Source organism: Schistocerca cancellata, chromosome 6 (genome assembly GCF_023864275.1).
Source record: "Schistocerca cancellata isolate TAMUIC-IGC-003103 chromosome 6, iqSchCanc2.1, whole genome shotgun sequence".
NCBI classification, from domain to species: domain Eukaryota; kingdom Metazoa; phylum Arthropoda; class Insecta; order Orthoptera; family Acrididae; genus Schistocerca; species Schistocerca cancellata.
Genome location: NC_064631.1, coordinates 47095861 through 47240039, shown reverse-complemented (window position 1 = coordinate 47240039; position 144179 = coordinate 47095861). Strand labels below are relative to the sequence as shown.

Genomic DNA, 144179 nt, shown 5'->3' with positions numbered 1-144179 from the left:
CCGACCCCGTCATTGGTCTTAGAGCCATCTGTATAAATGAAGCTCATATTAATGAACTTCGAACGAAGTTCGACAAAACGGGCGTGGTATACCGAACCGGGGGTAACCTCCTTTGGGAGCGAGCTGAGGTCAAGGTGAACGCGAATCTGAGCCTGGAGCCAAGGTGGCGTGTGGCTCTCGCCCACTCTAAAGGTTGCAGGGAGTGAAAAATCAAGGTGCTGAAGGAGGCGACGAAAGCGAACTCCAGGGGGTAGCAGGGCAGAGACATACAACCCGTATTGACGGTCGAGAGAGTCGTCAAAAAAGGAACGATAAGACGGGTGGTCGGGCATTGACAGTAGCTGACAGGCATACTGACAAAGCAGTATATCGCGCCGGTAGGTGAGTGGCAATTCACCGGCTTCAGCATGAAGACTCTTGACGGGACTAGTATAAAACGCTCCGATCGCAAGACGTATGGAGTTGAGGCGGCGTAAGATGGACGGCCGTGCAGAGGAGTATACGAAGCTTCTATAATCCAGCTTGGAGCAGACGATCGACCGATATAGGCGAAGTAGGACGGTTCGATCCGCTCCCCACGACATACCACTGAGAACACGGAGGACATTTAGAGAACGGGTACAACGGGCAGCCAAATATGACATGTGGAGACCAGCTAAGTTTCCTGTCAAAAGTAAGACCTAAAAATTTTGTTGTCTCCACGAATGGGAGAGCAACGGGACCGAGTCGTAAGGACGGTGGGATAAACTCTTTGTAGCGCCAGAAGTTAATACAGACCGTCTTCTCGGCAGAAAAAGCGAAGCCATTGGCGAAAAGAAGATGCAAGAAGGGGTCACCTCGAAGGCCGCTGAGGGCCTGGCTTCGAGCGAGCACTGCCGCCGCTATCAGTAGGCGGACAGTCATCGTCCATTGGTTCTGTAGGTTCATCGGCCATCTGGTTAAGATGGCCGGGAGGGGAGCTTCCTCCACCGGTGAACGGCCAGATGTTCGGCTACCAGCGGAGCGGCCAGGCGAAACGGATGACGGACTGGGGCGGCAACCGCTGGGTGGCGCAGGAGAAGAAATGCGCCGTGGCGGAGAAGGAGGACTGTGCTTCCTATGAGCCTTCTTGGAAGGTCGTTTAGTGGACGTACTTGTCGACGGCTGGGAGTTCGAGGTACATAGGAAGTCTGCACGGGACGGTTCCTTCTTGAACGCCCGTGCATCTGACTTCTGGCTCTTCGTCTTGGCAGAAGCTGATGAAGGTGCTTGTGTCTGAGGGGTGACGGGAGGAAGAGGAGACGTCGACCAGGCGATCTCAGCACTGGCCGAACGGACGACCGTAGTGCTGAAGGTCAGATCGCATGTCTGCGTCGCCACCTCCCTGGCAGTCCGAGGAGAGGCGAGGACAGTACTGTATTTCCACGCTGGGAGCAGCGTGGGCTTCCTACTAGCAAATAGCTTGCGAGCAGCCGAGGTGGACGCTTTCTCTTTGACCCGAATTTCCTGTATACAGCGTTCTTCCTTGTAGATGGGACAGTCGCGGGAGGACGCTGCATGGTCACCCTGACAGTTCACACAACGAGGAGACGGAGGTGGACAGTCACCCTCATGGGCATCCCTGCCACAAGTGACACATTTAGCCGCATTGGAATAAGACTGGCGAGTGTGATTAAAACGCTGACACTGGTAGCAGCGCGTAGGTGTCGGGACATAGGGGCGAACAGAAATAACCTCGTAGCCCGCTTTGATGCGCGACGGCAGCTGAACACGATCAAAGGTCAAGAAAAGTGTCCAGGTCGGTACAAGGTCATTGTTGACCTTTTTCATGACCCTATGGACAGCCGTGACGCCCTGCTCAGCGAGGAAAGACAATCTCCTCGTCAGTCAATCCGTCGAGGGATCTAGTATATACCACACCACGAGACGAATCCAAAGTGCGGTGAGCCTCCACCCGGACAGGAAACGTGTACAGGAGTGTGGCCCGAAACAGTTTTTGTGCCCAAAAGGCGCTCTCAGTTTCTAGTAACAAGGTAGCGTTACGCAACCTGGTACAAGACTTGACAGATCCGGCTATGGCATCTACGCCCTTCTGGATAACGAAAGGGTTGACAGAGGAAAAATCCTTTCCATCCTCAGATCGAGAAACTACGAGGAACTGTGGGGCAGGCGGTAGTAGTTTTGTCACTGGTGGCTGGTCAAGTTTCCGTTTTTGGGCAGAAGTCGAGAGCGAAGGAGAGAAATCCATTGCGGAGGAATCCCCCATGATTGCCAGCGTCTCCGATGGCGCGCTCCTTCCTTGTGGGGACCCTCTCAGAGGGCACTCCTGCCTTAGGTGAATGTTTACACCTCAGGTCACACCTCCCGAGAAACGGACGGAGGGACCAATCGGCATGGTCGGAAGGTGTCAGCTCAGGCAATCTCCCCTCCCTGGGCCTGGCCTTTACCAGGGGGTACGTGCGTGCCTTACTTGTCTACCCAGGGCGGAGAATTACGCGTTACCCCATCACCGGCTATGCATGCAAACGTGTGGGTCGGCCTTCAGGCACGCACAAGGAGGAAGGAAGAAGATGAAAAAGAAGGGAGAGAGGGAGAGAAAGGACAGACTGTCTCAAACACCGAGGTGGAGACCAGAGACGGCAAGGAGGAGAAGGTAAGGAGGACAAGGCAAGGAGGACAAGGCAAGGAGGACAAGGCAAGAAGGAGGACAAGGCAAGGAGGAGGACAAGGCAAGGAGGAGGACAAGGCAAGGAGGAGGACAAGGCAAGGAGGAGGACAAGGCAAGGAGGAGGACAAGGCAAGGAGGAGGACAAGGCAAGGAGGAGGACAAGGCAAGGAGGAGGACAAGGCAAGGAGGAGGACAAGGCAAGGAGGAGGACAAGGCAAGGAGGAGGACAAGGCAAGGAGGAGGACAAGGCAAGGAGGAGGACAAGGCAAGGAGGTGGACAAGGCAAGGAGGAGAACAAGGCAAGGAGGAGGACAAGGCAAGGAGGAGGACAAGGAGGAGGACAAGGAGGAGAAGGCAAGGAGGAGAAGGCAAGGAGGAGAAGGCAAGGAGGAGAAGGCAAGGAGGAGAAGGCAAGGAGGAGAAGGCAAGGAGGAGAAGGCAAGGGAAAGAGTAAGACAGTGAGATGGAGAAGAGCAAAGAAAGGAACCAACCAAAGGAAGGAAGAAACCAGAAGAAGTGAAAAACCAAAATGACCACAAATATAGGTCGTGGAACCGTCCGTCTCCGGATGTAGGCGCTAACTACCCCCTTGAGGGGGAGGGATTCCTTTTAGTCGCCTCTTACGACGGGCAGGAATACCTCGGGCCTATTCTAACCCCCGGACCCGCACGGGGGGTGTACCCAGATGTCAACACTTGCAAGAGGACGTGTTGTTGGGCTCAAAGAACCAAGTTGGCGTAGTCGGCGAATCGCTTGACATTTGAATAGGAGCGATGCCACTGTTTGACAATGTTGGCAGGAATGAGTGAACCACAGCCGAACACGCCACGAAGGAAGCAGTCGACGCAGAGAGACGACAGAATGTTATAACCGGGACTGACCTCACGGCGCCCACTGCACCGACTACTACTGACCTCTTTATACCAACAAGCCCATTTGCAGTGGTATCGGCCACATTCGGCCTGGAATCTCGCTGACTGGAGTACAGTTGTCTTCAGTAATGAGCCCCGTTCCGACGCGACCCCCGATGCCCAGTTGAAACGTGTCTGTAGGCTCCACTGACGGCGGTGGGATACCAACCGTGTGACTGTCGCCCACCACATGGCCCTACTGCGAGGAGTGATCGTCAGGGGTGCCACTTCACTTCTTAGCTGGTCCCTTTTGTTTGTCAACCGCGACACTTAACAGCACAGCGTTATTTCGACGATATTCTTCACACCGTTTTGTTGCCCTTTACGGCAAGCCATCCTGGGTTTCCAAAAATGGCTCAAATGGCTCTGAGCACTATGGGACTCAACTGCTGTGGTCATAAGTCCCCTAGAACTTAGAATCACGACGCCGTTTAGCCCGCAGAAACTGGTCAGAGGAACATCAGGATTGGAGTCTTAACGAATGGCGCCGGTTGCTGTTCACATATGAGTCAAGATTTTGTGTTCAGCCGGACAATTGTCGTTCCCTCATCCGGAGAGAACGTGGAACTCTGAACAATCCTGCTTATGTGCGGGAAACATCACCATACCATGTTGGTGGACAAATGTTGTGGGCAGGAGTCAGTATTGGCGGACGTACGGACCTCTGTGCCGTTCAGAAGTAGAGTGACGAGATCCTTCTACCTTTTCTCGTGCCCTACGCTGGTGCCATAGTTGATCGATTCCTTCTGGTGGACGATACCGCTCGTCCCCACAGAGCTGCACTGATGGACAACATGCTTGAAGCTGAGGGAATTCAATGAATGGAGTGGCCAGCTTAAACCCGATTGAGTACGTCTGGGATGCACTTGACAGACGCATTGTAGCTAGACCAGCACCTCCCATACCGTTTGCAGATCTGGATATTGCACTCATGGAAGAATAGCCTAATATCCCTCAAGAGCTGAGTGATAGCCTCATACTGTCCATGCCACTGTACTGGCCGTCCGAGGGGATCACACACCGTATTAGAGGGCAACGAGAATGACTGTTTCACTATTATGGTAGCCCCATGGTGCCTCGCTCTACGTAAACGCCATGTAAGACTCAAACAGGTGAGACAGCAAAATATCGTACTGTATCACACACAAATTACAATTGTAAGCGGTGTCTGAATAAAATACGTTACCACATGTCTATTGCGTACGATATCTCACCTGATCCAAATGGCTCTGAGCACTATGGGACTCAACATCTGTGGTCATCAGTCCCCTAGAACTTAGAACTACTTAAACCTAACTAACCTAAGGACATCAGACACATCCATGCCCGAGGCAGGATTCGAACCTGCGACCGTAGTGGTCGCGCGTTCCAGACTGAAGCGCCTAGAAGCTCTCGGCCACTCCGGCCGGCTCACCTGATCCCCTAATTGTTTTGAGCAGTGTATATCCATCAAGATGCCATTCAAGACCTCTATCAGTCAATGGCAAGCCAAATAACTGCTATCAAAAGGGCCAGAGGTGGACCAACACACTGACTTGCTCAATTGGTGAACCTCGTTCTCTTGAATAAATCGTCCATTTTTTGTGAAATTGTAATCATTTGTTTGTCCGTACATGTGCACCACATCTACCGACCTCCCTCCCATTAGGGTAATTTCTTCGTGGTACGTCGTTTTCTTTTATCTTTGAATGTATTATTGAGCCACAAATAATTAAACACGTGAAGTTTTGTGCTGCCACTGATAATGAAATTTCTGTGTAGAGCGATTCGTTTTCACTCTGCAGTAATACTGCGTCAGTTTTTATCAACACCTATGCATGACGTAGATCTGCTACACGTCGATTGTCGTCCTGATATTTTACTGAAACAAAAAATAGTAAGTTACGTTAAACGGTGATATTGATCTCTGAACAAGGTTACGCCTAAACTTATGCAGAATGAAGCGGTTGTGATGATATGTGTGTGTGTGTGATCCTAGATAGCTTGCGTTCAAAAATGGCTGAAGTAAGTGTCTTTTGAAAAAAAAAATTCGTCCAAGGCTTCTCATTTGCAATTATTTCCGAAACTCAGAACAAGAACAATTGCCTACGTGTGGTGTCAGAGAAAGGGCATCGAAGAGTCGTCCACTGAACAATGGCACGGCCAGAGGGGCCTTGAAGCAGCCAATCACAGCTCGTATTTCTGAATGGCATCGATAGTCGCTGTTCGAATCACAAATCAACTTGATATCGCCTGCCGAAGCTCGGAGCGAGCTGTAGGACGAGCAACGATGCTGCAAGTTAAATGCGCCGCTGAAGCGTAATGGGCTTGTTTCATCATCGCGGTGCTATGTGCGAGCAGCCACGGCTTACGGTTGACATAAATAAGGCGTTAACAACCGGTGAAGTCACTCTGGAGGTGTGAGGTAAAGCGCTATCTCCTCACGCCCTGATCGTGGGAACAAATAGAGCGGAAGCAAGATAACAGACGTGGAAGGTACACTCTCCCCTGCCAACCGATAACTTGTCAAACATGAACATCCACTAGCCTCAATCAGCCATGCGAAAAAAATCCTCAAAAATAACGATAACTTTCAGTGTCGAACCTGATGAAACTTAATCAACACGTAGAACACATTGCACGACGCAAGTAAAACAGGAAGACGTGGTTCCAAAGCAACTGTGTTCGCACTCATAACATGTATGAAATGTAAAAACAAAACAGAGCTGTCAGCCATTTATTACGTAGGTGATGTCAGTATCGTAAGGAAACAACGCAGTTCAGGGATAATTCGTGTGTTTAAGTGATGGGCTAACTGTGCAGGTGGTACAAGCACTTGCTGAAGCGAACTGAGTGACTGACTACCGAAGTTAAATGGCTATTTATAAATTGTGTGTCTTACATTCGAAATACCAGATATTTTTTCTAATAGTCCGTGTGTAGCTGTATGTATGGTTCACGATTGTAGTGCTTCTGCATTATTTCTTTTAATATATTAAAACTGCTTATACCCCTTGAACCTTAAAAATTTTTAGAGTAGAAACATTTTCTTGCTTATGGTTTATTTTGAACATTTTTTTGGTACAACAACACATGATACACTACAATACATGTTCATTATAAAACAAGAATATGTGCATAATTAATACAAAATTAATGTAAAAAGATGAAAAATAATAGGTAACTAGCAAACAAAATAAAAATACCGAAAGGAATGTACACTGACATGGTTCTAACACATGCCGTACTTTCTATAACCCCCTCACGGTCAGTGCCTTAATATACAGGGTGATTATAATTAAACTTTCAAAACCTTGTAGAAATAACACAACTGGTCATAATGACGTCAAATTGCAACGGAATATTATCGGAACAGGGGGAAAACGTATGGCAGAAGAAGAAGAGTGTGAAAATTGATCAACAGATGGCGCTCTGTGTCAAAATACGTAAATGAAAACACCTGTCACACGCACGACCCATTGAAGTTGGAATAAACACACCGGGTACACGGCGTTTCCTCCTTTCACGTCTGCGACTTTCGCCTTGACTGTCTCAATGCTGCAAAGCTATATTACAAGACGGATGACTGTGCACACGTCGCTCTGAAGAAGTTCCGAGCGCTGAAGGGTTCGAAAAAAGTCGTTGGTCCGATGACTGCAGTGGGTCTGGAGTAAATGATTCGGAAACCCCGAAAAGACGAGTGCTTTTGGTGTGCAACCTGGTAGAGTGAGAAAACGAATTGATTCGATGTCAGTGGAAGCAGTGGCCACAACAATGCAGGAAGAGAGGAGTACTGGTGTACAAACGTGTAGTACACGTAGAATTGCCCGAACATTGGACATACCTGTGAGCACGGTGCGTAAAATCCTACGAAACATCCTTCTTTGCTATCAGTTCGAAATTACCCATGTGCACGAGTTGCTTTCTGTTTACCTGCCAGCAAGAGAAACCTTTGCTTCAGAATTTCTTGCTCACATGGAAGTGGACAATGATTGGCCGTGGAAGATTTTGTGGACAGGTGAAGACCACTTCCATCTGACAGGATATGTCAATGAACAGAATTTTGGAATATGAGCAACGGAAAATCCACACGCAAATCAACCAGTACCACTTCGTCCTGGAGAGGTCACTGTGTGGTGCTGGTTTATGGCATGGCATCATTTATCATAGCGCAAGTGCTTCCGGTCCTGTTACCTGTACCGTCACTGGTAAGGGCTGAGTGTCTTTTGCGCAACCACGTCATTCCACTTCAACAGCGTGGATGTGTCGCCGGTATCATTTTTATTCAAGATGGCGCACCTCTGCACATTGCAAATCCAGTTAAGCAGCTGCTGAAGCGCCATTTCGGAAATGCTAGAATTATCAGCCGCCATTTTCCTACAGCCTGGCCGTCCCGATCATCTGATCTTAACCCGTATGACTTCTGGCTATGGGGCTGTCTGAAAGATGTTGTGTTCAGTGTTCCGACTGCAAACTTAGCTGCAGTGAAGGCACACATTGCGCAACACATTCTGAACGTGACCCTGAAAACACTTCTCTCTGTTGTGGAACACGATGTTTCTCGATTTCAACTTGTTGCAGAAAACGTTGGACAGCATACCGAACACGTTTTGCGCCAGTCACTCGGAAATTCATTTTGGCTGATGCTTTTTATGCAGTTTTGGGCCTCAGGACAATTAAAAACCGATTTTCTCATCCGATGTGATATGACCTTGCTGCGGTGGATTGGCTTACGTAACTAACAGTACACCCATGCACAGTGATTAGTACAGTTTCTTTAACGTTAATCGTACACCTTTGGCACTGTATGATTCATTTGTCATTCGTTGTCGACCAGTATTAAATTATGATGCTTACAGCGCCATCGATTGCTGCATTTTGTAACTATTTATTTTTCTTCCGCCATACGTTTTCCCACTTCTCCGATAATATCCCGTTGCAATTTGACGTCATTCTGACCAGTGGTGTTATTTCTACAGCGGTTTGAAAGTTTAACTTTAATTATAATCAACCTATAGAACCAGAATCATTTCCTTATATGGGCTCTACTAAAGATTGTCCTTCCTGGGACAGCACCAGTCATATCATCGTGTTGTACAATTTCAGACCTCGTTGTTCACTTCTTTCACCACGTCCTCTTCAGTCTTACACTCACGCTAACTGCTGTCTGGGAATGGGATATATATTGTTATAGAACTTATGATAAATTGCTTCTCAAATTTTAGTTGATACTCATGTTGATGCAGAAGCTGCAGGGGAGACACTGATGAGTGACCCATATTGTGCCTCCTAAAATCCACTTCAATAAGCTCAAAATCTCGTGTAAATGAATACTTGAACCGCATTGTTAGAAGATTTTCTTTGGTGATTCCGATTCTACTATTTTGTTTCTTTAGCAACTTTGCCCTTTGCTATGCCATCAACAGCTTTAATCGAATGAAAGTTTTCTGTTTTCATTTCTGCTGCAGAAAACTTTAGCCTAATCTCCTTCATTGCTTCCACTGTGTCTTGCGGAGTAAATACATAATTCATGTGTGTGTCTGCATTATCGCATTCCATGTATATATGGCCATGTTCAGGGAATCTGTGCTCTACTGTGTCAATATACTGATTTTTGGCTGTAGCTGTACATCCATTACTTCAAAATAGGGCCTATTTAAACATGCGTTAAGAGTCACTATATATAACCTTAAAAGCATTCGCGTTAGGGTACTGCACTGCTTTCAAAAGAAAGCATCCTGAAGCTTCATTAAAGACAGCAGTAATTCTTCCTTCATCCAATATTTCACTTGTACTAAACGAAGTCCAGACATAGGCTAAGAGCCTAAACTTTATCACAGAGTGCAAGAGAATGTAGGAAATCGCTTACACTTCTTTTACTGGGAAGAGATACACACTTTAACTTAACAAATGCGCGCTTAGGTCATTTTCTTGTGAAATGTCACTTGTACTCTCAGCCCCTCAATTGTACCTACAGTCTGTGCACTACTGTCGTATCCATCGGAGAGCTTGCTCGTTAAGCTCTTCACACTGGCTGTATATGGGACAGTCGAATAGAATAGGGGGAAAAAAGGAATTTATGACAACTTCACTAAAAGAAGGGATAAATTGATAGAAAACATCCTGTGATATGAAGGAGCCGTCATTTTGGTAATGGAAGGAAGTGGAGGGGGCGGGGGAGGGGCGGGGTAAAAGTTTTTGAGGGACAGCAAGTGATGAATACAGTCAGCAAGTTCAAACGAATGTAGGTTTGCAGTAGTTGTTCGGAGATGAAGAGGCTTGCGCAGAGTAGAGTAGTGTGGAGAGCTGCATCAAACCATTCTTCTGATTGAAGATCACAACAACAAGTAAAAAAAAATAATGGATATGGACTTCTATTATGGAGAATGTCACCGAACTGTTACAACAGCCAGACGTGTACTACTCATGCCATCCTCTTTGGATTCGTGTTAAACATTAAAAAAAAAATTAGAGAAACCACAAGTGCGGAGAATAAAGCACTCCAATGAAAAAGAACAGCAATTAACGAAGCAAATTCAACTAACTTTTTAGAACTAGTGGCACAATAATGCCACTCCTAGTGATCCTGAATACTCGAATGGAATCAGCAATAGCATTTCATCCTTTTCTCATTTTGCTTCAACAACAACTTTTAATGACACTCAAAATAGGTTTCAGTTCTCAAAGGGATGCCTACGAAAACTGTAGAGTGATTCCGTGTTTCTATGCAAAATTTTGTTTACAAACAATGGACAAATCAATCTTTGCAATAGGCAGTTCTGATCGATTAAAAATCGACACTTAAAGAAGTGAATAAGCAAGATCTTGATGTGTTAGTGTATGCAGTGGGCTCCTCAAGAATCACATTATTGGACCATGCTCTATTGATGGGACGCTAATTAGCCATAAGAGTCTGCAATTGTAAGAATATGGGATTATGGGTTCGCCTTGATGCAAAACACTTTTCTTATTCATTCATTTATTACCTAATTGGTTTAAGCGACAAATATCGCCATCAGTGGGTTCTTTGATTCTAAAACATACAGAAATAGCATACTTATAAAACGTTGTAAAACATTATTACATATGTACTGTTTGGTTCCGAATGTTTTCTGTGAATAATTTAAGATACCTTATTTACTACTCATCACAGGATGGTTTTACGATTGTTGCCGCTGTTTGCAGCATATATTCTGCGTTTTTGTTGCCTTTTTCTCGACATACACCATGTCATCTGCAACTGAGCGGCTGTAGTAAACAAATACAATAACGGTAACTTATGTACGTCAGCGTTATAGAATTGGTATTGCGGTAGTGTTGTGGATATAGTTGTGGTGTGTACTGAGTTGTAACGTAGTTTGTCTTGTATTACGTTCGTTGGACGGCTTGCAGCCACTTTCAGACACAGAAAAACGTAACTTTCGCAACTTGTTCGTAATCCAAAACGTTACGCCACCTCGCTGTTCGCGTGTTTTTTTTTTTTTGTTATGGTTTTTAGCGCGCAAAACTGATACAGTCATTAGCGCCCAGTCTGTGACTTAGGAAAACGAAACTGGAAACCGGGAGCAAAACTCAAAGTGGGGAAACCAAAAACAGAAGGAAAGCTTAAAAAACCACTATAAAAAGGGGGTTGTTTGTCCCCAAAAAGAGCTTTAAATGACTGACCATATCACTGGCACTAATGAACTCGAGAACACGATTGGCTGATCGCGTGTCATCTGCTAAAATTGAAGATATATCAGGCGACAGCTGTAGACGGGCGCGTAACGGAGTAAAATAGGGGCACTCAAAAGGTGTCTTACCGTCCACAGTTGAGAGCAGTGGGGACAGAGTGGGGGAGGATCACCACTTAAAAGATGTCGATGGCTAAAAGACAGTGCCCTATCCGGAGTCTAGTTAAAATTACCTCCTCCCGACGACGCGTTCGGGAGGAAGAGGTCCAAGCACAGGGAACAGCTTTCACGTTCCGCAATTTATTATTGGGAAGTGTTGACCAATGTGCGTGCCATAAAAAAACTGTACGACGACATAAAACACTCCGTAGATCGGCGAAAGGAATTATGCGAATAGCTGGCCGAAGAAGAGAGACTGCTGCCTTGGCCGCTATATCGGCCGCCTCATTTCCACAGATACCAACGTGTCCCGGGAGCCAGAGGAACGCCACAGAGACGCCCCCCAAGTGCAGCAAGTGGAGGCACTCCTGAATCTGGTGCACCAGAGGGTGGACAGGGTAGAGAGCTTGGAGACTGAGGAGAGAGCTGAGAGAATCTGAACAGATACCATACTGTATCCGCTGATGGCGACGGATGTATTGGACAGCCTGGAGAACAGCGTAAAGCTCCGCAGTATAAACTGAACACTGGTCGGGAAGCCGAAATCGATTTGGGGTGTCGCCAACAATATAGGCACTCCCGACACCAATCGACGTTTTTGAGCCATCAGTGTAAATAAATGTGGCATTCTTCATTTGTGCGCAGAGAGCAGCAAATGCCCGACGATAAACAAGAGAAGGGGTACCATCCTTGGGACACTGACAAAGGTCACGGAGCAGGCAGGTCCGGGGACGGAGCCAAGGCGGTGCTGTACCCCAAGTTGTCAAGAAAGTTTTAGGAAAGCGGAAGGAAAGAGAATGGAGCAGTTGACGGAAGCGGACTCCCCGTGGTAGTAGGGAGGAAGGGCGGCCAGCATACCCTAAATCCAAGGAGGCGTCGAAAAAAACGTCATGGGCTGGATTTGCAGGCATGGAAGACAGATGGCTAACATTACGACTCAGAAGGACAGCTCGCCGATTGGACAGCGGAGGTTCAGCAGTCTCAGCATAAAGGCTTTCCACAGGGCTGGTGTTAAAAGCTCCAGACACTAAACGTAATCCACGGTGGTGGATAGAGCCGCCGAAGAATAGACGGTCGAGCAGAGGAGTAAACGATGCTGCCATAGTCCAATTTCGAGCGCACTAAGGCGCGATACAGGCGGAGGAGGACCACTGTCCGCTCGCCAGGAGGTACCATTCAGGACACGGAGGGTGTTGAGGGATCGCAGACAGCGAGCCGAAAGATAGGAAACGTGGGAGGACCAGCACAGTTTTCTGTCAAACATAAGACCCAAGAATTTAGCGACGTCCGCGAACGGAAGGTTGACAGGGCCTAGATGTAAGGAAGGCGGAAGAAACTCCGTACGACGCTAAAAATTAACACAAACGGCCTTACTGGGAGAAAAGCGGGTGCCGGTTTCGATGCTCCAAGAGTGGAGGCGATCGAGACATCCTTGAAGACGTCGTTCAAGAAGGCTGGTCCGTTGAGAGCTGTAGTAGATCGCAAAATCGTCCACAAAGAGGGAGCCCGAGACATCAGGAAGGAGACAATCCATAATTGGATTTATGGCAATGGCCAACAGTACAACACTTAGCACGGAGCCCTGGGGTACCCCGTTTTCTTGGGAGAAGGTACGGGAGAGAGTAGTGTTCACCCGCACTTTAAATGTGCGCTCTGCCATAAATTCACGAAGAAAAAGGGGCAGCCGACCTCGAAAGCCCCACGAGAGCAGTGTACGGAGGATGCCTGTCCTCCAACAGGTATCGTATGCTCTCTCCAGATCAAAATATATCGCTACTGTTTAGCGTTTCCGGAGAAAATTGTTCATGATCTAAGTGGAGAGAGCAACAAGATGGCCAACTGCAGAAAGATGCTTTCGGAAATCGCATTGGTCAGGTGTAAAAAGACTGCGGGACTCCAGCCACCAGGCTAAACGGCAATTCACCATACGCTCCAAAACCTTGCATACACTACTCGTGAGAGAAATGGGGCCATAGCTAGAGGAGAGATGTTTGTCCTTTCCAGGTTTCGGAACAGGAACGACGATAGCTTCCCGCCATCGTCTGGGAAAAGTACTGTCGGTCCAAATTCGATTATAAAGGCGAAGGAGGTAACGCAGACTATCGTATGATAAATGCAGCAACATTTGTATGTGGATACCATCCGCTCCTGGGGCGGAAGAGCGAGAAGAAGAGAGTGCATGTTGGAGTTCCCGCATGGAGAAAACAGTATTGTAGCTTTCGCGATTTTGAGAGGAGAAAGCAAGAGGTTGCTTTTCCGCTGCACGTTTCTTCGGGAGAAACGCTGGCGGGTAATTTGAAGAGCTCGAAATCTCAGCAAAGTGTTGACCCAATGAGTTAGAAATTGAGACGGGGTCCACTAATTTATCATGCGCGACAGTGAGCCCAGAGACCGGGGAGAAACTAGGCGCTCCAGATAACCGCCGAATCCGACTCCAAACTTCCGAGGAGGGAGTGAAGGTGTTAAATGAGCTAGTAAAGAATTCTCAGGTTGCCTTCTTGCTATCGCGGATGACGCGACGGCATCCCGCACGGAACTGCTTTAACACAGTTGGCCAAAGTAGGATGGTGTCTGAAAACGCGAAGAGCACGTCGCCGCTCACGTATTGCGTCACGGCACGCCTCGTTCCACGAAGGAACTGGGGGGCGCCGGGGCAATTCGGAGGTGCGTGGTATTGAACGTTCCGCAGCTGTAAGAATAACGTCGGTAATATGAGTGACCTCATCGTAGACGCTGGGAAAATGACGGTCATCGAATGTCGCTAGAGACGCAAAAAGTGTCCAATCGGCTTGGGCAAACTTCCAGCGTCCCAGGCGCATATATGGCAGTTGTGGCTGCAATCGAAGGACACATGGAAAGTGGTCACTCGAGTGTGTATCATCAAGGGCGAACCATTCGAAGCGCCGAGCTAGCGGAACAGTACCGACCGAAAGGTCGAAATGATAGAAATTCGTCGTGGAGGCAGACAAAAACGTAGGGTCCCCAGTGTTGAGGCAAACAAGATCCGCTTGGTGGAAGACGTTTATCAATAGTGAGCCGTGCGGACAAGGATGTAGAGATCCCCAAAGCGGGTGGTGGGCATTGAAGTCCCCAACCAGCAAATAGGAGGGCGGAAGCTGACCAAGAAGATGAAGGAGATCAGCTCGTGCCATTGGTGTGGACGATGGAATGTAGATAGTACAAAGAGATGGTGTATCCAGAAAGGGAAAGACGGACAGTGACAGCTTGGAAGGAAGTGTTTAAGGGGATTGGGTGATAATGGAGGGTATCATGGAGAAGAATCATGAGTCCTCCATGTGCTGGAGTGCCTTCAGCAGAGGGGAGATCAAATCGGATTGACTGAAAATGGGGGAAAACAAAGCGGTCGTGCGGACGAAGCTTTGTTTCCTGAAGACAGAAGATGACCGGCGAGTAGGATCGTAAGAGGATCGACAATTCATCACGATTGGCTCGAATGCCGCGGATATTCCATTGGATAATGGACATAGGGTGGACAGAAAATGGAAGAATGTGACCAAGGTTGCCCTCAACTCAACGACTGCTCAGAGCGTGGAACGGCAGTCAGCCGAAGGCAGAAGATCCAGATCCATAGGTTTCTCGGGAACAGCTCCTCCCAGCAACGATCGGCCGGGTAATCGGCCACCAGCAGTGCGCCTCGGCGACACAGAAGTCGGCAGAGGGCGGTTACCGCCATGCGGTGCTGTAGATAAGACCCGCCGTGGCGGAGGAGAGGAACTGGGTTTCTTATTAGCCTTTTTGGAAACAGAACGTTGAGAGGAAGGAGGAACCAATGGTTGTGAAATTGGTGTACTTAAAAAATCTTCACGAGTAGGCTCACTTTTGGAAGTCGGGGTGTCTGATTTTCGGGCTCGATTTAGCAGAACCCGACGAAGGGTGAGCCATATGAAATGGAATGTCGTGTGGCTAGGGCCTCCCGTCGGGTAGGCCGTACGCCTCGTGCAGGTCTTTCGATTTGACGCCACTTCGGCGACCTGCGCGTCGATGGGGATGAAATGATGATGATTAGGACAACACAACACCCAGTCCCTGAGCGGCGAAAATCTCCGATCCAGCCGGGAATCGAACCCGGGCCCTTAGGATTGACATTCCGTCACGCTGACCACTCAGCTACCGGGGGCGGACCGGGTGAGCCATAGAGTTAGCAGGTGAGAGTGGGGAGGTTGAACGGGCGATCTTTGCGCTGGCCGATCTGAGGACCGTGGCACTAAAGGTGAGATCGCAAGTCTGTGTGGCCGCCTCCTTTGTTGGCCGATGAGAGGCAAGGACAGTGCTGTATTTATCTGTGTGAGGCACAGTGGGCTTTCGACTGGCGAACAACTTTCGAGCAGCAAAGGTCGACACCTTTTCCTTCACTCTGATTTCCTGAATGAGCCGTTCGTCTTTAAAAATGGGGCAATCTCTAGAGGAAGCAGCGTGGTCACCCATACAGTTGATGCAACGAGGGGATGGAGGTGGACAAGCACCTTCATGGGCATCCTTGCCACACGTAACGCATTTGGCCGGATTGGAACACGACTGGCTGGTACGATTGAACCGCTGACACCAATAGCAACGCATAGGGTTCGGGATGTAAGGGCGAATGATATTATCTCATAGCCCGCTTTTATGTTCGATGGGAGTTGAATTCTGTCAAATGTCAAGAAGACACTACGAGTTGGAACGATGTTCTTGTCAACCCTTTTCACGACTCAAACAGCCGTGGCGCCCTGGTCAGACAGGTAGTTTTGAATTTCCTCGTCGGACAATCCGTCGAGGGAGCGTGTATAAACGACCCCACGTGATTAATGTAAAGTGCAGTGCGCTTCCACCCGAACAGGGAAGGTGTGTAGCAGTGAAGTACGCAGCAATTTTTGTGCCTGGAGGGCACTGACTGTTTCTAACAACAAGGTGCCATTTCGTAATCGGGAACAAGCCTTTACAGGGACCTGCAATTAGGTCGATACCTTTCTGAATAATGAAAAGGTTGATTGTGGAGATGTCTTGACTTTCGTCAGACCGAGAAACAACAAGGAACTGTGGCAAATTGGAAGAACTGTCTGTGGCTGAGACTCATTGAACTTATGCTTGTGAGCAGACATAGTAGATGATGAAACCATTGCGGAAGTATCCCCCATGATTACCAGCGTCTCCGATGGCGCGCTCCGCTTGTGGGGGCCCTCTCTGAGGGCACTCCCGCCTTAGGTGATTGTTTACACCTCAGGTCACACCTCCCAAGAAACGGACGGAGGGACCAATCGGCACTTTCGGAAGGTATCAGCTCGGGTAATCACCCCTCCCTGGGCCTGGCCGTTACCAGGGGGTAAGTACGTGTCCTACCTGTCTACCCGGGGTGGGGAATTACGCGTTACCCCATCATCAACTATGCATGGGAATGCGTGGGTTGGCCTTCAGAAACGCACAGGGAGCAAGAAAGAGAAAGGGAAAAAAAGAAAGGGAAAGGAAAGAAGAGAGGTCTCAAACGCCGCAGTGGAGAAAAGGGTAAAGAGAAGTGGTAATGAAAAGAGAAGGACAAAGACTTGCCAGCAGAAAAAGTGAAGAAGAGAGACTGTTTTACATTTTCGAACGTCCGTCTCCGGACGTAGGCACAAAACATAATCCCAAGGGGAAGTAAAGAGGCGTAGGAAAGAGGAGGGGAGGGCGAAGAAGGGGGATGGGGAAAGATACGGAAAAGGAAGGTATGCAGCCCAGAAAGGAAGGAGGGCCACATTAGCTCGGGGTCCCGTGCTCGCTATGCATGTATCCACAAAAGAGTTGTGGACCTCCTGGGGGGCTGTTCGGGTGTGTCTCGAGAAATGTATCGCATATTGCGAGAAGATTATAAAACCTGTAGCGGGAGTTCTAACAACTTCTGTTCCTTATTTATATCTCTGTACATGATGGGGCATTGTTTTTGTGTTTTCCTGTTCTGTGTCCTGTGTCAGTATGTTTAGAGTGGTAAAGAGTGTGCTGTGTTTCCTTTTATTACGTTTTTTCCTTCCACTATAGCCATCTGTATGCAATAATTTTCTTCTATTGTTGGTTTTCGATATAAACTGTTGCTGTGTTTCAGGATTTGTAGATCACTTTCGATTAGATAAATAACGTAAGTGTTTTACATCAAGGCGTACCCACAATCCCATATTATTGCTTTTTGTATGCAAAGACAGACAGTAGAAGAGTTTCAAGATAAAATTATTGAGTCTGCAGTTGCTCACAAGTATGCTGCCACAGTTATTGGAAGAGGTCCCACTAGACATAAAGCAATACGTGTAGTGCAAACATGCAGGGTGTCCTAACCATTCTGCACAGAGAAGTTACAGACATTTGTAACAATGTTTACGAATCACTGAATCGATCGTTTGGGGAAACAGTTACGTATCAGTAATTATAGTTGACCTATATACGTTAAGGGAAATGACCAGTTCCAATTTTCGTATTTTTATATGTAGGTATATGTGGTTTGGTACCGTCAGCTGTGGTCAGGGGAAATGTCTGATTCCAATTTCCTTAGTTTTTCCTGTAGGCGTTGGTGTTTTGGTATCGTCAGCTCCCGTTGCCCTATCTAGGTCAAGGGATGTGTCCAATTCCTGCCAATTTTGTAATTATTTTTTCTTCATCTTGTGTTTTGGGATCTTGGTTTTTTTACTGTTATATTTAGCTTATCCACTCCCTAAAACCCCAAATTACCCGCAGTTGTCCCGTTACTTTGATTTTATTTTTTGAGGGAGATGTTATTGACTTATTTATACGTATTTTCGTGTTTGTTGCCGTGTGTATGTAGTGATATCATAGGCGCCATATTGGAGACGCCTAGAATAGACGTTTCCCCCATATTGATGACGTCATGGGCCAAAGCAGACGGGTGGAATCGGACACTTCCTTATTCCCCTAGCGGTGAATAGTATTATTATTAGGAATTACAGCACCATATATTCCAGGAAATAGCTCGGACACACACACACACACACACACACACACACACACACACTAAAAAATTCTACGAAAGGCTGATGCCAATCATCGATATATTCTGTATAAGGAAAACATGTAACACATTGAAACACCTATGTTCTAAGCCGATGCTAGCGTTACGTCAGACGTTCTGGTGCCATCTACTGCGCTGACTGTTGCTATCGATATCTCTCCTGACCATGGTTCTATATCGAGGTCGTGTGGCGTTTTCCCTGTCGGACGAGGTAGGGAGGGCGAACTCAAGGTTGTTGGCCGTGGGTTTTTTCCGCTGCGTCCGCAACTGAGCAGTGAGCAAACGAGGAAGCCGAGACCAGTGGCTTTAACTGCTACACACCGCTATCTACAGCAGAAATGAACGCCAGGTGTCATGCAAGGTGGACGCGCCAGTATATATAAGAAAGGCAGACTGGTGTTTAACATTTTCCAGATGAGCGAGTATTAATGGTTAACCTTCAGCAGACGTACGCAAACATCGCAGTACCCATGTCCCGCGAGACCTCAGTTTAGTGTAAAGTAACCATTATGCAGAGATGCCAGCAGACCTTGTGTGTTAGCCATCTGCCAGTGTGGGCATGCAAAACCGGTAGTGCACTTTCAACGGAAACACCCCGGCATTTGCAAATCAGGGAAATCACGGAAAGCCTAAGTCTGGATGGCCGGGCGCGGATTTGAACCGTCGTCCTCCCGTATTCGAGTCGAATGTGCTTACCACAACGCCACCTCCCTCGGTCCGCCGATATAAATGGAGTCGGGGAGGACTGTGTTGTCAGTAGAGAAGCAGCTAAGTAGAAGGGGTCCTTCAGGAGAGCTCAGTAACATCAAAAGTGGACTAGTCATTAGGTGTCACCACTGTAGCATCCATCAGGGACATTTCACCTCTGCTAAGGTTACGCCAAGTCTACTGCTGGTGATGTGAATGGGAAGTAGAAACGCGGAGAAATAACCAGAACTAAACCAGGACTAGGCAATAAATAGTGGAAGTATTCGCAACAAAGTTCCCGAACTTACTTGCCCACTAGGAAAGTTGTCGCTCTCACTCTCGGAACCGAGAACTTACTGAAACCAGAAATAGAAAGACCCGAAATTTCTAGCGAAGCATAGAAGGTGTATCTAAAAGACAAATTAGATGCCATAGCAGGTGGAGCGTTCATAGCTCGCGACTAAAATATTGTGTCTATCAAGATCGAACAACAAGTTAACCCACGCGCAATGGAATTATTTTAGACATTGTAGCTACAAACAGGCCTGACATCGACAGTTTCAGTAAAGAGACGTGGGTTAGTGACCATGGAATCTTAACGACTATGGTTACTGAAGTAAATAAATCGTCCAAGAAGGCTAGGAGAGTATTTGTGCTAGAAAAATGCAGATAAGCAGTTGTTAGCGTACCACTTATTACACAACAAATGATCGTTATCTAGTTCCACTAAAACGGATGTAGAGGAATTATGGGCAAAGTTTGAAGTAAATTTCCTTTACGTCTATGGTCACAAAAATAATTCCAATCCCAAAGAAAGCAGGTGTTGACAGATGTGAAAATTACCGAACAATCAGTTTAATAAGCCACAGCTGCAAAGTACTGACACGAATTTTACAGACGAATGGAAAAACTAGTAGAAGCCGACCTCGGGGAAGATCAGTTTGGATTCCGTAGAAATACTGGAACACGTGAGGCAATACTGACCTTACGACATGTCCGCCGCTCGTGGTCTCGCGGTAGCGTTCTCGCTTCCCGAGCACGGCGTCCCGGGTTCGATTCCCGGCGGGGTCAGGGATTTTCACCTGCCTCGAGATGACTGGGTCTTTGTGTTGTCCTCATCATTTCATCATCATCCAGGAAAGTGGCGAAATTGGACTGAGCAAAGGTTGGGAAATTGTACGGGCGCTGATAACCACGCAGTTGAGCGCCCCACAAACCAAACCAAACATCATCATGACCTTACGACTTATCTTAGAAGAAAGATTAAGGAAAGGCAAACCTACGTTTCTAGCATTTGTAGACTTAGAGAAAGCTTTTGACAGTGTTGACTGGAATACTCTCTTTCAAATTCTAAAGGTGGCAGGGGTAAAATACAGGGAGCGAAAAGCTATTTACAATTTGTACAGAAACCAGATGGCAGTTATAAGAGTCGAGGGACATGAAAGGGAAGCAGTGGTTGGGAAGGGAGTAAGACAGGGTTGTAGCCTCTCCCCGATGTTATTCAATCTGTATATTGAGCAAGCAGTAAAGGAAACAAAAGAAAAATTCGGAGTAGGTATTAAAATCCATGGAGAAGAAATAAAAACTTTGAGGTTCGCCGATGGCATTGTAATTCTGTCAGAGACAGCAAAGGACTTGGAAGAGCAGTTAAGCGGAATGGATGGTGTCTTGAAGGGAGGATATAAGATGAACATCAACAAAAGCAAAACGAGGATAATGGAATGTGGTCGAATTAAGTCGGGTGATGTTGAGGGTATTAGATTAGGAAATGAGACACTTAAAGTAGTAAAGGAGTTTTGCTATTTGGGGAGCAAAATAACTGATGATGGTCGAAGTAGAGAGGATATAAAATGTAGACTGGCAATGGCAAGGAAAGCGTTTCTGAAGAAGAGAAATTTGTTAACATCGAGTATAGATTTAAGTGTGAGGAAGTCATTTCTGAAAGTATTTGTATGGAGTGTGGCCATGTATGGAAGTGAAACATGGACGGTAAATAGTTTTGACAAGAAGAGAATAGAAGCTTTTGAAATGTGGTGCTACAGAAGAATGCTGATGATTAGATGGGTAGATCACATAACTAATGAGGAAGTATTGAATAGGATTGGGGAGAAGAGAAGTTTGTGGCACAACTTGACCAGAAGAAGGGATCGGTTGGTAGGACATGTTCTGAGGCATCAAGGGATCACCAATTTAATATTGGAGGGCAGCGTGGAGGGTAAAAATCGTAGTGGGAGACCAAGAGATGAATACACTAAGCAGATTCAGATGGATGTAGGTTGCAGTAGGTACTGGGAGATGAAGAAGCTTGCACAGGATAGAGTAGCATGGAGAGCTGCATCAAACCAGTCTCAGGACTGAAGACCACAACAACAACAACAACAACATGGTCACAAACTCTTTGTCAACGAATTACCGATTTCGGTCTATAACTATCTTCAGATCTGTTTTATAAAAGTCATAGACCGAAAACGGTAAAAATGGAAATGAGCGTTTGACGTCATTGGCCAGCAGGCCCCTTATGGGGCAGGTCCGGCCGCCTTGGTGCAGGTCTTATTACATTCGACGCCATATTGGGCGACCTGCGCGCCGGATGAGGATGAAATGATAAAGACGACACAACACCCAGTCCCTGAGCGGAGAAAGTCCCCGACACAGCCGGGAATCGAACCCGGGCCCGTAGGACGGCAATGCGTGACGCTGAACACTCAGCTATTGGGGCGGCCACCGAAACCGATAATCTGCTGACAAAAAGTTTGTGACCATAGACAAAGTAAAGGAAATTTATTCTGTATTCGGGTTTACTGTTTTATTCGCGACAGTGTCGCGGCTTGTGAAAGTTTGAACTGATTGTAAACCGCGCTCTCGAGATGTTTGTGTCAAGCAAGAGCATTACGCATGGAAAAGACCCTCCTTCGTTTAATTATCAAATTCAGAAAATACTGACGAAACGTTGTTGCATTCTCGGTTCAAAGAACAACGTGCAAATGTTGATAGGCGAAAGTTAGTAGAAATTCATGCGTTCGTAAGAAGATCAATGCGCGACGCACCAAATAACTTCCACCGTCATATCTTGGCGAGTAAGGCCCACGAGAAAGACAGGCCGCGGCGCTTACGTCATGTAGGTAGGACTGAACTCGCTCGCTCGCGCACCTCAGTGGACAAACTACGTTTCTAAACCTGTTAGCTCGCAGCTGGGCATGTACGTACTAACGAAAATTGCAACTTATACTGGAATCTTTAATTGTAAAGTCTTACTGATTAACAGTACTACAACAAAATTTAAATTATCTACTCCACATAAATGGTATAACGGCTTGTTTATAGCATTTAGTCTCTTCTGTTTAACAGTCCTCATTTCATACAAGAAGTGGTGCCTTATGCAACTGATAATCATTTTGGCATGATTTTAATTTTACTGACCCCAGTACAGCCTTAAGTTGTGAGTAGGAAATGGCTCTGAGCACTATGGGACTTAACATCTATGGTCATCAGTCCCCTAGAACTTAGAACTACTTAAACCTAACTAACCTAAGGACATCACACAACACCCAGCCATCACGAGGCAGAGAAAATCCCTGACCCCGCCGGGAATCGAACCCGGGAACCCGGGCGTGGGAAGCGAGAACGAGTTGTGAGTAGGCCTATGGACTTCCGATCATTGTAAGACTAATAATAGTAAGACTCCATAATAGCGGATTCCAGTAGAAGATGCAATTCTCGTTTGTACGTACACACCTAGTTACGAGTTAACACGTATAGAAACGCAGTTTATTAGCTGACTTGGGCGAGCGAGCTCTGCCTACCTTCGTGACGTAGGCGCTGCGGCCTGTCTCTCTGAGAACTCGAGAAAATTCAGATCATATATTTTATAACCACGAAGATCTAAGAATTCTGTCCAGACGCTCGTCGACCAGTCTCGGGTGGCAACAGACAGCGAAAGGAAAGCTGAAGTTTTAAATCTCACGTTTACGAAACCATTAAAGTGTACAACACACCGTAGTTTGTCGTACAGACTCCTGCAATGATGACATAGAAATAAGCATGCGTAGCGTAGAGAAGGAACCGAAAGACTTGAAAACTCAAGTCTCCAGATCCAGATGGAACCCCTGTCCAATTTTACGCAGAATACTCTGCGGCAGTGGTACCTTACTTAGCTTGCACTTAACGCGAATTTCTCGCCCAGTGAAACGTTGCAAGCGACTGAAAAGAAGCGCAGGTAACTCCTGTATCGAAGAAAGGTAAAAGAGCGGATCCACAGTATTACAGTCCAATACCCTTAACATCGGTTTGCTTCAAAATTCTTCAACACATTCTGAGATCGAACATAAATTTCGTTGATACGGAAAAGTTTGTCCATGAATCAGCACGTTTTTTCGAAAGCACGGCTCGTGTGAAATTTGGCCTGCCTTTTCTCATATCCTACACCATAGATGCAGGGCAACAGGTAGATTCCATCCTAGGTTTTCAGAAAAGCTTTACACGGTACCCAACTGCAGACTGTTGATAAAGATCCCAGATACGTGAGTAGCTCAAACATTTTAAGTGATAGAACACAGTACGTCGTATTCGATGGCGGCGTTCATCAGAGGCAAGGATGTCTTGAGTGCCCCAGCGAAGAGTGACAGGATTATCTGACGGATAGAATGAGCAGCAATTTACGGCTGTTTGCTGATGACACTGTGGTGCACGGGAAGATGTCACTGAACGACTGTAGAAGACAAGATGATCTAGACAGAATTTAATGGCTTCAAATAGTTCTGAGCACTATGGGACTTAACATCTATGGTCATCAGTCCCCTAGAACTTAGAACTACTTAAACCTAACTAACCTAAGGACAGTACACAACACCCAGCCATCACGAGGTGGAAAAAATCCCTGACCCCGCCGGGAATCGAACCCGAGAACCCGAGCGTGGGAAGCGAGAACGCTACCGCACGACCACGAGATGCGGGCAGACAGAATTTAATGAACGGCAGCTTGCTCTAAGGGCATGACAACGTAAATTAATGTAGTTGAGTAGGAAAAACAATCCTGTAACGTTCGAATTCAGCCAAGGGGACAGAGCCACTTGATCTTCAGTACTACGCCAATCCAATTCTATCATTAACTTATCCACTCTTCTTCTCATATGACTAAATTTCCACTTCCTGCAAGATGTTCATCAATGAGACCTTAGGGACAGTATGCAACATTTCAAGATCACTCACTGTGTTCTGTTTTGTATGCTTATTCTGAATAAGCTGAGTGACCGCAATGGCCCAGTGATGAACATCTTGGAGGATGTGGAAATTTACAGTCACATGAAAAGAAGGGCGAATAAGTTAATGAAAGATCATGCCGAACCAAGGGAAAAGCAATTCCTAGCAGCGCATACTCCGCTGCAGAGTGAAAATCTCATTCTGGAAACATCCCCGAGGCTGGGGCTAAGACATGTCTCCGCAGTATCCTTTCTTTCAGGAGTGCTAGTTCTGTAAGGTTCGCAGGAGAGCTTCTGTAAAGTTTGGAAGGTAGGAGACGAGATTCTGGAAGAAGTACAGCTGTGAGGACGGGGCGTGAGTCGTGCTTGCGTAGCTGAGGTGGTAGAGCACTTGCCCGCGAAAGGCAAAGGTCCCGAGTTCGAATCTTGATCCGGCACACAGTTTTAATTTGCCAGGAAGTGTCAATTCCTAGAATTGTTCATCAAATAGATATGAAGTTGCCTCGTCACGTTATTCACTGGATACTCTTTCGATCTACAAAGTACTGCCTTTGTTATTAAACTCACCCCCCCCCCTCCACCAGCTTTTAATCTTTGACTGTACTTGCGAAGATTTGTGTGTTTCTCTTTTGCCTGTTACGTCGTTCCTCCCTTACGCCTCCCCTCTTCTGCTCCCTACCCTTCATACTCCCCCTCCCCTGTGTACAAACGCATGGTATTTAGCTTAACATACCAGGTGATCAAAAAGTCAGTATAAATTTGAAAACTGAATAAATCACGGAATAATGTAGATAGAGAGGTACAAATTCACACACATGCTTGGAATGACATGGGATTTTATTAGAACCATAAAAATACAAAAGTTCAAAAAATGTCCGACAGATGGCGCTTCATCTGATCAGAATAACAATAATTAGCATAACAAAGTCAGATAAAGCAAAGATGATGTTCTTTACAGGAAATGCTCAATATGTCCACCATCATACCTCAACAATAGCTGTAGTCGAGGAATAATGTTGTGAACAGCACTGTAAAGCGTGTCCGGAGTTATGGTGAGGCATTGGCGTCTGATGTTGTCTTTCAGCATCCCTAGAGATGTCGGTCGATCACGATACACTTGCGACTTCAGGTAACCCCAAAGTCAATAATCGCATGGACCTGGGACCTGGGGACCCGGGAGGCCAAGTGAAGACATGCCAACTCTGTTTTGTTGGAGGAGACTGAAATGCACGCTATAAGCTCACGCAGGCTGGCGTGAGGTCTGAAACAGCATACGTAATGAATGCTATAAAGAAAAGTACGTAGCTTCTGGAATAATTAACTTTAATCCACATTTGTAGAACATCTCTCGTTACTGTACAGGCTTTATAATCACAATATCAATTGGTAATGGCGCCTTGCTAGGTCGTAGCAACTGTAGCTGAAGGCTATGCTAACTATCGTCTCGGCAAATGAGAGCGTAATTCTCAGTGAACCATGGCTAGCAACGTCGGCTGTACAACTGGGGCGAGTGCTAGTACGTCTCTCTAGACCTGCCGTGTGGTGGCGCACGGTCTGCAATTACTGACAGAAGCGACACGTGGGTCCGACATGTACTAATGGACCGCGGCCGATTTAAAGCTACCACCTAGCAAGTGTGGTGTCTGGCGGTGACACCACACCAAGCATGACGGAAGTGGCAGCTGCGCACACGATCATCGCCAAACGACGGGCGCAAGATATCTTTCACGCGTCTAGCAATACTTTTTTTTTGTTCTAATAAAACCCTATGTCGTTCCACGCATGTGTGTCAATTTTTACCTCTCTATCTACATTACTCCGTGGTTTATTAAGTTTTCAAATTTATACTGGCTTTTTTAATCACCCGGTACTACCCTATTTACTATGTTTTAAACGGTTAACGCAAAAATTATATTTTAAGATGATAGGGGCCCTACCAACATGATATTTTAATGCACTTGACTCACTATACAAATTTAAATGCGCCAAGTAACTATGAACTTAAAATCGTCTCGCCAGTTTTCGATGTACAGCACCCAGGTTCACAACATAATATTTCGATTAAAGTGCCATAATAGGGCAACGTTCACAGTACAGCACGTATGTTTGTGGACGCCTAATATGAAAGCTCGTCGACGCAGCCTTTCACAACTGCAAGTTACCTGCGTGGTGTGGTGTGGTGTTGTTACCACGGCCGTTGCTGGTCGATGAGCTGCGACACGCCGTGGAGGAGCCGTTGAGAGCCCCAGCGCGCGCGCGCACACACACGGCATACTGCGAGGGCGAACGTGAGACTGGAGAAGCGGCCAAAGGTCGTCAACTGACGGTTGCGAAGTGATACATAGCCACAGTGTCTCTCTATTCCCTCTGGACGCTTGATTTCTTACCAGTTATTAATTATTTTTAGTAAGTAGAGCTATTATTACGACGACACTTGCTTAATTTAACGATCGACGTTTTCTAGAGGTTAAACTGCATGTAATGGTAAAATTTGAACTTGGCAAAACAGATTTGCTTTTTTGCTTTTCTTGCTTTACTACTCTGGCGACTATTTTGTAATGTAATTTCTTAATTTCAAATCTTATGCTATTTACGAGGGCAGTTCAATAAGTAATGCAACACATTTTTTTTCTCGGCCAATCTTGGTTGAAAAAACCGGAAATTTCTTGTGGAATATTTTCAAACATTCCCGCTTCGTCTCGTATAGTTTCATTGACTTCCGACAGGTGGCAGCGCTGTACGGAGCTGTTAAAATGGCGTCTGTAACGGATGTGCGTTGCAAACAACGGGCAGTGATCGAGTTTCTTTTGGCGGAAAACCAGGGCATCTCAGATATTCATAGGCGCTTGCAGAATGTCGACGGTGATCTGGCAGTGGACAAAAGCGCGGTGAGTCGTTGGGCAAAGCGTGTGTCATCATCGCCGCAAGGTCAAGCAAGACTGTCTGATCTCCCGCGTGCGGGCCGGCCGTGCACAGCTGTGACTCCTGCAATGGCGGAGCGTGCGAACACACTCGTTCGAGATGATCGACGGATCACCATCAAACAACTCAGTGCTCAACTTGACATCTCTGTTGGTAGTGTTGTCTAACCGAACACCATAAACAGCAAAGGAGAACCATCTGTGCGGAATTGCTTGCTCGTCATGTGGCTGAGGGTGACAATTTCTTGTCAAAGATTGTTACAGGCGATGAAACATGGGTTCATCACTTCGAACCTGAAACAAAACGGCAATCAATGGAGTGGCGCCACACCCACTCCCCTACCAAGAAAAAGTTTAAAGCCATACCCTCAGCCAGTAAAGTCATGGTTACAGTCTTCTGGGGCGCTGAAGGGGTTATTCTGTTCGATGTCCTTCCCCATGGTCAAATGATCAACTCTGAAGTGTATTGTGCTACTCTTCAGAAATTGAAGAAACGACTTCAGCGTGTTCGTAGGCACAAAAATCTGAACGAACTTCTCCTTCTTCATGACAACGCAAGACCTCACACAAGTCTTCGCACCCGAGAGGAGCTCACAAAACTTCAGTGGACTGTTCTTCCTCATGCACCCTACAGCTCCGATCTCGCACCGTCGGATTTCCATATGATTGGCCCAATGAAGGACGCAATCCGTGGGAGGCACTACGTGGATGATGAAGAAGTTATTGATGCAGTACGACGTTGGCTCCGACATCGACCAGTGGAACGGTACCGTGCAGGCATAGAGGCCCTCATTTCAAGGTGGCGTAAGGCCGTAGCATTGAATGGAGATTACGTTGAAAAATAGTGTTGTGTAGCTAAAAGATTGGGGAATAACCTGGTGTATTTCAATGCTGAATAAAACAACCCCTGTTTCAGAAAAAAATGTGTTGCATTACTTATTGAACTGCCCTCGTACAAATATCTTTTACGTTGTGACTTTTTAAGAGGTAAAAATAAAATAAAATAAATTCTTCGCATAACGAACAATCTCATCGCCACTGGCCGCAATTTACATCTATTTAAAGCTGACCATTCACCGTTTCTTTTCCAACGCACCCTTGAAACCCACCTAGACCAGTTCACCACTTGGTGTAACCAGTGAGTGGTTCCTTTGTATCAACCCCTCCAAATCCCAGGCAATCATCATAGGCAGCAGCACCCACTCCTTCCGTCTCCTTGATTTCTACCTAACCATTTCTGGTCGTCTCACCCAGCTCACCCCCACCCTGAGATAATTTGGCCTCACCCTCGACCGTCACCTCACGTGGACCTCTCATCCAGCAGGAAGCCCATTCCCACCTTTGCCTCCTGAAACTCCTGTCTGGCCGGAAATGGGGATTGCATCCTTCCACTATCCTCCACACCTACAAATCCCTATCTGCCTTCCATCCCCCACATGACTCCTGTATGACCTCATACCCTTCCACCATCTCCTCCTTTTTCTCTATCATATCTGCATCCTTTACACTGTCTGCAGGCTTGATCCCCACCCCCTGGTGTCCTCCTTCCTCCCCACCCCTTCCCACTTCCGCACCTCTATCGCTGTATCCCTCCCCCTCTCCACCTCCATACCCTCCATCATGGCAATTTCCAGCACCTCCCCCTCCCGGATGTTGAACTTCGCCATGACATCTACCCTTGCTACCAACTGTAGCCTGGCCTTGTTCCATCCCCGTCCCCAGAGCCTCTCTTTTCCTCTCCCCTCCTTCTCCCAGAACTGTTTTCCTATTCCCCCCTTGAGTCTCTGCACCCCCTTCTAGACTGTTTCTCTCCCCCATCCTTTCCTCCCCAACTCCCTTCGGCGCCGTCCCCACCCGTCTCTCCCTCTCGCACTGCCCTTCCCCCCTTTCTTCCCTTCTCCCTTGTCACTGTTCCCCTGCTGATCCTCTCAGTTTGTTCATCATCATCGATGTGTTACGTCAGTGTTGTGTTTGGCGCTGTTCTCCTGTGACATCAAGAGCTGTGATTTTAATTGTGTACTGGACTTGTAAATAGTGTTGCTGTCAGTGATTGTTATGTGCTACACCGTCCATCGCAACTTTTATGCTCTGGCTGTACTTTGCCGTGTGTTTCTTTTAATCGTCACAGTGTGTGGTTTCTTGTGTACAGTTTAAAGATTTTTATCACCATTTTAACAGTCACCCCCTTTTTATGCTATCTTTCATTATGTTCCACCTCTTGTATGTCTGTTTCGCCATATTTTCCTCCTTTATGTTGTTTCAAATGTCTCCCTGTTATGTACTGTCTCTCGGCTGAAGAGCGGCGCCTATGCTGCTGCCAGCCTGCCCCATATGGGGCACTGAAATACAATAAAGAAAAAAAAACATTTCTTTTAGTGTTTGACTCACCTACTTGGAAAGCAAGCGTGACGACTGGGTGCCACTAGTACGAGGCTACCTATAAACACTCCTGGAAATTGAAATAAGAACACCGTGAATTCATTGTCCCAGGAAGGGGAAACTTTATTGACACATTCCTGGGGTCAGATACATCACATGATCACACTGACAGAACCACAGGCACATAGACACAGGCAACAGAGCATGCACAATGTCGGCACTAGTACAGTGTATATCCACCTTTCGCAGCAATGCAGGCTGCTATTCTCCCATGGAGACGATCGTAGAGATGCTGGATGCAGTCCTGTGGAACGGCTTGCCATGCCATTTCCACCTGGCGCCTCAGTTGGACCAGCGTTCGTGCTGGACGTGCAGACCGCGTGAGACGACGCTTCATCCAGTCCCAAACATGCTCCATGGGGGACAGATCCGGAGATCTTGCTGGCCAGGGTAGTTGACTTACACCTTCTAGAGCACGTTGGGTGGCACGGGATACATGCGGACGTGCATTGTCCTGTTGGAACAGCAAGTTCTCTTGCCGGTCTAGGAATGGTAGAACGATGGGTTCGATGACGGTTTGGATGTACCGTGCACTATTCAGTGTCCCCTCGACGATCACCAGTGGTGTACGGCCAGTGTAGGAGATCGCTCCTCACACCATGATGCCGGGTGTTGGCCCTGTGTGCCTCGGTCGTATGCAGTCCTGATTGTGGCGCTCACCTGCACGGCGCCAAACACGCATACGACCATCATTGGCACCAAGGCAGAAGCGACTCTCATCGCTGAAGACGACACGTCTCCATTCGTCCCTCCATTCACGCCTGTCGCGACACCACTGGAGGCGGGCTGCACGATGTTGGGGCGTGAGCGGAAGACGGCCTAACGGTGTGCGGGACCGTAGCCCAGCTTCATGGAGACGGTTGCGAATGGTCCTCGCCGATACCCCAGGAGCAACAGTGTCCCTAATTTGCTGGGAAGTGGCGGTGCGGTCCCCTACGGCACTGCGTAGGATCCTACGGTCTTGGCGTGCATCCGTGCGTCGCTGCGGTCCGGTCCCAGGTCGACGGGCACGTGCACCTTCCGCCGACCACTGGCGACAACATCGATGTACTGTGGAGATCTCACGCCCCACGTGTTGAGCAATTCGGCGGTACGTCCACCCGGCCTCCCGCATGCCCACTATACGCCCTCGCTCAAAGTCCGTCAACTGCACATACGGTTCACGTCCACGCTGTCGCGGCATGCTACCAGTGTTAAAGACTGCGATGGAGCTCCGTATGCCACGGCAAACTGGCTGACACTGACGGCGGCGGTGCACAAATGCTGCGCAGCTAGCGCCATTCGACGGCCAACACCACGGTTCCTGTTGTGTCCGCTGTGCCGTGCGTGTGATCATTGCTTGTACAGCCCTCTTGCAGTGTCCGGAGCAAGTATGGTGGGTCTGACACACCGGTGTCAATATGTTCTTTTTTCCATTTCCAGGAGTGTATTTTAAGATTCACAATGTGCCATACGTTTGCTGTCATAGGGGATACAATTTTTTGAAAATTGCTTTTGCACTGTTGTTCTAAATGTATAATCGAATTTTTTGATCCTACAATGCCCTGAGGATGGTTCTGTGTACCGAAACCGGTAGTCAGTGGGCAAAATAAACAAATTGCAACTGTAGACTGAAACATACACTTTTTAAGTATTGTATTGGTCACGGTTCCACAGAGAATACACCGGGAGCATTTAGTTACAGGTTATGTTTAGTTTAAGAAACAGGGTATTCTGCAACATTACTGAGCCGATCAGTGTTAGAAAAAGAACTGAACCTAGAGCCAGTATAGAACACTCAAACGCTAGTACTGTAACGCAAAACTCTAGCCACTGTGCTAACAGCGTGTCTGCCCTGGGCAACGACCGTGCTAACCTTCTTTGTATCGTTCCAGCCTTAGTAGCGTACCGTAAAACTAGTACATAAGAGTATTAAATGAAGATATTTGTCGTACATGAGATTATAGTGTTACAGATTGCCTTTATTTGACTCTGTTTTCTACCGGAAATACGCACGGTACGAAATTTTGTTACAGACGTTTGGGTCCGAGTACGAGAATGTTTTGGTTCACACTGTATACCTGCATGAAATATGGTATTCGCGGTACACAAGCACGAACTTACAAACAGCGGGGTTTGTCCTGGAATTCCGTTGCACATAACTAGATTTAGAAGTTACTGAAGTAAATTTCAATGAAATTATTCCGCCCAGAGGTGCCGTTTTTACAAGGTACCACAAGAAACGAGTGATTATCCATGAGTGACAGAAGGGGAAACATTCTTACTGCAGTCTAGCTTCAGGAAATATGGCTTATTTAGATGACATTTGGATTCGCACAAATTATAAGTCCAGGAGCGTCGGCTCACTTTCTTTCTTCAGCATAAAGTTGGTGTGTTTTTCAACTTTTTTGATTTCTGGCAGCATGTTCGTATAGTGGTGCCATGTAAACGTAAGTACAATTTGTTACTGAGGCACTGCTTTGTAAAATATATGATAAAATGAAAATACATATTGGTGTATTTGCGAGATGGTCAGTCTACTGGGAGAGATGAACCATATAAAAATGGCTATACACGAAGAAAAGAGTCAATTGAAATTTCACACTTTTGTATGGAATGTATTGTAATGAATACTGAATTATACTACTAAATATTTTGGTCCAAAATAATTTTATCAGTTTATTATAAATTCTAATTGAGCATTGTCTTTTCTAATGAGTTATCACCAGCTGTTGACCATCATGAACAGGCAAGACACTGGATCCAATCGCTATTTTTATTAGTTACGTAATGGATTTCACCATTGTCAACACATTCATCCTGATCTCATTTATTAAAGTTATTTATGTAATCTTCTTCAATGTCTGCGTCTGATGAGCTATTTGCAGTGTTTCTCTTATTGAGCTTCGTCAGTCAGTTTTTATCTTCACTAGTATTTCCTTTGGTGATCTTTTTCGACTTTTTTCTGTCTCCTTTGTTTTCTTATTCCTGTTTCTCTTTACATTTTCAATATTTTCAGCAGAGTTTAGCCCTTTGGATGCAGTTTCAGCCTTCCTCTTAAAATCCATGGTTTTACCGGTAGGAGGAAGACGCGATATTTCTTCCAAAAGTTTTATCTGTGCCGGCTTAGGAGCACTCAGTTATGACGTGGTAAACCTGAAAGTTTTGGGTTTAGTAGGATTGGAGTCCGAAGTTCTGGCAGTGAAGGTATTAGACTTGTGCAAGTAACTCTGCTCTTTTGGTATGCTTGGGATCAGTATGTCTCCTGATGAACTTTTATGTGGATGGTTGGCCCGTATGTGAGATTCTAATCTTGCATTTGCTGGCACAGGTTATTTCGACAAATAAGTATAATCTGAGACCGCAGCCATCTACAGTGCATTTCTTGCACATGCCTTGAAGCTAAATTTAATTGTGCTCCCTTTCTCTCTCACACTAAAATAAGTGATCCATCTCTCCCAAATAATCACCTGGTGCACCTTTCCAGATTTTCTGGGGAAAATATGGATCACTCCGAGTACCGTCTGTAGGCAGCGAATTCGGGGGCAATATTAGGTTAGTAGGCCTACACATTTGTCAAGCTCGAAGTAAAAAAAAAAAAGACCTGCATCGATATTGTGCGAACTAATCCTTAATGCTACAGTTATGTAACTACACGATCAAACTTTTCCGCTTACCAGAACAGAGAACGTGATTTTTCTCCAGAATTATTAAGAAAAAAAATGTTCAAATGTTCAAATGGGACTTAACTGCTAAGGTCATCAGTCCCTAAGCTTAAACACTACTTAATCTAAATTATCCTAAGGACAAACACACACACCCATGCCCGAGGGAGGACTCGAACCTCCGCCGAGACCAGCCGCACAGTCCATGACTGCAGCGGCCAAGACCGCTCGGCTAATCCCGCGCGGCAATTAATACGAAAATGGTAGCAACACTTCTGCACCACGTTTGCTCACAAAAGAACTTTCTTACAAGTGCAGGTGGGTGCTATTCTGCGGCGTATAATGTATTAATGTAAGGATAATAGATGCTGAATGATGAATGCATGCAGCTTGCCGCTAACTTTGTGTAATGTCTTGTCTGTATAGACGTGTATCTGTTGCCTTGAAGATCCCTTCACTTTCACACATCAATCTATACAGTAAAGTAAGGGCCTCCCGTTTTGTCTTTAGGCTGATCCGTGATAAGACAGGCGAAAAGTTAGACTAATGGAGGATTATAAGTATTTTCTCTAATTTCATTCGCTGTCTCTCTCTCCTTTATCTATGTACAGTTTTAAATATAATATTTCATTACGTGAAATCAGCCCAACAGAATCTCTGGTGGAGCCCTTCGTCTTAGTATTCAGCGGCTGGCTTGCTGTAATAGATCTTTACATTTATTATTATTGTTAAGCGCTGCATTCAGTTGGGAAAATAGATCGTTTGAACAATTCGTTCCTTTTACGACAGATTTCGAATTCCAGATGTGTACGAAGCCTTTTTGGACGATTTAACAAAGACTCGGTGATTGCAGGCTCTCTTCGACACAGCTGAAACTTCCCCACTAATTACAGGGCCAACGCGATCATCAATGATTCAGACAAAGAACTCATTCGTTCATTCACTCCAGAATAAAAGGGGTCACAAAGCTTATTTATGAAGGAAATTGTATATTCAATCCAACTCCATTACATGTCCAGATTTCTTTTGGTTCCAAGTCTTAATTACTTTCCGTTACAATTTCTTTCTCTTCAAATAACCCGCTAGTGGCACAAACGTTAATAGCTCGCTTTAGCGTGAAGAAAAGCAAATATGTCTCTTTTAGAAACCCGTCAATCTTTCAACAGATACTTCCGAAGCTGTCCTAGTTACCCGTCTAACAACCATGGAGAATACATACATGTATCTCTGTTATTCCAAAGAATAAACGTACTAGAAAATACTTTGGCGTCGACGAGCTGTCGGCGCATATATTACTAGAGAATCCGATCAGATACTTTTCAAAAGTGAATAAATGTGGATGATTTGATTGACAATGATTAATTGGTGCGTGGTAGAGGGTAATTTTCCGTGGGGACATTACAGGCGCGCTAGTAAAATATACCGCTACTCCATCTCACACTGTGGTCCAACTCACCCAGACCCCACTGTCAATAAATGTTGCCGAAATCGTAGTGTGAAGCCAATGGCCTTGCCGCCGTGGTAACACCGCCTCCTGTCAGATCACCAAAGTTAAAGCTGTCAGGCTGGACTATCTCTTGGATGGGACACCGTCCGGGTCTGCTGAGTGCTGTTGACAAGCGTGGTGCACACAGACCTTGTGAGGCCACCTGAGGAGCTACTTGACTGAGCACCAGTGACACCAGTCACGAAAACTGACAACAGGTGGGAGAGTGGTGTGCTGACTGCATGCCCCTCCATAACCACATCCGGTGACAACTCAGGGCTGTGGATGACATGGCGGCCGGTCGGTACCGTTGGGCCTTCAAGGCCTGTTTGCATGATGTTTCATTTTGACATTGTAGTATGAGAGCCAATAACCCGTGGTCTAGGTGTAGCGTCTTTGATTCATAATCAAAACGTATTGGGTCTCGAGTTCCAATTCCGCCGCTGCTTAAATTTAGATTAATTGATGTGTTGGCAGATGTGCCAACACCTTGTAGTTAGAGGAGGCCGAAATGCACGCTATAATCTAACGCAGACTGGCGTGAGGTCTGGAACAGGATACGTAATGAATGCTATAAAGAAAAGTCAGTAGCTGCTGGAATACTTAACTTTAATCCATCATTTGTATACAGCATTCTTGATGATACAAGTGAGACTCTCTCTAGAAATGGTTAATGGCGCCTTGCTAGGTCGTAGCCATGGACTTAGCTGAAGGCTATTCTAACTGTCTCTCGGCAAATGAGAGAAAGGCTTCGTCAGTGTAGTCGCTAGCAAAGTCGTCGTACAACTGGGGCGAGTCCTAGTACGTCTCTCTAGACCTGACGTGTGGTGGCGCTCGGTCTGCAATTACTGACAGTGGCGACACGCGGGTCCGACATGTACTAATGGACCGCGGCCGATTTAAAGCTACCACCTAGCAAGTGTGGTGTCTGGCGGTGACACCACATTAATAATCAGCATTGGCGGTCGAAGACTTCCGGCATAAGAAGTCACCCTCACTCTGCCAACGGCCTTGTCAAAGAGGGCTGAGGAGCCGACAGAGGTTCAGGACACTCCCTTGTCCTAGGGGTGAGAAATTGCCCCTAAAGGCGGAAGAATCAGCAATGATCAACGGCATGAGGATGCAGAAGGCAACTGAAACCACTGCACTGAAGGCACCTAACGTGTATCCACAGGACATGTGGCCTGTAATTGAAGAAGTGTCATGATGATCTTTCCATTAATAAAATATTCTGGAATAGTCCCCCATTCGGATTTTTGAGAGGGGACTGCCCTGTGGGAGGTTACCATCAGAAAAAGATTGAATAATCAACGAAATAACATTCTGCGAGTCTGGGCGTGGAATGTCAAAAACTTGAAAGTGGTAGGGAAACTAGAAAATCTGAAAAGGGAAATGCAATGACTCAATTTAGATATAGTAGGGGTCAGTGAAGTGAAGTGGAAAGACGACAAGGATTTCTGGTCAGATGATGTAGGATAATATCAACAGCAGCAGAAAATAGTATAACAGAAGTAGGATTCGTTATGAATAAGAAGATACGGCAGAGGGTGTATTACTGTGAAGAGTTCAGTGACCGGGTTGTTCTAATCAGAATCGACAGCAGACCAACACCGACAACGATAGTTCAGGTATAAATGTCAACGTCGCAAGCTGAAGATGAAGAGGACGAAGAGATACAGAAACTGTATGAGGATATTGAAAGAGTAATACAGTATGTAAAGGGAGATGAAAATCTGATAGTAATGGGGGCCGGATGCAGTTGTAGGGGGAGGAGTAGAAGAAAAGGTCACAGGAAAATATGGACTTGGGACACGGAATGAGAGAGAAGAAAGATTAACCGAGTTCTGTAACAAGTTTCAGGTATTAACAGCGAATACTTTTTTCAAGAATAACAGGAGGAGGAGATATACTTGGAAAAGTCCAGGTGGTACGGGAAGATTTCAGTTAGATTACATCATGGTCAGTCAGAGATTCCGAAATCAGATACTGGACTGTAAGGTGTACTGGGAGCAGATATAGACTCAGATCACAATATAGTAGTGATGAAGAGTAGGCTGAAGTTCAAGACATTAGTCAGGAAGAATCAATACACTAAGAAGTGGGATACAGAAGTACTAAGGAATGACGAGATACGGTTGAAGTTCTCTAAGGCTATAGATACAGCAATAAGGAATAGCTCAGTAGGCAGTACAGTTGAAGAGGAATGGACATCTCTAAAAAGCGCCATCATAGAAGTTGGAAAGGAAAACATAGGTATAAAGAAGGAAACTGCGAAGAAACCATGGATAACAGAAGAAATACTTCAATTGGTCGATGAAAGGAGGAAATACAAAAATATTCTGGGAAACTCAGGAATACAGAAATACAAGTCACTGAGGAATGAAATAAATAGCAAGTGCAGGGAAGCTAAGACGAAATGGCTGTAGGAGGAATGTGAAGACATCGAAAAAGAAATGACTGTCGGAAGGACAGACTGAGCATACAGGATAGTCAAAACAACCATTGGTGACATTAAAAGCTACGGTGGTAACATTAAGAGTGCAACGGGAATTCTACTGTTAAATGCAGACGAGAGAGCAGATGGGTGGAAAGAATACACTGAAAACCTCTACGAGGGGGAAGATTTGTCTGATGTGATAGAACAAGAAACAGGAGTCGATTTAGAAGAGATAGGGGATCCAGTATTAGAATCAGAATTTAAAAGACCTTTGGAGGACTTAAGGTCAAATAAGGCAGAAGTGATAGATAACATTCCATCAGAATTTCTAAAATCATTGGGGGAAGTGGCAAGAAAACCACTCTTCACGCTGGTGTGCAGAATGTATGAATCTGGCGACATACCATCTGACTTTCGGAAAAGCATCATCCACACAATTCCGAAGACGGCAAGAGCTGACAAGTGCGAAAATTATTGCACAATCAGCTTAACAGCTCACACATCCAAGTTTCTTACTAGAATAATATACAGAAGAATGGAAAAGAAAATTGAGGATGCGCTACGTGACGATCAGTTTGGATTTAGGAAGGGTAAAGGTACGAGAGAGGCAATTCTGACGTTGCGGTTAATAATGGAAGCAAGACTAAAGAAAAATCAAGACACGTTCATAATATTTGTCCACCTGGAAAAAGCGTTCGGCAATGTAAAGCGGTGAAAGATGTTCGAAATTCTTAAAAAAAGTAGGGGTAAGCTATAGGGAGAGACAGGTCTTATACAATATGTACAACAGCCAAGAGGGAATAATGAGAGTGGACGACCAGGAACGAAGGGCTCAGAATAAAAAGGGTGTAAGACAAGGATGTAGCCTTTCGCCCTTATTGTTCAATCTGTACATCGAGGAAGCAATGATAGAAATAAAAGAAAGGTTCAGGAGTGGAATTAAAATTCAAGGTGAAACGATATCAATGATACGATTCGCTGATAAAATTGCTATCTTGAGTGAAAGTGAAGAAGAATTACATGATCTGCTGAACGGAATGAACAGCCTAATGAATCTGATGGATTGAGAGTAAATCGAAGAAAGACGAAGGGAATGAGAAGTAGTAGAAATGAGAACAGCGAGAAACTTAACTTCAAGATTAATGGTCACGAGGTAGATGAAGTTAAGGAATTCTGCTACCTAGGCAGTAAAATAACAAGTGACGGATGGAGCAAGGACATCAAAAGTAGACTAGCAATGGCAGAAAGGGCATTTCTGGCCAAGAAAAGTCTACTTATATCAAATATCGGCCTTAATTTCAGGGTCAGGGATTTTCTCTGCCTCGTGATGGCTGGGTGTTGTGTGCTGTCCTTAGGTTAGTTAGGTTTAAGTAGTTCTAAGTTCTAGGGGACTGATGACCATAGCTGTTAAGTCCCATAGTGCTCAGAGCCCTTTGAACCTTAATTTCAGGAAGAAATTTCTGAGAATGTACGTCTGGAGTACAGCATTGTATCGTAGTGTAACATGGACTGTGGGAAAACCGAAACAGAAGAGAATCGAAGCATTTGAGATGTGGTGCTACAGACGAATGTTGTAAATTAGGTGAACTGATAAGGTAAGGAATGAGGAGGATCTGCGCAGAATCGGAGAGGAAAGGAACATGTGGAAAACACTGATAAGGAGAAGGGACAGGATGATAGGACATCTATTAAGATATGAGGGAATGACTTCCATGCTACTAGAGGGAGCTGTAGAGGGAAAAAAAAACTGCAGAGGAAGACAGAGATTGGAATACATCTATCGAATAGTTGAGGACGTAGATTGCAAGTGCTACTCTGAGGTGAAGAGGTTAGCACAGGAGAGGAATTCGTGACGGGCTGCATCACACCAGTTAGAAAACTGATGACAAAAAAAAAAAAAAAAAAGAAACAAAAAAAAGTATGATAGTTGGGTATTGTGGTGCAAAAGTGTCGATCAACGCTTACTAGTCGCCAAATGTTTAGCGAGATACGAAGCTACACCGGAGCGTACTCTACGTTGTTGTAATTACGCATTTCCTCCCGCTCTTATTTCGGGTGAAAATACGACACCACCTTCTCTGGCAGTGGCTGCGACACGTTATCGGGGAATACTAACCTCCCCGTAATTGTAAGGCTATGAACTGGCTGTCTGCAAATTGTGCAAAACATTGATAGGATTTAAGGTCGCGTCAAGTGGAAGAAGAGCAGTAGCAAATGTTTGGATGTCCAACCCCAAAACTTACAGAAAGATATGAAGACTGAACAAACATGTGTGACTGTTGGACTCTTCCTCGAGTTCTTGGGTCGACGGTAATCTGCGTGCTATTATAACGTTTTGCAATAATATGCAAGCTTAGTACGAAGGCGGTATACAAACAGCAGAAAACGACGTGGGGGTGATGGACACCAGCCGATGGTAAGACGGCGTATTCCGCATTCTGTGCGCCTGGGGAAATGTGTTTAGACGACGGTGGGATCCAGTAAATCAGTGATCGCCGAACACAAGCGGCTAGGTTGTGTGATTGGATTGAGGAGTTCCTAGATAACAGGACGCAGCATGTTATTCTCAATGGAGAGAAGTCTTCCGAAGTAAGAGTGATTTCAGGTGTGCCACAGGGGAGTGTCATAGGACCGTTGCTATTCACAATATACATAAATGACCTGGTGGATGACATCGGAAGTTCACTGAGGCTTTTTGCAGATGATGTTGTGGTGTATCGAGAGGTTGTAACAATGGAAAATTGTACTGAAATGCAGGAGGATCTGCAGCGAATTGACGCATGGTGCAGGGAATGGCAATTGAATCTCAATGTAGACAAGTGTAATGTGCTGCGAATACAAAGAAAGATAGATCCTTTATCATTTAGCTACAAAATAGCAGGTCAGCAACTGGAAGCAGTTAATACCATAAATTATCTGGGAGTACGCATTAGGAGTGATTTAAAATGGAATGATCATATAATGTTGATCGCCAGTAAAGCAGATGCCAGACTGAGATTCGTTGGAAGAATCCTAAGGAAATGCAATCCGAAAACAAAGGAAGTAGGATACAGTACGCTTGTTCGCCCACTGCTTGAATACTGCTCAGCAGTGTGGGATCCGTACCAGATAGGGTTGATACAAGACATAGAGAAGATCCAACGGAGAGCAGCGCGCTTCGTTACAGGATCATTTAGTAATCGCGAAAGCGTTACGGAGATGATAGATAAACTCCAGTGGAAGACTTTGCAGGAGAGACGCTCAGTAGCTCGGTACGGGCTTTTGTCAAAGTTTCGAGAACATACCTTCACCGAAGAGTCAAGCAGTATATTGCTCCCTCCTACGTATATCTCGCGAAGAGACCATGAGGATAAAATCAGAGAGATTAGAGCCCACACAGAGGCATACCGACAATCCTTCTTTCCACGAACAATACGAGACTGGAATAGAAGGGAGAACCGATAGAGGTACTGAAGGTACCCTCCGCCACACACCGTCAGGTGGCTTGCGGAGTATGGATGTAGATGTAGATGTAGATGTAGGTTATGTAACTAAGTAAGTGACAATGGAAAACCAACCGTGGCTGGAAGCGCGCTATTTATGCACAGAACCTACTGAGATGCTCGAACACCAGAAACAGTTCCACCAAGGCCGCTCAATCGATCGGAGTACCCATTCTTTCGCAACACTATTCGTAGCTGTTGGAATGGATAATCAGATCGTAAAATGAGACGTTGTTGCAGCCAGAAACCGAAACGTGTGAGGAGAAAGTTGAGGCCGAGAAAGAAAAAGAGGGGCCAAGAACCGCTTATCTGCCTTACGCTGTTCCAATCTCCGAAAAGATCTGGAGACTCTGCAGAAACATGACATTCAGTGTTTTTGAGTACTACTAGCTAAAATAATATTTGTAGCGTTACAGACGATCTAGGCCTTCGAAAGCCGAGTGTATACCGCATTCCATGCTTATGTATCAGTCTTACGTGAGGCAAACTAGTCGATGAAAAATTCAAGGAACGTCAGCGGACAGAACCGACTAAAACAACCAAGCAAATCAGCTATCGCCGGGCACTGCCTCGAATATAATCATGAAATAAAATTCGACGAGAGAAGTCGGTGGTCAAAGAAGGGTAACTCGTCATATTTTCGCGCTGAATGACGAAATAGTTTCGAGATTTCACGATGAATAGATGAAGATAGCCTCTTCTAATCCCTCGCAGAATATGCTTTACTTTATTCGTTTTGGTGATTCCGTGAGCAATCCTGGAATCGAATATATGACGGAAGTGTCCGAGATGGAAACAGTTACAAGAAAGTAGGAATACCATCGTGGAAAAACTAGACACTGGTGCTTATTTATTGAACAAAAATGCTGGTGAACGAGGGAAGAACGACATAGTTATGGAAATATATGGAGCTTGTTTGTGATAAAGACACTGATGTGTGTGCTGGGTTTATGAGCTGTTGCTAATGTTTCACACATTTTTTTTTTACAGTTGGTAAAGCGCAGATGTGAAATTCTGGCAATAAAGAGTAGCAGCAAAAATACAACGTCAGAATATATTCAACAGCGTTTCCGAGGAATACACCTGCGATGGTAAACATCTTCCAATTTGTGCCGTTACAGCCTCTTTGCGAACTTGGGATATTTCAAACTATCATCCCAAGAGGAAGAAAGTATTAACAGACCTTTTGTTCAAGTGTCGCTACTACAGTAACAGTTATTTCTACAACGGCGCTATAGGCCTATTAACTATCTACATCTATCTGACGTCCGTTCTCGAAAACGTGAATGACCTGCCCTTTCTTTTGCAATCGTTTCGTACCCTTCCTTGCTCTAGCGACCTACGATAAACTGCTGTTGGAAGTGGAGAAAGCTCTTTCGCATAATCTTTGTGCAACTTCATAGGTAGCACATCCGGTTCACATGCCTTCCCACTGTCGAGCGATTCTCGTCGATTTTCTATTAGCGCAACGTCTGCTATTTCGGCGCTCACTCGATTATTGAAACATCTTAGGACCTTTACTAAGAAAGTCTAGCAAAATTTTAATTTCGATTTCACTGAGCATCGCTCGCATTGCTCTTCTTACGCTCATTTTCGCTTCGTTGAGCTTTCGGTTTGTCAACAAGGTTTTTAAATCGCTTCAATCTGTCATGAAGCTCTCTTTACTTTCGAAGCTGCTTCCTAACACGCCTACTGAAACATCCTTCACACCATCCCCAGACACATACCGGCATTGGTCTAAAGAGTATCGTGCAATACTTCTTAATTATATATATTTGTCCTCCATGTGACGGTCCTTTGGAGCTGAATATCTGTTGTTGACTCGAATACTCTGGAATTCGATTCCTGCCACTCTTACGAAGCAAGAATATTTTCCTAACTTTCTTATCATTCCTTGTAACTCCCATATTCGCTGAGGCTACAACAGGCTAATGATGATTGATGCCCTCGTGTACGTTAACTGATTCCAAAATTTGGGTGTAATAGTTACCACGAAATCTAAAACGTTGCCCTCACGACTCGTTTCTCAGGCTTTCTGTTCTAAGCAATATTCGGACAAGAGAGTGAGACAAAATTCTCATGAATCCCTGTCTCTGGCCTAAGTTAAAAAATGATTCTCCCCTTACAGAGCTGGCAAATTCAAGTGCCCTGTTACGACAGTAGCATGATCAAGAAACATAATCACGAACTTCTCCACGTTTTCCCTGGATCAGTTAAGGGAAGAGCTAAACTTTTGTTTCGTTTTTTAATGTCCTGATGTCTTTTTTTAAATTCAGTGCCACAACTGATCTCACAGCACACATATACTCATAACATAACAACGACATATGTAAATTTTGCATGACAGGAAACAGAAAATAGTTCTGTTAATACTATTATAGGATTAACACAATAATAATGTTGTTTATTGAGGAGATTTTATTATTTGGTTACATATTAATGATGTTTATGGACTGGGTATTCACAAACAGCCTCTGCGAATGAAATTATTAATTCCGCTTCTCTCTGAATATAACGCGCTCTCTCGTTAATGAGCTTACTGTTAGTTACTAAATATTTATCATTAGCTTACAGCCAGCTGCGAGACATAATAATATCGTAGATTTAATATTTAAATGCCCATTAAACATTTATGGTGCGGAACGACCATGTGAATATGAAAAATGTTTCTTCGACTTCCCCAGCTAGAATACTTCCAAATAATTAGCTTATCCCATGAAATAAAAGAAAGAAGTCTTTATAGTGATGGGCAATTCGAAATAGAACTACATACAATATTCTGAAATAATGCACGCCCAGTTTATATTATTTATAATGCAGTTTATTCATTTTGTAAATAAAACCGCATTTTCTTTCTGCAATGTGTTTTATTTCTTCCAGATGTGTTTCGCCTTTTAATTTAAGGTATCTTCGGTGGAACCTAGAATGATACAGTTTTCTTTTGATATGCGATATTTGTAGATTATAAAAAAGTTCACGTCTTGTTTTTTACGTAAATAAGTGATTACTTACAGCGCTGCGCGTTTTTGCTCGGCATCTGCGTTTCCTCTCATCTGGTCGCATTATAATTTCATTTACGAAAAATAAGCTGATTTTCACGTTATGAACTTCACAATTTTCATACTATTTGCGTTAACTGCTGTTGAGCACTAGTTCTTCTGTCATTTGTTGTAGACATTTTACCGAAAACTGTGGTCACAAGATCGAAAATCACACAGAAACTGATGCACAAGAAATGGAAATAGAAAGAATGGAAACAGTTCATAGAAGAAAGATTAGTCGGCCGGCCGCGGTGGTCTAGCGGTTCTAGGCGCTCAGTCCGGAACCGCGGGACTGCTACGGTCGCAGGTTCGAATCCTGCCTCGGGCATAAATGTGTGTGATGTCCTTAGGTTAGTTAGGTTTAAGTAGTTCTAAGTTCTAGAGGACTGATGACCACAGATGTTAAGTCCCATAGTGCTCAGAGCCATTTGAACCAAGAAAGATTAGTCAATCATAACACAATAACTCTAAACACAACCAAGAAAAACACACACAGATTTTAGCTAAGACTAGTGAAGCTTACAAACAAACAAATAAACGGTAAAGAAAGACAGCTGCTGGAGGAAGGACTGAAGTACAATGTAAATTCAGAAATAGATGAAGATTTCATGTTGTTGTTGTTGTGGACTTCAGTCCAGAGACTGGTTTGATGCAGCTCTCCATGCTACTCTATCCTGTGCAAGCTTCTTCATCTCCAAGTACCTACTTCAACCGGCATCCTTCTGAATCTGCTTAGTGTTTTCATCTCTTGGCCTCCCTCTACGATTTTTACCCTCCACGCTGCCCTCCAATACTTAATTGGTGTTCCCTTGATGCCTTAGAACATGTCCTACTCAAGTTGTGCCACAAATTCCTCTTCTCTCCAATTCTATTCAATACCTCCTCATTAGTTACATGATCTGTCCATCTAATCTTCAGCATTCTTCTGTAGCACCACATTTCGAAAGTTTCTGTTCTCTTCTTGTCTAAACTATTTATAGTCCATGTTTCACTTCCATACATGGCTACACTCCATACAAATACTTTCAGAAAATCATTCCTGACACTTAAATCTATACTCGATGTTAACAAACTTCTCTTTTTCAGACACGCTATCCTTGCCATTCCCAGTCAACATTTTATATCCTCTCTACTTCGACCATCACCGGTTATTTTGCTCCCCAAATAGCAAAACTCATTTAAAGCTTAGGTGTCTCATTTCCTAATCTAATTCCCTCAGCATCACCTGATTTAATTCGACTACATTCCATTATCCTCGTTTTGCTTTTATTGATGTTCATATTATACCCTCCTTTCAAGACACTGCCCATTCCGTTCAACTGCTCTTCCAGGTCCTTTGCTGTCTCTAACAGAAATACAATGTCGTCAGCAAACCTCAAAGTTTTTATTTCTTCTCCATGGATTTTAATTCCTACTCCAAATTTTTCTTTCGTTTCCTTTACTACTTGCTCAGTATATAGATTGAATAACATCGGAGATAGGCTACAATCCTGTCTCACTCCCTTCCCAACCACTGCTTCCCTTTCATGCCCCTCGACTCTTATAATTGGCATCTGGTTTCTATAAAAATTGTAAATTGCCCTTCGCTCACTGTATTTTACCCCTGCCACCTTCAGAATTTGAAAGAGAGTATTCCAGTCAGCACTGTCAAAAGCTTTCTTTAAGTCTACTAATGCCAGAAACGTAGGTTTGCCTTTCCTTAATCTATTTTCTAAGACGAATCGTCGGGGCAGTATTGCTTCACGTGTTCTAACATTTCTACGGAATCCAAACTGATCTTCCCCGAGGTCGGCTTCTATTAGTTTTTCCATTCGTCTGTAAAGAATTCGTGTTAGTATTTTGCAGCCGTGGCTTATTAAAATGATAGTTCAGTAATTTTATCAACTGTCAACACCTACTTTTTTGGAATTGGAATTATCATATTCTTCTTGAAGTCTGAGAGTATTTCGCCTGTCTCATACATCTTGCTCACCAGATGATAGAGTTCTGTAAAGCTGGCTCTCCCAAGGCTATCAGTAGTTCTAATGGAATGTTGTCTACTCCCGGGGCCTTGCTTCGACTGAGGTGTTTCAGTGCTCTGTCGAACTCTTCACGCAGTATCATATCTCCCATTTTATCTTCATCTACGTCCTCTTCCATCTCCACAATATTGCACTCAAGTACATAGCTCTTGTGTAGGCCCTCTTTATACTCCTTCCACCTTGCTCTCCCTTCTTTGCTTAGAACTGGGTTTCCATCTGAGCTCTTGATATTCATACAAGTGGTTCTCTTTTCTCCAAAGGTCTCTTTAATTTTCCTATAGGCATTCTCTATCTTACCCCTAGTGATAGGTGCCTCTGCATCCTTACATTTGTTCTCTAGCCATCCCTGCTTAGCCATTTTGCGCTTCCTGTCTATCTCATTTTTGAGACGTTTGTATTCCTTTTTGTCTGCTTTATTTACAGCATTTTTATATTTCCTCCTTTCATGAATTAAATTCAATACTTCTTCTGTTACTCCAGGATTTCTACTAGGCCTCGTCTTTATACCTACTTGATTCTCTGCTGCCTTCACTATTTCATCTCTCAAAGCTACCCATTCTTCTTCTAATGTATTTCTTTTCCTCCTTCTTGTCAATCGTTCCCTAATGCTCTCTCTGAAACTCTCTGCAGCCTCTGGTTCTTTCAGTTTTTCGGGGTCCCATCTTCTTAAATTCCGGCCTTTTTGCAGTTTCTTCAGTTTTAATCTACGATTACATAGAAAACCTAATTATACTCATATAAGCTGAAAGCTTATTGACAACGGAATGCAAAAGAGAAAACAGCAGTATCAATATTGGATTAACTCGAGAACTAGTAGAAATGAAATCCTTAATATAATAACCAACATGAGAACACAATATAAAAACAACACAAGCACAGAATCTGTAACACTCACAATAATTAGGAAAAAACTTCAAAATGAAAATGTAATCATTTCAAAAGCAGACAAAGGGAACATACTAGTACTTACAAAGAAAAATACATCGAAAAAAGAGGTGTTTATCTCACAAAATAACATTACAAAATTAAAATCAGACCCAAGAAACAGACTCCAGATAAAGTAAAAAAAAAAGTACTCTGAAAAATATAGACGCCATACTCAAAAATACAGTCAGGCAGCAGGAGCTGGCCGAGATAGATGCGGCAACAGGGAAGTAACCGACTTTGTGACTTTTACGAATTCCTAACCAGGAGCGAATTGTGTAATTTCATCTGTGTGCTTTGATAATTTAGTTTCCTGAGTTTGTGCATGTTAATTTAATATCTAATGTAACTTATCTACAACAAATATAGCCTATGTTCGTCTCTGAAAATGGACTCGATAACCAACCTGAGCTATCAGTAATCGGAATCTAACCTGCATAACACTGTGTGCATGTTGTATGAGTGTCAGTTTCACTGTAATTTAAGCCCTCAACAGATCGTTACAAGAAAAACTTAAAACTAATATTTGGGTAAGCTATGGATTTGAGTAGAAAACGTACAGGAACAAATGAGACTGTAACAATAAATACCTAAGCTGTCTCACAGCATCTCTGAATAAGAATTTACAAGTGATACAGCATCTGGCTCTTGCAAGGGAATTTACTCGATTAGTTTTCCACTCGCCTTTTTCCAAGTGGTTTATAGCTACTTGCAGCAGCATACAGCATCAGCGGCTAAAGCTTATTGTTACTAAGAATGAGTTTAATAAAAAGGATTTCACTTAGGTACTATTAGCTTCTAAATAACTTGTAAGAAGGGATTTCATAAATTAAGTCTATTTAAAAGCTTCAGAAATCATCATAACCAATAATAGTTTGACAAATATTAATAATGGCGAAATGCCTGACAATGACATAAGTATCATTAATGGCTGAGTGCCAGATCAACAAATTATTTGAATTTCTCAGTTACATTAACATTTAATAACTGCAGCATATTTATGAATTAGATGTGAAGAATAATTATTATTATTATTTGGAGGATAAGGAGGCTTCTTTAACTAATAAGCATAACATGGGATTATTGCAAACCCGGACTAACAATCACGAGCCTAACCCCGTAATTGCTCTTTACGCTACGGTTGCGAATTTTACGTTGAATTCCATCTTCAGGCGTAGTTAAGCCATCTAAATCTCACCTGGCCATGTAAATGAACTGAGGCCTTGTGTGTGGCAAGATCTGCCATCACCGACGTGAGGGCAGCGTGACATGTCTTCTGCTTCCGAGCTCTCGTCCAACACTACTGACTCGCCTCACAACAATGTTTAGAATCGCGCTCCGATGTTTCATCCTCAGATTATTACTAGCGATATCCGAGTGCTTACGCAATACAGAGAAATAGCCTTAAGTTACTATATTGTTTTCGATGGGGATTACTGACACACTCCTTACACTTCTAGCCACAGTTCTCGCGTTTTCGTTTGCATTGGAAAGTAAGCAGATTTTTTGACATATTACAAGTTCCTAATCAGGGGCGAATTATTTAGTTTCACCTGAGTACTTTGGTAGTTAGGTTTTTGAATCTCTGTGTATTAATCTAATTTATTAGACACAGTTCCTGCGTTTTCGTCAGCATCTACAGTAGAATTCCGCACCATGTGCCGATAGTGCATTATCTGGGTAGTTTAGTTTTCCACGGTCTTTAGTATGGATAGGGACTGTGATTGTTTTGTGCGAATGCGAGCCAAGCTGGTGACACTTCGCTCTTAGGTCCAGGCTGTGATGACTTCGGTTGCACAGCTTGAAGCAGCATTGGATGGACACCACTGTTGTAGGCTGGCCGTGGGGATCCAAATGATGTCCAACATGTTCAAGTCCTCCAATCGGTCCTCACCAGTGGCCAGCCCAGTTACTGCTTGCATTGATGTTTACCCCTCATCTGTGGTCTAGTGTGAGGTCGCCCCGGGGCATAGCTAAAGGCGAAAGACTTCCCAGGCAGCTGCACATAAGGCCTCCCCAGTTTGTCTGGCAAACAGGTTCCACGTGCTGTCTGTGGCTGACACTGTCGCTCAGCTAGATGCTGCCACCTGTCCTGTTTCAGAGGGAACCTCTCAGCCTGCAATATCCGGGCAATCATAGGGGGTGGGGTTGCTGATACTTGGGAGCTCCAACGTTAGGTGTGTTATGAGGCCCCTTAGGGACATGGCTGCCAAGAAGGGGAAGAAAGCCAGTGTGCACTCCATGTGCATACCATGTGGAGTCATTAAAGACGTGCAACGGGTCCTTGCAGATACCATGAAGAGCACAGAGTGCAGCCAACTGCAGATGGTGGCTCATGTCAGTACCAACGATGTGCGTCACTTTGGATCAGAAGAGATTCTCATTTCGATTAGCTAACAGAAGTGGTGAAGACTGCCAGTCTTGCCTGCGAAATGAAAGCAGAGCTAACCTTTTGCAGGATAGTCGACAAGACCGACTGCCGACCTCTGTTACAGAGCCGAATGAAGGGTCTCAGTCAGAGGATCAGATGGTTCTGCGACTGAGTAGGCTGCAGATTCCCCAATTTGCGCCTTAGGGTAGTTGGGCTTCAGGTTCTGCTAAATAGGTCAGGAGTCCACTACATGCAGGAGGCGGCTACACGGGTAGCAGGAGCTGTGTGGTGTGGACTGGGTGGTTTTTTAGGTTAGACGATCTTGGGAAAACACAAAAACGGCTTCAGTCACAAAGGGTGCAGGCCAAACACTGGAAGAATATACATACAGGAACCACTTGTATAACAACTGTAAATTGTCGTAGCTGTGTTGGGAAGTACCAGAGCTCCAAGCACTAATAGAAGGCACTGATGCTTAAATTGGTTGAGCACTGAAAGCTGGCTAAAGCCGGAGGTACGTTCAGCCGAAATTTTTGCGAAGAATCTAACGGTGGTCCGAAAGTATAGGCTAAACACAGTTGGCCGTGGCATGTTTGTTGCTGTCACAAGTAGTTTGTCTTGTCGCGATATTGAAGTAGATAGTTCCTGTGAGTTAGTAACAGCAGAGGTCTTTGTTGGCAACCGGAATAAAATAATAAATGGATTCTTTTACTGATATCCCAATTCAGATGATACAAATGCTAAAAGGTTCATAGAAAACTTGAGTTTATTTCAAACATATACCCAATGCATACACTTATAGTTGGTGGTGACTTTAATTTACCCTCGATATGTTGGCGAAAATACATGTTTAATTCCAGAGGTGCAAATAAAATATCATCCGCATTTGTGCTCAACGCATTCTCTGAAAATTATTTCGAGCAACCCAGGCAAATAGTAAATGGTTGTGACAACAGACTTGACCTCTTAGCAGCAAATAATCACGAGTTCATTAAGAGCATCAAAATGGATAGAGATATTAGTGAACAAAGAGTTCTCGTAGCGTGACTGAATATTTAACCCCCAAATCCGACAAAAATAAAAGAAAACTATGAAAGTTAATCCATTGTGCTGGCCATATAAAATGATTGAGAAGGTAATAAAATTTACTAACAACATTTATTTTTTGAAAGAAAAAGAGACATAAATTAAAGTTATTGATTGAATACAGTAAACAACTAACAGTTGGGTTAAGAGAACAATGGACCAGGGTCCTGGGTGGCAGAAGTGAGTCAAGTACTCTGGCCCTAAAAACGTGGATAACGCAATCTGAATTGATCTGACGCTGAAAAGACTTTGATTGATAATCTACAGAAGTCTGTATAGGTGCATCTGAGAGCAAGTGGCGTTTGCGTTCTGTACGCCCTGACAGCGCCGGAGCAGCAGTATGTTACCCTGTTCGCTTCGTGCAGCGATGTAACTTGCAGCTGGCGAGATGTGTGCAGCGGAAGCGAGGCGTAAAGCGGCACCTGTGAATCGATCACGGCCACAAAAGAAATGCAAAATCTCACGGTCTAGCGATCAGGCAGACAGATCGCAATTTATTCTCTACCAGAGTCCTGAAATCAAGGTAGATCTCAGTGTGTGACACACCCGTTCAATGGTTGTGCCAAGGACCAATTTGACTCACTTATACAACAGAAAACACACAAGGATACCAAACGCCAAGACTGGTAAACTAAAAACGAATAAGTGTGCCATCGGCAAACGAGTAGACCGAGAAGTTTGAAGTCACACTGTCGGCACAGTAAGAACTTCACCACAGGCTCTCCAGTCTAACTACTTGCAAGTGAGGACAGGTCCCAAGCACCAACCGCACATGCCAGGGCTTCGACCAGAAGATCACTTCCAGACCGAAGTCCAGAACCCCAGTGCCTCGCACCTCCCCAGATAAAAAAAATTCCGTTTTTCCGCAAAGTGCACGAACGACACTGCCTGCACCCTGTCTTGATCCAATCACAGGGCTTTAGAGACACTAAATCTTCCCATCTACATGACATCACAAACTCATGTCGAACCAACGCAAGAGTTAAGAAACCTGCATCTCTAGAAAAAAAAAGAAACCGCCAATTACTGGCTTTTTTAAGTTTTCGTGGAGGTAGAAGATGTTTTTCTCTGAAGACACATCGCTTCCCGTGGCAATAAACGGATACAATCTTAAGGGGCTCCGGAACGCCCTATACTTGCAATGTTAAAATAACGCTTATAAATTACATCTTTCCTCACAAAGTATTTGAGGTAGGAAGTTGAACTTTTTACAGATTATTTATTGGAATATGGGCTACAACTTAACACAGGCATTTTACAAAATTTTAGTTCAGTTATTAAAGATGATTTTTTTTCAATTGTAATGAAAATTCACAACATTTTTTTGCAATTTTTTATTTATATATTCAAAAATATACAGTTTTTTGGAAAAAGGCTGTGTTAAATTATGCAGAAGGTACTGTGTAACATTTACTGAACGTTTGAAACAAATATGTTTGGAAGATCCTTAGAAAACATGTAATTAGTATGAGAAAATAAAAGTTTTGGGAATCGAGCGACAAAGATTGGATTAACTTTTTAGTGCATTCCAGGTCCATAGGATGGATTATCTTCATCCTCTGCAAACTCCTCCTCCAGCTTCCTCTTGTTCCTCCTCCTGTCTACTCTTGCTTGTATTTCTAGACTCTTTACAGCCCTGTCTGCAGCCCGAAGGCGTTCCTTGTCTAAAGCAAGCATCGCTCGTACAATGTTAGAACCTATCTTCATTCCCATATTTCTAAATACCTTGCACCTTACAATGTTGCCATCATTGAAAGTCGCAACAGCAACTTACACACCAAAGTGAAGTGTTTCTATTCCAACAAATACAGTCTTGGGGATTCTCGACCATATAACACTATTTACCCTTTCATTGGGGTTTTGAGTTTTTCCGTGAATACACTTTTTCAACAGTTCAGGTGCTGCTAAGTCTCTGAAAATAGGTTTTATCACCTCCATTATTGCATGAGGCAGACTATGCTTATGAGTGTACACTTCACCAGTTAGCAATCCTTTGTTATATTTACACCAACTGTCTTCTTCTTTGGGACACAAGCTATGTTGGGGATTTTCATCGGTTGAAGAAGTATGAAAAAAAAAAGAGCCCAATCAGCCTTCTTCATTTCGTCGACACTTTGTGTATTTTGCCTAATAGCCTTTACTTTTACTCATTATTATACTTCAACAAAACAGAGACTCAAGAAACAGAATTAATTACGAATATTTTCGAGATAACGACAGAGTAAATAAACATGAAACAATCGACAATCACACCAGCGATATATGTTGAACCATCACAGGTTAACCACAACACATACTTTATCTCACATCACTAAAATGTACCTGATGAACACGGACGTTAATAATAACACCATTTGACAGCAGTTTAACGGCGCCACAGTGGGTCACGCCCATGTAGAACACATTTCAAAAAAAAATTTAAAAATAGTTGTAGTCTTCGGAATTGAATAAATTATATATCTATTAAAAGGTAATAGTCTGCAGATTCAGAAAACGCAAAAAAGTAAAAATTGAACTTTTCATGATTTTGAGCCTTTCCGGAGCCCCTTAAAGATCTTTATCTAAATCGCCTGTTCCTTGGAGCATGGTATTCCGAACTATGAGGTGTAATAAACATTCTGTCTCTAAACGTTTCTCAGACGCCAGAGTTTCTTATACGACTGAGGCAGCCGATGGAAATCGATCACAGGCCTATTTGGAGTATTGCCGAACACGAAAACCTGTGAATGTTTATTAGGCGTAGCGCTGCACACAATGACTGGTTTACAACTTCATCGTGTAGACGCATCCCTTCTTTCCGTCGCCCCCAGCCCAGCCTTTGGCTGGTGCCAATGCAGGTATGGTGGCTTGTCCTGCTGGAGACCTGTCTCAACCAGGGGTTGCTCTGTGTGCCCCATATGGCTGTGGACTCGTCCGGCAAGATTTACTGAGGGATGGGCTCGGCGCCAATTGCTTTCAACTTCCAACATACCATTTCTACGAACTAAGAAGCGTAAAAATACCTCATTCTTCTTTCACCCTACCAGGCTTCATCGGCGTCTGCTCTGGCCGTTAACTTTCTAGAGTCTCATTCTGGGTGCATAAGGTTGTAACAAAATCTTTAATAATTTTCCGTACGCGAAAAATGGGTGAGAGAGTAACTTGTCCTCTCTCAAATATACCTATTCAAAGAAGAAGATAAAAATTCGTTTGACACCTTCCTGAGAGACAATCTCCACTACTTCCACATTAACAATATAAGTGTAGACCAGATGTGGCTTAAATTCAAAGAAATAATATCGGCAGCAGTTGAGAGATTTTTACCAAATAAATTAAATGGTTCAAATGGCTCTGAGCACTATGGGACTCAACTGCTGAGGTCATTAGTCCCCTAGAACTTAGAACTAGTTAAATCTAACTAACCTAAGGACATCACAAACATCCATGCCCGAGGCAGGATTCGAACCTGCGACCGTAGCGGTCTTGCGGTTCCAGACTGCAGCGCCTTTAACCGCACGGCCACTTCGGCCGGCCCAAATAAATTAACAAACGATGGAGCTGATCCTGTTTCGTACACAAAACGGGTCAGAACACTGTTGCAGAAACAACGAAACAAACATGCAAAATTTAAACAGACGCAAAATCTGAAAAATTGGCGATCTTTTACAGAAGTTCGAAATTTAGCGCAGGCTTCAATGCCAGATGTTTATAATAGTTTCCACAACGAAACTTTGTCTCGAAGCCTGGCAGTGAATCCAAAGAGATTCTGGTCGTATGTGACATATGTTAGCGGCAAGACAGAACCAATGCCTTCTCTGTGCAATAGCGATGTAGATACTATCGAAGACAGTGCTGCCAAAGCAGAGTTACTAAACACAGTTTTCAGAATTGCCTTCGCAAAAGAAGATGAAGTAAATATTCCAGAATTCGAATCAAGAACAGCTGCCAACACGAGTAACGTAGAAGTAAATATCCTCGGAGTAGTGAAGCAACTTGAATCACTTAATAAAATCAAGTCTTCTGGTCCAGACTGTATACCATTGGTTCAAATGGCTCTGAGCACTATGGGACTTTTCTCAGGTCATCAGTCCCATTGAACTTAGAACTACTTAAACCTAACTAACCTAAGGACATCACACACATCCATGCCCGAGGCAGGATTCGAACCTGCGACCGTAGCGGTCGCGCGGCTCCAGACTAGACTGTACACCAATTAAGTCCCTTTCAGGGTATGCTGATGCAGTAGCTCCATGCATAACAATCATGTACAACCGTTCGCTTGACGAAAGATCCGCACCCAAAGCTTGGAAAGCTGCATAGGTCACACCAATATTAAAGAAAGGTAATAGGAGTTGTTGTTGTTGTTGTGGTCTTCAGTCCTGAGACTGGTTTGATGCAGCTCTCCATGCTACTCTATCCTGTGCAAGCTTCTTCATCTCCCAGTATCTACTGCAACATACATCCTTCTGAATCTGCTTAGTGTATTCATCTCTTGGTCTCCCTCTACGATTTTTACCCTCCACACTGCCCTCCAATGCTAAATTTGTGATCCCTTGATGCCTCAAAACATGTCCTACCAACCGATCCCTTCTTCTAGTCAAGTTGTGCCACAAACTTCTCTTCTCCCCAATCCTATTCAATACCTCCTCATTAGTTACGTGATCTACCCACCTTATCTTCAGCATTCTTCTGTAGCACCACATTTCGAAAGCTTCTATTCTCTTCTTGTCCAAACTAGTTATCGTCCATGTTTCACTTCCATACATGGCTACACTCCATACAAATACTTTCAGAAACGACTTCCTGACACTTAAATCTATACTCGATGTTAACAAATTCCTCTTCTTGAGAAACGCTTTCCTTGCCATTGCCAGTCTACATTTTATATCCTCTCTACTTCGACCATCATCGGTTATTTTACTCCCTAAATAGCAAAACTCCTTTACTACTTTAAGTGTCTCATTTCCTAATATAATTCCCTCAGCATCACCCGACTTAATTTGACTACATTCCATTATCCTCGTTTTGCTTTTGTTGATGTTCATCTTATATCCTCCTTTCAAGACACTGTCCATTCCGTTCAACTGCTCTTCCAAGTCCTTTGGTGTCTCTGACAGAATTACAATGTCATCGGCGAACCTCAAAGTTTTTACTTCTTCTCCATGAACTTTAATACCTACTCCGAATTTTTCTTTTGTTTCCTTTACTGCTTGCTCAATATACAGATTGAATAACATCGGGGAGAGGCTACAACCCTGTCTTACTCCTTTCCCAACCACTGCTTCCCTTTCATGCCCCTCGACTCTTATAACTGCCATCTGGTTTCTGTACAAACTGTAAATAGCCTTTCGCTCCCTGTATTTTACCCCTGCCACCTTCAGAATTTGAAAGAGAGTATTCCAGTTAACATTGTCAAAAGCTTTCTCTAAGTCTACAAATGCTAGAAATGTAGGTTTGCCTTTTCTTAATCTTTCTTCTAAGATAAGTCGTAAGGTCAGTATTTCCTCAAGTGTTCCAACATTTCTACGGAATCCAAACTGATCTTCCCCGAGGTCGGCTTCTACCAGTCTGTAAAGAATTCGCGTTAGTATTTTGCAGCTGTGACTTATTAAACTGATAGTTCGGTAATTTTCACATCTGTCAACACCTGCTTTCTTTGGGATTGGAATTATTATATTCTTCTTGAAGTCTGAGGGTATTTCGCCTGTCTCATACATCGTGCTCACCAGATGGTGGAGTTTTTTCATGACTGGCTCTCCCGAGGCCATCAGTAGTTCCAATGGAATGTTGTCTACTCCCGGGGCCTTGTTTCGACTCAGGTCTTTCAGTGCTCTGTCAAACTCTTCACGCAGTATCTTATCTCCCATTTCGTCTTCATCTACATCCTCTTCCATTTCCATAATATTGTCCTCAAGTACATCGCCCTTGTATAAACCCTCTATATACTCAAAAATGGTTCAAATGGCTCTGAGCACTATGGGACTCAACTGCTGAGGTCATTAGCCCCCTAGAACTTAGAACTAGTTAAACCTAACTAACCTAAGGACATCACAAACATCCATGCCCGAGGCAGGATTCGAACCTGCGACCGTAGTGGTCTTGCGGTTCCAGACTGCAGCGCCTTTAACCGCACGGCCACTTCGGCCGGCTCTATATACTCCTTCCACCTTTCTGCCTTCCCTTCTTTGCTTAGAAATGGGTTGCCATCTGATCTCTTGATATTCATACAAGTGGTTCTCTTCTCTCCAAAGGTCTCTTTAATTTTCCTGTAGGCAGTATCTATCTTACCCCTAGTGAGACAAGCCTCTACATCCTTACATTTGTCCTCTAGCCATCCCTGCTTAGCCATTTTGCACTTCCTGTCGATATCATTTTTGAGACGTTTGTATTCCTTTTTTGCCTGCTTCATTTACTGCATTTTTATATTTTCTCCTTTCATCAATTAAATTCAATATTTCTTCTGTTACCCAAGGATTTCTATTAGCCCTCGTCGTTTTACCTACTTGATCCTCTGCTGCCTTCACTACTTCATCCCTCAGAGCTACCCATTCTTCTTCTACTGTATTTCTTTCCCCCATTTCTGTCAATTGTTCCCTTATGCTCTCCCTGAAACTCTGTACAACCTCTGGTTCTTTCAGTTTATCCAGGTCCCATCTCCTTAAATTCCCACCTTTTTGCAGTTTCTTCAGTTTCAATCTGCAGTTCATAACCAATAGATTGTGGTCAGAATCCACATCTGCCCCTGGAAATGTCTTACAATTTAAAACCTGGTTCCTAAATCTCTGTCTTACCATTATATAATCTATCTGATACCTTTTAGTATCTCCAGGATTCTTCCAGGTATACAACCTTCTTTTATGATTCTTGAACCAAGTGTTGGCTATGATTAAGTTATGCTCTGTGCAAAATTCTAAAAGGCGGCTTCCTCTTTCATTCCTTCCCCCCAATCCATATTCACCTACTATGTTTCCTTCTCTCCCTTTTCCTACTGACGAATTCCAGTCACCCATGACTATTAAATTTTCGTCTCCCTTCACTACCTGAATAATTTCTTTTATCTCGTCATACATTTCATCTATTTCTTCATCATCTGCAGAGGTAGTTGGCATATAAATTTGTACTACTGTAGTAGGCATGGGCTTTGTGTCTATCTTGGCCACAATAATGCGTTCACTATGCTGTTTGTAGTAGCTAACCCGCACTCCTATTTTTTATTCATTATTAAACCTACTCCTGCATTACCCCTATTTGATTTTGTATTTATAACCCTGCAATCACCTGACCAAAAGTCTTGTTCCTCCTGCCACCGAACTTCACTAATTCCCAATATATCTAACTTTAACCTATCCATTTCCCTTTTTAAATTTTCTAACCTACCTGCCCGATTAAGGGATCTGACATTCCACGCTCCGATCCGTAGAACGCCAGTTTTCTTTCTCCTGATAATAGGAGTAATCCACTAAATTATAGGTCCACATAATTATCATCGATATGCAGCAAGATTTTGGAACATATATTACCACGAAGAAAACAGTCTATTGACTCACAGTCAACACGGATTTAGAAAACAACGTTCTTGCGAAACACAACTAGCTCTTTACTCGCACGAAGTGTTGAATGGTATCGACAGGGGATTTCAAATCGATTCCGTAGTTCTGGATTTCCGAAAGACTTTTGAGATCGACTAAGGACACTACCTACACTACGCTTGTCCGTCCTCTTTTAGAAGACTGCTGGTGCACGGTGTGGGATCCTTACCAGATAGGATTAACAGAGTAATCGAAAAAGTTCAAAGAAGGGCATCACGTTTTGTATTATCGCGAAATTTGGGGAGAGGGTACTGAAATGATGCAGGATTTTGGGTGGACATCATTAAAACAAAGGCGTTTTTCGTTGTGGAGGAATCTTCTCACGAAATTCCAATCAGCAACTTTCTCCTCCAAATGTGAAAGTGTTTTGTTGACGCCTACCTGCATAGTGAGAAACGATAACCATGGTAAAATAAGGAAAATCAGAGCTCGTACGGAAAGACATAGGTGTTCGTTCTTTCCGCGTGCTATACGAGGTTGGAATAATAGAGAATTGTGAAGGTGGTTCGATGAACCCTCTGCCAGGCACTTAAATGTGATATGCAGAGTATCCATGTAGATGTAACAAGTTGACACACATTAATCCCACTGCACCTCTCCTCCGAAGGCATCCATAGATCCACAAACCGTATATTCTTATGAGACCAATACTGGATTTCCGAAAATGTCTCACTTACAAGCTTGCAGGATAAATGTCAAAATTAATATCTGCAAATTTCAAAGTACAAGAAGAAAGAATCATTAAAAGCACTATTCATCTAATACAACAAATAAAAGAAAGATATAAAAATCCCAAACACTGCACTCCTCTCATTTAATATAGAAAGCATGAATTCCACCATTCTACACCATAGATAAAAACCTGAAACACATAGTCAACTCCTTGACGAACACATTACAGAAATACTGACATGAATAAAGCTTATAAGAGAACAACATTACTTCCAATCCAATAATGAATTTTATTTACAAGAAAATAGATTAGCAATGGAATCCCCAGTTTCAGGAACCTTAAGAAATATTTTTATAAATCACGTCGAACGCATCATTTTCACAAAAATGGTCGCAAAAGGAACAACGTATTTTATTCGTTTAGGTGTAGGTATGATATCCTGTGCTTATTAAATGACTCACAAACAAAAATTGAAAAATTATGTACTGTCATCAACAACATACACAAAAGTACCAGATTCACAACTGAAACAGAACTGAACAACCAAATTAACTTTCTGTGTGTGACACTCAAAAAACAAACCAATAAGCATATTTTGAAATTTGTGTTAAACACACAGCAAATGATATTATCATTCCCCAGCCCTCAAATCACCCACATTCACAAAAGCAAGAAGCACTTCGTCATGTGATCCTTAGACTCAACAAGCACCACTCAGCAAAGAAAACTATAAAAAATACTTGATGTAATAATGCAGATAGTAAAAAAAATGGTTATAATATTAACGCAGTCACAAAGCTAAACAACAAAATTAAAAGTAAAATATAAGCAGAAAACACAAAACCACAGACAACAACCCATCAGAAACAGACACAATCACAAACACTCAGTCCCATAACAAAAACACAAAATAATCAATAAAATATAAGAGAAAACACAAGGTGGTACGCAATGACATACAAACACAAACTCAAACATAAAATCACAAACATTTTCAAAAGACAGGGCATAAACATAGCATACACGACAGACAATTCTATCCAAAAAACGCTCCAAGACTAACGAAATCCACAGATATATACGAGAAAACAGGTATATATCAATCCTACTGTAGCATTTGTGATGGCAGGTACACAGAACGAGCAGGCAGATGTCAGAATATAAAGAACACATGAGAGCCTGGAAGTATGGGATAAACAGAATAGAAATGAACAGACGTTAGTATTCATCATATCGTTCTTTAGGTTGGTGACTTGTACCTTAACAAACCAAACAGGATGAGACATAAAGAGAACACACAATCGTTACGTCTTTAAATCATAGTTTTCGGTAAAATATCTACAACTAGTGACAGAAAATTTGTAGAGCTCCACAGAAATTAGCGCAAACAGTACGAAAATTGTGATGAAAAAAGTTCATGACGTGAAAATGTGCTTATTTTTCGTCAATGAAGTTAGAGTGCTACCTCCAGCATGTGATCAGAAGAGAGGAAACGCAGATGCCAACAAAAAACGAGAAGAACTGTAAGTAAGTTCTTACAGTATTTACGTAAAAATAAGACGTGAACTATCATAATCTAGAAATATCACATATCAAAACAAAAATGTATCCTTCTAGATTCCGCTGAAGATGCCTCAAACCAAAAGACGAAACGCGTCTGAAAGAAATAAAATACACTGCAGCATGAAAATGAGGTTTTTATTTACAAAACGAATATTTCTGTGCTCGTTGCGGGTGATGGGCACGCAAACAAACTTGTTATAATCTATTTGTTTGCTGTCAACGTTTGTCGGTGACCTAAGACGTAAACAATGAAGCTCTCATACCTGTTGACGGCTTGGAGTGGCGGCTGATAATGCAGTGTTTGCTACCACGGTAGGCCGTAGCTCTACCCCATATGGCGACGTCTTGAAATTACTGATTATGCAAAAGCGCGTCATATCGTTGTAATATAGCAGTTTCTGGATACAAAATATATTAGGAACCGTTTATAGCGGTATTTTCGGGCGGTATGGATATTAAAATTGTATCCAGACACCGATTTCAGTCATATAAGATTTTTTTCCCCTTTACTGTTATTTCATGCCCCTCACCCCATGTGGGCGTTAGGTGGGCTGATAGCAGTACAGTTCTCCGCTCTTCAGCCAAGCGAATTAAAAAAAAAAAAGGTTATAAGGAGAAATACAAATAAAATTGAGGCTGTTTCTGTTTTAAATTAAAAATTGAAACAGGCAGTTAAAAAACGAAAATTTATTTATTTTAAAAACACATCACAGGAAGGTGCAATTATTCTGATAAAAACATCGTACCTTCACTTAAAATCTGTAGGGCCTGCACTACAGTGAGAAGTATTGCTAGAGGAGATAATATATTCCATAGGGTTGAGGGGTGTGTGTAGGAAGGTCTGTTAGACAGGAAAACTATGGAGATGAGAGGTCAGAGTTGAGGTGGATAGTGGAAAATACAGTCGATGGGACACATGGAGTGTGAGGAGTAGTGTGTTGTTTGGGTAGGGAAGGGATTGCACTCAGCCTCGTGATAACTGGGTGTTGTGTGATGTCCTTAGGTTAGTTAGGTTTAAGTAGTTCTAAGTTCTAGGAGACTGATGACCATAGATGTTAAGTCCCATAGTGCTCAGAGCCATTTGAAGGGATTGCAAGAGGAAAGGGACGGGGATGGATGGAGAGGGAAAGGAGAGAGGAGTGCTGATGTGGAATGGGATATGTGGGAGGATTTAAAGTTGATAGGAGGGATAAATATCAGGGCAGATCTCATTGTCTGGGAAAGGAAGTTGGTTGAAGCTACATTGGGATAGAATATAGAGTGTGTGTAGGTGTAGGGTGAAGGTCTGTGTTTGTGAAGGTGCAACAGCGTACCAGGGTTGGTGATCAGAGGAGAGATAATGGGGTGACTGGAATCTAGTTTACAAACAGTATAGGAGATGCGGAAGTGTTCAATGTGGGTGAGGAGGGCTGGGAACTTGATCAGATGGTAGAGGATATGGGTAGGTTTTTCCAATCTGCAGTAAGGTGGTCACTGCATCCGAGACATTTTCCGCAGCAGTAGGACTAAGGATGGAATTTTGAAGATTCGACCTTGTGGCAGTGGTGCTAGATCAAGGCAAGTTACCAAAGGAGAAGGTCTATGGTGGTGGCCAATTCAGAGAAGACTCAGACAAAGCGAGTGGGGCAGAGATCATTACTGATCCAAAGAGCTTTATGGACTTCTAAATTTGGGTGGTTGTTCTGTTCAAATGCCACTTCCTCATCTGTGATATCAAGGTCGACCTTTGTGACAACTAAGGCGAGGGTGAAAGGACAACAGGGAGGTTGAGGTTGTTTGGCCCTGGTTGTGGTGGTGAGACATGTTAAGCAGGCTTTGGGACCAAAGAAATACGAGGGATTTTGGAGAGGAGGGCAGTATGGAATTTGGGGTTTAGGGACTTTCATTGGGGAGTTAAAATATCGCTTCCTGGCCATTGACCTTCTTGTGCGAATGCACACGCTATGCCCGAACTCGTACGGGACTTGGTAGATTAATCTCCCACGAGTAATGAGTATGATGGGCAAACATCTATTAGGCGCACTACGAATGTAGTGGTGTGGACGTATTGGGAATGTGGGTCTCACGGGGAGCGTGCGAGGGATAAGTCCCTGCAGGCGCATTATCATCTGTGCCGTCGGTGGCTCACGTGGATAGAGCATCTGCCATGAAAGCAGGAGATCCCGGGTTCGAGTCCCGGTCGGGGCACACATTTTCAACATGTCCCCAATGAAGTACATCAACGCCTGTTTGCAGCTAGGGGGTCCATTTAATTTGTTGGATGTGGAGGCTTGGTAGATATTTTTTTGATTTAGAGGCTGAGGGATTTGGGTTTAAGGAACTTTAGATCAGGGTTGGAGAAGATGAAGGTGTGGATGGTAAGGGAAGAAGTGGGAGGAGGAGTAGGAGCTGTGTCCATGAGTGTTGTCAGGTTCAGTTTGCGGTGTTTTAGGAGTGGAAGTGGGAGAGAAGTCAGTGGTTTGAAGTTTTGTAGGTTTCTTAATGGCTTCTGGAGGGAAGGATTGTTGTGGGATGGGAGATGGCAGGATATTGCATTGTTGATGGTTACCTGGGAGTTGTGCAGGTCCTACAGCAGAACTTGCGCTTATCAGTCCAGTGAGGCTCGATGAGGTGATGCTTGTGACATCATCTGTTGCAACTGTTACTTAGCAGGTGGTGGCATGTGCTACAGTGGAGGAAGTGGCTGGTGAGTCGAGGCTGAAAGAAAGAGATAGGGGGAACTGTGGACAGAGAGAGACGCATGTGTAACTGCTGTGGTAAGGCAGGATACAGTTATGTAGGGCGAGATGGATGTTGGAGGATGGGTAAAAGGACATGCTCCATGTGGTGACATTGAGAGTTGTGGATAGAAAGGTGTAGATGATTGACATAGTGGGGTAGTCTGCAATGGCGGAGAGTGATGAATGGCGTCCATTGTAGTGAGTGGCTGCCAAAGTGGCGCTGGGACTACAGTGACGAAATGTGGTGAAGCTGTGAACGATGAGAATGACTCCGATGTGACAGGGTCTAGAAGCAGCTATGTCAGCCATGATGCGGTGGCGGCTACCATCAGATGGAGACGGCGGTGGTGATGAAACGGCGGTGCGATGATGGAGGCGAAGAGTGGCGGCGGACTTGCACACTGGCGATGATCAGTGTCGAGGGTGAGATCTCGATGTGATGATGATGACTGGCGGCGAATGCAATGATGGGTAGCAAGCGCTGGCGGCGAAGGCGCAAGGACTGGTGGTGAAGGTGATCACACATAGTGAAGACTGGCAGCGAAGAAACTATTCACTATCGGAATTTAAACCCTGGGAGCTGCTCAGGCAGTTGTTATTCCCGAGAGGGAGAGGGGCTCCAACCTTTGAATGAGGGTCATATAAGATCAAACCTCCAGTTTATGTCTGTAGAAAGGAGCGATCATCTATTGAGTATGAACAACAAAGAATACGACATGTTATGCTCTCACAATGTCATTACCTGTAAATTCTCGCTTCTTTAGTACTAGTTACGAGAGGCGCCCAATTTCCTGGCCAATTTCGATTGAAAAAAAACAAAATGCAGAATTTTTTGTGGGACAGCGTGGAATTGCCAGCTTCAGCCTCTATAGTTACATGAAGTTCCGATAGGCGGCAGCGCTATATGTGGTTTTCGATATAGCGTCTGTAATGTGGGGTACAGTCGAAGCAGAGAGCTGTCCTTGAGTTTCCTTTGGCGGAAAAACAGAGCACCGCAGATACTCACAGGCGCTTGGAGAATGTCTACGGAGATCTGGCAGTGAAGAAAAGCACAGTGAGTCGTTGAGCGAGGCGTCTGTCATCATCATAACAAGGTCGCACAAACTTGTCCAGTCTCCCATGTGCCGGTCGGCCACGCACAGCTGTGACCCTTCCAGTTTTGGAACGTGCAGACACTCTCGGTCGAGGTGATCGAGGGATCGCAATGAAACACGGGACGTCTCTGTTGGTAGTGGCGACACACTCGTCCACCAGTCGGGGTACTCCAAGGTGTGTGTCCGCTGGTTTCCTCGCCACCATAAAGAGCAACAAAGGACAATCTGTGCAGAACTGATTGCACCTTTTCGAGGCTGATCATAACAGTTTTTTGTCGAACATCGTCACAGGCGATAAAACATGGATTCATCCCTTCGAATCGGAGACAAAATGGCAATATGAGGAGTGGCGCCGTATCATCTCTCCTCTGAAGAAAAATTAAAAAGTGCACCCTAAGCTGGTAAAGTGATAGCGATAGTCTCCTAGGACTCTGAAGTGGTTATTCTGGTGCCCTCCCTCATGATGCATCGATCAACTCTGAAGTCTCTTGTGCTAAGCTCAGGAAAGTGAAGAAACGTCTTCAGCGTGTTCGACGCCACAAAAACGCAAACCAGCTTCCCTTACTCTATGTCAATACAAGACCTTACACAAGTCTACGCACTCAACAGGATCTCACAAACCTTTACTGGACTGTTCTTCCTCATAACACCCTACAGCCCAGGTCTTGCAGCTTCCAACTTCCATCTGTTTGGCCCAATGAAGGATACATTCCAATATGTAGACGAATTGGAAGTAATTGACGCAGCAAGACGTTGAGTCCGACTTCGGCCAGTAGAGTGGTACCATGCGGGCATTCAAGCTTTCCACGTAAGGTGGCGTAAGGCCGTTGCGTTGAACGCGGATTACGCTGAAAAATAGGGACGTGTAACAAATAGAGTGGGGAATAACATGGTCTATCGAAATTCCGAATAAAACCACCCTGTTTTGAGAAACAAATCTGTTGTGTCACTTATTGAACGCTTCTCGTATACAAAGGACCTAAAAAATTGTAGCAATCCTCCGCTGAATATATTTGCGATAAGAAAATCGTACTATTTCCTTACGGATGTCAACGAACTATTGAGGGAAAGGAGATTACTGAAGAAGTAATGTTTAGCGATCATATCCACCCCAAATTAATGCTTTCGAAACTTACGCGTGTCATGTCAAGGAAAGATTATTGCATTCCTTCACTTTAGAGATACGGAATGGCTAGAAAATTTCCGAAAGAGTTAACACGCAGCTCTATTCCTGCGCACAGGATTAGGAAACATTTTGTCAACGGCCATTGATTGTGTATTGGAGGCTTTAACACTAATAAAGAGAGTGGCGGTAGCAATTTGCAAATAATTCAGATATGCAGAACGTAGGGTTATTGCCTATCATTTCGCTCTCACTAATTCAGAAAAATATATGCTTTCGAAACTCTTTTGTTACACTACCCAAATTACGCGTGTCATGTCAAGAAAAGATTAATGGATTCCTTCACTTTAGAGATACGGAATGGCTAGAAAATTTCCGAAAGAGTTAACACGCAGCTCTATTCCTGCGCACAGGATTAGGAAACATTTTGTCAACGGCCATCGATTGTGTATTGGAGGCTTTAACACTAATAAAGAGAGTGGCGGTAGCAATTTGCAAATAATTCAGATATGCAGAACGTAGGGTTATTGCCTATCATTTCGCTCTCACTAATTCAGAAAATATATCATAATTTATGTTGTGGCGTAGCAAGACAGCCACGCCACTCGGAAGTAGCCGAAATGCACGCGTTAAGCTCACGCAGATGGGCGTGAGGTCTGAAACAGGACACGTAATAAATGCTATAAAGAAAAGTACGTAGCTTCTGTAATACTTAACTTTAATCCATCATTTGTATAAGCATTCTTGATGATACAAGTGAGACTCTCTCCAGAAATGGTTAATGGCGCCTTGCTAGGTCGTAGCCATGGACTTAGCTGAAGGCTATTCTAACTGTCTCTCGGCAAATGAGAGAAAGGCTTCGTCAGTGTAGTCGCTAGCAAAGTCGTCGTACAACTGGGGCGAGTGCTAGTACGTCTCTCTAGACCTGCCGTGTGGTGGCGCTCGGTCTGCAATTACTGACAGTGGCGACACGCGGGTCCGACATGTACTAATGGACCGCGGCCGATTTAAAGCTACCACCTAGCAAGTGTTGTGTCTGGCGGTGACACCACAATTTAGATATCACTTCCCATTTAATAAACATAAAATCTGTTTCTCTTCAATTATATAAAGAAAATGGGTAACTTCCTCCTCAGTGAATACTTCGCACACTCCTTTTCGATAAGTCTACATAAATTTGCTCCGACCACATTAAATAACATTTTCAAAGTGAGGTAGGAACCGACAACGCAAACACGACTGAAATACGATGGTTTTCAAGTCGTTAATATACCGATTGTATAGGCTCTATACGGCAACCAAAATCATATTTCCAGAATCGGTATCGGAGTGTTTATGCGACCGACCAGAAGCGTTACTGGGAAATATGTTTGCGGAAAATCAGATTTTGGAGTCCACGTAAATGATAGAAGTAAGGAAGATTGAAGTTCCGTCGACATCGAGGTCATGAGAGACGGAGCACATGCTTGGATTGTTTCGAGGATGGGGAACGAAATCCGCCGAGCCCCTTCAAAGGAACCATCGCGGCATTTGCCTAGGGCGATTTAGGGAAATCACGGAAAACATAAATCTGGATGGAGGGACGCGGGTTTGAGCAACACCGACTCAAAGGAAGACCTCGGCGCTTGTTGGTGACGTCACGTCAGCTAGGCACGCCGAACGCCAGGTCTGTTGCAGGCAGAAACGCCTTGGCGTGCTTATCACTATAAATCTCTTATTTTTGGATAAAATGTTTGGTATTGTTTTGGATTCTGCAGTTTTATTTAGATGAAAGATTTTGTTACTATCGTAAAGTTACAACTGAATATCATAGTTCTGTATTACTGAATCCTGTCGAAAAAAACGTAGATCAATATGAGAAAAATGCTTTGCCCCATTGCAAGCTTCGGAAATTTTGCATTCAAGTAACTATATTTACTTGATCCATTTTGTTATCGAAACTTACCCCAACCCCCCTACAATTAACTCGTTTCTTTTATTTATTTTTTTATTTTCGTTTGACATCGGCACTGGAAATGTGAACTAATTTATATGCGTAAATGTCCAACTGTTGCCGGTCATTAGATTACAGTCGTTTTCAACGAAAGGAATTCTAAACAGGAAACAAAATAGCTTTATATATCGAAAATACTGCTGGGCTTAAACTTTTTTAAACATGTACATATTCCCCTCTTGCAACTGAAAGGAGAAACTTTATAAGATAAAAAAAAATTTATTTGATAAAACAAGTATCTCTCTTTTGCCTCTTCTTCTGTCCCCCACCCCCTCCCCCAACGTATACAATCGCAAGATATTTCATTAACATTCAGTGCTCTTCACCCCACAGTCAACCAAGATACCTAAAGAAGAGCAGCAATATGTTCACAGTTTCTTGTAAAAGCAACCTAGTACAAACGTAACATCCTCAGATTTACAAATAAGGTAAAGAAGCACGAATTCTGTTGCTGCTGGACCATGAAGTTGTTTTTGTGTGTCAATCCTTAAAACAGGTGGAAATTTAAGTTCAGGAGTACACTATTTGTTAAGAAGTGTAATGAATTGCTCAATTAATTGATTGCAGAAATCTCTCAGAACAATGTGTGTTGGTCAACTACCGTCAATAGTTTCACATTTTCCTGTGTCAGAGAGGGAGACACCACCATTATGAGTATGCCTGCCGTTCGCCGTGCCTAGCTGACGTGACGTCACGAACAAGCGCCGAGGCCTTCCTTTGAGTCGGTGTTGGTTTGAGCCGTCGTCCTCCCGAATGCGAGTCCAGTATGCTAACCACTGCGCCAGATCGCTCGGCCCATGTAAACGGAGTGAGAGTTACGTGCACACATGTGCTCTGACCGTCAGCTAACTTGATAACATCAACAGGAAGGTGTCGCCTGTTTGTGTGGATATTTTCAGTGACCTCTTTTTGTGTTTATATTTACTTTAGGAGATCAGGCCCAGAGGACCGCGCACAGCTACAAGGGCCGTGTTCCACTGGATTCTGTTTTGCGCCTTCTGTCGCCAATCACCGTCTACGCCGATTTCTAGCAAGACCTCTTAGATTTCATCTCTCTACCTTGATGGCTTGAGGACAAATGTAAGGATGTGGAGGCTTATCTCACTAGGGGTAAGATAGATACTGCCTACAGGAAAATTAAAGAGACCTTTGGAGAAAAGAGAAAAACTTGCATGAATATCAAGAGCTGAGATGGAAACCCAGTTCTAAGCAAAGAAGGGAAAGCAGAAAGGTGGAAGGAGTATATAGAGGGTCTATGCAGGGGCGATGTTCTTGAGGACAGTATTATGGAAATGGAAGAGGATGTAGATGAAGATGAAATGGGAGATACGTACTGCGTGAAGAGTTTGACAGAGCACTGAAAGAGCTAAGTCGAAACAAGGCCCCGGGAGTAGACAACATTCCATCAGAACTACTGACGGCCTTGGGAGAGCCAGCATTACAGAACTCTACCATCTGGTGAGAAAAGATGTATGAGACAGGTGAAATACTCTCACACTTCAAGAATAATATAATATTTCCAACCCCAAAGAAAACAGGTGTTGACAGATGTGAAAATTACCGAACTATCAGCGGAGTGTGCGCTGATATGAAACTGGCAGATTAAAACTGTGTGCCGGACCGAGACTCGAACTCGGGACCTTTGCCTTTCGCGGGCAAGTGCTCTACCAAGTGAGCCACTCAAGAACGACTCACGCTGTAGAGTGAAAATTTCATTCTGGAAACATCCCCCAGGCTGTGGCTAAGCCATGTCTCCGCAATATCCTTTCTTTCAGGAGTGCTAGTTGTGCAAGGTTCGCAGGAGAGCTTCTGTAAAGTTTGGAAGGTAGGAGACGAGGTACTGGCAGAAGTAAAGCTGTGAGGACGGGGCGTGAGTCGTGCTTGGGTAGCTCAGTTGGTAGAGCACTTGCCCGCTAGAGGTAAAGGTCCCGAGTTCGGGTCTCGGTTCAGCACACAGTTTTAATCTGCCAGGAGGGGAGTACTTTGGAAAAGATCATGTTAACATTGAAAGGGAGTAATAAACATCTGTGAAAACAAAATCAGTCTCGGTATTTGTCGGTCAGCCCCCGTAGCTCCAACAGCCGTCACGATCAGCGTAACTTCACGCGTCTACACATAGATGCGGAGCGAGGTTGTAATGGGAGGACGAGAGCAAAGTAGGTACGGCTGCAGAGAGGACGAGGTGTGCGGGCTCTGGCAGTAGTCGGCGTGGTGGGGGGGGGGGCGGGGGGCGGACGGTGCGTGCAGGGTGGAGGGCGGCCGTGAGTCGGCAGGCGGCGCTGCGGCTGCGGTCGATAGCGGCCGTGAAATTTGATACGGGCTGCGTCACGCAGCTTAGCTCCCACGTCTGGCTTCAGCACGCCACGCGCTGACCGAGGCTCCGCTAGCGACAAAAATAACACGTAGTACCTAGCACTGGAGCGTCAGCCGCCGTCAATCGAGACTGGGAGATAAGGGGAGAGAAACCAACCGAACACGTTTTCTCCGCTGATGACAAAGCATAAGCAGTGCAAATAAACAGAACAGCGCCGACTGAATAACACGCTGTTACAGAAGGCTCTCTTTTGGCATTTTGACTTGTGTCAGAAAAGGATACGTTTTCTCAACATTACTTTTCATATTCACATTATAATGGTAGTTTGCGGGCAGGCGTGCCATCTAGCATCAGCCGGCCGCAGTGGCCGTGCGGTTCTAGGCGCTACAGTCTGGAGCGGAGCGACCGCTACGGTCGCAGGTTCGAATCCTGACTCAGGCATGGATGTGTGTGATGTCCTTAGGCTAGTTAGGTTTAATTAGTTCTAAGTTCTAGGCGACTGATGACCTCAGAAGTTAAGTCGCATAGTGCTCAGAGCCAATTAGCATCATATTAATTAAAATCGGGGAAGAATTAAAAACGGGAAAGTAATACGAAACTTTAAGAACTGCACAGTATTGCTAAGAAGCAATATAATGAAAAGTAATAAAAAGCAAAGTAGAAAAGACCAAGCGGGACAGAAAGATATAGGGGCGCGTTTGTTTTTTAATACATATAAAAGAACATGTAACACATTATTGAGCTCTCTACCTTCAGTTATCTGTCCGCAGCTCGTGGTCGAGCGGGAGCGTTCTCGTTTCCCGCGGCCGGGTTCCCGGGTTCGATTCCCGGCGGGGTCAGGGATTTTCTCTGCCTCGTGATGACTGGGTGTTGTGTGACGTCCTTAGGTTAGTTAGGTTTAAGTAGTTCTAAGTTCTAGGGGACTGATGACCATAGGTGTTACGTCCCGTAGTGCTCAGAGCCACTTGAGCCAACCTTCAGTTATCACAATCGGGCTAGTCGATGAAAAAGTGGTACGCGACTGCGAAAATCGTTAGAGAGATTATTTAAAGACTCTTCAAGCACGTTTAAAATACATTACGTGTGGCGAAGTGATCAGAGACGTTTATTGCCGGGTGAAGTGAAAATGAATCCGACAACATAATTCGAACTTTGTGTTAGCCCGGAAAAATACTCTTGGGTTGTTGAACCCACGAAAGCTGTACGCAACGGAAAGCTATAGTTTACGTAAATCTGCATTTTATAATAAAATGGTGAAACGCGTGTGCGCGGAACATTAATATAATCTTATCTTTGCACGGTTGCGGGGGTAACTGATACAAACATAAAAAATAGTTCGCTTATTAACTATCAGATATAATTAACGGGGCCCTAAAATACTAAAAAAGAAGGATAGGATCATCACCAATCCCGATTCATATTTCATATGTAATTAGTGAAAAGAGAAGTGTTAGTAAACAAACTACATTTCAATTTTATGCACGATCTTGGCTTCATTACGTAGTCGTGACTACATGATAAACAATATCTGTGGAAGTTGTATGCAACGTATCGTCATAATATTTAGCCAACCAATATCGTGGGACTCCAAAAATGTAAATGCATGAAATTGTTCTTACAGCGGATGTATAATGTGTGGGTGCGACGAACTATATTGAGAAACTGAACATCCATTACGTACTTGCATGTTTATCTGCTAAAATGGTCCCTGTCGGTACATCAGCATGGAGTTCGAATAGAATCGCTGGAACATTGCAAACCATTCAGGTTAATCAAACATGTAAATACGCATAATGCTGGTACCACCAGGATTTGTTCTTTCTCCTCACCCCCGTGCCAGTAATTGAATTAAGAGTCAGCCGGGAAATTCATTTAAATCAGTTGGCGTCCATTGAGCTAGCGTCACGAATTTTCAAACGTCCACTGCCGTGTCTGGAAGCGAGTGACACCACGAGTGTTAACGTCGATCGAGGTGTGTCGTCGTGGTCGTATTGAATGACATTTAGCGGTTACATCATACACTTCATAAGGAGAAAAATTGTGGAAAACTACATCGTGGCCTTACGTTGTGACGAGAAAACTACGCCTCCGGATGTAGGCTATGGTGATGACATCCTTCTTCAGCCAGAAACACCACAAAGTTTACAACTAACGACTACCAAGCTGGGCGGAATGGCCAGTTAAGTAGGGCCAAAAATAAATGGCAAACCGACAAGCACAATGTGTATATACTGAGAAGCCAAAACATTACGACCACCGTCCACCGGTAACAAAAGTATGTAATCGGAGCCGACACGGACAGGGCATCACCCTAGGAAAGGTATGGGTTGCAAAAAGGTAAATCCGTTGAGACAACTGACTTTGAAAAAGGGCAGATTATTGTTGCGCAAAGCCTGTGGACGAGAATCTCGAAGATGGCGAAGCTGGTCAAACGCTCACGTGCTCCTGTCGTGAGCATCTACGGAAAGATGTAGAAGGACAGTGAAACTTGTAACGCCGGAAATGCATATCCTCCTATTTCCATTTATTGTACTATAAATTTGTTTTCCTTATTTTTGTTACCTGAATATATAACATTTCTGTGTCTTCGTATATTGTAATTGTTTTACTATTTGTATATATATATATATTTATGAATTTATGTATAATTGGTTTGTTTCGTAAATATTATTTGTATTTTTACGCTGGGTCTTGCCTAGGGAAAACTGCTATCGAACGATTACATCGATAGGTCGTGTGAAGAATAAAAGTGTGTAGGATCTTTGGTAGTGTTAACTCTGCCGCGTGGAGCGCGGGCAGAGACAGAGAGAGTCTGGCTGGAGTAGCGAGTGGAGCAGGTGTGTTGTGTGAAGCTCCCGCGAGTTGCCGCGGTTTCGGGGTTTGGCAGCATGTAATTGCGCTCGACTTGCGATGATAGTTTCTGACATGGTGTCGCGGACGGGAAGCATTAGCTGGCGCACATCAAGAGCCCGTTTCGTCTGGTGACCGTGTCGAGAAGAAGGCGCGCCAACATCCAGCTTCTGCAACAGCGACGGCCGACAATGAGTGACTGTCGCCACCTCCTCGATCGACGGCTTCAAACCTTCAATCAACCAACAAGGAAGACTGGAAGCACGTAAAGTTTTTGAACTGTATGGCAGACCTGAGCTTTTCATACTTTTAAAATGGTTGCATCACAAAATTACAGCAACTTAGCTTGAACCTTTGTTGCTCATTGTCCCAATTGCATTACCAAGCAGGGTCCCTTCCTTTTCCGGAATGAACCCGAGTGTCGTTGAAATTCAAACGCCAGCATCATTGATTTCACTGCTTTAATTTCAAAGTTCAGTTAAGGTATTCATAGCTGGCTACAATATTTAGATTACACAAGCTCAAATTAAGAGTGCGAGTTTTGTTACCATATTTTAGCTTACCTGTGACTGCAGCTCAGCTTTTACTATTGTTAATTGTTCAGAATCATTTAATTCAAGTTCAAAGTTAAATCTCTTATTTCTAAATTGCGTAGATTCAAGTAGCTTTTGAAATGATTGTTGAGGTAGTCCAAGACTAACCGTATTTTACTGAATTTCGATGTGCTTCAGAAAGAAAGCTCACTACTAACTTCAGTCACTAAATTAACTTTCGATTTTCCGGTTTTATTAATTCTTTTGCTAAATTAAGTCAGAGTGTAGCGAAATTTATTACTTCTGACAAACTTTCAGTTTTCACACTACACTTGTCAACCTTTAGTTGCCACGCTTCTAGTGCTAATTATATGTGTAATAATCTTTCTTTTTCAGTTAATATAGTAATTGCCCTTAGGACTGGCGACCGTAATTTTCCCCAAATCTCAAATATCTAATTACCGCTAGTTGATTGTTAACGTAACGGCCGCACATTTACTTTCTTGATTAACTTTACCCCTATTTCAAAATTAATTTCCACCAGTTTCATTAGCATTTTTCCTTTCATTTAGATGTAACCCTTTCCTCCCCCTTTACCGACAAATTAACCTCGGTGACGATTGCTTTTCCCAAATTTCCATTAGATACACGCAGTTTAATTTTTCACTGTCATTAAGGTCGATAAGTGAGAGGGAGGTTACAAACTACCACTAGGCGCTAAATGGCTGGACGTCCACGACTCTTCACAGAACTTAGAGTTCGGAGGCTTGTCTGCTCTGTAAAGCAGAATAGATGGTGGTCTGTGGCACAGTGCTGGTGCGCGCACAAGTGTTTCGGAGCACATCGCTCATCGCTCATTGGTCAACATGGAGCCCCGCATCAGACCACCCCTGTGTGTTCACTTGTTGATATCGTTATTTACAATTGCAGTGGGCACGGAACCGTCTACATCTACATCTACATGGATACTCTGCAAATCACATTTAAGTGCCTGGCAGAGGGTTCATCGAACCACCTTCACAATTCTCTATTATTCCAATCTCGTATAGCGCGCGGAAAGAATGAACACCTATATCTTTCCGTACGAGCTCTGATTTCCCTTATTTGATCGTGCTGATCCTTCCTCCCTATGTAGGGCGGTGTCAACAAAATATTTTTGCATTCGGAGGAGAAAGTTGGTGACTGGAATTTCGTGAGAAGATTCCGTCGCAACGAAAAACGCCTTTCTTTTAATGAGGTCCAACCCAAATCCTGTATCATATCTGTGACACTCTCTCCCATATTTTTCGATAATAGAAAACGTGCTGCCTTTGAACTTTTTCGATGTACTCCATCAGCTCTACCTGGTAAGGACCCCACGCCGCGCAGCAGTATTCTAAAAGAGGACGGACAAGCGTAGTGTAGGCAGTCTCCTTAGTAGGTCTGTTACATTTTCTAAGTGTCCTGCCAATAAAACGCAGTCTGTGGTTAGCCTTCCCCACAACATTTTCTCCACAACACTCTCTACAACATTTTCTGGACTCGGGCGTCCATCAATGGAATGGCGGTTCGAAACATGCAGCGAGTCTCGGACACAGGCTGGTGGGAGCAGTATTATGCTATGAGAGACATTCTCCTGCGGTTGCGTGGTACCTGTTGTTGTAGTCGAAGACACGCTGACAGCTGCGAACCACTTGATGTCTTCCCCGACAGCAATGTCATCTTTCGGCAGTATAGTTGTCCGTGTCTCGGAGCCAGAACCATGCTTCAGAGGTTGAGAGGTGGCATGAGCCCCCTCTCATATTTCTTTCTTACTCTGAGTAATTCGATTTTCCTCTCTAATCGCATGAGGTGAAAAGTTGCTATTCCTTCACACGCGGACTTCCCACGCAGCATCTCTCGTTACCCGAGTGGTGCGGTGACAGGCGAGTTCTGCTGAGCTTGAAAGGGTTAAGCCGACGGGTGTGAGGGAGTCGAGTGGATGCTTTCCAGACGCCAACATTGCCATAAGAGCGGGAGCGACACGCCCAGATGAGCCGTTACTTCGCAGAAACTTAGTGAAAACCGTTTCTGGCGGGCTACCAGCGAGGCGTGGGAATGACTTGTGTTCCCAGGCAGTCTTGGCGGGCAAATTCCCGAGTTTTCTGCAAAATTGTAACTGTGATTGGCTTGCTCAGGGCATAGCTCCGTGACGTAGCAAAATCGGCGCAGAAATTGGCGCCAAGAATCTCCATTGGTGGAATAGAGTGGAATTTTCCTCCAGTTTTCGAGTTGCTGATTGGAACATTTAACCACAGCCACTGTCGTGGGGGCGGAAATGTTCTGTGTTTGATCTGTACGGGTGCTCTTGAGAGAGTCGGCTCTCGCCTTTCGGTCGGAGTAGGTTACAAGACTGAGCTCTCGCTGCTCTGGACAGCCTGCCTTCCGTTGGCTGTCTAATACACTTTTATTTAATTGTAACAGTTTGTCGAAGTTGCTGAAGTTTCGACTTCAACGTAACTTTCCGAGTACAGTTGGCAACTGAGCGTTCTGCGTACAAGCGGCCTATGTTGTCTGTCTTGAGCAGTTTTGGCTAAAGTTGACTGTATCGGAGTTACTGTGTGACTTCGCTTGTTAAAATCAATCACTGTACCGTCAGTGATTGTGTGGCGGGCCTTCTTCTTCTCCCTCAGAGGCGCATTTGTATTGCTAGGAAGTCTTTAGTCTGGAACAACCAGACCAGGATAGTTTGTTTCGGGCTATACTTGCGACATTATCATCACCACGACGGGACGTCGAAGCAACCAGCCATCGCTTCCGGTACGCCAGATCGTGCTCTTGCAGTTAAGAAGACAGCACCGGCAGGTTAGGGAATCTGCACTGTGATAATCAGAGCTCAGCAGAGCGCGCCTGTTTGTCTTTTTTCTAACTTTGTTCTGTCTTGGGTGTTCATTGTCTGAGTTCTCACTACTGTAGCAGCAATTAATGTTGCTTTGGCTGTGTGTTTCTCTTAAGATTTGAGTTGCAAGGAATTGGCTCCACATACCACTTCGTCATAAATGTCACACTCTAGTTTAGGGACAACTTCACCTTTACAGCATTTATTTGAGTATCCAATTTGATGTATTGTAAATGTTTCATTTGTTTTGTTTATGATTTTGAGTTTAGTCATAATAAATCAAATTCTTATTTTGGACAGAACTCTCATTCTGTTAATCGGTAGAGCAACCCTTTCATTTCTCACTACGTTAATGAAACTTTCCTTTATTTAATTAATTTCTATCAAATTAAATTATCGCAGGTGCCAGACTCTTTTCTACTCCACTTGCAGGGTCAATTACAGTCAGTTCGCGTTTCTTCTTAATCCATGTGCAACAGCAAAAGTCGGAGTTAGAATAGGGGGGGGGGGGGCTTAGAGCATCATTTACATATGAAGATTCTAGAAGGATTGAGTGTAAAATATCCTGCTAGCCCCGGCACCTCGCTAGGTTTAAGGAGCAGTGCAGTGAATTCATGATGATATCTCGGCGACCAATTACGCCTGATGTAAATCCTATGGAAACCACCTGGGTTGCTATCGGGCGCCACCACTGCGTGTACAAATTAGCGAGTTACGTGACCTGTGGGTAGACATTTAATGTCACATGCCTCCACAAACCTATCCACAATTGGTCGGTTCCCTGATACACAGAATCAGTAATGTACTTCATTCCAAAGTCGGACAGACAAGCTATTAAGGAGGTGCTGATAATGTTTGGCTCATCAGTGTAAAAATGGAAATGTATTTACTCAGACCAAGGCAGATCAGAAAGTACTACAAAATATGTGACCGATTTCCATGTCTCGGCAGATATATCGGTGACAACGGGATTGTATATGCAGACATTTGCAGCAGAATTGGGAAAGACTCTACAATCTTCCAACGAATATAATCCACATGACAAGTATGGCCACAAAGTTGTAGGATATGAGGTCCGCAAGTCATGCAAAACGCCGTTTTTCCCCAAGTATCCAAACATGTTTCTGCACCACTGTGCCATCATCAGTGGGTTTCTGTTTTATTTAATCTTTACACTTGGTGTGCATGATTTCTCAGCACCACTCGTGTATTATTTATTACAGGTACCTTGTCATGTTTTCGTGTGCAAGCCCTTTTATTCTCAGCATCATGGTGAGGTGTCGTGACGAACACGTAATTGTAAACGTATTTTCACGAATAAGGTCGTAAAAGCACTTTGCACTTCGCCAAAACAAAGTGTGATTAGCACCTTATTCGTGAAAATACGTGTTATATTTACGTGAGCATCACAACACCATGATGCTGAGAATAAAAGGGCTTGCCACACGAAAACATGAAAAGCTACCTGTCGTAAGTAACACACAAGTGGTGCTGAAAAATCAGGCCCACCAAGTGTACAGAATAAATAAAACGGAAACCCACTGATGATGGCACAGTGGTGCTGAAACATGTTTGGGTACTCGAAAAAACGGTGTTTTGCATAACTGGTGGACCTCACATCACACAATTTTAACTGCAAACACGGTAAACACAAGGATCTGCAAATCCAAATGATGAATATATGGCCACAAAGCTTTAGCTGTACTCCTCTGTGCGGTATAGCACATTGGCTGGACGCAAATAGAAAAGAGCCTGCCTGTGTGGGCTAAAGAAATAGTGTGACGGCTACGTGTAGCAGACCACAGCTATTTTGTCTGCGAGCGCTAGTAGTAACTCTACGCAACACTAGCTAGTTACTCTTTGCTGCTGTTGACGGATAATGCTCGTTTCACAATAATTTCCGCAAACGTGACGTCATTTCGACGTCACGCGCAATATCGACGACCGCATGATCGGCTATCGACTTCGTGATAAGGAAGAATGTGGATTTTATTGCTGTTCGTTTCAGTCGCAGCAATTAAAGCTGTACTCTTAGGCTCCTGCATAACCACATACTCTCAAGTCTCTAAATATTCGGAAATAAACAGTGAAATATTTGGAACAAGGAAGAATATGAATGTTAATAAAAAGACAGAAGAAAGAATATGAATTCTATTGTTGCTCGTTACAGTCGCAACAATTTAAGTTGTTTTCTTAGGTTCCTGCCTAACCACATACTCGGAAGTCGCTAAATACCTATTTCGTCCTTCGTTTTCAGATCAGACTGACGATTAATAACATCCAATGTTGCAGAACATATTTGTGTTACATCCATAAAAAATAACAGAGAGTGTTGACAATGCTAACATGAAAAAATTGCGTGTAGAGTGATGCGAGCCAATAACTTTCAGCTCCAAGAACCACAACGTTATTCATTATGCTAGCGCTTAACAATGTGATGTTTAACTGCGGGCTTCGTTATCATTTTTTATCTTCAAGGCTTGTACCATTGATGCGTTATTAAGTAATGGTGACGTGTTTGTGATAAATTTTCAATGTTCCGTTACATTGAAACGGCATACTCCAAATTATAAAGCAAGTGTGTTTCATTCTTAATTTGTAAATTATTCACGATAATAACGTACTACTAAGACAGCATTCTTATGTGAAGTCATTGAACGTCGATAAATCATTATGCGACATTTTATTATAGCAATTATTGTAGTAATAAATCATTCCGAGACTGACATATTTTTGTAAATATCCGGTACGAGCGCATGAAATCTTATGAGAGGTTCGTATCGAATGCTAACGAAAGTCGATAGCCGATCATGCGGTAGTCGATATTGTGTGTGACGTCAACACGACGTCACGTTTGCGGGATGATGTGAAACGAGCGTTATCGCTGTGTGACTCGGGAGAGGAGGAGGCGGTGGAGAAAAGTCGAGTTTGCAGTTTTGGAGAGATAAAAGTAAAAACCATTGTTGTGGCTTAGCCACCTTCTGCTTTTGTGAATTTACGAACTGGTAATTACTAGCCAGAAGGAGTAGATGTAAGGAGAAACACAGGCAAAACGCTATAATTAACTCTGGAAAATATATTCAGAATCTGTTCAAACGATAAGGTATGTTTCGTGAACATTATTTATTTAGCACTTGAAGCTTATACATTTGTGGCGACGTCATTTATCCACTGCGCCAAAAACAGCGGGTGAAAGCTGCAGCTGATAGATATTTATCTTTGCCGTAGTCGGCTTGGTTACGAGTTGTTTATTCTTGTTAGTTTTTGATCTGTGCTTGGAAAATAAAATGTTTTTTCATCTCATGAAAAAGCTGTTACTTCAGAAAATATAAAGGCTCCCATACATTTATAGTTTTTCTCTTATATAAATGAAGCGCACAGATATTAACTGGTTATATGTGATACGAAATTGCAAACTCTATACGCTCATTCTTTTATTAAATGAACTTTAGATGAAAAGAAAATAATGTACACTTTACTTAGAGAAGTCTGATTCCATGTACCGAATCGGCATTAGAAAACTATTACTGCTCTGAAACAGACTCCGCGTACTTTATGGATGATTGAATATTTCATGTTTTAGCAGAACCTCTGATGCTGTGAACGAAAGACCGCCATGCAGAATACTTAGACGAGTATACAGATCTTCGACGATTTAAAGCAAGCGTGTTTTCCTACAGATTCTTTACTTATTTTCATTGCAAAATATCAAATAAAAGGTCGACAACAGTTCAGAATGAACTTACGAAATTCAAACACTAATATAGACAATTCTTTAGAGGTTCCTTCTCGTCTGCCACAACTGGAACAAGATAACGCTAAACTCAAGTGCAAAGCTTCAACTCAGTCGCAGATTCATTAGTGGTTTCATCACAGTAATTTCCCCATTTGGTGCAGGTTTTTAAAGCACAATATATGAAGAGCAAAAGACAATTAAGGACATTCATTCACTTGTTCTCTTTCGTATTATGAAAAAAACTATATTAGTTCTGTCATCATACCGATACGCGTGCGAGACATGGAAAACGTCAGTAAAATCAACACACTACCTCAATGCTTTTCACCGACGACGCTTGAGGCAAATTCTGAAAATGAGTCATAGCGACTATGTTTCAAATGATGAAGTTCTGAGGAGAAATTATCTACGCATTCTGCAAGTAATCGTTGCCAAAAGAAGACTGAAGCTTGCGAGATGTGTTCTCCGCATGGAAGATGGAAGGATCATCACTGTTGCGGAATCCAACGGCACAGCAAGATCTCGGACACCTGAGAACGAACTATTGTAAATGATGCTCAGTATATGAACATGGTCCGGAAGGAAGTTGAAACCCTGGCAGCTGATCGAATTCGTTGGAGAAAATTTGTTGCCCGATTTGCTGCTTAGCATTGGAAGGACTAAATCTAAGTAAGAAAAAGGCGTGTACTTCGCCTGCAAAGACACCACATAGTTTTAGCTTTGGACACATGTAGACATGGTAACTAAGTTGTTAGGCTCAGTATACAAATGTTGAAGATTAGTTGCGTATCTACGTCTACACCTACATCTACATGATTACTCTGGAATTCACAGTTAAGTGCCTGGCAGAGGTTTCATCGAACCACGTTCAACCAATTTCTGTACCGTTCCACTCCCGAACAGCGCGTGGGAAAACCAGTCACTCAAAGCGTTCTGTGAGAGCTCTGATTTCTCTTTCTTTATCTGATGATCATTCCTCCCTACCTAGGTGGGCGCCAACAAAATATTGTCAGGCTTTGAGGCGAAAGTTGCCGCAACGAAAAACACCTATGTTTTAATTATTGTCATCCCAATTCATGTATCATATCCGTGGCGTTATTTCCCCTATTTTGCGGTAGTACGAAACGAGCTGCCCTTCTTTGAACTTTTTCGATGTCCTTCGTCTATCATGCCTGATGCGGATCCCACACAGCACAGCAGTAGTCCAAAAGAGGACATACAGGCGTAATGTAGGCATCTCTTTAGTTGACCTGTTGCATTTTCTCAGAGTCTGCCAATAATCGTAGTCTTTTGTTTGCTTTACCAATCTCATTATCTATGTGATCGTTCCAGCTTAAGTTATTCGTGACAGTAGTCCCTTAGCATTTAGTTGAATTTACGACCTTTGGATTTGTGTGATTATACTTATATGTTTTGTGATTATATTTATATGTTTTGACGATGTCATTATGGCCGTATCACTTTAGGACACGGTGTAAAAAGATCTGAGGATGGATATCGTGTAAAGAGTTCATATTGTGATCAGAGACTGAAATAAAAAAGCATTTCACAGTTGTTTCAGTTTCAGACCCAGCAGATCGCCACGCTGCTAAACATGGTACAGCACCTCCTCACCAATCAAGCCACCAGTACAGTGCAACAGGCAACAACCTATCTCAGAGTACCATATCACCTTTTCGCCACTTTAACAAAAAAGATGAGGAGTGGCTCGAGTGGTTGCAACAGTATGAAGCCCACGTAAGTGCTCACAACGTACCAGCTACTGTGAAACTACATTACATTATGTCAACGGTAGGAAGAGCAGTGTTTCGCCTCATTCAGAAATTTCGTTCCCTAACGCCACTCCAACTGAACTTTCCTATGGTCAGGTTGTAGATTCGCTGACTGACTATTGTGACCAACAAGCGAATGTGGTGGCAGCTAGGTACCAATTCTTTCGTCGCAAGAAAAGGTCAGAACAAACATATCGCGAGTGTGTAAGAGATTTGCAGGGTATGAGGAGGAAATTCAAATTCAAACATGCTTTATATTCAGCTGTTATGTTGCGTGATGTGATCGTGTACAATGTAACTGATGTCAAAACTTAGAGGACAGTTTTTCATACCGTCAGATCCATAACTTCAGCACATAGTGCAACTCCTACATCAGTACGATGCGGGTGCTGTAGCGGCCGATAAATCTGAGCAGCCACCAATTTGTCGGGTTGAGTCGTCCCTTGCTCGTGACCGGCCCATTGAGCAGCAACAGCCCGTGCGCGCCATGCCACGTAAATAGTTCTCTACGCAGGCGAGCAGAATTAAGCCATGCCCTCGGCGCTATTCACGGCACGAACGACAAGCCTGTCCGTCCCGACGAACACAGTGTTATGCTTGTGGCAAGAGAGGTGACGTACAGTCCATATCTTTGCAGCGGAACAAAGATACGAATTTTGCCCACTCACAAAAATCTCGTGACAAGGCCCATGTCATCAGTGCAATGAGTTCAAAGCCTGCTGCAGGCATTAGCAAAACTTGCAAGCGGACAGGTTCTTCAGTGCTATGCCAGTCAAACTTTTTGTTCATTTGTATATTAGTGGAAAACATGTGAAATTTCAGTTGGACACGAGTGCCTCTGTTGTATTGCTGGATCGTAATACGAGGGTCACTCCAAAAGAAATGCACACTACTTTTTAAATCCATCTTTTATTCTACATGTTCGAAAGTTTTACAGCGTGTAGATACATCCTTTACGAACAATATTTTCATTTCTCCACGTAATTTCCATCCCTCTCAACTGCCTTACGCCATCTTGGAACCAGCGCCTGTATACCCGAACGGTAAAATTCTGGACCCACCTGTTGGAGCCACTGTTTGGCAGCGTGCACAAGGGAGTCATCATCTTCAAACCTTGTTCCACGAAGATAATCTTTCAGTTTGCCAAAGAGATGATAGTCACATAGAGCCAGGTCAGGACTTAAGGCGGGTGTTTCAGTGTTGTCCATTCGAGATTCGTGACAGCTTCCATGGTTTTTTGACTGACATGTGGCCGTGCATTGTCTTGCAACAGCAAAACACCCTGCTTTTGCCGACGTGGTCGAACACGACTCAGTCGAGCTTGAAGTTTCTTCAGTGTCGTCACATACGCATCAGAATTTATGGTGGTTCCACTTGGCATGATGTCCACAAGCAAGAGTCCTTCGGAATCGAAAAACACCGTAGCCACAACTTTTCCAGCAGAAGGTGTGGTTTTGAATTTTTTTTTTCTTGGGTGAATTTGCATGATGCCACTCCATTGATCGCCTCTTCGTCTCTGGTGAAAAATGATGGAGCCATGTTTCATCACCCGTCACAATTCTTCCAAGAAATTCATCTCCACCATTCTCGTACTGTTCCAAAAGTTCGCTGCATACCGTTTTTCTTGTTTCTTTGCGAGACACTGTCAACATCCTGGGAACACACCTGGCACAAACCTTTCTTAACGCCAACATTTTCAGTATTTTGTATTCTGAAAACACTTCCTTCCCCCTACTCTAACGTAGCGTGAAATTCGTTCACTGTGATGTGTCTGTAAGCAGTCACCAATTCGTTAACTCTCTGCACATTGTCTGGGGTGTGTGCAGTACGAGGCCTGCCGCTGCAAGGACACTCCTCAATATTGCCGTGCCCGCTTTCATCACGTAACCTGCTTGCCCACCGACTAACTGTACTGCGATCGACAGCAGCATCTCCATACACGTTTTTCAACCTCTTGTGGATGTTTTCCACTGTCTCGTTTTCACAGCACAGGAATTCTATGACAGCACGTTGCTTCTGACGAACGTCAAGCCATCTTGAAGACATGCTGTGACGGCGCCACTCACGGGAACAGGTTGAACTAAGTTTGAACCCAAGCGGGAAGGATGTATCTACACACTGTAAGACTTTCACACATGCAGAATGAAAACTGTATTTTTACAAAAAGAGTGTGCATTTCTTTTGGGCTGACCCTCGTACATATGAACTGGTAGGCTCCCCACGCCTGTCTAAAACTAGCACGCACCTGACGGCTTATAATGGACAAGACATTCGTATTCCCGGAAAATGTACGTTGCCTGCCATGTAACGCTCGCATACGCGAAATGTGACTTTCACTGTGCTACAATCATGCGATTGTGAGAACATATTTGGCCTCATTCGTTGTTGTTGTTGGTGTGGTCTTCAGTCCTGAAACTGGTTTGATGCAGCTCTCCATGCTACTCTATCCTGTGCAAGCTGCTTCATCTCTCAGTACGTACTGCACCCTACATCCTTCTGAATCTGCTTGGTCTCGTTCTATGATTTCTACCCTCCACGCTGTCCTCCAGTACTAAATTGGTGATCCCTTGATGCCTCAGAATATGTCCTACCAACCAATCCCTTCTTCCAGTCAAGTTGTGCCACAAACTCCTCTTCTCCCCAATTCTATTCAATACCTCCTCATTTGTTATGTGATCTACCCATCTAATCTTCAGCATTCTTCTGTAGCACCACATTTCGAAAGCTTCTATTCTCTTCTTGTCCCAATTATTTATCGTTCATGTTTCACTTCCATACATGGCTACATTCCATACAAATACTTTCAGAAATGACTTCCTGACACTTAAATCTCTACTCGATGTTAAAAAATTTCTCTTCTTCAGAAACGCTTTCCTTGCCATTGCCAGTCTACATTTTATATCCTCTCTACTTCGACCATCATCAGTTATTTTGCTCCCCAAATAGCAAAACTCCTTTACTACTTTAAGTGTCTCATTTCCTAATCTAATACCCTCAACATCACCCGACTTAATTCGACTACATTCCATTATCCTCGTTTTGCTTTTGTTGATGTTCATCTTATATCCTCCCTTCAAGGCACCATCCTTTCCGTTCAACTGCTCTTTCAAGTCTTTTGCTGTCTCTGACAGAATTAAAATGTCATCGGCGAACCTCAAAGTTTTTATTTCTTCTCAATGGATTTTAATACCTACTCCGAATTTCTCTTTTGTTTCCTTTACTGCTTGCTCAATATACAGATTGAATAACATCGGGGAGAGGCTACAACCCTGTCTTACACCATTCCCAACCACTGCTTCCCTTTCATGTCCCTCGACTCTTTATAACTGCCATCTGGTTTCTGTACTAATTGTAAATAGCCTTTCGCTCCCTGTATTTTACCCCTGCCACCTTTAGAATTTGAAAGAGAGTATTCCAGTCAACATTGTCAAAAGCTTTCTCTAAGTCTACAAATGCTAGAAACGTAGGTTTGCCTTTCCTTAATCTTTCTTCTAAGATAAGTCGTAAGGTCACGTTTTCCTGTATTTCTACGGAATCCAAACTGATCTTCCCCGAGGTCGGCTAATTAGTCTTTCAAATTCAGGACAATGTGTTGTCAGTGACTGCATTAATGCAAAAGACAGTGCGGCGAGCTTGCTGAAACAATTCCCTTTTCTGAAGGTTTAGGCAAGGCTAACAATTTTGTTGCACATATTACTATGAAAGACTATGCTCAACCGAAATTTTGCCGGGCCACAACTGTTACCATTGCATTACGGGACAAGTTCGCTGCTGAACTTAAAAGAGTTGCAAGATAGTGGAGCCGTTGCCCCCATACAAAATAGTCAGTGGGCAAGTCCTCTGGTTTTGCTCCCCAAACCTTCAGGTTGCATTCGCCTCTGTGTTGACTTTAAGTCTACAGTCAACTCACAAACTGTGATTTGTACTTATCCATTGCCACGCTCAGAGCTCATGGACAGTTTAGGCGCTGATCGCTACTTTTCTAAACTTGATTTGAGTGACGCATATCTTGAAGTACTACTAGATGAAGAATCTCAAACCGTGTGTGCTGTGAACACTCATTTGGGCTTGTTTAAATATTTGAGTTTGCCTTTTGGCAGTGCTTCAGCACTCGCCATTTTCCAGCGGTATTTGGAACAAAACAATGGTTCAAATGGCTCTGAGCACTATGGGACTTAACATCTATGGTCATCAGTCCCCTAGAACTTAGAACTACTTAAACCTAACTAACCTAAGGACAGCACACAACACCCAGTCATCACGAGGCAGAGAAAATCTCTGAATTTGGAACAGCTGACTGCTCAAGTACCAAACTTTTCAAACTATTTGGACGATATTGTAGTAGCAGGTCGCAGACCTGAAGAACACAGGCAAATTTGCGTGCTTAGTTTCGTGTGTTATCTGATGCAAGGTTAAAGTGTAGACTGGATAAGTGTCATTTTTTAAACCTGAGTTGCAGTATTTTGGTCATGTCATAAACAGTCAAGGTGTACATCCTCTTTAGTCACATTTCTTAACCACCCGTGACCTGCCAGTTCTTCGCAATGTGACAGAATTGCAGTCAGTTTTAGGGAAAATGAACTTATCATAGTCGGCTAGTACCGATTTCTGCACAAATGGCAGCTCCATTGCATCGCTTACGTCGCAACCCCCCCTTTGTTTGGACAGATGGGTGCCAAGAGGCTTATCAAAAACTTAAAGATGCATTGCTCAGTAATCGATGCTTGGTTAACTTTGATCCTGAGCATCCTGTTGTGTTGCAAGTTGACGCTTTCTCTTACGGAATCTGTGCAGGGCTTTCGCACAGATTTGGTGATAAAGACAGGCCTATTGCTTTCGCATCAGAAGTGTTGTCCAAAGCTCAGTGTAACTATTCACAAATAGAGAATGAGGCATTGGCTATTGTGTATGGAGTCACCAAATTCCACCAATGTTTGCGTGGCAGAGAAGTCTACTGAGTAACGGATCAGAAGCCAGTGCACTCCTTGTTACATCCGATGAAGCCGGTTTCCGTACGAACTGCCCAAAAATTGCAAAAATGGGCTTCGTTGTTGTCTCAATACCAGTAGGAGATTGTGTGTCGTCCAACATGGTAATGCGGACGCACTTTCACGCCTTCCGATTGGCCCTAATACAGACTTTGACGCTTCTGTTGCATCTTGTTGTCACGTCGATATTCGGGATTTTGAATTACTTCAATCCTTTCCTCTGAATTATAGGAAAATTGCACAGGCAGCGGATGCTGATTCCGACTTGAACATTTTGCTAAAGTACATTCGCACATCTTGGCCCCGCTCATTGCATAGCATAAAGAACTCTGTAGTGCGCCGATACTTTGCACGTCGGCATAACTTCACTATACGGAAAGGAGTGATTCTTGTTCAAAATGACAGTGGACAGTCACGTGTGTTGATACCCGAAGCGTTGCAAAAAGAAGTGTTGCAGTTACGTCACCAAGGACACTGTGGGGGGGGGGGGGGGGGGGTTGTTCGTACGAAACAATTAAGTCGTCGACACTGTACTTGGCAGGTTATGAACACCCAAATAGAACAGATTACGGTCCGATCCGCCACAAAAATTCGCTGCTTGACCTAAGTCGCAGTCACCATGGAAACGTGTGCACATAGACTTTGCAGGACCTTTTTGGAACATCCGTTGGTTGATTGTGGTAGACTCTTAAAGCAAGTATTGTAAGTTTGTTACTTTAATTTGCTATGGTGAAAGCGGTACTGATGGACAATAAAAGCGGGTTAAAAGCTGTGAGCTGTCTGGGAAAGTTAACCTTGCATTACTGCGCAACTGTTTCACCAGGTATCCAGTCTAGCTTACCAAATTCCCAACCAGACTAACATTAATTATAATCTTTTAATAGTCATACGACAACCGGTGATATATATATAAAAAAGTGAATTTAAATAAAAAGAAATAAATCAGTTTATATTTGGAAATTTATTTTAACATTGATCATTGAAATTTCAGCATATTAAACGTGAGTTATAACTGAGCTGGTGCTTTATTTAGGACTGTGAAAATGTGAGTTTGCAATCTTACGGAACACATCAAATATGGAGGCAAGATCGGGAGACTGCATACAACACTGCATTCATAAAACAACACACAAAGAACGTTGAAACGTATGCAAGAGAAAGTTAACCACTACCAACAGATTCAAATTTTCACCCAAAGAAGATACGTTCGTAGCACAATCCTGTCCGTCATGTAATTACCACACACTGGTATACTAAATTCATATTAACTCTGTGAAATCTTGGCGAAAAGAATAGCTGAGGGCTACTTTGATGATTACACCACTTCATTCACGTGGTCAACTTGGTTTACACAAAGAGTGTAACTCCACAATAATTTTGATAATTAAAAAAAATTAGATCGAAAAGCAATTTACAAAAGAAAAACCTCGAACTGGTTACTAACGTCTTACTGTTAACCTGACGGGTCAAATAGTTATATAAGCACGTGGTACTGGTCTCGCAAAGTACACCCCACGTGGGTTGAACATAAAGAAAAGTTGCTATATTGAAAAATATTGTCAAGACGAGACGTTATAATCACACAAGCATTCGCATTTAAGATTGATCTTAGTTAGAGTTACTGATCAACACGTGGTTCCACTTTACTCACAAAGTGGTGACAAAGCAACTACCGGAAAATAATCTGAACTTCACACGAGAATTACACTGCGCTGCAATTTAAGACAACATTAGATATTTTAGAGCTAAACCTGAAATAAAGGTGATTAAATTTTCAGTTAGGCTGAACTTAAGAAATCCAATGTCTTACGGACTTAGCAGACACGCACTTAGCCGGAGATCTTACCACTTCAGACGCTCGCCACGGACCGACTGACCTGCGCTCCTACCGAGCGTGCTTCCCAAATACAAACGGAAGTGACCAGAGGGGCAGCTTCCTATACCAACATGACAACGGACGGACAGGACCATACTAAGGATAGAAACCTCTTTGCTTTTAGAAAGCGTAGCTACCTGTCCCGACGTTGGTCCTACTGTTCTCTAGCAGACAGGCTTGTCTGCTACCCTCAAGCATGCAACTACAAATACATTTGCTCATTCATCCTCTCACACAGAAGGGAAGGGGGATGACAGTATCTTATCATACACAGTGTATAAAAGAAAGCGGATGTAGGTTTCGTATCACACTGTGTGACATGAATTACATATAAACTGTGTTTTAAAGTGTAGTAGTGTGACAGATCGTTCTTGTTTATGTGTAAAAGTAACACGTTCCACTACTCAGTCTCCTCCCAGATAGTCAGAAACGCCACAGTAAATTTAGAAGAGGAATTTATGCCGTAAATGACAACAGATTTAAGAAATTAAACATGAAAGGAATCCAACAGAGACCTTTCAGTATCCTTTTGCTGTGCCAATGAACTCGACGACGACACGTAGCACAATTCAGGCGTTGTCCTCTATTTTGTGCTTCGAGGATTTGCCTGAAGGCACAGTGTCGGACAACGACCCTCAGTTCGCGTCAAATGAATCTGAAACATTCTGTGAACGCAACGGCATACAGCATCTAACTAGTGCATCGTTCCATCCACAGTCAAACGGCGAAGCGGAACGTTTGGGGATTTGTCAGAACTTTTCAAGCAGCAGACGGCCAAACTTCGCACCGCACATTCCAGGGATGGAGCACTGCAACTGTTTCTCGCCTCCTATTGTTCGCATCCACGAGATGGAACATCGCCAGCGGAATAGCTTCAAGACCACCGCCATCGGACACTACTCCACCTGCTCCACCGTCCCCAGCATCCGGCGCCGAAGGAAGGCCGCAAGTATCGCTTCGCACTGCATGATATTGTGTTTTTCAGGGTTTTTAGCGGCAGCAGACGGCGGGCGTGAGGCGAGATCCTTCTTCGCCTTGGTGCTTGTATGTGTCTCATTTCAGGCCCAGGCGAATTGCAGCGCCGACATCACAATCAAATTCGCCGCTGTCATGCCCATGGTGACCCTTCTGTATCTCTTCGCCCATATGCACGGATCCCGAGGACATCGCGGCCACAGCAGCCGCCAGAGGGTGTCATCACGACACCGCGAGGCGACCCCATAGAAACGGAGCCTTCGCCTCCTCCACCTCCTCTCGTCCTACCGATGGAGCTGTACTCGCCCATGCCGCAGCAGACGAAGCCTTCTACATCATGCTGTGGGCCTCAGGAGGTGACGCGTACCCTTTTGGTCGTTTTCCGGGGGACATTTCCGCCCAACGAAGGCCGGATGACGGGGTACGTCTCGAAGCCTGGCGTCTCCTGCAGCCACACCTTCCAGTCCTTCAGAGCATCCACATTCCTGCCTCCCCCGCCGTTGTCGAGCTCACTATACGACGACGGTCCGTCGCTATGGGGGGGGGGGGGGATATTACGGTGCAAAGTTAAGCGGCGGCACCCAGTCGGGAAGGACAGAACAGAGAGGGCTGTGAGAAGCAGTCAATTGCACGCTGACCGACCCACCTCCAGGACGACAATGCAACAAAAAAAATGGCTCTGAGCACTATGGGACTCAAGTGATGTGGTCGTAAGTCCCCTAGAACTTAGAACTACTTAAACCTAACTAACCTAAGGACATCACACACATCCATGCCCGAGGCAGGATTCGAACCTGCGACCGTAGCGGTCGTGCGGTTCCAGACTGTAGCGCCTTTAACCGCTCGACCACTGCGGCCGGCGACAACGCAACAGCAGCGGCCCCAGTGCGAAGAGGACATAAGCGGCGCGGTCGACTGGTCGCAGCCCAGTCGAAGACTAGCTTCAAGATTAGAGAGTTCTACTGCAGTATCGACCCTAGTTACTTTGCTTGTACAATCTATGTGACACGGACTTGGGAATTGTTGTACTGAAGAAGATTGTTTACTTCGTGTGTCGTCCTTTGCTTGCGACACTTCTGTGTAATAGTCAAAGTTAAGTATTGTAATCTTTTCCTTTTGTAATAAAACTCATTAATACGATTTGTTTGAATGTTGTCTAGCGATCCGAGAAAGCAGGTTTCCAAGATATCCCATATTTGACGTCTAGGCTGGATTTAACAAAATATGTAGATACTGCGATAATTAATACCGCAGTAGGCATTTCAGATGAAGAGGTACAGACACCTTTAAAAAGGGCAACTACAGAGTTTAGACAGACTAATATAGGTACAAGGAAGATAACTGCGAAGAAACCTCGGATGACAGAAGAAATACTTAAATTGATCGACGGAAGACAGGACAAAATTGCTAAGACAAAGACACAGTCAGAAATGAAATAAATGGAATTTTTAAGAAAGCTGCAAGAAAAAATCTGAATAAATCGAAATAAGAAATGGTCTTCGGAAGGTCTGATCCAGCACATACAAAAGTCAAGGCAGCCTTCGGTGTAATTAAAATCAAAGGTGTCAACTTTAAGAGTGCAAGAGGAATTCCATCGCAAAATGCAAAAGACAGAGCGGTTAGGTGAAAAGAGTACACGAGAAGGACCTGTCTGCTGACATGACGGAAAAAGAAATGGACGTAGGTTTGGAAGAGTTAGAGTTTGATAGAACTTTGCAAGAATTCGATCAAATAAGGTAGAAGGCATAGACAATACTCCTTCGGAATCTTGTATGAGATGGAGAGATAGCTTCAAACTTTCAGAAAAATAACATCCTCTCACTTTATAACATAACAAGTGCAGAGAAGTGCGAGAATTATAGCGGAGTCAACCTAACAGCTCATGCATTGCAAGTTGCTGACAAGAATAATACGAGGGTTGAAAATTAAATAGTGGCAACTATTTACTTACAACTTACAGAAAATAGATATGCTTTTTAAAGTTTTACTGTCCTTCAAAGTAGTCACTGGCGTTATTTCGAATGAAAAACAGATCACAGTTGCACTATTTATGTTTATACTAAATCTTGACCGTGGTTTCAACTATAATAATATAGCCTTCTTCAGAAGTTCTAAAAATTGATCACAATAACATTTAGACCAGTAATACAATCTATACATAAACTTCTAAAATTACGTGTTTGATAACATATTACTTACATAAGCTTTTAAAAATGAAAAACATATTAGCCCAGCGGCTGCGTCATGCGTCACGATCAATAAAATAAAATAACTTCAACAGACATAAGCCTGTTTCGATCATAAGTAAAACTACATATGGCACCGTATGTACTCCGCGGGATACAATGCCCTAGGATCACTCGTTTTTCATAGGCACCCTCACAAGCAACAAAAGTTTTATTATAAGCACCTTGCATTTCACTGTTCTTGGCGTTTGTGCGATTAAACACTACTTGGCACCAAACGGTTCAACCATATAGGAGCAGTGTTCGCGTTAGTCACGTAGAAATTAGCAAGCTAAAGGCGCTGCGTTGCTGTTACTTGCCAGATCGACGTCTTGTTACAGACATAGGCTGCTAAGTTTCGTGGTGCGTAGTTGTACGAGGACAGTTCAATAAGTAATGCAACACATTTTTTTTTCTCGGCCAATTTTGGTTGAAAAAACCGGAAATTTCTTGTGGAATATTTTCAAACATTCCCGCTTCGTCTCGTATAGTTTCATTGAATTCCGACAGGTGGCAGCGCTGTACGGAGCTGTTAAAATGGCGTCTGTAACGGATGTGCGTTGCAAACAACGGGCAGTGATCGAGTTTCTTTTGGCGGAAAACCAGGGCATCTCAGATATTCATAGGCGCTTGCAGAATGTCTACGGTGATCTGGCAGTGGACAAAAGCACGGTGAGTCGTTGGGCAAAGGGTGTGTCATCATCGCCGCAAGGTCAAGCAAGACTGTCTGATCTCCCGCGTGCGGGCCGGCCGTTCACAGCTGTGACTCCTGCAATGGCGGAGCGTGCGAACACACTCGTTCGAGATGATCGACGGATCACCATCAAACAACTCAGTGCTCAACTTGACATCTCTGTTGGTAGTGCTGTCACAATTGTTTACCAGTTGGGATATTCAAAGGTTTGTTCCCGCTGGGTTCCTCGTTGTCTAACCGAACACCATAAAGAGCAAAGGAGAACCATCTATGCGGAATTGCTTGCTCGTCATGTGGCTGAGGGTGACAATTTCTTGTCAAAGATTGTTACAGGCGATGAAACATGCGTTCATCACTTCGAACCTGAAACAAAACGGCAATCAATGGAGTGGCGCCACACCCACTCCCCTACCAAGAAAAAGTTTAAAGCCATACCCTCAGCCGGTAAAGTCATGGTTATAGTCTTCTGGGACGCTGAAGGGGTTATTCTGTTCGATGTCCTTCCCCATGGTCAAACGATCAACTCTGAAGTGTATTGTGCTACTCTTCAGAAATTGAAGAAACGACTTCAGCGTGTTCGTAGGCACAAAAATCTGAACGAACTTCTCCTTCTTCATGACAACGCAAGATCTCACACAAGTCTTCGCACCCGAGAGGAGCTCACAAAACTTCACTGGACTGTTCTTCCTCATGCACCCTACAGCCCCGATCTCGCACCGTCGGATTTCCATATGTTTGGCCCAATGAAGGACGCAATCCGTGGGAGGCAATACGGGGATGATGAAGAAGTTATTAATGCAGTACGACGTTGGCTCCGACATCGACCAGTGGAATGGTACCGTGCAGGCATACAGGCCCTCATTTCAAGGTGGCGTAAGGCCGTAGCATTGAATGGAGATTACGTTGAAAAATAGTGTTGTATAGCTAAAAGATTGGGGAATAACCTGGTGTATTTCAATGCTGAATAAAACAACCCCTGTTTCAGAACAAAATTGTGTTGCATTACTTATTGAACTGCCCTCGTACATATGGCACTGTATGTACTCCGCGAGATACAATGCCCTAGGATCACTCGTTTTTCATAGGCACCCTCACAAGCAACAAAAGTTTTATTATAAGCACCTTGCATTTCACTGTTCTTGGCGTTTGTGCGATTAAACACTACTTGGCACCAAACGGTTCAACCACATAGGAGCAGTGTTCGCGTTAGTCACGTAGAAATTTGCAAACTAAAGGCGCTGCGTTGCTGTTACTTCTCAGATCGATGTCTTGTTACAGACATAGGCTGCTAAGTTTCGTGGTGCGTAGTTGTACATCCCCCGGGCAGTCTGGTGAAAACATATCAGCTGGCTGAGGAGTAGGTGCTCTCTACAGTTTGCAGAGAACCTTGTAGAAAGAGCAACCACAGCTACGACTGATGATCTTGGGGATCGGCTTCTTAATCCTCTAGATCTCTACAGTTTGTTGAGCATCTTTATGACACACTTATACTGTCCAAGCCGAGACGCATCGTATAGCTGTTGCTTGAATCTCTTTTGTAGCTTCCGTTAAGCGAACATGATAGGACTAAAAACAGTCAAAAATTGTTCGAAGTGAAAACTGGCTACGCAGTCACTGCACCGCTCAGAGAAGCCTCGACTTTGTTTCTTATGATATACATGTGAGGGAGTCAAGAATTTGTTTCGTGTTGTCAAAATGTTTTTTTTTATAATTGTTATTTTTCGGCACAATCATAATCATCTTTACAGATGTCTCAAGTGGCCATCTTGAATCCATTTGTTGCACAGGAGGACCACGTGCTGTGAGTCACCTTCTTGCGGGAACTCCGAACTCCGTTCTGAGGTTCCCTTGTGTCCACAAAAGTTGCCGCTGACGCATCCTCGACTTAACATGCGCAAAGAGAACATACATCTTCCATGTGTCCACAATCGTCTGAGTGCTTCGTCCTGGAGAAAGCCTCATGCTCTCCAGAGGGAGAGAATCTATCAAATCCCACTGAGAGAAGAAAATCTTGGATTTGAGTATCCATTTTACGAATTCAAAGACTGAATGCTGAGACGTGGTTAGAGATTCCTCCCCGCAAGAGACTTTGAGACGCAAGTCAAACTTGGAGAACGACTGCACCAGTTACTTATCGTTTCATGCTTAGCACAACACGTTTCGAGAATCAGTTAAGTTTTTCAAATATTTCTTCTGCACGTGATACCTGTAGTAATTTCCATTGACACGTACAGTAACCGATAGACAATGCTCAACATCTACGACAAAATAGGGATATAATCGATAATTCAATAGTCAATAATGGTAGAATAAATTTTATTATTAACTACTTCATATATTGTGTATATTGCAAACCTCAGAAAATGTAACACCTCTGACTGTATACAAACTCCTTGTGAAACCGTATCGTTGTAATATTTTTCTAGCATGTTTTAATTACAAAAACAGAGTAAGTGATGATTTGCGTGTGCGTGATAATGTATATAACGGAGGAGGCACAATATTATAAGTACAAAAAATATACTATCTCTAACATTAGCATATAATGAACAATACAAGTTTGATTTGTCCGATTTAACGATTGCAATCTAACCTCAAAAAGACAGCAGCAGAGCAAGAGACGCAGAAAATCACAAAAAAATATATATGCAGACAAATGGACTTGAAACCGTGAGTACATTTCCGAAAGTCGTTACGCTAAACATGGAAAAATAAGTGACTGATACAGTTTTCTATTATTTAAATCATTAATGATACAGCTGAAGGCTTTCCAAAAACATCGATTATTATGAACGAAATTAAGTGGGAAGAGGAAGTTGTGAGGAAGAAGTTCGTCGCAAATTGGAAGCCAAAGCAAAAGTATAGTCTATGTGACTAAGCGACGTATCTCTCTAATGACTATTACTAGCTTCATTTGCCATGCATATTATAATGGGTTTTTCACAGTTTTTTATTTATACTCAGTCGAAAAACTAGCATGTCGAGTACAACTACATGGTACTTATCTATATTACTAAACGACCAATGTCTTGCAGGGACACCAATAATTTGAATTTCCATATTTCATATAATTGTTGAACGAATCTCAAAATGCAAAAGCCATGATAATCTACTCTTTAAGAAGTACAATCCTATGTTAAAAGGTTTAACACAGTAAGACAATTAATAGTATTAGAAACAGTGCACGTGTCTTAAGGCAACAATACTCGTGGTGCACAAATTACCTAAAATTTATTCAATCCAGTATCTGAGACTTTTAACAAACTTTATATATGATTTCGAACCTTTACGATACTTTTTGTCGCTGTTAAGTGGAAACCTCCCCCCCCCCCCCCCCCCCCCCCCGTGAAAAACAATACTGTTTTACCGTGTAAATCTGAATGTAGACCTGCAAGCCATCACAGTAGTAGTAGTAGTAGAAGGGTTTTGTGGGCGCACGACAGCAAGGTCTTCAGCGCCCGTTCAGTATCATAGTGAGACGGGGGTCAAGAAAGAAACTCAGAACATTTACATCAAACGGAACATAAAACACGGGGAACAATCATGGAAAAATATGTGCTCACCCACACCGAAGCGTGGGATGAAGCAGGGCGTCAGCAGTAAAACATGGACAACACAGGAAGAAAAAGGTAGAGGGAGCTAAAACAATGAAGCAGATGGAAGTGGCTGGCTGACCGCAAGGAAAAAAAGGGAGGAGTCAGCCACTCTGCAATACACTAAAACCGCCAGCCTAAAAGTTTAGGCCAGAGTCCAGACACATCACAAAACTTAAAAACCCTAGACACACACGTCTCATCGTTAGCTAAAACACAGGGCAGATCCCCATCAACTTGTACTTCTGCCCTTGCATCACGGTAAAAAACGCAGTCTGTTAAAATGTGCCGGACAGAGATGTGCACACCACAAGCATCACAAAACGGAGGATCCTCCCGCCGTAATAAATAGCCATGTGTCAGAGGACAGTGCCCGATCCGAAGACGTGTGAGCGCCACCTCTTCCCGCCTGAGCAGCCGGCAGCGGTATTGGTGAGATCCCGTTGTGAAGCGAGGGGAGGGGGCGTTCTTGAGGAAGTTGCGGGCGGACGGCAAACACGGCTACCATGTTTGCGTTATATTGGAGTACATACTCAGGGTATTGGATCGGTTTCTTTCTGAATGTCGAGAAGGGCTGTACAAGGAAAAGACGGAGAAAAGATATGTACTGATTCGCATCCATCTTGACGGCAGAACAGCGCCGAAACTGCCACCGCACCGAGGAGTCAGATTAATTTCTCATGAACGGCATGAAGTTAATGCGGATGAGTACAAAGAACAAACTTAGAATGTTCGGATACAGTATTAGTAGCGTCCAGCTTGACGCAGTCAAGTCGTTTAAATATCTGGCCGTAACACTGCAAAGCGATATGAACATGGAACGAGCTTGTCAGAACTGTAGTAGGGAAGGCTAATGGTAGACTTCGATTAACTGCGAGAATTTTAGGAAAGGGTAGCTTACCTGTAAAGAAGACGGCATATAGGACGCCGGTGCGACCTATGAATGAGTACTGGTGGAGTGTTTCGGATACGTAACAGATCGTATTGAAGGAAGGCATCGACCCAATTCAGAGGCGGCCTGCTGTATTTGTTACTGGTGCGCTCGAACAACAAGTAAGTGTTACGGAGATGATACGGGAACTCAAACTGGAATCCCTGGAGCGAAGGCGAAGTTATTTTCGAGAAACACTATTGCGAAAATTTAGAGACGCGGCATTTGAAGCTGACTGCCAAACGATTCGTCTGCCGCCAACATACATTGCGCGTAAGGACCACGAAGACAGGGTACGAGAGGCTTTCGTGGCCACTTGTTGACAAACTGCCTATTGGCTTCTGTCTCGGGTTCTTCGGCCGGCGTTCATCTGATGGTTTTACTGACGTTTCGCCAGCACGAGTGGCTGGCATTGTCAGAGCATCACCCTCCATTGTCGGTGGTGAACTGGAGCCGAGCGGCACGCACGTTTCTTCTAATGAGCAGGACGCTTCTTTCTTCCTCGGTGCTGCACAGTGTGAGCTGTGAAGCTATTCCTGTGGACAAATCTTAAAGAAAAGTTAAGGGTATACATACATTTAACATCAGTTTGATAAGTCACGGCTGCAAAATACTAACGCGAATTCTTTACAGACGAATGGAAAAAACTGGTAGAAGCCGACCTCGGGGAAGAACAGTTTGGATTTCATAGAAATGTTGGAACACGTTAGGCAATACTGACCCTACGACTTATCTTACAAGCTAGATTAAGAAAAGGCAAACCTACGTTTCTAGCATTTGAAGACTTAGAGAAAGTTTTCGAGAATGTTGACTGGAATACTCTATTTCAAATTCTGAAGATGGCAGGGGTAAAATACAGGGAGCGAAAGGCTATTTACAATTTGTACAGAAACCAGGAGGCAGTTATAAGAGTCGAAGGGCATGAAAGGGAAGCAGTGGTTGGGAAGGGAGTGAGACAGGGTTGTTGCCTATCCCCGATGTTATTCAATCTGTATATTGAGCAAGCAGTAATGGAAACAAAAGAAAAATTCGGAGAAGGTTCGCCGATGACATTGTAATTCTGTCAGAGACAGCAAAGGACTTGGAAGAGCAGCTGGATGGAATGGACAGTGTCTTGAAAGGAGGGTATAAGATGAACATCAACAAAAGCAAAACGAGGATAATGGAATGTAGTCGAATTAAGTCGGGTGATGCTGAGGGAATTAGATTAGGAAATGAGACACTTAAAGTAGTGAAGGAGTTTTGCTATTTGCGGAGCAAAGTAACTGATGATGGTCGAAGTAGAGAGGATATAAAATGTAGACTGGCAATGGCAAGGAAAGCGTTTCTGAAGAAGAGAAATTTGTTAACATCGAGTATAGATTTAAGTGTCAGGAAGTCGTTTCTGAAAGTATTTGTATGGAGTGTAGCCATGTATGGAAGTGAAACATGGACGATAAATAGTTTGGACAAGAAGAGAATAGAAGCTTTCGAAATGTGATGCTACAGAATAATGCTGAAGATTAGATGGGTAGATCACATAACTAATGAGGAGGTATTGAATAGAATTGGGGAGAAGAGGAGTTTGTGGCACAACTTGACTGGAAGAAGGAATTGCTTGGTAGGACATATTCTGAGGCATCAAGGGATCACCAATTTAGTACTGGAGGGCAGCGTGGAGGGTAGAAATCATAGAACGAGACCAAGCAGATTCAGAAGGATGTAGGGTGCAGTACGTACTGAGAGATGAAGCAGCTTGCACAGGACAGAATAGCATGGAGAGCTGCATCAAACCAGTCTCAGGACTGAAGACCACAACAACAACAACAACAACAACAACATACATTTAAGACGTAGAGTTTAATTTATTGGTGCCGTGGTTGTTCTTCGCTGCTAGTTAGCGCTTATTTTATCTTATTTTTATTTATTTATTTTTTTTTTTTTTTACACACACGTTCACTTGTGCTTTCACACTCACCATTAAAGGTGATCTCTGTACGCATTCACTCGTCCATTCACACACAACCTCACGATTGTTAGTGGTGGCTTTTCTTCTGGGATGGTGGTTATGTACATTTTCATGAGAGGTATATTATTTACAATATTTACATTTGGTTTCATTTGATTTGGGTTTGGATTCGGGGAGGGGTGTTGTCTTCTTTTTTCGACTATCTCCATGGCAGGTCCGGCCATCTCGTGTTCTCGTTGAGGTGCTCACGGTGGCCAGGTGCGGCGATGAGGAAGTTCTCGGCTGCTGCCGTCTTCTCGTAGAAGTTCTGCGCGGCGTGCCTGTATCTCTCGCTAAGGCGGGGGACCCCGGCCAGCTCGTGCAGTTCTTCTGCTGGGAAGTCCCACGGCAGGTGCAGGGCCCTTTTCAGCGCCCCGTTCTGGACTCACTGCAGGCTGCCGATGTGTTGTTCCGCAGCGCTACCCCACACCACTGCGGCGTACTCGAGTAGTGGCCGCACCAGTGCGAGGTATAACTTGATGCCCAGCTCCTGTGGGAGTGCGGAGTTGGGGTAGAGAAGTGGGTAGAGGGTACTGAGTCTGGCCATTGCCTTGTTTTTTTTATGTTGATCACGTGGTCCTTCCACGTAAGGCGTCTGTCGAGGGTAGCTGTCCTGCTCCAGGGGGCTGCAGTGCCGCATACCTCTATTGGGGGTAGGTCCACCGGCAACTTTCTTCTGCATATGGCGATGACTTGCGTCTTCGTTCCGTTGAACGCTAGGCGCCATTCTTCGCCGAGTCACAGAGTTTATTTGTGGCTCCCTGAAGGCTGCATCTGAGAAACCCAGAATCTACTATGTAGGAATCAACATGGATTCCGGAAACAGCGATCGTGTGAGACCCAACTCGCTTTATTTGTTCATGAGACCCGGAAAATATTAGATACAGGCTCCCAGGTAGATGCTATTTTCCTTGACTTCCGGAAGGCGTTCGATACAGTTCCGCACTGTCGCCTGATAAACAAAGTAAGAGCCTACGGAATATCAGACCAGCTGTGTGGCTGGATTGAAGAGTTTTTAGCAAACAGAACACAGCATGTTGTTATCAATGGAGAGACGTCTACAGACGTTAAAGTAACCTCTGGCGTGCCACAGGGGAGTGTGAAAGGTCTCTGTTGGATTCCTTTCATGTTTAATTTCTTAAATCTGTTGCCATTTATGGATTAATTTCCTCTTCTAAATGTACTGTGGCGTTTCTGACTATCTGGGAGGAGACTGAGCAGTGGAACGTGTTACTTTTACACATAAACAAGAACGATCTGTCACGCGAAAGATACCCAACCTAGTACGCACTTTTTCACACGCAAAACAAATTTTTATCTTAGATCGAAACAGTGGAATTTACAAGTGAGAATAAAAAACACACAGACATATAAAACACACAAGTATAAAAAACAAAACAAGACAAACAACGCAACGCCGATCAACAACGCCGTGAATCTTTTGAAAGTCTGCTCGGAAACAACACAGAAGTTGTTTGAGCGCTGTAGGAAAAAAAATTAAGATTATAACACGCTCGCAATCTAACGTTTCAGAGATTCCAGAGTCTAGCGGAATCACAGAACAGGGTCGCCATGTGTAATGTTGTTACTCTAATTTTCTTATGCTGAAGTGTAATATTGTTACTTTAATTTTGGTATACTGAAATCGGTGCTAATTGACAATGAAAGTGGGTTAAAAGCCGTGATCTGTCTGGGGACGTTAACCGTGGATTACTGGGCAACTGTTTCATCAGATATTTAGTCTAGGTTTACCAAGCAGACTAACATTAATGATAATCTTTTAATAGTCATACAAAACCGGTAATATATATATATATATATATATATATATATATATATATATATATATAAAGGAGAATTTAAATAAAAGGAAAGAAATCAGTTTATAATTGGAAATTTATTTTAAGATAGTTCATTGAAATTTCAGCATATTATACGTGAGTTATAACTGAGCTGGTGCCTTATTTACGATTGAAAAAAGTGAGATTGTAATCTTACGGAACACATAAAATATGGAGCCAAGATTGGGAGACTGGATACAACACTGCATTCATAAAATAACACACGAAGAACATTGAAACATAAGCAAGAAGAAATTAACCACAACCAACTGATTCAGTTTTTTACCCAAAGAAATTACGTTCATACCACAATCCTGTCCGTCATGTAATTACCACACACTGGTATACTAAATTCAGATTAACTCTTTGTGAAGTCTTCGCAAAAAGAATAGCTGAGGGCTACTTTGATGATTACACCACATGCTTCACGTGGTCAACTTGGTTTACACAAAGCGTACAACTCCACAATAATTTTGATAATTAAAATACATTAGATCGAAAAGCAATTGACAAAAGAAACACCTTGAACTGGTTACTAACGTCTTACTATTAACCTGATGGGTCAAACAGTTATATAAGCACGTGGTAGTGGTCTCGCAAAGTACACCCCACGTGGGCTGAACATAAAGAAAAGTTGCTATATTGAAAATATAGTCAAGACGAGACGTTATAATCACACAAGCATTCGCATTTACGATTGATCTTACTTAGAGTTACTGATCAACACGTAGTTCCACTTTACTCACAAAGTAGTAACAAAGCAACTACCGGAAAATAATGTGAACTTCCCACGAGAATTATATTGCGCTGCAATTTAAGATAACATCGGATATTTTAGACCTAAACCCGAAATAAAGGTGATTAAATTTTCAGTTAGGCTGAACTTAAGAAATCCATTGTCCTACGGACTTAACAGACACGCGCTTAGCCGGAGATCTTACCACTTCAGACGCTCGCCACGGCCACACTGCAACTGCCCTACTGCCGAGCGTGCTTCCTGAGGGTGGCTCACAAAGACCAACGGAAGTGGCCGGAGGGGCAGCTTCCTATACCAACATGACAACGGACGGACAGGACCATACTAAGGATAGAAACCTCTTTGCTTTTAGGAAGCGTAGCTACCTGTTCCGACGTTGGTCCTACTGTTCTCTAGCAGACAGCCTTGTCTGCTACCCTCAAGCATGCAACTAGAAATACATATGCTCATTCATCCTCTCACACAAAGGGAAGGGGGATGACAGTATCTTATCATATACAGTATATAAAAGAAAGCGGATGTAGGTTCCGTATGAGACTGTGTGACACGAATTACATATAAGAATTACATATAAACTGTGCTTTAAAGTGTAGTAGTGTGACAGATCGTTCTTGTTTATGTGTAAAAGTAACACGTTCCACTGCTCAGTCTCCTCCCAGATAGTCAGAAACGCCACAGTACATTTAGAAGAGGAATTTATTCCATAAATGGCAACAGATTTAAGAAATTAAACATGAAAGGAATCCAACAGAGACCTTTCAAGTGTTATGGGACCATTGCTTTTCACAATATATATATAAATGACCTAGTAGATAGTGTCGGAAGTTCCATGCGGCTTATCGCGGATGATGCTGTAATATACAGAGAAGTTGCAGCATTAGAAAATTGTAGCGAAATGCAGGAAGATCTGCAGCGGATAGGCACTTGGTGCAGGGAGTGGCAACTGACCCTTAACATAGACAAATGTGATGTATTGCGAATACATAGAAAGAAGGATCCTTTATTGTATGATTATATGATAGCAGAACAAACACTGGTAGCAGTTACTTCTGTAAAATATCTGGGAGTATGCGTGCGGAACGACTTGAAGTGGAATGATCATATAAAATTAATTGTTGGTAAGGCGGGTGCCAGGTTGAGATTCATTGGGAGAGTCCTTAGAAAATGCAGTCCATCAACAAAGGAGGTGGCTTACAAAACACTCGTTCGACCTATACTTGAGTATTGCGCATCAGTGTGGGATCCGTACCAGATCGGGTTGACGGAGGAGATAGAGAAGATCCAAAGAAGAGCGGCGCGTTTCGTCACAGGGTTATTTGGTAACCGTGATAGCGTTACGGAGATGTTTAACAAACTCAAGTGGCAGACTCTGCAAGAGAGGCGCTCTGCATCGCGGTGTAGCTTGCTCGCCAGGTTTCGAGAGGGTGCGTTTCTGGATGAGGTATCGAATATATTGCTTCCCCCTACTTATACCTCCCGAGGAGATCGCGAATGTAAAATTAGAGAGATTAGAGCGCGCACGGAGGCTTTCAGACAGTAATTCTTCCCGCGAACCATACGCGACTGGAACAGGAGAGGGAGGTAATGACAGTGGCACGTAAAGTGCCCTCCGCCACACACCGTTGGGTGGCTTGCGGAGTATAGAAGTAGATGTAGGTATAGATGTAGAAATCTGGCACTCCTGCTGGGTGCATAGAGCACCGTATCATCTACGTACAGGGTCGTGTGTCCGTTGCGTATTGTTAGGATGTCGCTGATGTGCAATGCGTACAGCGTCGGTCCCAGTACGCTGCCTTACCCCTCGAAGATTCCCCGTTCTGCACTTTCACGCGGAATGTCCTGTCTTCAAGGTGTGATTTCAGGAGTGTCACATGCGGCACCGGTAATCCTCTGTGCAGTTGTTTGAATAATAGGCCTTCATGCAAAACTGAATCAAACGCTCTGGTTACGTCCAGAAATACTGCACCAAAGAATTCTTTGCGTTCGGTGGCTTCCATAGCTTCCTCTGTAACTCTGAGCAGCTGCTGGGTTGTTGAGTGCCTGGCGCGGAAGCCGAATTGTACGTTGGGTAGCAGCTGTTCCGCGTTCACGTGTTGCAGTAGTCTTGTTAAGTAGAGGCGTTCGCAGACTTTTGACATTGCTGGTAGCAGGCTTATAGGCCTATAGCTTGTCGGTTGGGTTGGATGATTTCCAGGTTTCGGGACAGGGGCGACAATGGCGTGTTTCCATGTTCGAGTGTACCTCTTCGTCTTCAGTATGGTGTTGAAGGTCTTCGCGAGGATTGCGGCTGCTTCCCCTGGCATTTGCTATATCATTTGATTGGTGAACAGGCCTATTCCATCCCCTTTTGTGGATTCAGGTATTCCAACTGTAGCCTTACTTCTTCTGTGGTGATTTCTTGTATCTGGTCTTCCTTTTCTAGAGCGTTTAGGAACTGGGAGAGGCGGTTGTTCACCATTGTGATGTGCTCCGGTTCGCTGGGGTCTTCTATTGGCGTGAAATTCTGTGCAAATACGTCCGCTAGCGCGTCCGCTTTGCCGTTGCGCTCGCAGATTGCGTTTTTCACCGCTAGGAGTGGAGGTATTCTCTGGTGGTGGGGTAGGAGATTCCTGGTGGTGTTCCAGGCAGTCCCGTCTTCGATTCTAAGTGCGGATATTCTGGCGGACCAGGCTTGTATTGTGTGCGATTCTACTGCGGCCTTGGTTTCTCGCTGTAGCCTGTTTACTTGCCTCTTGTTTGCCGGGTTTCTGGTTCGCGTCCATTCCCGGAATAGCCTCTTTTTATCCGCTATTGCTGTACGTGTTTGTGGGGGGAGGTGGTGCGGGGTGGTGTCCCTTTACTCCTCTCTTCTTGCTGGCGTTGCTGCGATGGCGGAGTCTATGGCTCTCTCTGTCATGTATCGGATTGTTTCCTCGGCTCCGACTACGTCCGGATCGGGTGGTGTGGCGGGGTCTTCGGTTAGCTGTTGCTTGTAGTTTTGCCATCTGATGCCGCGGGGATCGAGTCCGTCTTTTGGCGGGGCGAGGCCTTCCAGGGCCGTAAGAAATCAGAAAAAGAAATGTCGTTTACGGCCTTTATGCCATACATTCCCAGAGTGACCGACAGAATCGGCCGTATATTGTGCAAACACGGCGTAAAGACGATTTTCAAACAGACAAGGAAGATCAAAGAATGTCTTAGATGGGCAAAGGAGAAAAGGGACCCACTTGCAATGTCGGGAATATACCGCATACCATGCTCACGAGGAAACGTTTATGTCGGAATGACTGGACCATCAATCGACACCAGGATCAAAGAACATAAGCGACATTGCAGGTTGAGGCAGGTGGAGAAATAAGCCGTGGCAGATCACGCACTGAGTGAGACCGACCACGTAATAAAATTCGCCGACACGGAAGTTCTGGCGGTAGAGAAGCACTATCACACCCGCTTGTTCAGAGAAGCTGTAGAAATAGAAAAGGTTTGTTTGAGCAGTTACCAGACAGCGCCAGACAACAGGCTGCACTGCGCATGCACAGCTACGGTGACGTAGGCAGCCCGTGCTTGGTGCTTGCTCTGCTCATACGCTTTTCGTCGAATTTATGGTGGAATTTCGTGATGGGGCATCACGTGACCATGTGCAGCCCTGCGGCATGTTGTTGAGAGGACATACAGAGTTGTACTTACAAGGGAACCTCCCCATCGCACCCCCCTCAGATTTAGTTATAAGTTGGCACAGTGGATAGGCCTCGAAAGACTGAACACAGATCAATGGAGAAAACAGGAAGAAGTTGTATGGAACTATGAAAAAAATAAGAAAATATACAAACTGAGTAGTCCATGCGCAAAATAGGCAACTTCAAGGAGAGTGTAAGCTTAGGAGCGTCGTGGTCCCGTGGTTACCGTGAGCAACTGCGAAACGAGAGGTCCTTGGTTCAAGTCCTGCCTCGAGTGAAAAGTTTATTTTCTTTATTTTCGCGCAGTTATGACCTGTCCGTTCGTTCATTGACGTCCCTGTTCACTGTAATAAGTTTAGTGTCTGTGTTTTGCGACCGCACCGCAAAACCGTGCGATTAATAGACGAAAGGACGTGCCTCTCCAATGGGAACCGAAAACATTTGATGGCAAGGTCATAAGTCAACCGATTCCTTAACAGGAAAACACGTCTGATATATTCTATACGACACTGGTGACGGCATGTGCGTCACATGACAGGAATATGTTGTCGACCCACCTAACTTGTACACTTGTAAAAAGATTCTTCTACCTTGCCCGATTTAGGTTTTCTTGTGGATGTGATAATCACCCCCAAAAAAGTGATGAAAACATAAGAGTTTGTCACATAAACTGCAACAAATGAATGCAACAGTTTCACAGTCGCACAGTTTTCCCTGTGCTCTGTCAAAACATACATTTTTAACGTTTTCAAATTTTTCCGTGCGTAGACCGTCAAATCCTGCATATGTCCAAGCAAATCTGAACATGTCCTGGTATTTTGGAGAGCAAAGTTGATGATATAAAAAGAAAAAGATTTTACTCGAAGGAAGACTTGAACCAAGGATCTCTCATTTCGCAGCTGCTCACACTAACCACGAGACCACGGCGCTCCTGAGCTCATATTATCCTTGATGTTGCCTATGTTGCACATGGACTACTCAGTTTGTATATTTTGCTTATTTTTTTCATAGTTCCACACAACTTCTTCCTGTTTTCTCGATTGATCTGTGTTCAGTTTTTCAAGGCCTATCCACTGTGCCAACTTATAACTGAATCTGACGGGGGTGCGATGGGGAGGTTCCCTTGTTAGAGCAATTGTTTTATAATATCCCACCCAAATAAAGGATGCAAATAAGGAAGCAGTTCTTGGGAAAATATAATTTCAAAATTAGACTCCACAGCTCGAAGTACCACAACATTTTGCTATGGGGTGAATTAGATTGTTTTATAAATTCGTACTCTGCAATATTGCTATGTAGCATTTCCAACAGGTTTACATCTACACAGCCCTGCAAAAAGCTAGTAGGATGGAATACAAATTTCTTGGGAAAAAAAAAGAGTTTGTTGTGTAGCTTACACCGGAATAAAGGACATTAAATTTCACGACTATTTCAAAATGTGCAAAAAATTAACAAGGTTGTCTGTGAGGTAAAGAAACTGTACAACTGACAGTTTATATTCTACTCTAGGATTAAATATGAAGCCATGTGCGGAGTTAAAACGATAAAACACGGTATGCTGCCAGTCTAAAATTTAGCATAGAATGGCATCCGATAAATTTAAGACGTAAACACAAATTAAGAAATAACTTCAGGCCTGGAGGAAGTACTAGACAAGTGCCTTGTAATTGAAAAACACTGTTTCACAGAAGGCAGATTTGTAAAATTCTGCTACAGCTATCATTATATTTTAAACAAAATATTTAGTTCAAAACTACTGATCAAATTTACCTACTTAGTCAGCTTCAAGTCAATGTTTACGTATGTTCGTACGTATATAGCATTAAGAGATCTTACAGTGTCATAAAGGGAACAGGACATCAGAGACTACCCCAGCAGCAGCGGAATTTCATAAACCATAGTAAAATGCTTCATTCCGCTCTAATTGCACATTTCTATGTCCAGATGCACTCTGAAGTAGCTGATATTCAGCTTTTCATGTGGTTTTCGTGATACCAATTTTCTTGGAGGTCCAGTACTGTATTCTCATGTTTGGTTCTTTATATTGGCATAACGTCATTCGTCCCAGAAAATGAAAATTTGCACTTGAAATTGAACGAGGTTGAAAGTAGCCAATAGTGCGGAATGAAACACTTCGTTTCAAATAAACTAACTGCCTCAGCGGAAAAAAATTAATAGAAGCAAATTTCTCTACAAAACAGACAGAAATAGCTTCATTAAAACATTAATGGTTGACTGCTAATAACGTGGAAATAATATAAAATCAGAAAAATGAAACTACTAACTTATTTTGGTCTTTCATGGTTATGAGAATGTATATTAATTCACTTGATGGCTCCCGGCCACAGAAATCTGTTTTGATTTCATTTGACGTGAGAGCTGTAAACGAAGACATGAAACATATACACGGGTCACGTGTGGAAGGACCCTCCCACCCCCCCACACTATAACTCAGCTCGCTCTGCGCATGCGCGAATCTGGCAGCTTGGGCGCGCCAGAAAAATTTTTCCGGGTATCTTCTGGCTACTTGCTGCTACTGCACATACAGCAAACAGCCACGCTTCAAGTAGCCAGAAGCGGGAGGAAGGCACTGCTCATGCAGGAATTCAGCTCTGCGCATGGGCACAAGACCGCTGGAAACTGCTCATACGAACCTAAAAACACGCGAATAGCTTCAACAAGAAAGAGGAAAGCCTTAAGGTAAACGGATCCTGGCTTCCCGTACTGCAGCGAACGACCGTCGCAGGTAGCAAGAAGAGAACCGCACCGGAAATGACCGCGAAGCCCTCGGACGTTGGCGCACCAGGTACATATAGTCTGCGGCCGCGAGCTCGGCTCCTGCCAACAGTTTAACCACAGAACCGAACAATGCACCTCACCACACAAATGTAGCCGCTGTGGCAAGGTTCACCCCCTCTCATCCTGTGAACTAGACCCTTCCGTCACCCCCACCTGCGCCAACTGCGGTGGCCCACACTCCTCCCGCTCCTTCCGATGCAAAAACCGCCCCCAACAAGCAGTAAACGACCACCTCCAAGCCCCCCTCCACCTCGTTGACACCCCCGCTACCCAAGGTCCTCACCTTCTCATCGAGGACTTCCTTAAATCCATCACATTCACACTTGCTTCCCTCTTCCAAGACCGGCGACAAGAGATAATTTCTACTCTCCGACAGGTGGCCCAAAAATTCTTCCTCAAAGACCTGAAATACAATCAAGCAGGCAATAACGTCACAACAACAATAGTCAAAGTACCATACTCGCAAGCACTGAGAAGTTAAACACACATGCCAACACCCTCATCCCCCCCCTAAGCCCATTCATGGCAGTACACCCCAACAGAAAACCCACCAATCTCCTGTTTGTCAACATAGAAGGCATCCACAGCCGCAAAGCCCTTCTCAACGACTGCCTCTGCAGAAACGACATAGACATCCTTGGACTAGCAGAGACCTGGACCAAACCTACCGACAATATGAGACTCAACCGCAACTACGACCATTACGCCAAACACCGACCTGACGGCAGAGGCGGCGTTGCTATATACACCAAGACAACCCTGGCCACCCAAGAGGTCCCACTCCCACCTCAATATCAACATCTAGAGGCAGTTATGATATCCATACCCCGCCCCAGACGCAGACGCCTCATCATAGCCTGCCTATACAACCCACCAAACACTCCACTTCCAAGATCCTTCCTCCGCTACCTAACTACCTTTAAAGAATACTTCCTCCTTACTGACCTGAACGCAAGACATGAACTACTAGGAGACACCACACACAATCAAAATGGAACCGACCTACTTGACTTCCTCACCACCGAGAACGCAACAAGACTTCCCATCAATACCTTCACAGGACACAACGGCTGCTCCCTCCCCGATCACATCCTATACAGCCTCTCCCTCTCTGATACCATCACCCAGTATTCGGTAGGTGACACCCTTACCAGCCCCCACCTACCCATCCTCTTCAGCACCACTGCCATCAATCCCCCTCCCCCAGCTCCCACTTTGCGAACGATAAAACTCTATAGCAAAGCTGACTGGGCAAAGTACAAAGAGACCATTAACAACAACCTACTAGCCCCACTTACCATTACCGACACCGATGACCTAAACCACGTCAATGACAGAATAATAGACACCATCAAGACAGCCATCGACGCAGCCATCCCCACCAAAACCATCGCCTCCTTCAAACCGCACCTTCCCCCCGAAATACTCAGACTGATCCGAGAAAAAAGAAAACTCTACCGCGAAATCAACAAAGACAGAAACCCCGACCTTAAAACAATCTGGAACAGGATAAACAACGAAATTAAGCGACTCACCTCTGAACACCGACAAAAACAATGGGACGAAACCTGCTCCAAACTTGACTACAGACAAGGACGCAAATTTTGGAACAAATTCAAGACACTGACGGGACAAAACACTGACAGGACATTCAAACTAAACGTAGACGACTCCCCCACCACCGACCCCACCCAAATAGCTGAAGCCTTCAAAACCATCCTAGAAGACATCCACAAATTCCCACAGGACCCCCTATTTATCGAACCATTCCACCATACAGTCACCACAGAACTCCCCCTGCTACTCGTCTCCCCCACCGCCCCCTCAGAAGAAGAAATTAAACTGCAGACTGTAATTACCGAGAGAGAAATTAAAAAGGCCATCTTCTCAGGCAGAAACTCAGCCCCTGGCGAGAACGGGATACAGCGTCTACACCTCCGCAACTGCCCCCTCAACACCATCATCCCCCTCCTTTCCCTCCTTTTCAACTTCTGCCTCTCCCACAACACCATCCCCACAGCGTGGAAATCCGCCAAAGTCGTCATGATCCCCAAACCAGGCAAACCCAAATCAGACCCCAAATCCTATCGCCCCATATCCCTCCTTGACGTCCTCCGCAAGACCTTCGAAAGAATAGTTACAGACAGACTCATACACTTTACTGACAAACTCCAACTCATCCCTCACCTCCAGTCCGGCTTCCGAAAACTCCACTCCACCAATGATCCCCTTCTCCGACTCACTTCAGACATAACAAGACACCAGAACCTTGGACAGTGCACGCTCGCTGTATTTCTGGACATCGAGCGGGCGTTCGACAAAATCTGGCGTGACGGACTTCTATACAAGCTGCTTAAGACAGGCTTCCCACCGCAGACAGTACGACTAATCAAAACCCTATTAAACGACAGACGCTGCCAAATCCATATCAACCAAACCACCTCATCCCCTTTCCGCCCCGAAGCAGGAGTAGCGCAGGGTGGGATCATCTCCCCGCTGCTCTACTCCCTGTACACCATTCACATCCCCACGCCGACAAGAACCACTGAACAACTCCAATTATACGCAGACGACACGGCATACTGGAACTCAGGACCCTCGATAAACACCATCAACAACCAGACAGCGACCTACCTGACAAAACTTGAAGACTGGATGCGACAATGGCGCATCAAACCCAACCCCACCAAAACCCAACTCATCCTATTCAAACATCGCAACATCCACAAAAAGACAAACCAAAATCCCGACCACATCTCCCTCACGCTGTGGGGCACCCAGCTTCTCCCCTCTTCCAACGCAAAATACCTAGGCGTCCACCTCGACAAGTACCTCAACCTGAACAACCACATCAAAGAAACCCTGAATAAAGTCCGCCAACGACAACACCTCATACGACGGGTACAAGGCAAATTTACAGGCTGCAATGACAAGACAGCTGTGAACATTTACAAAATCTTCGTCCGCCCACTATTTGAATACGCGGCAGCGCCTCTCACCTGCATCTCCAAGACCCAAGCAGAAAGAATCTTCCGCACCGAAAGACGAATACTTCGCAGCATCCTACGACTCCCTCCCTCCACCCCCAGACAAGAGGTCTTTGAGGAAGCAAAAGTCATCCCCGTTCAAACAAGATTAGCCATCCTGAGAGCCCGCTATGGGAAAACGACCCTCACCTCCCGACCTGACCTACACTCAATATACACACACAGACCCAGACACAGAAACAAACCCAAACACAAATACACCTACCCACCAAGAACTATCATAAACAACACCCTCCATACCTTCCCGGACACTATACACCAACACGAACACGCAAGACAATTACACATACAGAACAATGACACTCCTCCCCCCCCCCCCCACCTCCAAGCGTTGAACCCCGACCGCCCGCCACCATAAACCCTACCTAATCGAAAGCAACAAAACGGCACATAAACCCGCCTCCACTGTCGCCCTTACTTTTGTACTTTTGTATTTTTGTTTTTAATCTCATTTCTAGTTTTAGCACCATTTCTAAATCTATATCCACTTCCACTGCTTGAAAAATTATAAAAATTTGTAATTAGTCTTTAAGATAACAAAACAATTGTATATTGCCAAACACTATTATAGGAAAACTGTATTTAGTATGTAAGCTAGCAATAAGTACCAAATAAATAAAGAACAACAACAAAGTAGCCTCATCTGTGTCCCCATAAGAGCAACAAGCTCTCCAGCGGCCCATCCGCCTCCCTTAAGGAGCGGAAATGAATAGTATATATAAAAAAAAAAAAAAAAAACTCGGCTCCAGTTCACCCCCGGCAATGGAGGGTGAAGCTTTGACAATGCCAGCCACTCGTGCTGGCGAAACGTCGGAAAAATCATTATATGAATGTCGGCCGAAGAACGCGAGACAGAAGCCAATAGGCAGTTTGTCAGGATACGAGAGATTAGGGCTCATACGGAGGCTTACAGACAATCGTGTTTTCCTCGCTCAATTTGCAAGTGGAGCAGGAAAGTAAATAAGTAGTAGTGGTAAAAGATACCCCCCGCCATACGTACGGTGGATTGCGGAGTATCGATGTAGATGTAGATGCAGAAGTAGGTAAAAAACAAATTCCAAGACAGATAAGCATTGTTAAGGTCACAGTATTTCACGTCGCTTTCGGCAATGTTAAATCTGCAGTTTAGTAGAGTCGCAGACAATCATAGCTAGAAATTTGTGAGAATTCTATAATGAATAAAAAGCCTCTAGCTCAAATTCCAGGAGGGGCAAGTACCCTCTCTTAACCTCTCCGCCTCCCTCCCCTTGCGGATGCCTATGATGATATCCAATAACACTTCTATTTAAAGAAAGAATGACAGTCCTCCTTCCTAAAAATGCAGATAAGAATACGTTAAAAGATTCACTCCCTATCGTACTCTTAACGCAGACTTAGAAAGTTGACAATAATAATAACAGCACACTAATAGAATTTTGAAAGAAAGTAATAGGCTCACATCAAGCAGGCGCGGTCAATGAGGAATGAATGATGGACGTGTTATGTGCGTACGGCGACTTTACTCGTATGTCTTTACGTGGGCGTACCAGGCTAATTTAGCTGTTACGTTTTTAGATTTCGACGAAGCGATTGACATGATCAGTTACGGTGTCTTTTTAATCAAGATCTACGGCGCAGCTGAATTATCGAAGATTACGCCAAAGCCAGAGCAGCCACATTAATCGCCCGGAAATATAAAACAATGATTCTCGGTCGCACAAACAGATCACTTGGAACTTTCCAAGCTCGAAAGGACGAAGGAAAAGAAACAACTTAGAATTACTCTAAAGCCGAATCAGGCAAAAATTTCAAAGGCCCACTGGGAAAATAAACTTAAAATCGTATGAGCAGCAGGTCGAAGATTCGACCCCAGATCTACGTGGCCTCAAGTCTGGCGTGTGTCAACGCCAGATTCTCCGGGCGCGACGGAATTAACAGCAAGTCTGATTCCAAGGTAATGGAGGCCAGATCAATCTGTTATCTATCGTGGCGACAGACTGCTGCACGGGTGTTCACGTTGACAAAGAACGAATAAGCCACGTCACGCAAGAAACGAATCAGACAAATGGGACGAATCGAGTGAGTCGAAGCTTGGTATCTGTTTCAGTTTTACATTTCTATAACCAGAGTAGAGGGCTTCCACAGCTAAAAGCATACCCCGCATTGTGGATCCTGCAGGGTACCTACACCTGTTACTTCTTTATGGCAGGGGGGAGGATTAGATGTAGCGTTGTCGAGTCCACAAGGCGCCATCACAAAGACACAGGGACAAAAGTGGCAGACCGCTTGGGCCATAAACAAAATTTGAGCTGAAACGGCTTTTTGCTACGCCGAGCGCCACATTATCATTTTTAATAAAAACAGTTTATCGTAATCACACAATTATTCTGACGTGATTGTCTCATAACACGTACAGTGTGACAACTACTGAACTATAAGAAAGAAAAGAAAATTAGTTACAAAGTACAGGGTGCATACACTTTATTCAACATGTAAACGTCACTACACATATTAGGATTCAGGGTACGATATGTTCCATATGCCTGCCATTGTTGGTGGTGGTGTGGCACAGACGAATAGCGAAATTCTGCATTGTAAGTAGGCTGTTTATGTTTTCTTATCGGCAACGTTACGTAGCGCTCGGTATGAAAATCACTGGCTGTGCTGTGTGCAGTCTGTAGCTAGTTTGCATTGTTGTCTGCCATTGTAGCGTTGGGCAGCGGCAGCTGGATGTGAACAGCGCTTAGCGTTGCGCAGTTGGAGGTGAGCCGCCAGCAGTGGTGGATGTGGGGAGAGAAATGGCGGAGTTTTGAAATTTGTAAAAATGGATGTCATGAACTGCTGTATATATTATGACTTTTGATGACTATTAAGGTAAATACATTGTTTGTTCTCTATCAAAATCTTTCATTTGCTAACTATGCCTATCAGTAGTTAGTGCCTTCAGTAGTTTGAATCTTTTATTTAGCTGGCAGTAGCGGCGCTCGCTTTATTGCAGTAGTTCGAGTAATGAAGATTTTTGTGAGGTAAGTGATTTGTGAAAGGTGTAGGTTAATGTTAGTCAGGGCCATTCTTTTGGAGGGATTTCTGAAAGTCAGACTGCGTTGCGCTAAAAAAAATATTGTGTGTCAGTTTAAGCACAGTCTTGTATAAATTGTTCAAAGGGGACGTTTCAGCATGAAGTGCCGGAACATCGATACTGTCGATGACCTCCTGAATGGCTGTTCTCAGCTCAGCAATAGTTTTGGGGGTATTGCTGTACACCTTGTCGTTAATATATCCCCACAAAAAAAGGAATCGCATGTGTTCAGATCCGGAGAATATGGCGGACATTTGAGGCCCATGCCAGAGGCCCCTGTGTACCCCAGAGCCAGAATGCGGTCCCCAAAGTGCCCCTCCAGGACAACAAACAATCTCCTGCTTCGATGGGGTCGAGCGCCGTCTTCCATGAATCACTTCTTGTTGAAATCTGGGTCAATTTTGATAATGGGGATGAAATCATTTTCCAAAACTTTCATGTTCCGTTCGGTAGTAGACTTGGCCACTGTTTCTATGTTTCGATACAGTGTATCGATACGTGGAACTGTTTCAGTGTTTCGGAACGGCTACGGTTCACTGTTTCGAAACAGTGGTGTTTCGTTCCACTCCTGTTTCGGATAACTGGACCAGATTCGGTCTCGAGCCAGACACAGAAACTGTATCATTGTTTCAAAATAAGGCTGTTTCAGTCCACCAGTGCTTGGAACAGGACTAATTGTATGGAAACAGTGATGTTTCATTCCCCTCTTGTGTCGGACGAGATTCGGGCTCGGCACAGGTACTGAAACACATTTAACATACCACTTCATGAAACACTTTCAAGAGTGTCAAAATCTCTTTGACAAGCAGTAGCATGAAGCTTAAGATATCCGAAAATAAAGCTTCGTTTCTAGCTGACTGTCATATTCCGAAATGGCGTAACATCTGCTTTATAAACACTAACCAAGCAATAAAACAACGCATACTATTCACATTCAAAATAATAAATATGTGAAAATCATTCAGTTAAATTACACTTTTTGATAACATACGCTTCTCTGTTCATGTTCAGTAATCATATTAAGAAACGTAAGTAAGCCTACAACATTTTGAATAAAAAAAGGCGTAGAGTGACAGTAATTAGACATATACATAAATTTTATGTAGGTATAATTGCAAGCAATCTGTTTGACATATCACTGATAGTGTAATGGTGAACGGGACTAGGAAGCATGGTGAATTTATAGTAACGGTTCGAAACACCTTGAAAGACAAAAATTTTTTCTGTTATATTTTGTTATTTATTCGAATTATTTGGCGTTATTTGTGAGTTTATAGTCACTGTGCCTATTATCCGAAATGATTCCCGTTGTGTGCATGGAAATTAGCAGTATGGGTATATTACCCATACTAACGGAATGTGGGAATTCCAGTAGCATATCCGTTGTTCCTGCAGTTTGCTCCCACCTCCAGTTCCGTTCGTGGTGGCCTTTCTGTCTTCAGCTATGGCTGTCCTCAGCCAATTGAAAAGTATAAAAGTCACACGACACGAAAGCAGCGCATTTGCTGCAGAAATACGAAACTGCCAAGACGCCTAAGTGATAATTTCATACTTTCTGCGATATGATTAGCGCTCTCGCAACTCATTTGTGTTTATGTGGACATACTTATACAGTAGACAGTCAAGATGATAAAATGTGTAGGTTTATTAGGTTACAAAACACAAACTGTTTCACTGTTTCGAAACAGCGTATCGAAACATTACATTGTACTGTTTCATTTGTTTCGAAACAGTTATGTGTTTCAGTTTGACCATCTCTATTCGGTAGTCACCGTGCCATCAAGGAATACCGCACCGATTATTCCGAGACTGGACACTGCGCATCACACAGTCATCCGTTGAGGGTGAAGAGATTTCTCGATAGCGAAATGCGGTTTCTCAGTCCTTCAAATGCCCCATTTTTTTTATTGACGAACCCATCCAAATGACACATGGCTGACAACAAAAAGGCGCGTGCGCTTACGCATACTAATCCACATCATGCCCCGCCGCCAACCGTGCAGTTTGAACGTTCTAACGCAAACCGTTCAGAAGTTATGACGATTTTATTTAATATAGTTCAATAATTGTCACCTTGTACACTCCAAAACGCATTAGTAGTTTCACCCACAACTGATTGATTGGAAGAGATATACGTATTAAATTTATGTACTCGCTTAACGTAGATGTAATCGACCCATGATTGAATTCAACAGCTGTCAGAATCTCTGATCTGAATTTAGTTGTCTAATTTATACCATCCTCTTTCTTTGCAATGACTCTAAGTAATGCCCTATGTTATTAACAGTCTGAAAAATGTTACCTTACTAGTAGACGTCATTGTCATCCTGGTTGTGTTTCATTGCTCTTCGTTTATGGTCTACCAGCATTAATAACTGTCGATACACCAACTTAGAGTTGTCACTTGTCACTGTTTTGTAGCGATCGTCACCACTTTTCTATAACTGTCTCATTTCGCTTCAAGATTATGACGGGGCACTATCAAATTCCTACTTTTGTCCGTTTATTTTTACCATTTCTTTTTATATCATACTGCATAATTTTTAACTTCATATTCATATGTTTACGATTTTACTCTGGTTGGCCGAAGCCAATATGTATAAAATACATGAGAGAGCAACAAAGCAATGGGTTTAAAAGTCAACTGCTTCGCCACCTCTTTTTCATAATATTATTGAAGTGGCAATTGTATTTATAGAATGACCGAGTGAAGGAATATTGACATGTTTCATACTTTCGCTGTTCTGTAAACGTAAATCATTATTAATGTTACTGTGGTTTCATACTTTTACGAAGTACGATTCATATTTAAAATGCTTAGATTAAGTGTAAACACAAGTAGCAGTAGCGGTGATGTAGTGGTGACAGTAATACACTCAGAATGAAACCCGAAAGAAAAAAAGTGAAAAGAATATGCTCATTTCGTAATCAATTTTTAGAGGATAAACAGTTCAAAACTTGGTTAGCATAAGGTGATGATGAAGCTATGGCGACGTGCACAGTTTTTCCCGCTTCTTTAACAATGAAAAATGAGCGATTGGGGCAGTGAGAAAGCATTTATCAAGAGAGAAACGTAAGCTTTCTCTTACATCAGTTTCCAAAAGCAAATCGATTGCAAATCTTTTTACTGTGAAACGTTATTCTATTGACAGTGAAGTTTCAGCAGGCGAACGGTCACTTGTATATCATGAAGATACGCATAACCATAGTTATCTTTCTACTGGTTGTGGTACTAATCTAAGAAGTACAATTTTCGAAGACTCGAAGTTAAGTCCAAAACGTCATTGTGAGAGAACAAAATGTAAGATGCTGGTGCAAAATGTGTTGGCCTCGCATTCGGCAGAACTCGTAAAAGCGGAATTAAAAGATGTCATATTTATCTCTGTTTTGACAGATGCCTCCAATAAAGGTAATATTAAGTACTTTCCTGTATCGATAAGATATTTTTCTGAGATATCTAGGGTGAAGGAGCAATTACTAAGCTTCCGTGATTATAGTAATGAAACAGGTGAAGCTCTTATTGAAAAACTTTATTTTAGATGAACGCACTTTCGAAGCTTCTAGTATGTCAGTTTTTCGGTAAAGACAATGCTGCAGTGAATTTTGGAGAAAAAATAAATTAATTTTTCAAATTTTAAATATTTAACTAGTAATATAACTGAAGCTAATTATAATTCCCATGTCATTCATAATATGGTCAAAAATGAATGCAAAAAATTTAAATTAGACTTGGAGAGTCTCGTATTGTAAGACTACAAGAAGTTCTCATTCTTCAGTAAGAAAACTCAAGAACTCAAAAAAGTATCTGACTTTTTTGAACACGAATATTCAACAATTTTACAGCATATCTGCACAGTGGTTGTCAATGTTGCTGGCTCCCGAACGTTTATTAAGACAATTGAAACGTCCCCTTAGAAAAATTATTGAATTACTGTGCTGATAAACCTCTTACATTATTTGATTTTCAAACAGCTGAGCAGAACTGAGCGTACTAAGACATTTCGCTCTTTACCTATTCTGATCAACACTAAACTTACACACAATATTTTTAGCGCAACGCAATCTGACTTTCAATAATCCCTACAAGAGAATGGCCCTTACTAAATTAACCTATACGTTTCACAAATCACTTACCTCACAAAAATCTTCGTTACTCGAACTACTGCAATACAGCGAGCACCACTACTGCCAGCTAAAGAAAAGATTCAAACTACTGAAGGCACTAACAACTGATAGGCACAGTTAGCAAATGAAAGATTTTGATAGAGAACAAACAAAAATCATTATATATATATATATATATATATATATATATATATATATATATATATCAGTCCATGATATCCAATATTACAAATTTACTGTCTCTGATGGACACACGTCCAAATCGTCCGCTCTCAAGATTCCGTCGTCTCTCTCCTCACATCCACCACTGCTGGCAGCTCACCTCCAACTTTGCAGCTCTACACACTGTTAACAACCAACAGCCCAACACTACAACAGCGAATTCCAACAATGCCACCCAGCCACAGACTGCACACAGCACAGCCGGTGATTCTCATACAGAGCACTACGTGGCGTTACCAATATAAAAACCTAAACACCCTACTTACATAGCCCCCATGCTCCCCACAAAAAATTTTACAAATTGCTTTGGCCACTGGCCAATACATATTTGTTAAAAATTTTTCACAATTACAATAACAAAGAAATCAAATGCACACACTTATTGATACAATGTTGGTCAAAAGCTAAAATTTTCTCACAGTCCATAAAGACAGTCCTGATCTTTCATCACAGCAAAATAGCAGTGTTTTTGTCAAAGTCTGAGCAGTAAAAGAAAATGCACATGGAAGTAGCAGATTTCCATGCAGTCTTGAAGAAGTAGTGTTGTCCTTCCAACAGAAAGACAGTGCTGACTCTTGACATGCAGACAGGTAATGGGCCACATCAGAGCAAACCCACAGCAGAGTCAGTCGAAGTTTTGAAGAATACTGGTAGGTAGGTCGTCACAGAGCAGACCCACTGCAGTCCTTGTAGAAATAATGGTATTGGTGGGCCATCAAAGATGCAGACCCATTGTAGTCCTTGTGGAATTAATGGTATTGGTGGGCCATCAAAGATGCAGACCCACTGTAGTCCTTGTAGAGACGGCCAGCAGCCATCTGTTGCGACTGTGAAGGTGCACAATCACCATCGAAGGGTCTTGCGGAGAATATAGCAAGTCCATAAACCACCACTTGTGCACCCACAAAGTTTTTGGAATTGTCCTTAGAACCAGCAATACTGTTAATCAGTCCCTTGCTGAATTATCAACACATGTGCGAACACTATCAGTCCCTACTTCTCACATATTGTCCATATACTATGACCAACAGAAACGTGTGCAGTGAAATGTAACTTACAAGTTACTTAATTTGATGAACTGGTGTGAATTACAATTTTATAACATAAGAATACAATAACAAAGGCACAAAATACATCATTAAAGAACATAACAATACAGATAACATTTGTAGTAATAGGGGCTTTACAAAAGAATAAAAATAAACATATACATCAGTGTTACAGGAATTGTGACATAAGTAAATACATAAAAGATCAGAATAACTTTTGAAACATCAACTTCACACATGAGCATTAAAACAAAACAGAATAAATAATGTCTAAACATCTTTACAAAGTAAATAACATAGTATTAGAAAAATTCTGCAACATAATTCTCATCAGCTAAACACATAAAGACAGGAAAAACACAAATACCCAAGGGTATACAAACACATAGTGGGGTAACACAAGGGGAAAGGGCAGGGTTTGTTTTCAGTGTAACATTTGATGCTGCAGTCCAACCCAAAACTTCATTCCATAGATCTTTCATCTTATTTCAACATTTGTTTCCACAAAAAAAATCCTATGCAAGCATGCTTTCTGTATTTATATGTTCACATATTTCTTACCTCATTATTTATTTTCCATTATCTTACCTCATCATTTATTTACAAGAAAATCCTACCTAAACCTGTTGTCCCTAAACCCTACTTTTTTGTTCATATCCTCTTTCAAAATACTTATTTGGCCAAACCATTTTCTTATAGCTTCTCAATGCATTTCTTCCAATTCATCACAACTCGTTCTCTCATATAGCCTACCCCATCTTAAGCTAATTTAAATCTACTGAGCTCAGATGCTAAACTAAGGTACGAGGCAATGCAGCAGCACAAAACAATTAACACTAACAGCAATGACAAGAAATGGAAATTGGCAAAGCAAGCAACATTATGGAAATTAGCAAAGCAAATGCAACATTACAGCTAATATGAGGCAATGAACAGCAACAAGAAAAATAAATCAATAGTAAAACTGGCTTAACAGAGTAATACAAAGTGAAATTTAGTAGACTGTGCCTGGCAAACAGCAGCAGCAAATGCAATAACTAATATCTAAACATGAGAAAGCTCAAGCAGAAAGAATGTTACAGTAAAGATAGGCAAGTCTAATACCTATGTCACATCTTAACACTAGAGTGATGCATCACCTTGACTTACGCTAGCAGACAAGTTACCAAGACGCATTACGTGAAGGTCACTTAACTTTCTTACCGAAATATTTACGACACCAGTTTGCATACAGTGACAGTCTCATATAAAAAATTTCACAAGTCGAGAATTTACGTTGCAAATGTGTAGAAACAAAATCCTATGAATATAACAGTGTGCACAAAATTTTCGCCTGCATTGTGATACATCCACACATTTACACACATTTCATAACTCTTTAAGTACGATTCTCAGCTTATGATCATAAACATACCTCAACAGCATAATACACATTGTCATCATAATAATAACATCATAAAAACTCAGCCAAATCTCAGAAACGTCGTAGCTTTCTGCAATAATTTCAAAACCTAAAAAAATTCTCTGCTCATTTCAGTAGTGTCATCTACCTCAATCGTACTTTAAAAATCGTGATCCTATACCAAATATATCATTCAAAGCCCTCATAGTATCACAATGGTTCCGAAAAAAATATGAACAGTTCACAAAGTACAGACAAAATACAATTTCATAAGTGTGAAGTTATCCAACTGCGTAATTGCGTAAACATGTGTCACTGATGTAGTAAAAAAACATGTTTGTCTCTCTCAGTTAAATGATCTGATAGCTGTGTAATTATGTGTTAGAGAAATATGGTACTGATGTCTAAAGTTGTATAAGAAAATACCATATTAGCTAGGGCTCCTTGTGCTTGCCAGACACATGGTACATAAAGTAGGCGTGTACCCCCCTGAGGATTAATGTAATTATACCCTCAGGTGTTACAGATTACAGCAATGGAAAGAGATGTATCACGGAAAACCGTTGTATCTTTGTAATTCAAAAATCTTTAAAAATAAATGTTTTAAGTACAAAATTAATCACTCAAATACGTGTACTGTAGCGCTAAACTGAGCGTCTTGTTGTAAAATAATCTCTGTCATTACTTGAGGGTAAAAAATGTGCCATGTATCGTAATTATCATCGTCTGTAAGCAAAGTTCTGTAGAAGTCAATGTACTTACCTCGTAATAAACGAAGTGAATTGCTATGCGTATAGATATCGTAGTTGTTACGCTTATTGCCATGATGAAGAAAGTACTGTACTGTAACATATTGTTGTACTACAGAAAAGGCTGTCTCATTGTAGCTATACCACAGAAGTTACTACTAAAACATGTTTTCCTTTCCAGAAGAATTAAGAAAAACTGTGCAGATATAAAACAGATACAGTGCAAAAGCAATAATATAAATTGTGTCACTCATTAGTGGCGTCGTGATATAATCGTGCAGCTGTCAAATAAACTAACCACTGTGTCATCTGATATCTCTCAGAAAGTACTTTAAATCCAGAATGTATTTTCAAGTAAACCAAAATGTTGCATTAAAATCTCATTAGCAGTACCGGTACATGTTCTACGTATGTGAGCCTTATGGTCATTATGTAATCGTGCCACTAACAAGCAAGAATGTATACACACAATAACACTGTGTCGTCTGTTCACTATAACAAAGCATTCGTAATTTCTGTTTAAATCAGTTCTCTTGGTTCTTGACTGGATATTTAACTTCAAACATTGTTGCATGTTAACAGATTCTAAGTCTGACAAAGCATACTAGTAATGTAAAGTGAAAAATTTTATAGCAAAGACTAAGTTAAAAAGCAGATTATCTCTCAATAAACGGTTTTACATGTGAAATGTGGTGTAAACCTTTACTCTTCCTAGTACGCAGAGTTTCAACTTGAACGCAATTATCATGCGGTATACGTCAGTAAAGAATACTAGAATTTTTCTCAAGATTAGCGTCTATGTTATTTTTTTCTGAGCCAGCCGGCGCACGTGGCTGGCTGCGGTGTGAGTCATTGTCTGTCTCTTTGTTGGCGCACGTCGTTATTGGGATTAGGAGACCTAATTTCTACAAATTCACCTTGTCAAGCGGGCCCTACCCTGTTTGAATCCCGCCAATTCTGATGCAATTCAGGTCTGTCATTATGATCATATCGTCTGTCGTCATGTCGGTAGATTTCATAGTTTCTTTCTTGTCGGTCACGAGGTGGAGAATTTCTCCCTGAATCAGAACTGCACGCTGGACCTTTGTGTCTAAAGTTATTTTGTCTCCCTTCATAATAATTATCTTGGTTCCCATATTGTCTGTTTCTCTGATTGTCTCTGTGATAGTCACTTCCACGGAGAGGTGATCTTTCCCTGTAATTATTACTACTCTGCCAACGGTTGTCATACGGGTGGTGTCTGTTTTGGTCACGATTTGTGTTGTGAGAATAGTCTTGTTGTGTCCATTTATTATTTCTTTCATCACGGAATTGCGACGGATGTGACCTGTAATTGTCGTGTTCTTGTTTTCGCGCTCTGCGGTTGTCAGTGTCAATTTCTAATTCTTGTAAGACTCCCTGAAAAGCTTCAATGTCGTCTCTGCAACGTCCAGCCAAAATAATATGTCGTAAATGTTCAGGTAATTTGATTAAGCAAATGCGGGTGAGTTCTGAGGGGCTGTATGGGTTTGACAGGTACTGATTCTTGTGCAACATGTCTTCAAAATATTTCACAAGACTGAAAATTTCAGATTGTTCAAAATGTTTCATCATTATGATGCTATGTTTTACTCAGTCTTGTGTAGCTTGAGACCAATATGCTGAGAGGAAGGCATGATAAAATTGTCCTTCACTGTGGCAGTCGTGAATGACCGATCACATTCTTACAGCTGGTTCATTCTCTAAATAGCCACACATAAATTCTAATCTGTGCTCTAATGACCAGTTGGGAGGAAAACAATGATAGAATTGATGAAGCCACGCTTGTGGATGAATGTCGTTGCCGGAATTCTTATATGTTTTGAATTTGTGTGTAGTGATGAACAGCTTATACTCAAAATCATCATGTCGGCGAGTCGCATATCGGTCATTGTTACTTAGTTTCGGCGGTTCCATGGTTCAAATGGCTCTGAGCACTATGGGACTCAACTGCTGTGGTCATAAGTCCCCTAGAACTTAGAACTACTTAAACCTAACTAACCTAAGGACATCACACACATCCATGCCCGAGGCAGGATTCGAACCTGCGACCGTAGCGGTCGTGCGGTTCCAGACTGTAGCGCCTTTAACCGCTCGGCCACTCCGGCCGGCTCGGCGGTTCCATCTCAAAATTTCTGTGTACCTTGCCAATTTCTTTCATAATTTCCGAAGTACCCCGTGTTATTATTTTGTGGCTGTTCCGTATTTCTATGTCCCTCTTCCCATATTGGAGCGCGAGTGTCCTCTGAAATACGTAATTCTTGTATTACCTGTGTCAGCTGATCTTGTACTTCCCGGATTTCTCTTTGGTGTTGCGTATTAATTTTATTCTGATTTTGTTTCAGTTTCCTAATTTGTTCGCACTCTTCTGTGTCATTAAAGACTACCGGTTTTGTGTCATTCAGATTATCATCTACCTTCGTAGATAAATTATTTAGCTGATCCGAAAGTTCAACTACTTTCTCTGATAATGAACTAATTTCCTCCGTGTGTCTTTCTGAACCAATTTTCAGAGTATCTACTGTGTCCTTTAAGTTTTCCTGAGTTTTTGCAAGTTGCGTAATCGAATCGGTAGATGCAATTGAGTCAATTTTAGCTTGCAAGGTCTCATGATTTTCATGAACAATAGTTTGCAGTTCTTTTATGGCTGCTTCGTGATTCTGTAATGCATTTTCATGCCGCGAAAAAATAGGTTGGAAATGCTCACAAATTTGTGTTTTTACGTCATTACATACTTTTGGAGATCTCTGATTTTGTTCCATTCTGTCTAACTTTTGAAGCTTTTGCTGTGTTTGTCTTTGATTTTGTTCCATTTGTTGCATTAATTGCAATATAAGTGTATTAGTGTCTGGAATCTGTTTCTCTATGCTTTTTGGCAGTGCATTTTCACCGGCAACATTCACATTTTGACAAGCAGAAAATGTGTCTTGACTCATTTGAGAAAACGGTGAGGACCCAAAACCTGAGTCTACAGTATTTGCAATATTGTGTTCTGTCATTTCGGATTCCTGAGGCGAGCTGTTGCCGACCGATAGATCGATAATGCTTCCCTGTTCACTATTTGTTTCACTGTCTACACCATTATTTGCCGCCCGCTCAATTTCCCTATGCACAATTACCAAATTACAACTTCGAATGTCTGTTAATTCATTACACAGTGGTGCTGATAAGCTACGCTCGTCGTCACTATTATTTCTCAGTTTACTTTGGAGCCCAGTGTTACGTTTTTCACACGCCATTATTGTCACAATATTTCGCACGATAACACAGAAAAGCACAATTTGAAGAGGAAAAATAAGAGAACACATTAACATAGCACTGAAACTAATATCTCGTTAATTGTAAACGCAGCTGCGAAATACTTGGTGCCATTCTACATGCATGCCACAACTGTTTTACTGTACAACAATGAAAGACTGCAACTACAAAGCAGATTCTCTCTACAGTTACGCGCTAGCAATAAACAAAAGCCACACTAATTACACAAACTGCAAGAAAAAATCAGAAGATTCCAGTGAGGAATCCTCGGCTAAGGGTCGATATATGAAACGTCCCCTTAGAAAAATTATTGAATTACTGTGCTGATAAACCTCTTACATTATTTGATTTTCAAACAGCTGAGCAGAACTGAGCGTACTCAGACATTTCGCTCTTTACCTATTCTGATCAACACTAAACTTACACACAATATTTTTAGCGCAACGCAATCTGACTTTCAATAATCCCTACAAGAGAATGGAACTTACTAAATTAACATATACGTTTCACAAATCACTTACCTCACAAAAATCTTCGTTACTCGAACTACTGCAATACAGCGAGCGCCACTACTGCCAGCTAAAGAAAAGATTCAAACTACTGAAGGCACTAACTACTGATAGGCACAGTTAGCAAATGAAAGATTTTGATAGAGAACAAACAATGTATTTACCTTAACAGTGTTCAAAAGTCATAATATATATATCAGTCCATGATATCCAATATTACAAATTTACTGTCTCTGATGGACACACGTCCAGATCGTCCGCTCTCAAGATTCCGTCGTCTCTCTCCTCACATCCACCACTGCTGGCGGCTCACCTCCAACTGCGCAGCTCTACACACTGTTAACAACCAACAGCCCAACACTACAATAGCGAATTCCAACAATGCCACCCAGCCACAGACTGCACACAGCACAGCCAGTGATTTTCATACAGAGCGCTACGTGGCGTTACCAATATAAAAACCTAAACACCCTACTTACACAATGGACAGCTTTTCGATCGTGCTTTCTTTCTCAAGGGGAAGAAGAGACCAACCCTTTAATGTGAACTTTCGTGAAAGGCGTGGACGGAGAAGATGAATGCTCACTTAACTTCTGTATTTGCAGTTGTACATAACTATATGATTCTTATTACATCAACAATTTCACAACTTGAAAATCGGGACACACAACCTACAAACCTTTATGACATTTCAGAATTCTTGAAGGAAAATCTTGAATATAGATTGAAACATGTTTATTCGGTTTAAACATGACTCAAAATTTAAAGAGATTGAGCAAATCAGACCGGGACAATTTTAGGAAAGATGTAGCCAGTGTTATTAGAGGAACCTAAATTGTCTAAATAAGTGGTTTAATTAGGAATCCTTGCCTTTTAAGAAATTTGCTTCCCTGAGTGTGAAAGATGAAATGACTTTAGAGAGCCTGTTACATTTTGTAAATGACCATATTGTAAAAGTAAATGCTGACGAATTGTACAATGAATTCGCAGCTTTAAGAAATACATTGAAAACTTTTAAAACTTCAGACTTACCAACAGACCAAAAGAAGGGTTCATTTCTTTAGCAACACTGCAGCCCCATAATTATTAAATATAGTGAAATTTGTGTTTTCTATCTATGTGAACAACACACACACAGAACGAGTGTTTTCCCTCATGAAAAACTTAAGGACTGATGATAGAAACAAACTTAAGGTGAAGTTTGTGGAAAGTGAACTTCTTCTTAAAATAAACTATAATATGAGGTGCTTTGCGTACCATCAGCATGTTCTATACGAGAAGAAACTTCTAAAGGCCGCCACATCAGTCAGCTAATACGTCTATAAGAAGTTTTAGCTCTGGCTCCATTGACTTTCACTAATGTATAAGATAAGCCCTGTTAACTTTTACCTATTTTAATTTTCAAGTATGGTATTTGTAGTTAAGTTTTGCTTTGAAAATAAAAACTGACGAATGTTAATAAGACATGTACATGTAATATATTAAGTTGTACCTTGTGTTCGAACCTTCCCGACTTCTGAACTGCAAATGGAGGCATTGTCCCGACTTGTGACTACTGATACCACGTGCACACGAACCGAAAATTTGACCGATGTTATTCCGGAAGAACCATTGCGCTCAGGAAGTGAGATGACGTAAAATATTGACATCGCTCAAACCACCATTTACCTGCGGTAAATCACCCACAGTTTACAATGTTGATGTTACTGCATCGATAGCAATGTTTTTAGAATGGCGCATCACAATTAGGTTTACCAGACGGAAATTTTTAAAGTAGGGCATTTGCTAATAAAAAGGAGAACAATTTTTTACAAAGGGAACATCTTTTGTAAAAAGATGCAAATATTAAAATAATTATTAGCACATCAGCTTCTACAGCTTGAATTTTCTTACGAAGTGGTGAAAATATTTCCGGTAAAAATGATACAATATGCAGTATCGGATGAAAATGATGCAATATTCAATAAACTACAACTCAAATAAATTACGGCTCCCCTGTGTATTTCACTACTTACTAACTAATAAAAGATCAATCCAAACATTTTAAATAGTACCTTTTAACGACACATACCTACAAGTAACATATCAGAATATGTGTGTTTTCTTTATACTACATTAAAAAGTGGCCGAAAATCATGAAATGTGTACAGCAAACTGTCTTCAGCAAATCCTTGTACATTTATTGAACATTAAATACAAGCATAAATAAACAGTATATAAACAAAGCACTTCTTTAGATAGTGTGTTCATAAGTTCTCTGTATGTACTGAAAGCTTCGATGTGATCTGATTTTTCGCACTTTTGACAAGTGATCATTGTAATTTCATATTCTACACATAATGATCGTTTAGGTACGTTATATGTAACCGTTTTTCTCTGTTCTTTTGCCTTCTTTTTTGGTTCGTTACTATTCGTGATCTTCTAGTTTTCTTTTACATTGTGTTAAAGTTGCTTATCTGAAGGCAAGTTCTTCAGTTCAGCTCTTGTGTTTGCAGATGAGAAAATTCGTCGTCAGCAAGATTATCTGCATTTCTAACAGAAACACGATCTCTAAAAACCAAAGTTATCTTATTAGAAAATAAATGACATTAAAACCCTATGAAAAATAAATGGTGGTTAGAATTCTGTGAAAATGAAGCACAAAAAGACTGTAATGAATCAAAAATATATATGTACAACATGCAGTATCCATTAAAAATGATGCAATATTCAATGAATTACTACTAAAATAATTACAAAACCATTTTAATTCACTACAGTCAGGAATTGGCTGGCACACAAAAATTTCAATGCATTACGCACTTGTAAAAATCAGAACCAGCTGAGGCTAACCACTTCCTTATAGCTTTGAAAAAAATATCCGAGTCCTAAAAATGTTCGCCACTTAGTCCATCTTTCAGAGGCCCAAAGAGATGGAAGACTGAAGGTGTTAAATCGGGGCTGTACCGTGGATACGACAATCAAGCCGAAGTTTGCCGTCAGTTGCGTGCTCGCAAAACTGGTATGGGAACTGGCGTTATCATCTCGCAGGTGAAACTTGGTCTTCTTCTCTGGCTCTACCATTCGGGCTTTCAGCTTACTCAGTTTCGTCTTGTAGTGTGCTGAACTGACAGTTTCTCCAGGCTCCAGGACATACAAAAGAACGACACCCTGGAAGTCCCAGAAGACTGTGCACATCACTTTGCCTGCAGACAGCTGTGTCTTGAATTTCTTCTTTGACGGACAATTCGCTTGACAACGAATTTAATTAATAGAGATAGTGGTTTCAATCTTGATAAATCATGGAATCCGGCACTTGCTGTAATAAACTCACAAAGACGTCGTCACAGTGCAACTCACAATGATATATCGATATGCCAACACAGATCGACTGCGGAGTCATAGATACAACTCGCGCATTATGCACATCTCTGCCGCCGACCAACGTCTCTGGCGCATTTGCATCTGTGGCCGCATGCGCAGCCGCGCGGTAGACGAGTATAAAGGGACGAAGCGCGCACTGGAGCGGCAGTCTTGCGACTCAATCTGAAGATGGCTGGACCATATACAGCCGAAATAGAAGGAGAAGGAGATTTCTTGCGGCTGCACACCCGAAACTTAATGGAACAATTCGCGTATCGTCAATCCATGGACTGTCTTTTGGATTCCGGCTCGTAGGGGTGACACCACGTCTCATCTCTGGTGACGATACTATTCAGAAAACTGTCCAGCAGGTACCGACAAATTTCCATTCGATGAGTTTTTTGTTTTTCTGTAAGCATCCGCGGGATCCACACCGCACAAGCTTTGCGATACCTAAGATGTTCCAATATTGTTTCCAAGGCATTACAGCCGACATTCAGCTTTGCACAGAGTTCTCTGGTCGCTATCCGCCGATCAGCGCGGATAAGTTGATCAAGAAACTCATCTTTGCGACGGATGACAGCCGTGCAGGGTCGAGAGGGCCGTGGCTTGTCAAAATGTTTAAATGTGTGTGAATTCCTAAGGGACCAAACTGCTTAGGTCATCAGTCCCTAGACAGACACACTACTTAAACTAACTTATGCTAAGAACAACACTCACACCCACGCCCGAGGGATAACTCGTACCTCCGGCAGGGAGGGTCCGGGCAGTCCCTGACATGGTGCCTCAAACCACACGGACACTCCGCGCGTCTGTGGCTTGTCATACACGCCCTTTTCACCACCTTGAAAATGCCGTACTTACCGCCTCACACTGCTCACGTCTATTGTATCGTCTCCATACACCTTTAGCAAGCGTCGATGGATTTCAATCGGCACTACTTCTTCAGCAGCGAGGAATTCAATCACAAATGGTTCAAATGGCTCTGAGCACTATGGGACTTAACATCTGAGGTCATCAGTCCCCTAGAACTTAGAACTACTTAAACCTAAGTAACCTAAGGACATCACACACATCCATGCCCGAGGCAGTATTCGAACCTGCGACCGTAGCGGTCGCGCGGTTCCAGACTGAAGCGTCTAGAACCGCTCAACCACACCGGCCGGCCGAATTCAATCACACTTCGCTGATTTATACGCGCGTCCATATCAGTTTCCTCTGCTGGCGCCAATTACCGCAGCACAACGGAACCACCTCAAAATGAAAGAGGGAGGTTAAAGCATTAGCACTATACCAACGACAATTGGCGCGGACATCCTAAGTCACCAGGAAAAAAAAGGGAAGCATTACTTTCGGGTGTGTGTGTTTTTGTGCGTTCCAGTCTGCTCCCAAACCACTGGAACTATTTCAATCAAACGTGGTACACATATCCCTTACTGTCAGGCAACAATCGCTGTGGGGGTAAGAACCGCTTACGTAGCATAGTACAGGAAATATGACGTTATAAACAACGAAATGCTTGGAAAACAGACGCGTCATGCACGACGTTTAAATGTATTATTTCTGTATTCGGGAAACATTTCGCAGACGCTATCCACGTATGTCGTTAAGTGCACCTACAAAAGTATATCACGGTACCAGTCAGGAGATATGACGTCATGAACACTGAGATGCCTGGAAATTACTCGCTTTGTGCGTGATGCTTAAATCTGTCTCTTCATTTCTACTGACTGTATTCTCAACAACAGTATCCACTTATGCCGTTGAATGTACTTATAAAATTGTATCACTGTATGACACGTTGAGAAGATGTGACGTCATAAACGCTGAGATGCGTGGAAGACAGCCGTACCACGCTGAATGTACCTGATGTACGAATACATGATCGCACGACACATAGTTCAAGTGATATAATGTCACAAAGACTGAGATGCGTGAAAAATTGCCGTATCTTTTATGAAGTTTAATTTTTTACTGCTAAAGCACTCATACAGTCGAGTGAGAATAAAGAAATCCCTGAAACCTTGAAGCGCTTTATACAGCTTTCAACTGCGGAAGAGCAAACGGCTTTAAGCGAAAACGGTAGCTCTCTATGGAGCTGTGTAGAGGCGTTGCCATAGAGACGTCTACAAAATCGCGCTGTAGACACGCGGAGCAACTGAGCACAGCATGCAGAAAAACTGTCTGGCATCACGTTTCATTTGGATACTGTCCTTATACGTTTGTGCGAGGTGCATTCAAGTTCTACGGCCTCCGATTTTTTTTCTAAATAACTACTCACCCGAAATCGATGAAACTGGCGTTACTTCTCGACGTAATCGCCCTGCAGACGTACACATTTTTCACAACGCTCACGCCATGATTCCATGGCAGCGGCGAAAGCTTCTTTAGGAGTCTGTTTTGACCACTGGAAAATCGCTGAGGCAACAGTAGCACGGCTGGTGAGTGTGCGGCCACGGAGAGTGTCTTTCATTGTTGGAAAAAGCCAAAAGTCACTAGGAGCCAGGTCAGGTGAGTAGGGAGCATGAGGAATCACTTCAAAGTTGTTATCACGAAGAAACTGTTGCGTAACGTTAGCTCGTTAGCTCGATGTGCGGGTGGGTTGTCTTGGTGAAACCGCACACGCGCAGCCCTTCCCGGACGTTTTTGTTGCAGTGCAGGAAGGAATTTGTTCTTCAAAACATTTTCGTAGCATGCACCTGTTACCGTAGTGCCCTTTGGAACGCAATGGGTAAGGATTACGCCCTCGCCGTCCCAGAACATGGACACCATCATTTTTTCAGCACTGGCGGTTACCCGAAATTTTTTTGGTGGCGGTGAATCTGTGTGCTTCCATTGAGCTGACTGGCGCTTTGTTTCTGGATTGAAAAATGGCATCCACGTCTCATCCGTTGTCACAACCGACGAAAAGAAAGTCCCATTCATGCTGTCGTTGCGCGTCAACATTGCTTGGCAACATGCCACACGGGCAGCCATGTGGTCGTCCGTCAGCATTCGTGGCACCCACCTGGATGACACTTTACGCATTTTCAGGTCGTCATGCAGGATTGTGTGCACAGAAACCACAGAAATGCCAACTCTGGAGGCGATCTGTTCAACAGTCATTCGGCGATCCCCCAAAACAATTCTCTCCACTTTCTCGATCATGTCGTTAGACCGGTTTGTGCGAGCCCGAGGTTGTTTCGGTTTGTTGTCACACAATATTCTGCCTTCATTAAACTGTCGCACCCACGAACGCACTTTCGACACATCCATAACTCCATCAGCACATGTCTCCTTCAACTGTCGATGAATTTCAATTGGTTTCACACCACGCAAATTCAGAAAACGAATGATTGCACGTTGTTCAAGTAAGGAAAACGTCGCCATTTTAAGTATTTAAAACAGTTCTCATTCTCGCCGCTGGTGGTAAAATTCCATCTGCCGTACGGTGCTGCCATCTCTGGGACGTATTGACAATGAACGCAGCCTCATTTTAAAACAATGCGCATGTTTCTATCTTTTCCCAGTCCGGAGAAAGAAGATCGGAGGCCTTAGAACTTGAATGCACCTCATACATTGTGCATATTTCTTTGTACGACTAGTTGATAATTTCAAGCCGGCCGGTGTGGCCGAGCGGTTCTAGGCGCTTCAGTCTGGAGCCGCACGACCACTACGGTCGCAGGTTCGAATCCTGTCTTGGGCATGGACGTGTGTGATGTTCTTAGGTTAGTTAGGTTTAAGTAGTTCTAAGTTCTAGGAGACTGATGACCTCAGATGTTAAATCCTATAGTGCTCGGAGCCATTTGAACCATTTGATAATTTCAAAAGTGTTTTCACGAATACATGCAAAAAAGTGAACAGTTTTTCAAAAATATTGGTGTTAAGTCTTTTAAAAGGAAACTGAATGAAATGCCCAGCGGTCCACTGTAGCTGTATTCGTTCAGGTCACTTATAAACCCACACAACCGGTTTCGGAATTTTTAAGTTGCATCTTCTGGTGCAAATATCTGTACAAAATAGTTTTTTAAGTTAATGCAGTTATCTGAGATATCCTAAAATACTGAATGACTGGACTTAAGAAGAAAGAAAATATTACGCACCAAGCTAGTATAGCGTCCCCAGTGCTATATTACGAAAAGACTTAAAAAACAGTATTTATGAAGAAGAGACATTAAAAAATTGAATAATATATTTTTGTCATGTAGCCGTAAAATAATAATTTCTCTGTGTAAGTTTCGATTGCAAAGAAATAATTTGTGGTGTCACCGCCAGACACCACACTTGCTAGGTGGTAGCTTTTAAATCGGCCGCGGTCCGCTAGTATACGACGGACCCGCGTGTCGCCACTGTCAGCAATTGCAGACCGAGCGCCACCACACGGCAGGTCTAGAGAGACGTACTAGCACTCAACCCCAGTTGTACTGCCGACTTTGCAAGGAACGGTTCACTGAGAATTACGCATTTGCCGAGACGATAGTTAGCATAGCCTTCAGCTACATTTGCTACGACCTAGCAAGGCGCCATTACCAGTATAGATATTGAGATTCTATTAATGTATCATCAAGAGCGATGTTCTACAAATGTGGATTAAAGTTAAGTATTCCAGAAGCTACGTACTTTTCTTTATAGCATTCATTACGTATCCTGTTTCAGACCTCACGCCAGCCTGCGTGAGTTTAAGCGCGTGCCTTTCGGCTTCCTCTCATTGTGTCTAGGCTGTCTTGTCTAGACACAACATAATTTATGACAAAATGATCTAAAGAGGTGACAAGATACGCTCTTTTGTCAATTTTTTAGTCGTCTTCACTTCTTCTCTTGTCTTGATTGCGTGTAGGCGGACATCTTGCGAGTGCTGGCAAATGTAAGCATATTTGTATGAGTTAAACAGATAATCTATTGATTCAATCTTATTGTGCACTTTTAATTTGTGAGAGGTGATCCCGATTTCATGTCCGCCTTCCTTGAATTAACCTGCATTCAAGTAATTTACAGTTCAACAATCGCAGCGGCCGATGAAGCCAAAGACGCCATTACGTGGCGATATGAACTTACGAAAAATTAGCGGAAGCGAAACACTCGCCCGCTATTAACATAATATTAATTTTTCTCCACAGCCGCATGAAGTTGCAGAAATACGTAACTTTAAGATTCTTATATTCAGTACCATAGCCGACAGCCAGAGCCAGGACTCCGACTATGTGGCTATGGTTAACGGAGGTAAGAAAAAATACTCTCGCGCGTGTGTGGGCCGCAGTTGTAATTAATAACTAAAGATCTTTTGCTTTAAAGTGAGCTGACTAGCCAGGGAAATTAATATGAAAAGTTTATTACATTGTTCAGCTTATATACTCATGATTTAAGATTCAGCGAGTCTAACATTCATTAACGTAACAAATAATTTGAGATTAATATTGTTAAAAAGGAGAACTTCAGGACAGCATTTAATCGTAAATCAAAATTAAATGAAATATCATTTTTATTAAGGCCCACCACGTAAGTCGGCAACAATAAAAAAATAATAATATATAACATTACGACGGCCGACGGACGCGAGATTTGTACAAAATAGTTTTTTAAGTTAATGCAGTTATCTGAGATATCCTAAAATACTGAATGACTGGACCTAAAGAAGAAAGAAAATATTACGCACCAAGCTAGGAAACTGGTGTGGATCACTTACGCCCCACAAGAACGGTCTTGTATATACTTAACAAATGCAACACGTAAGTTCATGCAAAAGAAAGTGTTGTGTCATAGGCTACAGACTGCCGCAGAGTAACAATTGGCGTGGCTAGGTAAAGTTTTCAGCTCTCTTCAACTGATAAAAAACCATCCTCAATTGATAAAAAGACTAACTGTCAACGATGAATGACATGTCTGTGTTATCCGCGAACTCTACACCTTCCGTTTAAAATATGCTCTTGTCGGCCCATGTCAAGGGAGAAATTGCCTCTCGTGGATGTTATTCAGGGAAGTACCGCGGCCTGTAGCGACAAAAGCCGACACGCTCGTGTGTATTTGCCGCCAGCAGAGCGCCCCCTGTGTTGTCGAAGCGTGTGCTGTGACCGCCGTCCAGGAACTGTGGCGGTAAAAATTATCTGTCACTACAAACACAGTCAAATTTTTGTTTTTGCGTTTCTAATAGAAAGCTAGCAAAATGAGTACCAGAGCAATGCCGTCTTTGTCAGCTTACATGATTACTCGCGTGGCGCATTTGATTGATCAGGCGGCGTCTGTGTGGACGTTAAAAGACGTCAACCAGTTGCAAAAGCACTGACAAAATGGTTCCTGCTTGTGTTCACAGTAAGACACTTCGATTAGAGATTAACTGGAGAATATACTGCAGAAAACATTACAAGATGAAAGAGCCTGTCTTGAAAATGACTGGTACATTTTATACTCCGGCGCGCGTAATTAAATGTTAAATTCGTGTTCTAATTCTGAGCTCTCTATGCTAGTCTATCCTTAACAAGCGTCTTCACCGCCGCGTAGCTACCGCAACTTACATCCATTTGAACCAGTTTGTTGTGTTCAAGCATTGTTTTCCCTCCACTGTCTTCCCTGCCCCCCCCCCCCCCCCCCACCAACCTCACTTCCTTCCATTACCAAACTAACGATTCCTTGATGCTTCAGGATGTGTCCTGTTAGTCAAGATCAGCTACAAATTTCCTCTCTCCGCATTCCGTTTCAGTACCACCTCACCAATTATTCTGTCTACATTTTTCTGTAGCGCCACATTTCAAAAGCTTCTGTACTCTTCTTGAACTGCTTGATGTGCACGTTTCACATCTGTTTGAGGCTACGCTGTGGACGGACACATTCAGAAAAGACTTCCTAACAACTAAATTTATGTTCTATTTTAAAAAATTTCTCTAATTCAGATGTTTTAGATGTTAACCATTCCCTCTTTTTCAGATATCTTTTACTTGCTATTGCCTATCTGAATTTTATATCCTATTTACTTCGGCCATCGTAAGTTATTTTGCTGCCGAAATAGTCGTCTAGTACTTTACTGGGTTGTTTGCTAATGTACTTCTCGCAACATCGCCTCATTTCATTCGATTGCATTCCACTACCCACATTTTATTTATACTGATGTTCATCTGATAGCCTCTTTGCATGACACTACGCATGCTGTTTCGTCGATCTCCCACGTAATTTGCCGCCTCTGAGAGAATTTCTGTGTCGCTGACAAATCTCAAAGTTTTCATTTCTTCTCCTTGAACTTTTATTCCGTTCCCAAATTTTCCTTTGGTTTCCCTTACTGCTTGATCAATGTACAGATCGAATAACGTTGAGGGTAGGCTACAAGTCTGTCTCACGCCCTTCTCAACCACTGTTTCCGCTGTATATCAAAAAATGGTTCAAATGGCTCTGAGCACTATGGGACTTAACATCTGAGGTCATCAGTCCTCTAGACTTGGAACTACTTAAACCTAACTAACCTAAGGACATCACACACATCCATGCCCGAGGCAGGATTCGAAACTGCGACCGTAGCGGTCGCGCGGTTTCAGACTGAAGCGCCTAGAACGGCTCGGCCACAACGGGCGGCTCGCTGTATATCCTTCGACTCTTTGTAACTAGTCTGCTTTCTGTACAAGTTGTAAATAACCTTTCGCTTACCGTTTATCCCTGCTACCTTCAGAATTTTAAAAACCGGATACTTCAGGAAATTTAAAAAGATGTGCTGGACGCAGCTAATTGCAAAATACGGAAAAAAGGAGACATGACCTTCTGTTGCCGGAGTGATGGTCACCCTGTGGATGAATCGCAGTAAGTTGATCCCTGACAGTTGCAGTGGGCTGGGCGCGGCAGCTTCGCGGATTCATCTCAACCAATAACGTAATGCGATTTGGTAAAGGTCTCTATGGCAACGGCTCAGTGTTGTCACGGCTCTGTAGAGGGATGCTCCTTTCGCCTGCAGGCGTTAGCGCTTCGCAGTCGAAAACTGGCAACAGCGCGCCAAGAGCTGTCAGGGGTATACTTAAGCCGTCTAAATGCACAGCCGACTAGCAGACGCGTTCCCGCCGCGCTCATTGTTGTCAGCTGGGGAAGGTAGAGAGCGGGGCGACCGGTGACAGAAGGGACACGTGCTGTTTATCCGCGCAGCGGCTCTGCGGGTGGGCCGCCCGGCTGTCGCTGCCCTTTTCTGGCATTTGCCGTCCGCCGCCGCCGGGCGTTCGTTCTCTCGGCGACGTTCCGCCCTTTCTGCGAACAGCAGGTGCCCAACTCCCCCTGAGCGGATCTCTGCTGAGACAACGCTGACTGCCGCACTATAATACAGCACCGCTGCGGTATCAGCTGTACTTTGTTCATCATAAGAATAAACCAGATATACACAAACGCGGAGATTGATCAGCAGCCGCAATTCTCGTACACCGGTGTTGTTCCGCTCTTGGAAGTAGGTCCAATTCATGTATTAGACATTTTATTACAATGTCACTGTAAATGAAACTTTAAGACACTGCTACGTATTAACAGCCATCAACGTTTTTCTTAATCGCACTTAGCTACGTTATTTTTATTTAAAAAATCGCGTACAGTCACAGTCTCTCTCTGTAAGCGCTATTTGTGCTCTGATTGTCTCACTGTTGCCCGCATCTCGTGATCGTGCGGTAGCGTTCTCGCTTCCCACGCCCGGGTTCGATTCCCGGCGGGGTCAGGGATTTTCTCTGCCTCGTGATGGCTGGGTGTTGTGTGCTGTCCTTAGGTTACTTAGGTTTAAGTAGTTCTAAGTTCTAGGGGACTGATGACCAGAGATGTTAAGTCCCATAGTGCTCAGAGCCATTTGAACCATTTTTTTGTCTCACTGTTCAGATGTACCACGAAAATGGATGACACTGCTTCCCGTTTCGCAGTGAAACACGCGCGCGGCACGCCGTTAATGGCTAGAAACAAGTTGTTCTTAATGTTTTTCACAACGTTACAGCTTTGACGCTTGTTGAGCAACACAATGTACTTAATACAAGATTTGCGATTTTGATTGCAACCGTGGCCTAATAGGTTGCGTCGTTTCATAATAATCGAGCGCTCTGGTGGATGGGGGTTCGAATCCCGTTATAATCAACAGTTTTTTTGGTCCGTTTCAATATGTAAATCATTTAAATATGAAATTTGTCAATACGTGGTAGTTAACTCATACTTAACCGTCATGTTTTCAAGAAAAATACAAGTGTTTTGGTTTCTAATTTCGTATCACACGGAAAATTTCTGGTTTTCATTGTAAATACACATTCTTAACTATCGATATGTTGTTGTTGTTGTTATGGTCTTCAGTCCTGAGACTGGTTTGATGCAGCTCTCCATGCTACTCTTATCCTGTGCAAGCTTCTTCATCTCCCAGTACCTACTGCAATCTACATCCTTCTGAATCTGCTTAGTGTATTCATCTCTTGGTCTCCCCCTACGATTTTTACCCTCCACGCTGCCCTCCAATACTAAATTGGTGATCCCTTGATGCCTCAGAACATGTCCTACCAACCGATCCCTTCTTCTGGTCAAGTTGTGCCACAAACTTCTCTTCTCCCCAATCCTATTGAATACTTCCTCATTAGTTATGTGATCTACCCATCTAATCTTCAGCATTCTTCTGTAGCACCACATTTCGAAAGCTTCTATTCTCTTCTTGTCCAAACTATTTACCGTCCATGTTTCATATTGATACAGATTTTCAAGTTAAGAAAACATTACACAATTAAATTTTTTGCAGAAAGATGAAAAATCTGTTTGAATATGCCCACTGTTTTATAGGACAGATGTGGTCTCACACGAACCGGAGTGATAAGCGTCGTAGAAACACGGAAAACAATTTTCACGGCGTCGAGCACGCTGTGCGAATGCTGCATTTTTACAGTTCTCTCCGTGCCACTGCTATCGGTGCCCAACGTAATTGATCTGGAGCCAAGTTAAGGGATTTTTCGCGAGAAATGACAAGACATGTAAGCTGCCAAACGTACTGGAACTAATGCACGAAGCTTTGCGACACGTCAGTTCCGAACGACGGCGAAATGCAGAGCAGTACGTCATAAAAGAGGTGGAGGAGGAAAGGTGCACTTTCTGGTGGCTTAGGATACTGTTGTTGATCGCCTCGTTATTTGCGCAGCAGTACTGTGATGTATCGCTTTCCTCGGAGTCCGATATGGAAGAAATTCAGAGATTGCCACACAGCTGACTGCAATATCTTCGTGGCTTCAATATTGAACTACATAGTGAAATCCTAGCACATAGCTCATGAGGAAAAATTACCCTTGTTAAAGTCAGGAATTTTCATCGCTCTCGTTTTTAATTACAGTAGTATGTTAGCCAAGATTGATAGCATGTTTTCCTACATATCACCTAAGAAGCGTATCGCCCGAGCTTTACCATTATTTCCTTCTCTTCAAAAATTAAATGACATTTACATCTTTACTACAACTGTTCACATCACTGCAGGTTAGTTGGACCAGGCGCCAAGTTAAATGCGCCGGTAAAGCTGTTGTCTCGTATTATCGGTGAGTCTATGTACGCATAACGCACAGCGTAACACGTATCCTCATTATCGTACTTGACTGTACTCGAGACAGATTGCCTTCTGCTCCACGTAAAACTAAATCCAATGAGATTCCAGCAAACGCGGAATAATACACAGTGTAATGTTTACATGAGGTTTATTCTTATGATGAACAGTGTGGTGTCACCGCCAGACACCACACTTGCTAGGTGGTAGCTTTAAATCGGCCGCGGTCCATTAGACATGTCGGACCCGCGTGTCGCCACTGTCAGTGATCGCAGACCGAGCGCCACCACACGGCAGGTCTAGAGACGGACTAGCACTCGTCCCAGCTGTACGGACGACTTTGCTAGGGACTACACTGACGAAGCCTTTCTCTCATTTGCCGAGAGATAGTTAGAATAGCCTTCAGCTAAGTCCATGGCTACGACCTAGCAAGGCGCCATTAACCATATCTAGAGAGAGTCTCACTTGTATCTTCAAGAATGCTGTATACAAATGATGGATTAAAGTTAAGTATTCCCGCAGCTACGTACTTTTCTTTATAGCATTCATTAGGTATCCTGTTTCAGACCGCAGCAAGCCTGCTTGAATTTAACGCGTGCATTTCGGCTACTTCCGAGTTGCGTGGCTGTCTTGATACGCCACAACAAACAGAGTCCAGCTATGATCAAACCGCGACCCAAGAAGTGATCGTCTATCACACGATCGAAAAAAAAAAAAATCAATTTATGTAAAGTTATGATAAATTGAATATTTTAAATTTGAGACTCCAGCCACACAGTGTTATTTTCTCATTGGTCCTTCCCGTTCTTAATATTGCCGCCCGTGCTACACTTGAACCCTCTGAGTCTCGCTCTTATACTGACCAAGCCGTCAGACGCGCTGGTCTGTTAGCTTACGCCTACTTCAGTTGCAACTGCGAAACTAGAGATTTTGAGACGTGTAATGAAATTAATTTACGGGAACACAAGGGAATTCTGTTCAAATGGTTCAAATGGCTCTCAGCACTATGGGACTTAACATCTGAGGTCATCAGCCCATAGAACTTAGAACTACTTAAACCTAACTAACCTAAGAACATCACACACATCCATACCCGAGGCAGGATTCGAACCTGCGACTGTAGCAGCAGCGCGATTCCGGACTGAAGCGCCTAGAACCTCTCGGTCACACCGGCCGGCAGGGAATTCTGTGTTATTTCTGAACAATTGTTACAAGGAACCTTCGTCATCCTCTAAGGTGGGTATGTCAATTTGATTTTTGTAAGTTATCGCTGTGCCCATCAGACACAGAGAGAGAGAGACAGCAAATTATGTTAAACAATCTTTGGTCTTGTTGTGACAGTCTTTGCCTGTGTGCAGTCTGATAATTCTTAGCTGAAGTGTGGTGGGTGATGGGCGTATTCAGTAGTGCTGTCGTGACTTGCGATTGTACTGTTAGATGAAGAAAGATTTATCCTAAAGGAGTCAAAGGAAGCCGCTTAATAATGTTTTTATTTTTTGAAGAGGAGAAATTTGAGGTAAGGGTGCAGTACTGCGCAGCTAGTTTGTTAGAATAATTATTGTTAGCTAGATAACTTGCTCAGAGCTGAGAGAAAGACCACTGCATTTCCCTGAGTTATTAAGATATCAACTGATTAAGCTGTTTGGTTTTTATGGAAATTCTCTGTTAACATTGTACCCTATCTTAAATCATTGTTCACTTTGTTACGCTCAGTATTGTTCCGACCAATGTTATGTGTGAAGACCACGCGAAGTTTTACTCTGTAAGTAGGCTGTTTATGTTTTCTTATTGGCAACGTTACATAGCGCTCTGTATGAAAATCACTGGCTGTGCTGTGTGCAGTCTGTGGCTAGTTTGCATAGTTGTCTGCCATTGTAGTGTTGGGCAGCGGCAGCTGGATGTGAACAGCGCGTAGCGTTGCGCAGTTGGAGGTGAGCCGCCAGCAGTATGTTGTTGTTGTTGTTGTGGTCTTCAGTCCTGAGACTGGTTTGATGCAGCTCTCCATGCTACTCTATCCTGTGCAAGCTTCTTCATCTCCCAGTATCTACTGCAACCTACATCCTTCTGAATCTGCTTAGTGTATTCATCTCTTGGTCTCCCTCTACGATTTTTACCCTCCACACTGCCCTCCAATGCTAAATTTGTGATCCCTTGATGCCTCAAAACATGTCCTACCAACCGATCCCTTCTTCTAGTCAAGTTGTGCCACAAACTGCTCTTCTCCCCAATCCTATTCAATACCTCCTCATTAGTTACGTGATCTACCCACCTTATCTTCAGCATTCTTCTGTAGCAGATATATATATATATATATATATATATATATATATATATATATATATATATATATATATATATATATATATATTATGACTATTAAGGTAAATACATTGTTTGTTCTCTATTAAAATCTTTCATTTGCTAACTATCCCTATCAATAGTTAGTGCCTTCTATAGTTTGAATCTTTTATTTAGCTGGCAATAGTGGCGCTCGCTGTATTGCAGTAGTTCGAGTAATGAAGATTTTTGTGAGGTAAGTTATTTGTGAAAGGTATAGTTTAATGTTAGTCAGGGCCATTCTTTTGTAGGTATTTTTGAAAGTCAGATTGCGTTGCGCTAAATAATATTGTGTGTCAGGTTAAGCACAGTCGTGTATAAATTGGTCTAAGGGGACGTTTCATAACTCTGTCTTTTTGAATACATACTTCATTCTAAAGCCGTAGTCTTGGAATATCATTTCAAAGGAATAGTTACTCTACCCATGCCACTGTTTAAAGTTTTATCATTACGCATTACCACATTGAACCATGTTGTATGGAACAGTTCGAATATTGTTTGAAATTTTATTTAAAAACAGAAATCTAGCTACGTCGCTACCTGATTGCTGTTTGCTGTTGTGTTTGAGAAATATGCAACAATGTTGTCAAGGCGCGAGGTAACTGGAAATTTTGATCAGGGCCAGATTACTGTTCTACTTCAGTTGCGCATTTAATATAAAGACAAGTTGTATTGTGAGTAGTTAAAGTTCGTTCAGATTAGCTTCTGGTCAGTCAAAGATTAGTATACGAGTTTAAGTTGGGTAACAGTTCGTGAGGACGTAATTTTGGTAATACGTAGACTTTTTTTTTTTTTTTTTTGGCGGGAAGTAGAGTTGGGCTAGATTTAATACACAAACATATATTGGGGAGATTACAACCGTAGTTCTGATCACTATAAGTCGATAGAGGTTAGAAATCTTCATTTAGATTGCAATTACTGCCACTGTTTGCTGTCTAACAAGACCCTAATTCCGTTATGAGAGGTTTAATTTGCTGTCATATCCATTGCTACAATGAAGAATCACATTTGAACAAGAACGCCTATACAGAGGGATTTGACGAAATATTTTTACTTTCTTTTCTACCACACCAGATGCTTGGTACAAATCAGAATGTGTTGGCACTGCACGTGGTGGCGAAAGCTGTTTCCCTTGACTTTCGTCGCCCTACAGCGTTCATTATCATCATTTCCCCCATGCTCCACCCACATCACAGAAAGTTAGTTATAATTTGGTTACATTGTACTGTCTGGCAGAAATAACTTGGTCCGCGTCTCTTGTCGGTAGATGTCGGAAATTATCGCCCTAGAACTGCTGTCAGCCTTCACCAACAAACAGTAAACAGCGCTCCATTGCTACCAGCGTGTTTGATTAAACTGTGGCTGAAGGTGAGAGATCGCAAGTGACGTTCAGTCGCTATCGATAATTTCGGTGACGCCTCATAGGCCCGTAAAATAATACAAAATGTGGCCAAATACTGTGATCAAGAGAAGAAATTCAACAGAGTATTGCTCTCGTTGGTACAGCGAACGGTAGCATACGCTGAACATAGAAGCAGAACAATAAAACGTTTTCGACAGTTTGGCCGTAAGAATACCAGCATGTCACCTAGCTCACACTAGGCAAGAAGAGATGAGCTTTAATTAAATCTAGTTTCTTCAGTGGACAGTGCACGGACTAACTTCCTATGCAGCATGAATTACGAGGATTGGAACTTTAATAGTGGCAATTATTTATTTACAGCTCGTACAAAATAGATAGGCGTTTCAACGTTTTACTGACCTTCAGAGCAGTCACCAGCATTGTGTATAACCCACTGCTAGCGATGTAGAAGTCTTAGGACACTATTAGCAGTGTCAGTTGTGACTAGACAGTTCGAGCGGCGCGGTCTATTGCCCGACGAATTTGTAACAATTCTGAAGCGAATGCCGTGAAGTGTTTCCTTCAATTTAGAAATCGAGTTTAACTCACGAGGGCTAAGTCAGGGGAGTGCAGTAGGTGGTATAGCAGTTAGCAGCCCCATCAGTCAAACAAATCAGTAACAGTTTGCACTGAACGTGCTTGAGCATTGTCCTGCAAAATAATGGTCAGGTCCTGCAGAAAGTGTCATCACTTCTGTCTCTAAGCTGGTCGTAGGATATGTTCCAAAATTGTTACCCCTAGATATCTGGAAATGAAGCAGTGTTTTAGCTGCTTACCTTCCCAGATAACCTGCAGTTATGTTGCTGCATGTCTGTTTTTGACTTCTGTTCTCAATGGATTCTGTTTCAGCCAGTACTCTTGATAATTACTGCCTAGAGTGTGTAAACCACGATACAGTCTCTCTTCAGTATCTTCAAAAGTAGTCTCTTGACCTGTTAGGGTCTACACTAATAATCAGCCTTGCCCACAAGGAACAAAGAGCTTTGTTTATGCAGCTAATGTCACCCTAGCAGATCAAGAGACTACTTTTGAAGATACTGAAGAGAGGCTATATCGTGGTTTACAAACTCTAGGCAGTAATTATCAAGAGAATTGGCTGAAACAGAATCCATTGAGAGCAGAAATCTGTGCCATCCAACTTAAAAACAGACATGCAGCAAGACAACTGCAGGTTGTCTGGGGAGGTAAGCAGCTAACACTGCTTCATTTCCAGACATTATAGCGTCCCCAGAGCTATATTACGAAAAGACTTAAAAATTGAATAATATATTTTTATCATGTAGCCGTAAAATAATAATTTCTCTGTGTAGGTTTAGATTGCAAAGAAATAATTTATAACAAAGTGATCTAAAGAGACGACAAGATACGCTCCTTTGTTAATTTTTTTAGTCGTCTTCACTTTTTTCTCTTGTCTTTATTGTGTATCGACGGACTTCTTTCGAGTGCTGGCAAATGTAAGCATATTTGTATGAGTTAAGCATATAATATAATGATTTAATATTATTGTGCACTTTTAATTTGTAAGAGGTGATCCCGATTTCATGTCCGCCTTCCTTGAATTAACCTGCATTCAAGTAATTTACAGCTCAACAATCGCAGCGGCCGATGCAGTCAACGACGCCATTACGTGGCGATATTAACTTATGAAAAATTAGCGGAAGCGGAAAACTCGCCCGCTATTAACATAATATTAATTTTTCTCCACAGTCGCCTGACGTTGCAGAAAATACTTAGCTTTAAGATTTTTATTTTCAGTAGCATAGCCGAGACCCAAAGCCAGGACTCCGACTACAATACAATGATTAACGGAGGTAAGAAAAAATACTCTCGCGCGTGTGTGAGCCGCAATTGTAATTAATAACTAAAGATCTTTTGCTTTAAAGTGAACTGACTAGCCGAGGAAATTAATATGAAAAGTTTATTACATTGTTCAGCTTGTATGCTCATGTTTTAAGATGCCGCGAGTCTAACA

The 144179-nt window shown here is 43.3% G+C and overlaps 1 non-coding gene across 1 annotated transcript; it reads left to right on the top strand.

The window, feature by feature from the left end:
* Positions 1-62007: 62007 nt before the first annotated feature.
* Trnas-uga (transfer RNA serine (anticodon UGA)) lies at positions 62008-62082 on the top strand. Its single transcript has one exon. It is a non-coding gene; the product is annotated as a tRNA-Ser (tRNA).
* Positions 62083-144179: the final 82097 nt, after the last annotated feature.